Here is a 121,896-nt window from a genome sequence, read left to right as displayed (position 1 = left end):
TTAATATAATGCTTATGCCTAGAGAAATAATTAATACATTCATTCAGTATTTGTAATTTGAGATTATTTTAGATTTTAGGCGGGAAGTTTGTCTTGGTGCAGTCACAAACGCTCGGCGAAAAGCTCAAGAAGTGTGCCACTTGGTTGGCCAATCATTTGAGAAGAAAAGATGAGGGATGGGACAATTAAACAGAGACCTGTCAAGCACACCAATATATTCAATAAGACTGCTTCAATATATGCAGCCTCAAAGATTTTAGCAACCTTTGAAATAAAGGGAAGAGAGATACACAAAAAGAACATATAAGGCATCTGAACACAGAACTAAACTTTACTAGTTTTTAAAGTTTTTCTTTGTTTTCTATGTATCATAAAAAAATATTCCATTAAAACAAATCATGTATACAGTATGTAATTCTTTTCACGGATTATTTTTGCTCATGCAAATAGATAAGAAATAGGTGCTTATTTTTGAATCCCAGGCTTGGATGTAAGCTTCATGTTGCATAAAAACCAGGTGTACTGCCAAACAGAGCTTCCTGTAGACTACCAGTCCACATAGGGGCTACCGATCAGATCCCAGATTTTGCACCCTATGAACTTTTTGCATAGTTACATAATCAGTTACATAGTTAAATAAGGTTGAAAAAAGACAAAGTTCATCAAGTTCAACCCCTCCAAATGAAAACCCAGCATCCATACACACACCCCTCCCTACTTTCATAAAAATGATATATACCCATATCTATACTAACTATAGAGTTTAGTATCACAATAGCCTTTGATATACAAGACATTCTTAAAGGCATTAACAGAATCAGCGTCCACCTACGTTGCTTCAAATAAAAGTTATTTTCCTCTTTATGGGTAAAAAGGTCCCCTGCCATTTGTCTATAATGTCCTCTAATGTACTTATAAAGTGCAATCATGTCCCCTCGCAAGCGCCTTTTTTCCCAGAGAAAACAACCCCAACCTTGACAGTCTACCCTCATAATTTAAGTCTTCCATCCCTCTAACAAATTTAGTTGCACGTCTCTGCACTCTCTCTAGCTCATTTATATCCCTATTTATATCCCTCTTAAGGACTGGAGTCCAAAACTGCACTGCATACTCCAGATGAGGCCTTATCAGGGACCTATAAAGAGGCATAATTATATTTTCGTCCATTGAGTTAATGCCCTTTTTTATGCAAGACAGAACTTTATTTGCTTTAGTAGCCACAGAATGACACTGCCCAGAATTAGACAACTTTTTATCTACAAAAACCCCTAGATCCTTCTCATTTAACGAAAACTCTCAACACACTGCCATTTAGTGTATAACTTGCATTTATATTATTTTTGCCAAAGTGCATAACCTTGCATTTATCAGCATTGAACCTCATTTTCCAGTTTGCTGCCCAGTTTTCCAGTTTAGACAAATCACTCTGCAAAGTGGCAGCATCCTGCATGGAACCTATAGTTCTGCACAATTTAATATCATCTGCAAAAATAGAAACAGTACTTTCAATGCCCACCTCCAGGTCATTAATAAAAAAGTTGAAAAGCAAAGGACCTAGTACAGAGCCCTGCAGTACTCCACTAACAACACTGGTCCAATTAGAAAATGTTCCATTTACCACCACTCTTTGTAGTCTATCTTTTAGCCAGTTCTCTATCCAGGTACAAATACTATGTTCCAGGCCAACATTCCTTAATTTAACCAGTAACCTTTTGTGTGGCACTGTATCAAATGCTTTAGCAACGTCTAAGTAAATCACATCCACTGCCATCCCAGAATCAAGGTCTCTACTTACATTCTCATAAAAATAAATTAAGTTAGTCTGGCAAGATCTATTACACATAAAACCATGCTGGCACAAACTCATAGTATTATGATTTGCTATGAAGTCCAGTATCTTATCCTTTATTAACCCTTCAAAAAGCTTTCCTACCACTGACTTCAGACTAACTGGCCTAAAGTTTTGAGACTCAGAATGGGGTCCCTGTTTGAATAGCAGCACCACATTAGCAATTCGCCAGTCTCTCAGCACTATACCAGATCTCAATGAATCCTGAAAAATTAAGTAAAGAGGTTTGACAATCACAGAGCTAAGCTCGCTAAGTATCCTGGGATGAATACCATCTGGCCCCGGACCTTTGTTGTATCGTAACGTATCATAGTGTCTTTTGAATTTCCTCATGTGTGAACCACGCATCATTCGTTGCATAACTAGAATATGGACTATTAATAAGGAAACCTTCATTAACTGGTTCCTCATTTGTGTTCAGAATCTGTGTTGTTTTTTTGTTCTCATCAACCAGCTGTCCCCCTCTGATATTAAAGGTCCCACCCTTCCTGATTCATTCTTTTTACTATTAACATATTTAAAAAATAATTTTGTATTCTTTTTACTGCTTGCTGCAATATCCTTTTCCATATTGATTTAAGCTTGTCTGACAGTTTTTGTTTTGATACATTGGCCACCTTGTACCTTATAAATGTTTCGGCTGTACCAGCTAACTTGAAAGCCTTAAAAGCACGTCTTTTCTTACCCACCTCAACACTAAAGGTGGCCATAGACTGAAAGATCTGCTCGTTTGGCGACATCGCCAAACGAGCGGATCTTTCCCCGATATGCCACTAAACTGCGTGGCTATATCGGGGGTAATTCGAGCGTTCGGCCGTATGGCCGAACGATCGAATTACGATGCGCCAAGCGGCTCCGACGGGTCGGTCGCGTAAAAATCCAACTTTCCCGATCGATATCGTTGCCAGATATCGATCGGGATGACCAGCCGGAAGCCCCCATACACGGGCAGATAAGCTGTCAAATCGGTCCAAACGACCGATATCGGCAGCTTTATCTGCCCGTGTATGGCCACCTTAACACTTCTATTGAACCAAAAAGGTTTTGATTTGCAACAACGTTCCTTGCTTACAAGGGGAATATACGTGCATGTATATTAAGCAGCATTTTAAAGACTTGTTCTGTGTTTCACCCTGTGAAAAGCATTTCCCACTTAATATGTTGCAGAGATGCCCTTATACCGTCAAAGTTTGCACGTCTGAAATTTAGTGTTTTAGTTACTCCCTTATAGAATTGCTTCTGCAACAGAATCTCAAAGGAGACCATGTTATGTTCACTATTCCCTAAATGCTCACCCACACAAATGTTAGAGATGAGTTCAGTATTAGTTATGACAAGGTCCAAAAGAGAATTATTCCTAGTAGGTTCTTGAACGAGCTGGAATAAAAAGTTGTCATTTAGCATATTTACTAACCTACGGATCCAGTGATGCACCAGTTGTTTGCGGGCTGTTACAACCTAATAAGTGGCTCACGGAAGGCATGGACTGGCAGGTACTGCTCTGCAATATGTGACTTACCGTACCTGAATTGGGGGGGGGGGGGGCAATATAAGGCGATCAGACAATGGCTGATGGTACTACCCAGGGGAGATACTATGTAGGTAACATTACCGATCACAAAAGAAGATGGATCGGCTTTTTATGTATTTATATTTTGATTTTCACTCAGACACGCTATTGCTTCTCACCGTCTCTTATGCACTACATTAACTGATGGACATAGACCATCAGATGGAAAGATTAACACTGGTGTGTGTTACCGGAGGGGTACACAATCACTTATGATGTCAGCTTCTCATTCACGCCCACAATTAGCGTCATCCTTGGGCTTTGGTGCTCTTGATTTTCAATGTGTATAAATATGTGTGTGTTTGTGTTGGGCGTGCACCCCCTGATGACGGCTCGCGTTTAGGAGCCGAAACGTTGAATGAATCCACTTTTTTTTTCTTCACGACCTGAGTGCGGACTTTTTTTTGTTGGTTGTAAGTAGGTTATCAAGACATTATATGCAAAACCTGTAACTGCCTGCATTTAAAGGGAATCACAGGAAATGACATCATAAAATGTGTTCACCATTTGTTAACCCTCAAGGTAATTTATTCCATTTGACTCTTCTATAAATATCTTATTCTCATAAAAAACAGAAACAAGTCAATCTCTGAGACCTGTTGGATTTCAATTTGTTGATCCATTATACCTCCCTTTTTCATTTTAATTCCCGGTCCCCACCTCTCTGAAGGGGGGGGCACACTTTCCAATACCATGAATTTTAGTTGATCAGAGGTATGGCCTTTTTCCACAAAGTGCTTTGAAATAGGTAACGTATTGCCCAAGTTAATGGCTAACCTATGTTGTGATATACATGACTTTACCATCTGCGTGGTCTCCCCTATATAGATATGAGAATAAGATATCTTTTAGAAGAGTCAGATGAAATAAATTACCTTGAGGGTTAACAAATGGTGAACAAATTTTATGATGTCATTTCCTGTGATTCCCTTTAAATGCAGCCAGGTAGAGGTTGTGATTTTTCTAAATACACTTTTTACAATTTGATCTTAAGTGTCATTTCTTTATTCACAAGGACTGTTTCTACGATTGTGGGGTGATGCGGCACACCCAACGAAGCAGAGCACCGGGACACTAAACGAGTGGTGAGTGAGGCGTTCTTTTGTATATACAAGTATTATGACCATTGCCTATGTGCACCTCCTTTACAGCTTCTATACTGTTTTTTCAACGAAATGGAGACATACGCTACAACACATCACACAGCTTCGGGATTCACAGAAGCGGAAGTGACGCGTATACTCTCGCACTACACGAGACCCGCAGTTTCTACATGTTCCGAGAAAAGCAAATACACAGAAGAAATTGGAAACTCTGCAGAAACGATCAATCGATCTTGAACTGCACGGCTTAACCCTTGCTGAATATCACAAGCAAGCTTGGATTCCACGTGGACTAGGAGTAAGTTTACATCCTACTCCTTTCGCTAAACATGACAACTATCGTGCACAGTTTAAGCAGATACTTGATAGGTGCTCACTAGACATTATGCTTTTGACTTGGGAATATATTAATAAGGAGCTATAAGAGGTCCGATAGGACATTAGTAAAGCTGAACTGCACAGGCAATGATTTGACCCAATTAAATGAACAGCTTACGGCGAAATTAGAACGTTACCGTAAGGAGGGTGAACGCCAGAAACACACTAAATATGAAAGTGATGCCTCTGACTACCATAAAGGCTATATTTATTCCTGGATGGGAGGCAACAGGGAGAGGCATTCATATAGTCGCCCTGAAAATAAATGGCTCCCTGGGGCTAACAAAATGAGGCTAATGGGGCAGGACAATCACAAACTCATGCCTCAGATTTTTTAGACAAGGCTCCGAAAAGAGGAGAAGGAGACCGGTGCGAAGAGGTGGAACTGGATACAGGAGGCATACAAAAACGACACAGAGGGGATGCAGCAAGAATGCAATGATCTATAAATAATCTATAATATCTCATCTAAATGGCTATCGGAGGTGGAGGAGTCAGTACTCCTGCAGCCTAATAATGAAAACGGAGAGGTCATTAGAAAAAAATGTCAAACATACGGTTATCATATCCCTTTGCCACCTCATTTTAATGTCCTGTTCATTATAAGTGGCTTAAATTAAAAACTATGATTGGAAGGAAGCAGAATAAAATATGTGGAAAAATCAGATCTTTTTAATCAATCATAATATCTGGAATAATTCTCAGGAGTAAATATATATCTATCTATATCTGTCAATATCTATCTATATCTATCTGTCATAGGAACAGCCTGTGCACCATGGCCACAAAATTGGTTTGGCCCCCACTGTTGGGTACAGAAAGGAATTCTATGGGATAAATGTGTTGACATAAAATAGAAAGTTATAGAACATTACCTCTGTTTCTATTTGATCACAACCCTACCAACAGCCAAGGAAGTGGGTTACTCCGATTGTATTGTCAATTATAGCCAAAAAGCTGCCTGCTGCCCTGGCTGCTTGAGCAAGAGCTTAGATAGCAGCAGTATCTTAAAACTGCATGCAAAAGAAAAACATTTTGGTTACCAAATATGATCTAAAAAAAGAAAAAAACCTTAAGGCGGACATGCAGACATGCAATGCACGTCATAGTTACTTTAACAACATTACTAATTTCTGCTAGCAAACCAAGCAGCATTTTAGGCAACAGCTCTGATAATTAGCATATCTACAAATGAATCTTATTTTAGCAGTTCGAAGTGACACTTAATAGGGCTCTACTTCCATTTTTTTTTTTTAAATTGATGTTAAAAGTTTAATGTTCAATTAGTTGACACAGCAGTGTTTGGAATATTAGCAACTATTGTATCGATTATAACAGTTGCCTTTAATGAAACTCAGGGATTCTGCTCAGCAGGGACAAAGATTAGAAACGTATCAACTAATGTATCCATTTAAAACAGTTTAGAGTCTGTAAGCCCCCCACCAGTTGCTTTAGAAAAAACAATTTTTTATACTACAATATTACAAAATCAGTCACAAACAGAAGATCACAGAGGTTCTCCTTCCTGGTGAACTGAAAACAATTAAACTGAAAAAGTGTTTGACGGTGAACAACCCCTTTATAAGCAAAATGTGTATAGATGACATTTCAACCCTAAAAAAATCCCCTCCCTATGTTTTGGGTGCCTAAATTCTGTCCGGTGTGCTATAGGTCTAAAAAGGACACTTTGGTTTTAGAATGCATTCTCAGAACAATTTTTTTTTTCTGGTTAACAAACATGCTTTTAATGAAGTATGATGAACGTATGGATGTATTTTCCCCATTGCATCAATTGAATATGTAAAGTCAATATACGCAGTTAATTTCTACTGAAAATGGCTCGTCTGAAAATAATACAAGGCACTCGTATTAAATAAGACTTTGCTTTCATTTTAAATTTACTTTTGTCAATGTTATGAACATCAGAGACTTGAATAAAATAAAATAAAAACAGTTCTGCATTGACATTACTTAGTTAAAAAAACAAAAAAAAAAACAGAACATGACAAGAAAAATGGGTTGACCTTTTAGTTATGGAGAGTATACTATCAACCTGTAAAATCAAACTACTGGATGACATGTTTAAAATTAGTTTTATATTCTACCACTTTCTAAAAAGTCATGTAAAAGATTTCATATCTGGATTATAAATGCATTATATGTGTAAATCTATGTGTAATTACACATACATATATACACATTTTATATATATATATATATATATATATATATATTTATATACACATACATACATTTTCTATGCAAGATATTATTGAAGTAAACAAAAATATAAACAAATAAAAAGGTAGTTTTGTAGTTTCCCCATGAAGCAAATCATTTCAAATCTTTAGCACTGCAACATTGATTACCACCATACAGTACTAATGTACATCTGACTAAATAAGGTTTTTAGCATTAGATTGTATCTTACAATATATGCATTAAGGTATTGCAGAGGCATGTGTAATGCACCGCATAACTAACTCTGCACAGATCATCTAACAAATATCTTTATGGTAGAAAAAAACAACCGAAAATTGTATAGAAACAGTTGTGTCCATTTGTTATTAACTAATAAAACATTGAAAAGGCAACATCTTCATAGCAATAAAACAGTATTGCTAATTATCACATTTATGGTGAATTTCCAGGAAAAGTTTAATTTAAACCCCTAGAGAATTGTTTACATATTCTAAAAAGTCTTTCAAAAATGCCACTGCATCTTTTTTTTTTTTAAACCAAAAAGTACCAATACAGGATTAAGTGAGCACAGCTTACGATACCTTAAGGTTAATATACAAGTTGTTTTGTAATTATGTTATATACACAAACATTGTGCGCAATTCTAGGCTTTAACTGTATTCAGTCTCAGTCTTTGGCACAATAAACTGATTTAGGTATGGGTACAAGTAGCAAGGTCTGAAAAATTAGACATAAATGAAACTTTCCAATGTGGATACATAAGTGAATATATATAAATATATACTGGGAAATATATATAGTATATTGTTATTTCAATGTCAATGTGTGCAAACACATCAGCCTGATTTGTTAGCATTACCATTATAACTGCAATTTTTAGGGGGAAAATGTGCTAATTTCACATTTGTTTTCATTTCTAACAGACTTCTGGAATAATTACCATTACAACAAACCCGAATGGGGGCAATTTCTGCATCCAATGCGGCCAATCTTGCCAATTTGAAGCTTTGCATACGACAGCATGTTGTTGGTTTTTGAACTATATGAATTCTGAAATGCAACCTTACTTTCTTTGACATCAAATTAAATTTAGCAAGATATAATTTTACTTTATAAACATTGTCAACCCCAAGAACAACCAATCCATTGTAGCAGCAAAGGAGCTGATGTATTTTCAATTGTGTTTACAGCAGAGCTGCTTTGAATGTGTTTCCAAATGCAGTTTGTTAACAGTTACCAGCCAATTAAATTTGCTTTTGCCTTCTCTGTCAATTTCCGTACCCTTCCCCTACTTGAAGTACCGAATGTCAAAGAAGGGTCTTCAAAAAGAAGTTGTCTTTGTTCCTCCTCTGAATCTTCTTCATTGTAAAAGGCAGTCCGCTTTCCCTGATTTCTAGTTCTCATTTGGATTTCAGTATTGTTTATGTCTTCAGGTACAGGCAAAGATTCCCCCTCTGATTGATCAGACTTTCTACATTTGCTTCTGGTTTGTATTTTGATGGTCTCATCTCTTTCAAGCTCTTGTGCAGAGGGTGCTGCAATAACAGCAGCAACAATACTTGGCTCTGTCTTTACCTTTGGTTTCCTACCCCTTCGTTTTTTTGGTACCTCATTCTCAGTTTTACTACATACAGCTGCAAGAGAGTTGCAGGTGGAAGAAGCAGGTTGATCCTTTAATTTACTAGTTTCCACAATAGAATTTGGAGGCTTTTGTGGAGCACTTGGAAGACCTTCATTCCTGGGGTATTTAGGCTTTCTCCCCCTTTTCTTGGGTACCACCTGAACAACTGTGTTTGTTTCACAGTTATTGCTGTTGTTAAGGATGACTTTAGGTTTACGACCAGGACGCCCCTTCGTAACTGGCTTGAGCAGTTGGCTGCTGTGTCCATTAACTTGAATGCTACTTACTTGAGGTAAAATCTCTTTTCTGTCAGCTATAAAACAAAGACCCACAAAAATTGTGTAAGCAAATTGTCTTTCAATACAAGAAAACAAGGATTTTTAGAACATTTAAGACATCAAGTAGTGAAAGGCTAGGATTTGTACTTTTGTACCATAAATCCATTCTCCCAATGGAAGCACTAACTAATGTAGGTCCTCGCATTAGGTAGGAAAGAACCACCAGAATTCACATGCCACAGAAAAGCACACACTCCTCCCCTTCCTGACTACGGTTTTAAAAGCAATTCTGAAGAGCATTCAACATCTATGAATCACGGTTTACTATAATAGGAAGGTAAAAAAACTGCTAAAGGGGAACTCCACAAAAACATAACATGTTTTTTAAAAAGTAAACAATTTCAAGCAACTTTGCAATATATATATAGATATATATATATATATATATATATATATCAATTAAAAAAACATTCAGACTTTTCATGATTTTTAATGGTTTGGAACAGTTCCCTAAGCCTAGCCCCCTGCTCTCCTTCTGATCTCTTTGACTACTTTGCAGAACTGGCTGACTACTGTTACTTTGTATCAACAGCCAGCTGTCCTCAGCCTGCATCCTCCAAACCCCACAATTCCCTGCACACATGATTTCAATAAGGAACAGAACATCACAGTGCAATGCATTGTGGGTTATGTAGTTCCTGCATGCTGTCATAAAGCTGCGGAGAAGTTTTACAATTTTGTAACATCAGTGTTTTAGTACCTCCTTCCCTGCCAGGATTTCAAATGATGCAGAAAGAGAAGAACTGTTAAACAACTAGATTCCAGCATAGAAAATGGCATTTATTCATACCTTTTAAAGAAACCGGTAACTGTGATGGGCATATTAGGGGCTTATGTGTTATGTGATCAAATTTTGGTTTGGAAGCCGGAGTTTCCCTTTAAGTACAAATCCTAATTTCCCTGACTTCCCAAGGTAGGAGTCTATGTGCACCTCGTAGGATGCTCCTAGTGGGATCAATGAAAATAATCTATACACCGCTTTTATTTAATCTATATATGGTGTAATAAGAGTTTTTAATTGTTATAATAAAAGTAAATTTTTAACTATATACAAATCAGATCCCACATAAAAGGCTAAGTATGCGATTGGCTTATGGCTTCAGAGTTATCAATCTCCAGGCGCGTGTTGGGACTAAAAGATAGACGGTGTCCAAATAGGTTGATTGAAATTAGCACTAAGTCCGAAATCCAGCGATAGTAGAAAACAATTACAGAGAAACGAGATTAGAGCCCTCCCCTGTGGTGTACGCTGGTTCTGGGGCTGAGCGAAATATCGCGAGATTGCGTGACGTCATCACGTTACTATGAACGTGAAAGTCTTTAAATAGTCAACGTCCTTGAGATGATACATACTTGCTGCCTTGAAAATGCTGATATAGCGAAACGTGCGCTGGCACCAAGATACTTTCAAAGCAACATTTTAAAACTTCTTTTAAAAAAGAGTGTAACGATCGTTTTCATCCTGGATCTTTTTACTATTTAAGCACTTAACAGCCTCCTCTCCTATTTATTAATTTGTGACAGCTAGTCATTTGGTGGTGCTTCTGCTGAACTCCACATGGCATAGAATTCACCATTCTCTCTCTTCTTGTCTAGAATTCTTAAAGGTTACTGGATTTGTGGTCTTATCGTATAGATAGCTCTCCTTGAAGTTAGTGTAAAATAGTATTGTGACCACAGTCCGGTTTACTTTGACTGCCCTTGCTCTGTGGTGTCCCAGAGTTAGCAAAAAATTGAGTTAGTTTCCTTGGGGACAGCTCCACCGTCTACAATTTTTTCTACTTGTCTACTTTTTCCAACCTATTTTCCAATTAATTCAAGCCTTATTAATCGAAGTGTGATTCGCAATTCATTTTTGTAGTTTATTAATTGCTTTAATTGATTAGGTCTAGGTCATTTGAATTAAATCAACTTAAGAAGCAAATAGCATTTTTTCAACCTTATATGAACTTGTGGGGGGTAGATCAAGTTTTTTCTATTTAATATAAGCACTTGGCACTTTTTGGTCTTTTTATTATTCAATTAATTCCTGTCAGTTATTAATTTCTTCTAGATTTGAATCTATTAATAATTAAATATTACTTATAATGCACTAAGCACTTTATTCACCACTATTTATAAGGAATATTAATACCTCTTTTTAGAATAATTACATTAATTAAATGTGGTGGTTACTTATGTAATGACATTAGGGAAATGATTATGATTTAATGAATTGGTCCATCTGAAAATATTAATTGAAGTTTACATCTACACATCAATTAGGGAATATATGGGTTATCTTTTTTTCTTCCGGTTTCTACAAATTTCTATCCACTGACCTAGTCAGACCCCGCTACAGGTTCCAAACCACAAGCTATATCACAGGTTCCTCCTTTCTCCTTTTGTCAATTTATATGGAGCTGCAACTAAATCTGCAAATACCATGCTTATGTTCCACAGGCAGAGTATGGCCAGAGAAGAAAAATGGAGAATGCTGACAGTCGCAAAAATAAGTCTTTAGGTTGGAATTAAAAAAAGCTCTCAAATGTTGCTAGGAGGTCAGAAAATGTGGATGCTTACTTAGAAAATCAACCAGATATGGAGTTATGGACTCTCCCCTTGAATAAAGAAGAGATGCTAACTGAAATAATATCTTAAAATAGCCCGACCAAAGAAAGAATTGTTGACTAAGGATGTTAAAGCGAAGAGTTGGGGAGAGCTGTCAATAGAGAAGCTTAAAATCCAAAACAAAATGAATTCTGCCATCCTTCTTGGTAACACGAATTAAAGCAAACATTAAACCCCCCCCCCCCCAAAAGTAGGCATCTCAATATCCCTGAGTTCCTAGGTCGGATATACCTTTAACTCAGCTGAGTTTTTCTGCCCTGACACAAGAGACCCAAGTATTTTCTCCCTGAAGGAGGGCTGCTTGCCCTACAAGTCACAAAAAACGAGGAGGAAACCTGAAGCAACATACTTTTGCCTTTGTTAGTCTAACATGGTCTTATCAAATTAGATTCAAAGAGAAGCCTTCCGGAAAAGGGAATCGATAGGACACACATTTTAGAAAAATCTATATACCTGTATCAATTGCTTGTCTCATGGAAATCATGCTGGTGCAAAGCGAAAATACATTTTAAGGTGGTCATAAAAGGCAGCTTTTATGATACTGTGTATATGGATGGCCACCTTAATTCCCCAATGGCCAGATATCCAAGAATGGTAACTGTTTTTCAGGGTAACATGGCTAAGGCCCTTAAAATTGGGCTAAATCTCAGTCTGTCAATTTGATTTCCAGCTCTCAGATTTAGTTCAATTGTGGCCTGGTCTTTCAACCTATTGTGTTTGGTTCAATAAAATCCAGCTCTCACAGGTGGCTCTTGCCCAGTAAAAGGTAAATTGCAACTTCATGCAGATTCCATTGACGTAAATGACAGGCTAAATAGCTAATACTGGGCATTTCTTTTAAGCTGCCAGAGAAAACACTCCCATAAACCTAAACAAAAGTGTATAAACATATCCCCATTGTATAAAAAGATCATGCAAGTCTTAATAGAGTTAAAAAAGAATTACCACCAGGTAGGGCCATGCTTGAAGAAGCCTTTTTCCGTCGTTTGAATGGTTTATCTTTCTCCATCTTTCCTTTGAGCACATTGTTCTTGGTTAGGTGATTGGATGCCTCAGGACTAGCATTCTGGTTTCTGTGAAGTTTTGTGGCATTTTCTATCATAGCTGTTTGTGGACAGAAACAAATCGTAAGCTTTCCTTCCATGGTAAGAAAGAATTCTTCACTAATTCCATTTCATTCTATTTTTTTAGTTTGCTTTCTAACTCCTTATGATAAACATGGACTGCAACACTTTTAGTACCCATACAGTTTATACTGGGAGCCTGCAACAAATTTAGATTCACACAATATTATGAAACATGTTAAATGGACATTATTATCACAAAAAAAACATGTATTTGTTTAAACAAGTTGCTGTGACAACATCTGCCATAGTAAGCTGATGGCACAAGGGGCATCAGCATATTTTAGCACCTCCTGTTGACTGTAATAGGAACCCGCCCATCAGGACCAGTACTGGAAGTTCTCAGTTTTAAGTTGTTTTAGAGTGTGCATTTCCAGGCCAAAAACCACCAGCACAGGCGGTGTCAGGAAATTCCCATTAATGCAAAAGGAGGCAACAGATGTGGCTCATGGTGCCCCTGTATACCATCAGGTTTAGTTGTTTAATTTGTAAATCTATAAATAAGTTTAGTGCTTTTTTTTTTATTTCTCTTACTCATATGGGGGAATGCAAAATTGGTCGCCAACGCAAAAACCGTTCGCAATTCACATAAATGTTTAAACAATTTTGCCTTTGTGAAGACTTTGCCCCTCACACAACAGTAGGATAGAATTTTAAAATGTTATAGTTTACAATAGTGTGCAGTGTATGTATTAAAACTTCTTAATGAAAAAGTTGTTACGTTTGCTCCAAAAGTTTACGCCACCTTCAAGCAGGTCTTAAAGGAGAAAGCTACCAAAGAAGTTTATTGCCAATAGATTAGCCACAATAGTGCAAGCTAGAACACTATTTATTCTGCAGAATGCTTTACCATACCAGAGAAAATAGCTCTAGAAGCTCTCTGTTTCTTTAGGCTAGCAGCTGCCATATTAGCTTGGTGTGACATCACTTCCTGCCTGAGTCTATCCCTGCTCTCTCACAGCTCTGTGCTCAGATTACAGCAGGGAGGAGAGGAGGGAGAGGAGCAAACTGAGCATGCTCAAGCCCTAGCCCTGGAGGTCTATGCTGAAAACAATCTGATACAGAAGCTCATGTGTACACAATAAAAGGAAAGACATGCTGTATTTCTTTTAACAGAGGACGCAGAGCAGCATTACATTGAGGGTTTACTGGTGTATTTATATAGACCTTTCTGATAAGGCTTAATTAGTTTTAATCTTTCCTTCTCCTTTATAAGCTTGCAATGTGCAATTAAGATTCGCAATGCAATAAAAGCCTAATGAAGAATATTACATTGCAACATGTACATATTTATTCGCAAATTCGCACTCTTTTTGAGAATTTTATTACATTTGCCCCTTAATGTTAAATCAGGCACACCAATCAGCAGTGTAATAAATATTAAGGAACCTTTCAGATAGGAGTATCTGATCCTGCCTTGTAGATAGAGTATATCTGATTCTATGAATATATCTGGATAACAGTTTTATGCTAAAAAGAACATAGAAATAATGATACTGTACCTACAATTTTGTTGATTTGTCAACTACATTACTTTACACAATAGTTCACCACTATTTCATAGAAAAAAATATTTTTATTCTGACATCAATTCATTTTCATTGTTAAGTTTTTAAAATGTGTCATGCTAATCCAGCAGACTGCATGCTTTTGGCCTATCCACATTGCAAAATCTCCCTGTGATACTGGGTGGATATATAGAAAACATGTACCGCTGGTAGGATGGTCTACAACCAAAATCATAACTGGATTAGCAAATATGGTGTGTTAGTTCACATTTTCAGCCAAAGTAGTAAGTATGCAAAAATGTTGTTATGCAAATTAACATCTTCTGAGAGCCATACCTGACTTCCCAGCCACGGCTGAATGATTAGGTTTTGTAGTCAGTTGTTTAGGTGTTCCAGATGTGGTTGGTTGCTCAGGAACAGTAGGCTCTAGGTGACGTCTGTAACTCCTTGTCCGGGCCAAAGCACTTGGTTCTGGTGTCTTGCCATTTACCAGCGTGTTTGGCACCTTGTGTGCTACTGTTCGTTGGTGCACGGATGCAGGGGAGATAGTGATTTCTGGGTTTGGTTGCTGTTTCACATATCGTCTTTTTCTTTCAGGACTATAACCAGAAAACAAGCAGAAAGAAATCAGTTTTTTTATGAATGCATGATACACAATAATAAATGTGTACAGAATCTCTGCTTACATTTCTCATTTCCAACATTAAATTAATAATGTGTGTTTTACCAGACCAAACATCACACAGCTGGACTATGAAATGCATAGAGAAATACACCACTAATATAAGGATATATAGAAATATGAGTAAGTAGAACACTGATTTTATGTCCCCTGAATTTAAGGTTTAGCAGATTCCCTGCAGTCCCTTGCTGCGTTCGTATCTGGATTTAAAAGTTTTCACAGTTTTTAGGTTTGTTTTGCTCAGTCCCTTGAACAATGTAAAAAACAGGGTTCTACTGTAAATTGGACCTTAACCCAAAATCTGTTTTGCATAATAGAAATAATTCTAAGCAAATTTCCAAAAAAATTTATATTTTTCATAGTTTTAGCTAGGTGTAAATATAGGTAGAATTGAAAGCAGTATTTGTTTACCCCTTTCTGTTCTTTGGTTGGGACTCTTGACAAAGTGCTGCTAAATTAATTTAATTTCCTGGCTGTTTCACTAGTAAGAACTAGGAGCGCAGAGAATATAAATTGGCAAATTATAAATTAATAGTTAATTTGTATTATAATAAATTACTTAAAATTGGATTTTTTTTTTTTTTTTTCTACAATGCAAACTTTTTTTTGGGTGAAGATCCAGCTTTAAAAATTATTGTAATGTTTCAAGAACAAAAATACCTGGATGCAGCACTGCTGCTTGATGAACTGCTTCTGTTCCTTTTCCTTCTGCTTTTAGTTTTAGTCTTTCTTTTGTGAAATCGCAAAGCAGACCTATAATCAGCTAAAATATTGCTCATTCTTTCTTCAAAGAAAGCAGAAAGTCTTAAACTCATACTGTAGATCTGTCAGGAAAAAAACAGATAAAAACATATATACACAAATAGATAATACAAGAGAAACACACACATATATAGTGTGACATATAAGTATTTTCTATTGTCATAATATAGAATTAGCTTTATGAAATATGGAGGTAGTGGATGAATATTGAAGGATTTAAAGGTAATATAATATAAGTTAAGGCATGTAACATTAATCATCTGCTAAAATATGATAAATTACATCTCGAAAAGAAAAAAAAATTTTCTTTGTAAAGTTCACACCTTTGATCTTTTGCTTGGAGTGTAAGATTTTGAATTGCTGAAAATCAACCTCACATCCTTGCTAAGCTCCAAGGGAGTTTCATAGTTTCCAGCCTGTAAGGTTTCACGTACTGTCCCAAAGTCCATTGGCGTGTCAATGATATCTCTGTAATCCTGAGTAAAATAATATCACACAAAAATGTATTTGTAATATACATAGAATAAAATGTATGAACCTCTGTGATATTTTATGTAAAACTGAAATTCAAATATGTATAAAAAAAACACAAAATCTGGAAGTCTGATAAATTGTTTAGTAACTGTAGAGTTACTCCTGAAAGGTAAAGATGAGTATTAGACAGGCAGGAGGGTAGATACAACATATCAGCATAATTGATTTTAACTGTTATTTTACATATTACTGTGGATGTGTAGGAATAGCTTTTATTAAAAAATTATATTTTGATTGAACTCTCCTTCTCTATGTATCTTTATAACCAGAAACATTTAAACATACTGTATGTATATCAGAATATATATATTTACAAAATATATCCTTGGGACAACACAAGTCTCTTTTCCCTGGGGTAACAGCATTGTCTCATTTGAGTAAGCCATGTTACACAGTTTTTTTTGGTCTGCAGCTGAACAGAGATAATTGATAACCCCATGACTGCAAGCTGTAATTGTGGATTCCTGAGTTTGTAATTAATCTATTTTCGCAAAATGATCTACAGTTAATAGAGTAAAACAAGATAAGACTTTTTTTTTTTTTAAATATTAAAAACAAAAAATCTTACAGAATACTCCAGTATGTCAACTGGCTGACGAAAAGGTTCTGAATCTTCACACTGAAACATGAGGTTTAACAACTCCTGGCATTGCTTCTTCCAGGACTGCAAATCGTAGGATGGTGCCGTGCTGCGTAGTTTACGTCTTGGTTGGTACTCCTGATGAAAGAAAATAATTGTAGGTTTAAATAGTAACACCAAAAACTGAAAGTGTATCAAAGTAATTAAAATATAATGTACTGTTGCCCTGCACTGGTACAACTAGTGTGTTTGCTTCAGAAACACAACTAGAGTCCTGTGCTTCGATAGGGGCAGCTATTGAAGCACAGGACACTATCAATAGATACGTTTGGAAGAATCCCATTGTATACTACAGAGCTTATCAGTTATCTGCTGGGGACAATTTTAAGTATTTAAGTAGAGGTCTAGTTGAAAAGCCCATTAAGTACCAGGCATGTAGCTCATAATGTGCCTTAAGATATAACACTGTGTACAGATACTGAAATATTAACAATGATAAAATGGTTTATGTTCATCATCAAAGCATGCAAGGCTTGGCTTAAAACCAACTAGCAATCTACATTGTATGACTCTGTGCTGGTATGAAAGCCTTATTCAGTGTAAAAAAGGTATGGTGTTGGTATGATGTTTATACTGGTTATTTAAAGGGGATGTTAACCTTCCAAACACTTTTTTTCAGTTAAGTTATTTTTAGATTGTTCACCAGAAAAAAAAGACTCATCAATTACTTCCATTTTTTCTTTTTTATCGTTTTTCCAAAATCTAAGTTTAAAGTTCAATGTTCTTGTCTCTGGGGTTTGAGTCTGGCAGCTCAGTAATTCAGGCTCAGATGCTAAACTGTTACATTTTTGCAATATTTATCTGATACATTTTTCTGCAGCATCTCTGGAGTATTACCAACTATTGTATCAATTCTAACAGCTGCCTGTAATGAAAGATATGGATTCTGCTCAGCAGGAATAAATAAGAAATATATAAACAAAATGAATCATTTGGTTGGCGACCCCCTCTTCCCACAGTTGTTTTAGATGGTGAAAAATTAGACTTTACACTTCAATATTAGAAGAATGGTTACACATAGAAAATAGAAAGTATTGGAAAAAGTCTATTTCTGGTTAACTGTCCAAACCCAACTGAACCGAAAAAAGTGTTGGAAGGTGAATGACTCCTTTAAAGGGTGTATATGCTACTAATATGATGTTCATAGACAAAACAGCAACACAGTACCCTAGAAATATCCACTTTGACTTTGAAACTTGTATAGGCAAGTCATAAAATAAATATGCAATACAGATATAAAGATGAATACTTGCATTTCCAATTGGTGCTTTGTAAAGAGAAAGCAAACCTTTCAGTGCCCATTTTAAATAGAAAAATAGTAAAGCAGCAGTATACCCACTTGTTAAATGGCAGTTTAGAAAATATGGTTTGTACAGATATAAAGACTAATAATTTCCAATTAGTGCTTTGTAAAGACAAAACATTTGGAAAATATGGATTTTTTTACAGGCAGAATGCATTTTCAAAAAGAAGTTCTTTTATTATGTTTTCTTAACAATAGGGGGCACATTTACTAAGCTTGAGTGAAGGATTCGAATGAAAAAAACTTTGAATTTCGAAGGTTGTTTTTTGGGTACTCCGACCATATAGTCGAAGTACTGCATCTTTAAAAAAAACTTCGACTACATACTTCGGCAGTTTAAACCTACCGAGGTACAATGTTAGCCTATGGGGACCTTCCCCATCACTTTTCTAAGTTTTTTTTGATCAAAGGAAAATCCTTTGAATCGTTCGATCTAACGATTTTCGATCAATCGTAGGATTTGCGCAAAATCCTTAGAATTCGATGGATTTTACTTCGAGGGTCAAATTTGAGGGTTTATTAAACCTCGATATTCGACCCTTAGTAAATGTTCCCCTAGGTGTATAGTTTTCCTTTATGCCATCATGTAAAACTGCTCACATATAAAATTGGACAAGAGTGCTTGCATTCTGAACGAGAATCCAAACAAGGTGTTTGGGTAGTTTCAAAGTTGCCGAAACTCTGGTGCCAGTAAGAGGCAGAAATAATGTGCACACTGACAACTTCTGTGACTTCTTTTGGCAAGCTATCTTTTAGGGATGCACCAAATCCACTATTTTGGAATCAGCCGAACCCCCGAATCCTTCACGAAAGATTCGGCCGAATAACGAACCAAATCCTTATTTGCATATGCAAATTAGGGGTGGGAAAGGGAAAACATTTTTTACTTCCTTGTTTTGTGACAAAAAGTCACGTGATTTCCCTCCCTGCCCCTAATTTGCATATGCAAATCAGGAGTCGGTTTCGGTTTGGCCGGGCAGAAGAAATTGCCCAAATTCGAATCTTGCTTGAAAAAGGTTGAAACCTGGCGGAATCCTGGATTCGGTGTATGCCTACTATCTTTCCAAATTATCAAATTTATGCCTTGCTGGAGCTGTCAACTGGAAAAATCTAGGATCAATCTGACATCATTTCAAAGTGGTAGGCTACACAAACTCAGACAGACTGCGCTGTATATATTACATAAAAAATGCATGTCCCCCCATGGTTAAGTCACTGCAGAGATCCGCAGTCTCATTGGAAGCAAGGTCAGTTTCAGTGGGGGCGCAACCACACATCAGAATGACAAAACTATGCATAGTGTCAAATGTTGGTGTTGTAAAGGTTGGAACTTCACTGGACTTCACAGACTCTTGACTACAAAGCAAATGAAGACCTATGGGGAACTGAACAGCAACTGTAAGGCAGGCATGACTGCCAACTATCAGTGCCTAACCACATTAAAGCGGACCTGTCACCCAAAAAAATTATTCAAAATCATATTTTATCACATAAGTCAAGCAAAATTAACTTCAATTACACTATATAAATTATTTGAATCTTGTTTCCTTTAGTGTAGGAATTCATAATTATAGCAAGCAGGCAGGAGCCATTTTGTGGACACTGTTATTAAGACAAGTCTTGTATCATCTCAGAATCTTGTTTGTGCACCAGAATAGGGGACCCGATGTCCATCCCCATGTCCTGGCTACACAATTAAATGGTGAAGAGAACAGGGGAATGTGGGGAGAGCAGTGACATCTAGGAAGTGCTGAATGAAAAGTGAAAGTAATTGTCTGCCCCGCCTCTATGCCTAGGCATAGAGGAGGGGCAGACAATATTTGATTGACGGCTGAGGTTTTTAAATGAGCTTACAACAGCTATGAATGCTTTAATAAAAAATAGAAATTGGATTTCATGTTTAATTTGAAAAGGACTTTTATTATACAGATTTTTGTGTCTGGGTGACAGGTCCACTTTAATGCTCATGGCCGAATGAAAGAAAATCCAGTCAGTATCTGGTGGAAAGCATTTCCATGAGAGGCATGATAACAGGGAGGACCAACTGCACATTAATACTTAGAATACAATTTTATCGATGGCATACCAATGAAATACTTATTTGCATATTATGGACTCCAATTTTACATTTTCACAAAATAGGTGCATTTTTATTTCTAAATGAATGATATTTTGTTTCGGTTTGTTACATCCACTGTTAGAATGGATTGTACAAAAGTCTTATACCAAAAGATTCTAATATATTTTTCTTCAGCACATAACCTATTATTCAGTACGACACAATAAATGTAGAAAAGCACAAGGATACTTCTTTTAAGGAGCAAAATACATTCTGTTCAACACTGGCTAAACAAACAAGGTCTGTAATGAAAATGTGTCAAGCCCATTGCTTTAATTACAAATATACAGGTATGGGACCGGTTATCCAGAATGCTTGGGAACCTGTGATTTTTAGGTAAGGGGTCTTTCCATAATTTGGACCTCCATACATTACATTGATTTAAAAATCATTTCAACATTAAATAAACTCAATAAGGATTGCTTTGACATCAATAAGGATTAATGATATCTTATTTGGGATCAAGCATGGGGTACTGTTTTAGTATTAGAGAAAAAAAAGAAAATGTAATTTTTAAATATCTGAGCTATTAGATTAAAATGGAAGAATCATGGGAGATTTCTTTCCTGTAATTCGAGCTTTCTGGATATTGGGTTTACAGATACCATACCTGTATTATGATTTTTTAAAGAAAGGCAAACAGATAATATTTCTTCCCACTGAAATCAGAAGAGCTAATATAAAGGAGAAAATAGCGAACTACAACCTCCATGATATATGTTTGAAGCATAATTAGGAGGATCTCATAAGGAGAAGTCTGCTCAAGATTTTTTCTTTCAAAAAAAAAAAAAAAAAAACTTAGGTGAAAATAATCAGATTGCTGTGGCAACAAAACTTTCAGTGGACATTTTAAATAGCAAAGCGGCGGTATAACCCCTTGTTAAATGTAAGTTCAGTAAATAGAGTTTGTGCAGAAAATTATTTTTGTCTATTGTTTTAATCACACAAAGAAAAATTTATTTTTTTTATTTATTTATTTTTTGACCTAAACTGAACAAACCGGTAAATTTAAGCTACTCCATATGTTGTCCTTGTGAGGCAGACAAATAGATTACCAGCATGCAACCACTTCACACTTTGTTGTGAGAGTTTTGTTAGCAGGAGTACATTCGAAAGGGGGATTATCTGCATATATGATCAAAATTACAGAATTACGTTGGATTGAAAAAAGACCAAAGTCCACCACTGACTAAGCGCATATACATGCACACACTCACATTACCCCTAAACACACTCGTGTATGTAATCAGGTCCCTCAACTGCTTTTTTTTCCCCAAAGAAAACAATCCCAAGTCTACCCTCATAATTAAAATCTCTCCAGCTCATTTATATCCCTCTTAAGGACTGGAGCCCAAAATTGTCCTGCATACTCAAAGCCTTGCCATGAGTATAATGAGAGAGAATTTTGTTTTCAGCCCTTGATTTAATCCCATTTTTATGCAAGACAGTACTTGCTTTAGCAGACACAGAATGAAAATGCCTGGAATCAGTCGACATGTTATCTACAAAAATCCTGGGATGAATTTTTTTCTCATCTATCTGCAAGGACCAAAACATGTACGAACATCAATTTCCTCTTGGCTCAGTTTAGTCCACGATTCAACAAAAATGATTTTTTGTGATTAAAATAGGCAAAATGTATGTTCAGCAAAAGCCCTATTCATTAAAATCATGTTAAATAAGTGGGTATTGTTAATACCACAAAGTGTACTTATACTTTACCTTTCTTTTTTTTCTGGAAGTTCCAGGTAAATCTGCATCTTTCTCTTCTTCCTTATAGATACAAAGCAACAATTTCATGTTTAAATGGTTTAAAAGAACATGCCCATCATTAATGTGTTAATTAGCGTTAATATACTGGACCAATACACTTTACTAATACACATATTGTTCTTGCAATAAAGAGAATAATTTTTCTCTAGTGCATTTCTTGTGATGCAACATTGGGCTACTTCACAAATAGGAAGTGAGGAGTATGTTTTACCACCTGCAATTCATATTACTGCCAGTGGGAAAGAATTAAGGACATTTTGTCGCCAGTACAGATTTTCCAAGGGCATCTTATGTGCCATTGCTCTAAAAGTCACACCCATACTTATGGAGAGTTATTTCTTTTGGAGGGCCAGCAGTGGCAGCTGCAGTAGTATGCTTTATAATTTTTTCCCACAAATTTAATTTACCTCTTCAGAGTCTGACAATAACTTCTTCTTCAAATTGTTGTACAGTGGAATGATATCATAGCAACACTGGTCTCTGAAACCAAACAAATTTCAATTTAGTACAAAGATCCGGGTCCAGAATTTATGGCAGCCAGTATCATTTCAACTATGCAAAATAAACAGAAATTAAAGGGCACACAATTCAGCTTTTTTTTTTTTTACTGCGAGACAAGATTAACTGTTGGTAAAAGCTCAAACTAGAGACTGGCTTATCCTCTTTATATGAACTGTATTTAAAATAATCTTACATTTGCTATTCATTTTAACTTAAAACACAGAGACAGATCCTTTAGCAGATGAACTGCACCAGAACAGTTAAGGAAAATAACAAATTAGCTCATTGGTTTCGTTTTCTTACTTGTAGTAGTATGACTAATCCTACCATTTGTTGCTGAATTCAGTGGCCAAACCAAACCCAACTCTTAAAATAATGGAAATCCGGGGGGGTTAAGCATTTTGTCAACAAATATAAAAAGTTTCCAAATCATCCCCAACATTTTTGGGATTTGAAAAAAATTGTACCTAAAATGCATCCATATGCTTTCCTTAACCATGCACTGCACTAATGAACTACCGTTCTGAACCAGATAGTAGTCTTATCTTAGTAGCTGATGTGCATCTGGCATTAGCCTTAATGCACAGGGTCCAAAAAGGTAAAGCAAAAGAAAAAGCAGAGAAAAATGGTGAAGAAAAGGGGGGAAGATCAAGAAAACAAAATGGAGAAAGGGATTAAATATAGTCAAGGCAATATGATAAGAAATAGTGCATAGAAACATAAGAACAGAACACAGGAGATATAAGACAAGAAGTAAAAGAAAAGAAAATGCGGGACAAAAGCAAAAATATAGAAAAGTGTAATTGAGAAAAGACAAGAGAAAAAAGAAAATACAGAAAGCATAGAACAAAGAAGGCAGTTTGGTAGCATAGCGGTTCTGGGAAAATAAGTTTGATTACTGCGAGCTGTATGTTCTCCCAATTCTCGCAATACCCAGTGCCTTTTCAATGTGTATACTGTGATTGCTCTTTTTCTGCATCCAAATCCTTTTAATGAATAATGTTCTGGAGATACTATTTCTAACTTTTCTCATTTTAATATTAGGCAGGGATGCTATTCCATTAACCTGTGCTCAGACTCTTACCCATCCTCAGATATCCAATTAAGTTTTGCACAAGAATGATAAACGTTGCAGCTTAGTGGAAGCTGGAGGGCTGCTGCTTACCAATCTCTACTGATCACAGAGGTCATATATGAAAATTCTTTGAATTTAAATTAAATGTGGGACACTAATGCCAATTGAAAACATTCATTGACATGACTTTTTTGCCAAATAAGCTGTTTTAACAAGTTATCTACTAATGCCATCTGATCATTTTCATGCACAGTTTCAAAAATAGATGTAACCAGAAAACTTAAAAAAGGCAGAAATAAATTAACATACTTTATAAAGTGCAGTAGGACATCTGTGACAAATTTGGCAGATTTCACAATGGGACTTCCTGGTTCATTAAATGTGCGTGTATTATGCTCTATATAACGCACCTCCCACATTAATGATGAAAGACGTCTGTTGAGGGGACAAGAAGTAGTGTTTATCAATTTCAAATAAATGTTTCCAGGCGAAACAAACATAAAAGCAGAACACACTAAATGCAAATGACCTAACAGTCTTTAGCTTTGGTTTTAGATGAAAATGCATTACTGAATTACAATAAGTATCCTCAAATAGATATTTTGTCAAATTTTAGGATTCAAAATACATGGGGGCTTTGCGCTTTCTTACCTTTCTAAAGCACAGTTCTAAAGCACCACAAACAAGTCATGAAGTTATATAAAGGGATTTGACTTTACTGCTGTAAGCAATTGTAAAGCAATACTAATATCAAAAAATAAATTCTTGACTCCAATGATGGCTTTACAAACAGCTGGCAATGAAGTTGGGATTTCTTTTCCAGTGATATTACATCATCCAAATTTGACAGCACTTACCCAAAATGGACCCAAAACCTATAATAAGTTAAAGACTCAATTTGGGATGTTCCGGGGTTATCTGTGAGTGCCTGCTGTTTCTCTATGATCTCAAATGTGCAGCTCACATCCCATACACCAAGGAAAAATAGGAAAAAACTCTGCACTGATCGTTAGCCTTTAACATTAGAACTAAGCTTATTGCAGAATTTTATAACTTTACAATAGTTTTTGTTTATATTGCTTCTGTTTAGCAAACCAAACCTGTAAAATCTATTCTCTAGCCGTTGCTTGATTGTGCTGAGATCGGTTGGATAGGCCACAACAGTGCTATACATTGGATAGGCTTGGAGGTCTACAGGAGCCACAAAGGCTGAGGCAATATCTAAAAAAAAGATGGAACATGGAAATGAGAAACAAGAATACAACTTGTGCCTTACAGGATTTGAACATCTGAAGCAGACCACATCAGTGTTACCTAGTGTCATCAACTGATTGATCCCTGCAGTAATTCTATCACACTCTTCATCTCTGCTTCTGCAACCCCATTCTCCATCAAGACTTCTATAAAGCAATGAGCGAACTTCAACTTCTGTTAGTGGGACACTTGTGCCAAGTTCTTCTGGAAATACAGCTACCGTATACAAAAAAAAATGAAAATCAAATTCACTAGTAATATTAATTTATGATTTTCACATATAAAAATGTAGGAAATAAGTGTGTTTATGTTTAAGCCAGTTTATGCCAGTATAGGGCAACTTGACTGATGTCAATGGAAAGCCACCTACAGTAATTGGAGGGTTATCGCTACAAGCAGAACAGGAGAATGCACTGAGGAGGCACTGAAGGAACGCTGATCATTGAGAGAAGGATGACAATCTAGAATCAAAGACAAACTGCCTGCCCTTTTATTTACAATTGGATGTGGGTAGATTGCATAAAGGAGAAAGCACATATATCAGGATAATGCAGTCTCATAGAGGCTCTGCCTGAACCAATACAAAATAACCAAAGCAAAGAAAAAAGGAGAAAAACTACAAGAGACAAGCATAGCAGTTTCCCACTGATTCCAGTAACAGGAAGTAGGTTGTTTTTTTTTTTTTGTTTGTTTTTTGTTTTTTAGGCTCAGCCTCCCCTAGCCTTGATGAACATCTGCCTGTGTTTCTATCTTCCTATTTGACTTTTATATCCCCCAACTTTTTTTTTTTTCCAAAGAATACTTACCATTATCAGGTACAAGTTCCATGTCCCACGGACTCATTTTTTCAGTGTCCCCATTGTCCCAGCTAAAATGCACATAATATGGGTTAGATGATGCTAGTAAAAAAATGCTGCAAGAAACAAACTAATATTTTTTGTCTTTGATCTAGACATACACAAGTAAATAGAATTTTTACTGCACCAAATTTAGAATACCAACACCATTAGTTAGCTACAACTCGTACTATATCTGAGCTGAAGGTTTCAGGAAAAACGCCAATGTCACTGTTTTGGGCGCAAAAGGGAGCCAGCTCCACAGTTTTTGAACCAATGCTTACGGGCATATACAATGAAGGCCGATTTCAATAAAACCTCACAAATTAAATATCATACACTTGACCCTTTCAGAAAAATCAGGTCACCATTATTTAATAAAAATGTCAGTACAGGTATAGGATCTGTTATCCGGAAACCCATTATCCAGAAAGCATCTCCCATAGACTATTTTATTCATGTAATCCAGTTTTTTAAAAATTATTTCTTTTCTCTCTGTAATAATAAAACAGTACCTTGTAGGTGATCCAAAGAAGATATAATTAATCCTTATTGGAAGTAAAACCAGTCTATTGGGTTTATTTAATGTTTACATGATTTTCTACTAGACAAAGTGATACTGACAGTAGAAATTTTCTTCTCAATCTACATTAAAAGTTACCTATAGGTCATGTTGATTGTTTTTCACTGATACATAGTTCTGCTTTTGTAAGTAATTAGTTGAAGTTCCTAAACCTGACTGTTTTGCCAATCTGACTGTCCCATACCAGCCTGTCAGTAGTGTTTCTAATGCTAATGGACTCCTTCTGCACAAATATGGCAGCCCCCTCATACAGGAACATGGGGGTAAGAAAGGTAATGTAAATGGAAAATACTTTTATGGCAAAATTATAAATAGTATGCAAAGACAATATTATGATAGATATAAAAAAAAAAGGTTATTTTCTGGAGTCAGTATCTCGTTAAGGTATGAAGATCCAAATTACGGAAAGATCCAGTATCCAGAAAACCCCAGGTCCTAAGCATTCTGGTTAACAGTCCCATACCTGTATAAACTTAATACACCATTATCTTGTATATTAGGTCCTAAGCATTCTGGTTAACAGTCCCATACCTGTATAAACTTAATACACCATTATCTTGTATATTAATGTTGTATATTAATGGTATGAATCGTTTAAAAAAAAAATACTTGCCAAACATTGTAGCATTGAAATAAACTGTCTGGATAATCCTGATGAAGTGGTTCTTGGCTTTCTATAGTTCCAAACCACCAAGCATCATCAATTACAGATCGGAACCGGTCACCTAGAGAAAATGAATGAATGTTCTAACTGATAAACAACAAAAAATGCTGTTTTTATATTTAACAAAAAACAGCACAGGTATTCAAATTTGCACTCTTTGGTTTTTGTAAGGCCTGGAGCACACGAAGCATTGGCTCCACTGCTCTTAGAGAAGTTTTCACAGTTTTTAGAATGACCTGCGCTCCACGCACCTGTACTTGGGCAGAAGCTATAGTTTTTCAGAGCACATTCACAGAGTGTATCTTTATTGTGATTTGTCCTTACACATAATTTAATGGTATTCGTCACAGAAATTATACATATTACACACATAAAAAATTGGTTGTTTTTACAAAGGTGTGCATTTCCTCTTATGCTGCATTTTGTCTGATTAATTTACACAGCCTCAGGCAAGTGAGGACACCAAAAAACTTCTAAATAAAAATTGATCCGCAAGAGAAATGTTTTTTTGTTCTAAATTACAGTTTTCATCATCATTGAAAAACGGGTTCTTAAACTGTACTTTGTTTCTATAATTTTTCTGGTAGGGCATTTGGGGATAGCTCATAAAAATATACCAGAAGGGTCTTTGTTTGTCACAGCAGAGCTCATAGAAAATACACTTAAAGGCAAATGCCCATTAGCAGATTTGTTGCTTTGCTGGCAACAAAACTTCTGGAAATACCTTGCCACATTAACATGAACCAATCACATGTAATCGCGATAAAATGCCTCAAATAAAATTTAAAGCACTAGGAAAAAAGATTGTGACAAACAGCTGTAATGCAAAGTTTTGATGACCCCTCCATGTGATCAGATTGCATTTGTAGCATATGACTGGATACAACAATGATGTCCAAAAGCCTGAACTTCTCATCATCCGATGCACCGTTTGTCTGTAGACTAGGAGCATTTTAAATTGTACAGATCATCCATGATTTTACAGAACTGCAGGGTGATCTGTTAAAACCACAGATACTCAGGCAGTGTATATTATCAGTCAAACTTTCTGATTAATTAGGGGCATTTATGGCCAGATTTATACTGCCTTTACACTACAATGAAAATAGCATGACAGGTGCAGAAGATCACTATAAGTAATAAGATAGTGACCCCTTTAACAAGATATGTACTAGAATATTTAATTTAAAAACTTCACCTTCTGGTGGGCAACATTTCACAAATTACAAAATATTTTACAAACCTATGCTCCATTGCCTGCGTCTTGCTTCATCAAACTGCTGACGGAGAACCAGAAAGTCGATCACATCGGGCATGTCATGATACCTAAGTATCAACACACAATGATTAACTATGCTAGATTCTCAGTACTGTTTAAACAACGAAAAGCCAAGTTCTAATTGAATTCACGGTTGTAATAATATGATCATAGATTCACACTATACAGATCATGACATTTCATATTTATTATAAACAAATACATTAATAAAAGATTCATAAAGAGACTTTTTTTTTCTCAGGGGCAAGAAAAATCTCTTCACTGATGATACATATTCCATACTTCCCAAATCTTTAAATAGTACCATAGTCTTTATTTCAAAGTGGATTGAATCTTTGATACAACTGACCATTAGACCATACAAATTCTAGGTTTAGAGACTCCAGTACTGAATCTACTAGAGGAACAAGTTAAATTGCCATAGCTGGACTGTAAAAACTCTGAAATCCCCTCCTGTAAAGGCAACATACAAAAAACCTTATGCTATTTCCTTCAAAAACTTGCAATTAAATGAAAGAATATGTAATTATTCAGGAACCTAGTTTAATAGAAGTGCTACCTAGTGAACAGGTCAATTGAAAACATACCGTAATCTAACATGCAAAACCGTGCCCCATGTTTTTGACCCACAAATCATGCTTTTCCATCTTTGGGCCCAGCTCTGCCACAGGGCTCCTGACTGTAGTAACCCCAGGCTGGCATTGTACTAGGCAAGCTGTCTCGGCACCAAACTGTTCCTGCTGCAGTCATGACTGTATATCCACACATGATAACCATATGATAACTGTAATTCAAATCCAGACTCCCAACTACTACATGGAGACAGAACAGAGAGAGCTGCTAAGAGTGGGAGAGTGAAGAATAACTATCATTTCAGAAATGGTATAGAATCATATTTAGAAAACTTCTCTTTTCTGTATGGTTTCCTTTTCCTTTCATAATTAAATCGGGTTGAAAAAAAAAGACCGGTCCATCAAGTTCTACCACCCCATGAAACACCACATCAGCCTATGAAATTATGTCTGTCCAAGAAAATATCCAAGACCATCTTAAAAGCATTAAAAGAATCAGCCAACACACCATCACCCGGCAGTACATTCCACAACCTCACTGTCCTCAATGTGATGAACCACCTACGTTGCTTCAGATAAAAGTTATGTTCTTCTAGTCTGAAGGGGTGGCCTCTGGTGCGGTGATCCGTCTAAAAGGTCCCCTGCTATTTGTCTAGAATGTCCTCTAATGTACTTGTAAAGGGTAATCATGTCCCCTCGCAAGCACTTTTTTCCACCAGAGAAAACAACCCCAACCTTTACAGTTTGCCCTCATAATTAAGTCTTCCATCACTTTTAACCAGTCTAGTTGAACGTCTCTGCACTCTCTCCAGCTCATTTATATCCCTCTTAAAGGGGACCTGTCATGCAAAAAATTATTCCAAATCCTATTTTATCATGTTAGTCAAATGAACTTTAACTACACTAAAAATTATTTGAATCTTGTTTTCTTCCATATGGGAATTCATAATTATAGCAAGCAGGCAGGCAGCAGCCATGTTGTGGACACTGTTATTAAGGCAAGCCTTGCATTATCTCAAAATCTTGTTTGTGCACCAGAATAGGGGACCTGATGTCCACCCCCATGCACTGGTTACACAATTAAATGGTTAAGAGAATGGAGGAAATGTGGGGAGAGCAGTGACATCTAGGAAGTGCTGAACGGAAAGTGAAAGTAATTGCTTGCCCCTCCTTTTTGCCTAAGGCATTGAGGAGGGGAGACAATATTTGATTAACAGCTGAGATTTTTAAATGAGTTTACAACAGCTATGAATGCTTAAATAAAAAAAAAAGAATTTGGATTTCATGTTTAATTCGAAAAGGATTTTTATTATACAGCTTTTTATGTCTGGGTGACAGGTCCACTTTAAGGACTGGAGCCCAAAACTGCACGCATACTCCAGAAGAAGCTTAGGAGGGACCAATAAAGATGTAAAATTATTTTTTCATAGTTAATGCCCTTTTATATACAAGATAGTACTTCATTTGTAGCCACAGAATGACTGCCTGGAATTAGACAACTTGTTATCTACAAAAATCCATAGAACCTACTCAGTTAAAGGAGAAGGAAAGGCTTGCAGCACTTGGGGATGCCAAATATTGGGCAACTCCAAGTGATTGTATTGACTTACCTGAAACCAAGGGTTAAACCAGTGAGCACCATGGAGTGATCTTCTTCCGTCTTCCTTCTTCTTCGTGCCGCTGCGCATGCGCAGTAGAATGAAAAACCGAATTTTAACTAAAAATTCACCTATTTCATTCAACTGCACATGTGTTTGCCCAGGGAAAAGAGAAGAAAGAAGAAGATGGAAGTGGATCGCTCCGTGGTGCTCACTGGTATAACCCCGGGCCGGTGCAATTTTCTGCTGATAGGAGCACCGGCCCAGGGTTTCAGGCAAGTCAATACAATTACTTGAGGGTGTCCAACATTTGGCACCCCCAAGTGCTGCAAAAGCCTTTACTTCTTCTTTAAGGAAACTGCCAACACACTGCCATTTATTCTCTAACTTGCATTTATTTTTACAAAGTGCATAACCTTGCATGTATCAACACTGATTTTCCAGATTGCTGCCCAGTTTTCCAATTCAATTAGATCACTCTGCAAAGTGGCAGCATCCTGCATGGAACTTAATAGTTCTGCACAATTTAGTATCATCTGCAAAAATAGAAACAGTACTTGAATGCCCACCTCTAGGTCATTAATAAACAAGTTGAAAAGCAAAGGACCAAGTACAGGGCCCTGCGGTGCTCCACTAACAAAACTCGTCCATTTACCACCACTCTCTGTAATCTATCCTTCAGCCAGTTCTCTGTCCAAGAACAAATACTCTGTTCCAAGCCAACATTCCTTAATTTAACCAGTAACCTTCTGTGTGGAACTGTATCATATCTTGGCAAAATCTAAATAGATTACATCCACTGCCATCCCAGAGTCAATGCCTCTGCTCACCCTCTCATAAAGAGATTAATGGGGTAGTCCACCTTTAATTTAACTTTTAGTATGTTATAGAATGGCTAATTCTAAGCAAATTTTCAACTGGTCTTTACTTTTTTTACTTTTTTTTTTTTTTTGTTTTTAATTATTTGGCTTATCCTTCTGACTCCAGCTTTCCAGCTTTCAGGTGGGGGCTCACTGACCCATCAAAAAAACCACATGCTCTCTAAGGCTACAATTTTGTTATTGCTACTTTTTATTACTCATCTTTCTATCCAGGCACAATATTATTTATATTCCAATCTATTATTCAAATCAATTTGGACCCTTGCAACCAGACTGCTGAAACTGCAAAGTGGATTGCTGCTGAATAAAAAGCTACATAACTAAAAAAAAAAACACAAATAAAAAATGAAAACCAATAGCAAATTGTCTCAGAATATCACTCTCTACATCATACTAAAAGTTAATTCAAAGGTGAACGACCCTTTTAAATTAGTCTGGCAAGATGTATTTCACATGAAACCACAATGGTACAAAGTAGACAAAGCTAAAGCGCTAATCATAAACTCTAAACATTCCAAGTAGAAGCACACTGATTTACAGACCCCAGGTACATCTATAGATCAAGTCAACACCATCACACTTCTGGGTTTGTACATTTGATAGTATGCATTTTCTGTGTGTCTGCACGCAGTTACTGTCAGTGCAGAGAAATGCACAAGAGAAATTGCACCCAGAGAGAATCTGAGGCAGTCAGAGTGACTTGAGTGATGTGCTGATGTGTTTAGTGATGTGCACAGCTTTCCCTTTTTTGCTACAGTGCAGGAGCAATGGCCAGCTACATGTGGTAGCTCCCATTATCTCCAACTACAGTGAAGTGATCCCAGTAGTGGCCAATAAAAGGACAACCATTTTTGAGAGGTGTAACCTTGAAAGTTGCCAGTAAAATGAATTCCCAGGGTAAAAATGTATAATGAAGCAGTAGAGTTATTAATGAATCAGATGGAAGTGAATTTAGGACTGGCTAGACTAGGGATGACTGACATAGTTGGCCATCTTAAATATATTGCAATATATGGACAAACAATCCCTGTTTTGTTTAAAGGGGAGGGTAATTTTTAGTAGCACAAAATGTCCTTAATATATTGATAATAGGTGCATGAGTGAAGGGGATATGCAACATCTCAGACAGATGACAAGACATCAAAGTAGCAAACTAGATTACAGGAGTGCCATTTTTTCCTTCTATTTTTTTCATTAGCTTCTCTAGACATGTTATTGCTTTATTTTGTTCTTGTATGTGTCTTATGTTCATTGTCCAAACCACTGGAACCAATCCTTTGTACAGTAGTAAACTTGACAAGTCCATGTATTCTAGCAGTAGAACACAAATCACAAAAATCTTATTTGGTTACCCTTATTTGAAGAAAGCATATAAAAATGCTATGATTCAGCTGCATTATAGTGATATACTGTTAAAACATGTAAAAGTAAAGCTTTTATATTGAAGTCATTTTATCATTTGTATTAATTTGTATTCTTGATTAAGAACCAGTTAAGCAATTAAAAAGTTAATATATTTACCATAAGCCATATTTATCAGTAAATAAGATAATATTTGTGCAACAAACACATTCTGCTTATTATTTTTTTCATGTTACAGCACACAGCAGTAAAAATTCGTTTTCCGAAGTCGCCCGAAGTTTCCTCGTGAGGCAACTTCGGGCGATTTCGGAAAACGAATCGCCGCGTGTGATTAGCGCAGGCGATTTTTCATTTTAGCCAGGCGCAGAGCGAGGGGAGGCATTCGGGGAGAAAAGTCGCGGCGATTAGTCGCCAGGCGACTAAAACTCCCCAAATCGCCCAGTGTGTCCCTACCCTTAGAACAACAAATTTCAAAACTAACTGGCCACCCAAACCCACTTCTTATACAACAACCAGTTCTCTTTTTCCTTCTCTCTAACTTTCTCTTCTAGTTTTTATATGGGCTTGCCTGCTACTTGAATAATTGTTTCCTTACTTCATTGTAAATGCTCCTCCCGTCAGTTTACCCGTGTCTGAATCCAAAAAAGCAAGCTTAAGGCAGCACAGTGTGGGCAGACCAACTTCATACTTTATTCCGACAATTTTCATGAGTTCTTGCTCCTGCAGAAATATAGATCAATAAAAAGAAGCCAAGTAATGATAATAGTTTTTACCTATTCAATAGTTCTTTTTGATGTTTCTTAGGCTGTTGTGGATTACATCATATATACAGTTGACCAGCAGACTTCGTGTGGAGGGCCACACAAGGGGGGGGGGGTCACGGGCCTCACGTGGCCCGCCAGTTGGACAGGTCTGATCTATGGAATCCAAATGATTGCTCATGAATGGCCACATTGCCATTATTCTGTTCATTTATACTGACAACTCATTTATACTGCCTCCTTTGTCACCTGCTAATGCACTAAGCACATCAAATTTAAGTCAGATTACATTTTCAAACTTAAAATCATCTGTCATGTCTGCTGAGCTGGTTTACATGCCAGGTGGATGTGCAATATGGATGAAATTGGACAAACTCACTTACCACATCTGGCCATGTATAGCTGGCTTTTGGCCAATGGAAGACAGGTCCTTCAGACAAACACTGTGCTAAAGTGGAAACATCTCTATTCTTCCTTCATTATTTCTGAGCAGTGGTCAGACTATCACCACCAGCTCTGGCACAGGCAGACAATTTTATTTAAATTTCGTCAGGAAGATACAGGCATTTTGCCTGCACTTGTTCGGGTTTTTTTCAGATTGTTTACAGAAATAACTTTTTCAGATGCTTTTCATGTTTTATTTTTTACTGTTTTTCCCAAATTTAAGTCTAAACAAGTATAACTACTTTAGTTTAATGAAACTCAGGGATTCTGCTCAGCAGGGCCAAATATAAGAAATGCATCAATGAATGTATCAGTTTAGACCAGTTTACAGAGTCAGTGACCCTCCCCTCCTTTGGGTGTGGCTGTCCGGGAAAAAGGGTAGCATGGGTCATGCCTGTTTGAATGGTCTCTCTCTTGTATATATCACAAGCATTTGTAAATACTCTGTTGCACGTTCCTCTCCTCTTTCTATTACAGAGAAAAAGGAAATCATTCTTAACCCTTTAAATTCCACAGAACTTAGAATTTACGGGTGCTCAAATGCCATAGAACGTAGATTCTACGTTCTGCAGCATTTCTTCCTGGGAAGCGAAGGAGCGGCTTACAAAGCCGCTCCTTCGCGCCACGATCATTCCCCCACCACTAGGCAATGAGCAGCAGGAGGAGGAGATGAGTGGGCCCTTTGACTAGATCGCCCAGGGGCCCCATAGGCAGCAGCAGACACACGTGGAGCATGTGCCTGCTGCTGCGACTTCCTGGACACCCCCACACTTCCTAGACCCTCCTGCCTCTAGTGCAACAGACTTCAGCCAGCCTTTACCCAAGTAAGTGCAACACACACAAATTTTACACTATTACACACATTTTTGGGGGATCAGGGGGTTTCACACATTTACAACACTCACACAGGCACACAATTTGCCTAGTGTACACACACAATTACACACAGTTTGTTCTTACTGCATCATTTGTTGTTTTGTATCAAAAAGAAAGTTTTATTGCCATTGCAAATAGTGTATTTGCTAATCTCACAGTGCAATACCTTTTGTACGTTATTTCTGTGATTGTAATTTCTGTGATCTTGGTGCATTTTAGCCATTTTCTTGCATGTTTAGCCATTTTAGCTTTGCATAGGCGTTTTTCACTTATTTCTGTCTATAAAACCTACTTGGCCATGCTAAAATTTTCAAACTTTGATTTGTGTGATTTTGTTGGATTTTAGCATTTTGTTCTGTTCTTTGTTATTTCGTTTTGCTCATGGAAATTTTGTCTGCTATATAATCATTTGGGGTCTCTGTGAGCAGGGCCGCCATCAGGGGGGTACAGGGGGGACTGTTGTCCCGGGCCCTGGTGGTTTGGGGAGTTAAGGGGGGCCCGGCCGTGCTGCATTAACTTGCACTTACTTGCATTTACTTGCACAGCCGGGCCCCTGCATCAGAGCTCCGATGACTGGCTTCTTGTGTTCTGATTCGCCATGAAATGTAAGTCCCGGTAAAGCCACATGCGGATTGGTTGGGAGAAGTTTGAACCTCCCCTCTACTTTAACCAATCACCATGCGGGTTTACCGGGACTTACATTTCACTGGCGAATCAGAGCACAAGAAACTGAAGATACCGGCATCTGAACTCCCTGGCTAAGGTACGTGCAGTTTTTTTTCTTTTAACTTGTGGGGGCCCTGACCAATTGTTTATTTGTTTATTTTAAATGTATGGGGGCCCTGGATAATAGTTTTTTTTTAAATGTGTGGGGGGCCTTTGCTATTTTTTTTTTTTTTAAAATGTGTGGGGGCCCTGACCAATTGTTTTTTTGAAATGTGTGGGGGCCTTGCTAATTGTTTGTTTTTTAAATGTGTGGGGGCCTGGCTAATTGTTTTTTTTAAATGTGTGGGGGCCCTTTGCTAGTTTTTTTTTTTTTAAAGATGTGTGGGGGCCCTGGCTAATTCTTGTTTTTTTAAAAAAAAATGTGGTGGCCCTGGCTATTTTTTTTTTTTTTTGTTAAATGTGTGGGGGCCCTGGCTCATTGTTTATTTTTAAAATGTGTGGGGGCCCTTGCTAATTGTTTTTTTTTTAATGTGTGGGGGCCCTTTGCTAGTTTTTTTTTTTTAAAGATGTGTGGGGGCCCTGGCTAATTGTTGTTTTTTAAAAAAAAGTGTGGTGGCCCTGGCTATTTTTTTTTTTAAATGTGTGGGGGCCCTGGCTCATTGTTTATTTTTAAAATGTGTGGGGGCCCTTGCTAATTGTTTTTTTTTAAATGTGTGGGGGCCCTTTGCTAGTTTTTTTTTTTTGAAGATGTGTGGGGGCCCTGGCTAATTGTTGTTTTTTAAAAAAAAGTGTGGTGGCCCTGGCTATTTTTTTTTTTTTTAATTTGTGTGGGGGCCCTGGCTCATTGTTTATTTTTAAAATGTGTGGGGGCCTGGCCACAAATGATTTTTTTTCTTTAACCACCACCTGACACCAAAACTTGTAGGAGGGGCCTGGGCACCAAAGTTATTTTTTTAACTCGTAGGGGGGCACTTAATGTTTTAATGCCTGTGTAATGCCTGTGTCTTGTGTGGCCTTCATACTAAGGGAAGGGTGGCGAGGGGGGCCCAGAAAATTTTGTTGTGCGGGGCCCCGTGATTTCTGATGGCAGCCCTGTCTGTGAGCGATATAGTTTGGTTCATCTATGCATATTGGGCATCAAGCTATTCATTAGACCCCTGGCGTTCATATTTAGGATGCCTTTTGCTGGTACTGTACGTTACAAAATGTGGGGTATATAATGGTGTAAAATGCAAGCTTTGTGACTATTTTCAGAAATGTCTTAAAAAGCGTTATGTTTAGCATAGCTTTGCATTTGGTAGTTTGCAGTACAAAGAGGTCATTACCTGCTTTAGATGTCAGAATGTGTTTTTTCGGAGAATATATGGGTTTTCTAGGGTCTCCATACTGTTAGGGGATCTCATGGCACATAATACACATACCGGGAACTTATACTTCACAAAATATATGGTTTTATATCTGTGTATTTACCCCACAAAAAATACAGTAAATGTGTGGATTTTTCGGTAGCTGAAGTAAAGTCCATGAACATTTGGATGCGTTAACTTCATATTGGGGTCTCTAAATGCCAGATACTTTAGTAAACCTAAGCACAATGGGCATCAAACTGTTCAGTGGAACCCTGGCAATCATATTTAGGGTGCTTTTTCTTGGTACCTAATACAGTGTGGGATATGCAGAGCAGCAAAATAATAGCTTTGAAGTGATTTTTTTTCAGAATGTTATTACATTTTTATAAAAACCTCTACGTTCAGACAAGCTTTGATGTTTGGTAGTTAGAGAGATACAGTTAGCCATTTTGGAATCAGCCGATTGTGTACTTTTCAAAAACATATGTTTTTCTGGGGTAAACTTACTGTTTCAGGATTTTTTTTACCTTGGAATCGCAAGCATGTCGATTTCTGCCTTAGTACTTTCAAAATTCGGTAATATACTGCCGGGAGTTATTGCTGTACAGAAGTACTAAATCTTCCTAAAACTATACATCTCTGGTATTGGCACATTTGAGAGAGATGAGGCTTTCCATGTATTTTGGTATTTAGCGCTATCAATCTTTTTGGAAATACATGAAAACTCAGACAGATTTAGAAAGCTCAGGTTCTCCAGGAAAAAACAATGTATAGGTTTCCTAGGTAAACTAAAGGTTTCCCCCTCAGAAAATGCCCCTAAAGTGAGAGAGCACAAAATGTTTCAAAAATGTCTGGCACTTCGTGCAACTAAAATGCGAAATTCTGCTGGTACTTATAGGGTTAAAAATATGAATCATTTATTAAAATGGTGTGTATAGGTGATGGTCTTACCCTAATTCAGAGCAAATCCTAAACCCATATTTTATAAAGATAGATGTTTATATTTATTTATTAAACCACAAAATTTATAAGCCGAGCTGGAGAAACGTCAATTGCTAAAAACATATTACTGTAGTTAAGGAGTGTATTTGTGTATTCTGTGCTATATATGAATGTAAATGAAAATCAATTACCCTTAACTCCATTTTATGCCAGGGCTGTTTTTTGGTATTAATTCGATAGATTTTGTTCTTCTTTGCCATTTCAACATATGCTTCATGACCTTGCCGGAAATAGTAAACCTGAACAGCAAAGATGGACAATATAAGTTGGAATGAATTAAAAAAATATATTTTTTTTTGTTTCACAATTTACACACAAACCACTAATGTACAACATTAATCAGCTTGTCAGTTGTAATTCACATTTGCAGATGCCTACATTTTGACATTTTGTTAAAGCAGCATAGAAAAATGTTCAAAACGGTGCACCACAAATTAGCACCATACCTCTTCGCCCATTTGTGGCACAAAAGGACAACGTCTAGGAACAGTGTCTGTAATCCAAGCAGATGGCAGCCATTCTTCTAGTGAGAGGCCTTGTTCAGTCAGCTCTCCTATTGGTAATCTCTAGGAAAGAAAATATATATTTTTTGCAAAATGTATTGATACCCTTTTCACGTTATTTCATACACCATGTTGATGAAAAACACGATTTTTATGTGTGAATGTGTCTCTACATTACAGTAATAGTACAAATGGGAAACTCTGATCTATAATACTGTTGTATTCTGTAACCCTAGTTAAATTATAGTAAGACCCCCCCCCTGTTTGTTATAACAATAATGTGCTGTGTTAACTTGCACTATATAAATAAATCATAATGATGGGGCAACAAACACTGCAGTAACTATACACAGTTACAGATTTAGTACCTATGTTAAAGGGATACTGTCATGGGAAAACATGTTTTTTCCAAAACGCATCAGTTAGTAGTGCTGATCGAGCAGAATCCTGCACTGAGATCCAATTCTCAAAAGAGCAAACAGATTTTTTTATATAAAATTTTGAAATCTGACATGGGGCTAGACATATTGTCAGTTTCCCAGCTGCCCCAGTCATGTGGCTTGTGCCAGCACTTTAGGATGGAACTACTTTCTGGCAGGCTGTTATTTCTCCTACTGAATCAGTCTCAGTGGGACTTGGCTTTAACTATGGAGTGTTGTTCTTAGATCTACCAGGGAGCTGTTATCTGGTTACCTAACCATTGTTCTTTTGTTAGGCTGCTGGGGGGGGTGATGTCACTCCAACTTGCTGTACAGCAGTAAAGAGTGACTGAAGTTTATCAGAGCACAAGTCACATGACTGGGGGGCAGCTGGGAAACTGACAATATGTCTAGCCACATGTCAGATTTCAAAATTGAATATTAAAAAATGGATTTCAGTGCAGAATTATGCTGGTACAGCACCATTAGCGGATGCTTTTTGAAAAAACATGTTTTCCCATGACAGTATCCCTTTAAGAACACAGAAGGAAGCAGGTCACTGTCAGAGAGCTTATTAACTTGCTTAGCATATATGCAAAGCAGTGTAAGAAAACTGGATTTTCTTAATAAACTATTATGATCAATAGGACGAAAACTTGTTTTGTAATGTTCAGCCCAAATACAGCAAGAACTTTCATAATCATTAAATTTTCTCAACAAGAAATATAATAAGTGCATGGTCATGATCTCAAGGTTGAAAAGGTCTAACGCTTCTTTTTCACAAAAGCCATGAACACCTATAAAATATATCCTTATAAACAGGGTTTAGTAACATCATCAGGGCTTAGTGTTGTTGTGTGACGTGCTATTTGTCGCACTAAGTTAGAAGTCATGAGTTATCATGGCTTATATACACATTTTTATCAGGGATGAACGGAAACCATAATTTTTTAATTTGATGGAATTTGAAAAAGATTTGGCTAAACACCAAATAAAATCAAACAGACCACCAGATTGGATAAAAATGATAGAGCCCTTTGAGAATTGTCCATCAGCAGTTTAGCAGCAACAGTTCCTTATTTTTGCAACTTTTTGCAATACATGTCTATTATAAATATTAAAGGGGTGATTCACCTTTAAGTCAACTTTTAATGTCATGGCTAATTCGAAGCAACTGTTCAATTGGCCTTTATTTTTTATAGTTTTTGAATTATTTCCTTTATTTTTCTGCCAGCTTTCAAATAGGGGTCACTGACTCCATCTAAAAAAAACAAATTCTTTTACTTTCTATTTCTAGTTACTTTTTATGACTAATCTTTCTATTCAGGCATCTCCTATTCATATTCCAGTCTCTCATTCAAATCAATGCACGGTTGCTAGGGTATTTTGGACCCTAGCAAACAGATTGCAAAAATTGCAAACTGGAAAGCTGCTGAATAAAAAGCGAAGGAGGAGAAAAACGTTAATGCGATTACTAGTGCACTCTGCATAATGGACTTCTGTTTATCTTCTAGGAAAACCAGACAACACAATAAAGGAGTAAATAGGATGGGATGTTGTATATAGAGAGCTCATATATCTCTATTTAAATTCAGTTTATCAAAAAAAAAAAGAGGAAGTGTAAAAAAATCATTGCTTTAAATTATAAAATAAAAATATGCATTATAATAGCAATAAGCAAAAAAAACACTTTATTTATTTTGCTCAAGTTGCAAAACTATAGCAGTATATCCCTTATGTACAAAAAATAACGGCTTGAGTTGTGTTTTCCATGAAAATTTGAGTTTTTAAAATTTTATTTAATTAAAATTCACGTTTTCGGGTTAAAAAAAAACAAAACAAAACTCAAATTTGTTCGAGATTTACAATATCCCAAACCTGGAAATAGCTACAATCCTAAAATACACCACCTAAAACCTGTCAAGGTTATGTAGGAGTCAATAGCAGAGGTACCTTGAACCATTTGAAGATGTTTATAGCCTTCATGATGTTCAAGGTTTATTCGGAGGGTTTTGCATGAAACCTCAATTAGAGCGATTCAAGTTTGTTGTTTTTTTTTTGGTTAACCCCAAACTCGCCGATTCGAGTTTTTCCCATTCAAGCTTTTTTTTTGTTTATTTTTTTTTTTTTTAATTAGAAACCTTTGAGTCATGAGTTCATTCGAGGTATATATTCGAGGTATATTTGATAAACCCCCTAAATGTCCAGTTGCCTTTGAGTCAATTCTACGAGATACTGAAGCTTCTCATATAACTACTAACAAAACAGTCACAGTAAAGTGGGTGAAGGGAGGTTGCATACTGATAATCTAATTAAGGCCACACACAGCTCAGGATTATCAATATCACCTTAAAATTAGCATTTGCACATTTCAAAGCAATAATGTGGGGTATATGCAGATACCTTTTGCTTTCGCTCTTTGGGCTTTCTTTTCTTTGGTGAAGATGGCCCATCTTTATCCTCCATACCTTTCTTTCTTTCCTTCTTGTTCTGCTTTTGTTTAAACTTATCAGAATTTTCTTCATCCTCGGAGCTGCTTTCTGTTTTCTTTGTTCTGTGTTTCAGTGTTTTCTTTGGTGGCTGCAGGTTGATCCCAGCATCTGCAGTCCAGTCTGAGTAGTCACTTGAATAGTCACTAAAATAAGTTATTAAATCCCCCATTAAAAACAAAGTATGAGTTAAAGAATGCACAATTAAGACACAAAGGATTCCCTAACTTTTATATAGACTATATAAAATTCATAGAGATGGGCAATACACTAATAAATGTCTGGAACATGGAAAAGTATTATTTTATTGTAATTTGCCTTTCTTCTGGTATCTTTCTAGAGTGAGTGATTATATCATGATGATTATTTCTAAAATACATAGTAATGCTTTGCATGCGGGTAACAAAAACCCCAAAACACTCCCTACATTCCTTACTCTGGCAAACGCTTGGCGTTACCTTACAAGTCACACGAATTAAGCCAATAAACACTCAGTTGGCAATATTCCCAAATTTGACCTGTGTGAAATTAACTTCACACTTACTGTGAAATCAAAGTTTAGTGAATATTAATGAGCCCTTCAGATGAAGCATTTTTTGAGGGGTTGCCCTAAGAAATTAGGTGACTATCACCTACTCTTGATGCAGGATCGATCCACTTCCTGAAGCTCCACCTTACTCTGGAGACTTATTGGCCATCCCTCTCCGCCACAGCAGATACAATAAACAACTCAACCATAATATGTTCATTGTAGGACTTTATTTTTATTCATAGAGGGCCTTGTTTTTACTTGAAAATTTACCAGCATTCAAAGGAACACTATTTAGTATTTTTTTTTTTATTATACAATTCACTTCTGCTCAAGTATATATTCTCAACTCAACCAACAACTTAATGGCTACAGTCAACAATGAAACCAAACTTCTCAACCCTCTCCCTCTAGATAAAATAAAACAGTACAACACATAAAGCAGCAACTTTTTACATGTAGTGATTGATGCAAGATGTCAAACTTAAGAGCAATGGTTGAGGTGAGATTACATTTAATATACATACATATACACATACATACAGTCATATTAAAAAGTTTGGGAACCCCTCTCAGCCTGCATAATAATTTACTCCACTTTCAACAAAAAAGATAACAGTGGTATGTCTTTCATTTCCCAGGAACATCTGAGTAATGGGGTATTTTCTGAACAAAGATTTTTAGTGAAGCAGCATTCAGTTGTATGGAATTAAATCAAATGTGAAAATTGGGTCATTTGGTCATAACAAAAATCGCTTTGCATGGCGGAAGAAGAACACCGCATTCCAAGAAAAACACCTCCAACCTACTGTCAAATTTGGTGGAGGTTCCATCATGCTGTGGGGCTAGTTCAAGGACTGGGCCCTTGTTAAAGTCAAGGGTCGAATTCATTTGACCCAATATAAACAAATTCTTCAGTATAATGTTCAAGCATCAGTCACAAAGTTGAAGTTACGCAGGGGTTGGATATCCCAACAAGACAATGACCCTAAACACACTTGGAAACTCTACAAAGGCATTTATGCAGAGGGAGAAGTACAATATTCTGGAATGGCCATCACAGTCCCCTGACTTGAATATCATGGAAACTCTATGGGATGATTTGAAGCAGGCTGTCCATTCTCATCAGTCATCATATTTAACTGAAATGGAGAGATTTTGTATGGACGAATGGTCAAAAATACCACCAGTCAGAATCCAGACACTCATGAAAGGCTATATAGGAGGAGTCCAGAGGCTGTTACATTTGCAAAAGGAGGCTCAACAAGTATTAATGTAATATCTCTGTTGGGGTGCCTACATGTATGCACCTGTCTAATTTTGTTATATTTTCTGTTAATCCAATAAATTTTGTCACTGCTGAAATACTATTGTTTCCATAGGGCATGTTATATATTAAAATGAAGTTGCTGCTTTGAAAGCTCAGCCAATGATATACAAAATTGCAAAGAATTAAGAAGGGTTCCAAACTTTTTCATATGACTGACCATGTATGTATGTATGTATGTATGTATGTATGCATGCATGCATGCATGCATACCAGCCATGTCAGACACTGCCAGTAGATCTGACCAGTTACTCCAGGTTTTGCTAAGCCGAATCTCGTTTCGTTTTTCTCATGCAATCAAAAAGGCCACTTCTCTAATGCTACTGTCATAGGGAATAAACCACTCTGCTAGCCCTTGCTTGCTTCTGTGTCGGGACTCACAGGTACTGTGCCACCTGGATGAAGAGACATGGTAGGAATTGTGGCAAAGAAATGCTCAAAGCATGCTTCTACATTCTGAAATGCACTCCTTGTCTGTACCCAGACCTATACATTTCCTGTGAGTGCAGACACAGGAGTATACAGAGACCAGCTGATTCTCAGCCTGCATTTATACAATGTGGCAGAAGTCCTAAAATCAGAGTGAGAAGTCAATAGAGGGAAGGGGGAGTAGATAAGATACAAAGGTGCTGTTTATTGACAGCTAAGATAGAAAGACAAACTAATTTCCCTGAAGCAAGAAAAATATTTCTTATTAACAGCATGAGAATTTTTCACATATTGTACTTTTACTGCTCGACAAATGAAAAACAAGATGATTAAATACCTGTCAAGTCATTTTATAAAGTAAAGTTTATTTTGCACATTATCTTATCAAATTTAACCAACAGTATATATATATATATATATATATATATATATATATATATATATATATATATATATATAGATAGATAGATAGATAGATAGATAGATAGATAATAGATAGATATATTATGTAGAGGACACCAGGGTTGGATCCTTGACGGGAGGTATATTTCCCCATTATTTGGGCTATGGTCCCTTTAAGCAGCATGTATTCCACCCAGGTACACACCTGATTTTGACTCTGCATAAAGAGGAGTCACAGGTGCAATTGAGAGAGAGAGAGAGAATGGTGCCTGGAGCCTGTGAGCTGCAAGTCTTTGTACAGGCTAAAGCAGGGATCTGCAACCTTGGCTCTCCAGCTGTTAATGAACTACAAGTCCCACAGTCCCACAATGCATTTGCCTTTAGACTCTCCTTCATTAGACTCCTTCACTGCATTGTGGGACTTGTAGTTCCTTAACAGCTGGAGAGCCAAGGTTGCAGATCCCTGGAAGGGAAGGACTGAACCAGATATCCTTGTGTGCAAAGGACTAAAGTCTGCTAATCCTGGACATTTGTTGGTTTTTGGTTGTTTGGCCTCAAGTGGACTGACCAGGCCTGCTTTGGACATTGTAAACCCAACGGACTTTCACAAGCTGAAGTAAGCCGTTTATTATATGTTAATTTTACTTTCTGCTGAGGAAAAGCTACTTTGAGTTTAAGTTTCAAAATGAATTGACTTTCTCTAAGAAACTGTGTACTGCGTGCTGGCTGCGATTCCCCCTCAATATTACAATATATAGATATAGATATAGACAAACACACACACAAATGCAAAAGCAGCAGCACTCCAAGGATTATCATGCTGCCATAAGGTTGTGCGTGTGTGAGTGTGTGTGTGTGTGTGAATAAATCACAGATAAGAGCAGGGTGTTGGAAAAATAAAAGCTTTATATCACTCACTTGACTAAATCATCCCATAAAATGATGACAAAATTTAGATTAAGAAAGCTTAGGTTCTCATGAAAAAAAACAATACACATTTTTCCCTAGATAAACCTATAATTTCCCATGTGCCATAAGGGTCTTATTTACAACCCCTAGAATTTCCGTGTCGGGCAAAATTAAGTCAGAAAATGATCACTGAGGGATCATGAACACATTCATTCTGTGAAAAATAATCAGTGCACCTCAAGTAAAATATTGCATAGAGCTAGTGTAACAAATCACTTACCTGGAACTCCCATCACTATGCCATTCTTGCTTTTCATCCTCTTCAGACGTTGCCCCACTAGCAGCAACTACTTCGCTCTCAACATCAGCTTCCTAACATAGAGATGTATGCATTTCTTTGTTTAAATGAACTCCACAGAATTTTTATCAATAAAGCAAAGAAAGAACAGAATCATCCACAAAACTCTGAAAAATTACTTAAAAGGGGACATATTGTGGCAGGTTTTTTTCCACACTTGTCATCTAACATTATTTTTATAGAAGACAGATCTAGGATTTTGTTTTAAATTTGGCCAAAATCCCAACATTTTACAGGATTCAGATTTGTTACAATGCTGAATCATGAACTCTTACAGTTTTGTGCCTTTAAAAGTAAAAATTTGCATTAGTCACTTTAAAACAGTTTGAACCATATATTTGTGAGAACGTGTTGTTCTGCGTTTTTGCACAATCACATATTCAAAAGGCACAGTTAAGATGCCATGCAAAAGGTATTTTCAGGTGTTTTGCCACCAATTATTTAGTTATTTAAAACTCCTATAAACTCGAAATTCAACCAATCTAAATTTATTAATAAAATAGAATTTTCTCAGCTCGGATGAATTTAATCGACCCAAAAACTCAAATCGAATTCACTTCGATTTAGAAAAATTCAAATCGAATTAAAAAAACTTGAATGTCAGGAAGGCTGCAAACATCACCAATTCGATCCTTGGACTTCTCCCATTGACTTATACAGCAATTTGCAGGTTTTAGGTGGCGAATAATCGAATTCAAATTCAAAGGGCCAGCGTATGATACATCTCGAAATTCTAATTAAAACTCAAGTTTGGAAAATTCACAATTTGAATTGAACATTTTTTTTCACTTCGACCCTTAATAAATCTGCCCCTTACAGTTAAGCATTAATATGTGGGGCAGATTTCAAACCAAAATGCTTTTTAATGGAAACTACCTGCAACAGCTTTTGATAATGTGAAATTTCAAGTGCAATGACTAAAACACATGGAGCAGTGACAAACAGATCCAGTTACATCACCGGAAGCTTTTCATTAAATATTTAAATAAGTGTGGTTATTGAGGCATTTTAGCTTCCACTGACCTCAGGCAGACAAATGTGCCATAGTCTTAATACTGTTAGGGCAGGTAGTTATTAAATTGTTGTGTCAGGCAGCTTCAATTTAGATAAATTTAGAGAACTAAGATAGCTGTCCACACATCCTTCAAAGTATTGGATGTGAGGGATACAGCAGGCCAGGATGTTAAGAAGAAAAAGAGGTTAAGAAAGTTGTGGCGATTGAAAACATGCATATTTTGTGAGCCACTGTTATAAAACCAAGAAGAACACCCTAAAAAAAGAACAAAAATAGAAATCATTGACGCTAATCATTAACCTACTACCCCGGTTCCCTTTCTTTAAAAAAAATACACTGGTCTGGATTACTCTCTGCCATTTTCTTGCTAACTGAAGCTTGCTGTGCAAGATATGTCACCAGTTCAGCACTGCACCATGTAGGGGATGGCACCAGGCAGGAAGATAGAACCTGATGACTCAGTACAAAGTATTCTGAAGTAGAAGTTAAACGATTAAATGATTTGCACCTCCAGTTATTTTTCTTTCATTCTACTTTAATTTGAAGCTTTGTGAAATAAGATACTTTGCACTTAAGCTAACCTACTGCATATTTTATCTTAAAAGATCAATAGAAGCAATCAGATCCCTAAAATGATTAGCAGACGCATTTTTGCTGAAGCAAAAACAACAAACTTACATCTGATGAACTATTCTCAACCTCTTCAGTAGGACCTGTTTGTTCTTCAAGAGTAGCTCGAGTGCAGTAGTTGTTGGAATTGGATGACTGCTTTTTAGAGTCTCCATTGTTCAGTAACAGTTCCTGTGAGTGGTTCTACAAATGGGAAAGAAAAAGGACAGGTGGTAGATGGGAAAATTACTATGAGAATGATACTATAAATTTTACCATAATTAATAACCTATTAAAGAATATTACCAATTACTTTACTATATGTCAGCTGCATAGAAATAAGCATTATTTTAAAGTCATTCTACAGCCCAAAAATAAATGACAAATATTTCCAGATTTTCTGGCTTCAAACTACCTCAGCATTTGGTTAAGACCCCATAAGTAATGCAATTATACATTATAATCTACTTCCAAGGCTCTGATCAGGGACTCTCCCAAATACACAATCATCATAACGTCCAATACACAAATCGATTTGGTTTAGGAATGCTTCCAATGCCCTGAGATAATACTGCAAGGAGGATATCCTACACTCCCCCATAACATGGCACTTTCTAAAGCATGTATAAACCCTCTCATAAGCTGCAATCTTCATTAGCATGTGTTATCCATGAGGCAGAGGAGGATCTTTTGTGCCTAATTAAGAAAACAGCTATAATTGGAATTGCGTTGGGTGGAGGAAAAAAAACCAATATGCTGCTAAGTAATTGTATATTTTTTCTTTGGATCCTGTCACTCTACATTACAGGACATTACAGTAACTATGTTAGTATGTGGTAACAATGCAGGTAAAGTTAGAATACCAAATAAGTTGCGTCAGGCAAATGTCCATCCAGTATGGTTCCTGTACACTTGGTAAAGGGCCAAAACTAAAATATGTAGCGTTAATCACCACCTCAATAAAGACTTCAAGGATTACTGCTTCCTACATTTTTGCTATTATTTCACATGCTGTGTCATATTTGCAATATAGATAAATATTTTTAGAAGTTGAGTATATTTTGCCTTACTGAATAAATTAGCGGTTGAAGAAAGTGAGAAGTTTAATCATCACACTTAAATATATCACCATAAACAGACACTACACTATGGGAAGAAGAACAGACTACTCTTGACACCACTGTGGCTCACAAGTTTCAGATTTATATGATCGGATCCTATTCACCAATATCTGCATCATGTCATGGAAGTTGTCAAATAAAATAGATTTCCCACAAATATAGCCACAGTTCTGTATTAGGCTACAAACATATTCTGGGCCATTCTGCTAGAAAAGATTTAGCTATGCACTGCATGGGCGCAAGTTTCCCACTGCAAACACCTGTGTAATAAACCAATTATTGATCATTAAACTCACCTTAAAAGTGAGTACCCAAATCAAATTTAACAAAATTAGAGCTTAATAAATAAAAAACTCACATTCTATTAATTCTTATGGGATATTTAAAACCTGATTTATCAAATGGTGAGTACTAACTTTCATTCATTGATAAATACATCTAAGTAAGTAGATTTGAGAGCGGGAATTGAATATAGTGCAAGTATCTGAATTAAAGCAATTTTTTTTCTTCATCTACCATGCTCACTGAAGTTTTCTGACACAGTGTAGTACACAAATTAATATAAAGTTTAAATACACAGACAGGTGTTAATGTGACATATAACATATATATATATATATATATATATATATATATATATATATATATATATATATATATATATATATATATATATATATATATATATATATATATATATATATATATATATATATATATATATATATATATATATATATATATAATTATCTTTTTCTATTTTGCACTTCCTTCCAGTATTTTTTTTTTACTCGATATAGATATAGACCGATGTATGTATGTATGTATGTATGTATGTATGTATGTATGTATGTATGTATGTATGTATGTGTGTATGTGTGTATATATATATATATATATATATATATATATATATATATTTATTTTTTTTTAAAGAGGACGATCAGAGATGAGAAGGTTCCACCTTACAAGTTTAAGGGAGCTGCAATCAAATCATTCCTTGCATGGTATTCATAGTGGACTGCATCTAGCACGGATATGTTTATATATATTTTGTCTCATTGGGCAATCATTTTGAAATAATTTTCTCTGATAATGCTATTAAAATAAACAAGCCAACAAATAGTGGAATTTGCTAAAGAGCTACGGTAATATGTTGTGCCTTAATATATTATTCCTGGAACAAATTTGAATTCATCAACTTTCACAACACACAAACAAATCATGGGTCTGAAGACACATTTAAAAACAATTATATTTTCTCTGATTCAAGTTGTTCCCCACTCAGTATAGTACTCACTGAACTTAAAATTGGTTATGAAAAATAGGTGTAATTATGGTGGCTTTAATTTTTGACAAAGTGAGCTGGTTACCTTGGAATAAGAAACTTTGTTTTCTCTCACAGCATGATTTGTAATAGTTTTCTTTGTGTCTTCTGCTTTGTACATCCGTATTTCCTCTTCTCCTTTTGCAGTTCTCCATTCTTCCTGTTTACTGTGAAACCAGATAAAGGTTCATGTCCTAGATCTTTTATTCCACAAGGTCACAGACTCAAGCAACGGGCCAGAATAAAAACACTGACAATGTTCAGATTTGAATGTGTCTCCCTTGTATGGGAAATACTAATCTTGTCACATCAACTGCCAAAAATACAGATTGCAAAAAGACCCACAGTTACAAAGGTTGTGTGCTTCTATAACTGCTTTAGTAGCTGCAATAACTATGTACATTTATGCACACTCTTTTGATCCTGTAGGAACTGGCCACTGCTGGAATTGGCTGCAAGTATGCTGGAGAGTAGTATATCGTACATAAAAGGGTAAGGTTCTCAAAGCATATAAATGGTAAGCATTTCCCTTTTTATGTTCCACCAGCAAACTCATTTTTGTGTGTTTGAAGAACATGGGGCTGGCACTTTAAAGGGTAAAGTACCTTACCTTGATACTCCAGTAGAGAGCTCAGGAACAACCACTCTTCTACTCCAAGCAACAAGATCCCTTTCAGTTGCAATTTCACTTCTAGGAGCGTTGCTATGCATCTGCCGAACACCTTCAATTTGGCCACTGCGTCTTAATCCGATATTTGGTGGTGAATGGACTTCTGAAGAAGAGCTCACAGAGGCTGCACAAAAATAAGTACATGAGAAAAAAATTAATTTCACCTCAAATGTTAACGTTGTTATATTGATAGCCTAAAAATGAATTGTACATATCCTACCCAAATATCTCAATAGGACTATATAATCTGAATAACCATACTACAATATTGGGGTATAGTATGGGTAAATAATTTTTCAGTTGCCAGTTTAAAAAATTAACATCTTGACAAAATATTATTCAGCATCAGTCTCTATTAAACTTTTCTCTCCAAAAAAGCTCCTACGCCTACGACTACGAGGCGATTGCATTTTGAGCTCCACCTGATCACTTGAAAATTCAAGGACATTTCTGGAAAATCTAGTTTGAAGGGATGCACTTATTTCAATTCAATTTACATTAGCCCTGCAACATGCATTTAGTGCCCCTGAATTTTCCAGTGATCTAGTAACCCTAGGCAGGGAGCTACTAAGATGCTGTTAAATGCTTGTGTGACCTTGTTGAGTCTCAGCACGACAAACAATGGATTTTTAAATAAAAAAAATCCTCACAAGGCAGAGCAGTGTCCCCTTTGATTTTGAAGTCCAATCTGATCACATTGCCTATGAATAAAATCCTATCTTTTGAAAAGCAGGTAAAATTTGTATTCTTGCCTCTGCCTGTTCGGCTGTTAAAACCACTCGATGTGTCTGCATTCATTCTCTGGTCTTGCTCTTGTTGGAGCCTTTGAATTAGGCTATCCAAAGGGCTCGCTTCATTGTTAGCTTGCTGGCTGAGTACCTGGTTCATCCCTACATAAAACATTAAACAAGAAATTTGAAATTAATTAAACAAAATGCTCTTAAAGTAGGGATGCAACGAATCCAGGATTTGGTTCAGAATTCAACCAGGATTCGGCTGAATCCAAGTGCCTGACCACACCGGATCCTTGACAACATGTGACTTTTCATCACACAAAGGAAGTGAAAATTTTTAACCATGCGCTTTTTTTTCCACACTTGCTAGCCCTAATTTGCATATGTAAATCAGGGTTCGGATTCAGTCTAGTATTCTAAAAAATCTTTCACAAAGGATTGGGTATTCAGGAGAATCAAAAAAGTATAAAAAAAAGTAGGGATGCAACGAATCCAGGATTCGGCTAAACCCAAGTGCCTGACCAAACCGGATCCTTAACAACATGTGACTTTTCATCACACAAAGGAAGTGAAATAATTTTTAACCGTGCGCTTCATTTTCCACATTTGCTAGCCCTAATTTGCATATGTAAATCAGGGTTCGGATTCAGTCTAGTATTCTGAAAAATCTTTCACAAAGGATTGGGTATTCAGGCGAATCAAAAAAGTATAAAAAAAAAAGTAAAGCAAAATCAAAGGTATTTCTTATCCTGTAATTTTTATTCAATAGACAAACGTTATTTTTACGAAATACAATTACACATTAAGTTGTGCGTAATTACTTGGTTCACTCTCCATTTTGTGTTATAATCAAAACAAAAAAAAATTTCAGGATAACAAAAAATAAGTAGTATACCCTCACAAACAGACAGATGCAGTATAACCTGCATTGAGGCTCCATCAATCACAAAAGCATATAAGGATACTTTTAAATATGTCGCTAACAAGTAATGTAAATTCAGACTGTTTAAAATCATTCAAAAGCATTTAAAGTTATAACTTATGTAATTGCAAAGTTGCACAGAAATAAAATTATGCAAAAACTTTCTTCCATGAGTAGAAAAGAAAAAATAGTTATTTTCCAATAGTTAGTGCTTGAAATGGGGAGGGATTGGGTAGGGATGCCATCCTGGTAATATTCTAAAATGACTTACTGATTTCTAACACGGGAGCTGCTTTTTGGGGTTTTCCCTTTTAACCCTTTGTCTGTCAAATACATATAGGATACGTGTTTGCAAGCAAAGGCTCTAAGTATAACTTACAACTCCGACCCACCTTCTAACAGGCATCACGCCCAAGGATATCAGTTTTCATATTAAAAAGGCATACTTTATTAACCATAATATAGCCATACAAATAGTGTTAACATACAATGAAAGCATTTAAAAACAAACATTCACTTGAACACCCATTTATCTAACTACTACCCATTAAAGAATGTGCATAAGAGTATTTAAAATGCAGCCTCTGTATAAGGTTTTTTATGGGAATTTTAGTTTATTGCTAAGTTTGTTCTCTCACTGGAAGCGATCATGCTATGATTTACTCTTATTTAACAGGGAGTGCCCCTGGGTTCTTTTTGCAGTATTTGAGACAAAGGCTCTAAGTGCCAACAGCGTATCTAATACCTTCTTTGTCGATTGGGGGGGGGAAGAGTGACGGAGGAATGAGTGAAAACGTTTACTCATCCCAAGTTTTAAGAAATTTTCTAACACTTTTAATTTAGTTGGATGCAAAATTTTACAGTGTAACCGATATAAAATATAACACAAATTTATCCATATTTAAGCTATATCTTCCCACTGAAAATTACCCCAAAATGAAATGACAAAAAAGTTGGTTGGCAGTTACATGCAAACGTGTGTCAAATTGGCTTACTATGAAAAGGCTAAACACGTTGACAAGATGCAAAAGTAACAGTACCTATACTGCTTTTTCAAATGGGGCTTTTAAGCGATGTTGCATTCATTAAGTTGCAGCATAGCTGAAATACGCAGTGGCTATTTAAAATGCAACAATTATCCAGTCAGAAAAACAACAGAATATGAAGGATTGAAACACTAACCTGAGGACGTCAAACCCATTTGAGGAATAAGATGCTCATCTCTACAGTTTTCCCGACCAGGGACCAATCGCTGATAACGTTGTGGATGTGGGTTACCATCAACATCTACCAGAAATGGAGGGGGCATAAGATGAGGAGCCTGTTGTGTTTGTTCATCCAACACATAGTTGTTGGCATCCCGTATAAGAGGCCGGTAATCACTGTGAAAGAACATCTGGTCTGCTATCTGTAACAACAGGCAAATAAGGGAAAACAAAATAAGAACATTTTCCAATATTTTCTCCTAAACATGACAATGCACAGTATAACAGCTGTGATAGTTTTTCAGACATAGGAGGCTATGCTTTCTTAACAGCTGATACAGCACATACATAAAAATGTTTTTCTTATTGATTTCTATATTACTTTGGATGAATAAAGAAAGCTGCAAGTTTAAATTGGCTAGTCTCCAGGGGCTATACTCTCTGAGCAGGAAATGCTATAAGTAACAAAATGGATGAGCCTCAGAGCAATAACATTCCTAAACCTTTGCCAGCTGTTTACCAAGCTTTTAGTAGAGTTTGGATCATACTCCAGTTGAAACGGTTTCACAGCCCATCCATCAAATGTAGTGTTTCCAGTTGAGGTGAATAGTCATGTTGGTAGTAAATATACATTGTCAGGGGCCAGGATCGATGAGGCCAGTTGCTGGCAATTAGATATGCTATTTGTTCACAGTGTAGCTTGTAGCAGAGAAAGTAGTGAACTTTCTAAGCTGATTAGGGACTGAAACAAGACAACCCGGCCTGTGGTGAAGGTGAAACCAACCAAAAATTAAAATTACTAGCTAATATTCACTAGAGCATAGACTTCTCCTGATAACACACACAACTGTGGAGCTGGGGAAGAATATAGGGAATAAAGCTTAGAAAAGCCTACATACAATGCCTGCATCACTCAATCTCTATTCTATGAACAGATTCAAGGCATATAAATATATCTGACCATATATGCATGTTTCTGTACCCACAGATGTTGCATTGTTCCCACAAACAGCAAAAATGCACATAAAAGCTGCCCCTTGTACTTTTTTTTTTTAAAAGTTTTTATTTATTTAAATTTCTAGGGAAAGGGGGGGGGAGGGGGAAACATATGGCAACATGGTTCATACAAGGTAATAACTTGGTACACAGAACCTATAGTGCATGATACAATCCACTACATGTAAACTATGGAAGACAGAGATGCAGATCGTTTCAACATCTCACTTTACATACATGCATCAACACATCCATTATCACATCTAAGCATGCAATCAGTCTACATTAACCCTCAGGAAGCTCAATCAAATTAATGTGCCCCTTGTACTTTAAGGAGATGGTTAGCCCCTCTTTCTTCTCACTGTGGAAAGGGAGGTGTTGATGCACACTCAAGTGCAGAACCAGGTGCTTGCCTTTGAAGTTTCTGACCTGAACTGAAGCCGTTTCAAGCCTGCTGCCTGTAGATATGATCTGTGTTAAGATCCTGGTAGAGCTGAACACAGATTGGATGAGTACGAGTCCCTGATTGAGTAAAGCCCATGCACACTGCCAGCAGGACCTGCACTGTATTTATTTTCCTGTTTTCTGTGGTATCATCATTACAAATGCCACTGTATCTATCCAGCCATGGCTTCTAGGGACATTATTATTAAACTGGACACCCATTGTTATAGGGACTGTATTCATGCTGTTATATTTTTTGTTGTATTTTATAAAAGGTAATTGCATTTTATTATTATCCACTGTGCTCCAGGGGATTCTTTATTGAACTGGAACCATGTGATCTTTGGGTTGTCTGTAACCACTCGCAATCCTCCAGATATGTCGCTCCTGTATTTTTCTTGGTCTGCCAGACCTGGATTTTACAGCAACTGTGCCTGTAGCTTTCCATTTCCTGATTGTATTCCTTACAGTTGAAACCAACTGTTGAAACCTCTGAGATAGCTTTTTGTAGCCTTCCCCTAAACAATGAAACTGAACAAACTTTGTTTTCAGATCTTTTGAGAGTTGTTTTGAGGATCCCATGCTGTCACTCTTTAGAGGAGAGTCAAATAGAATTTGCTATTAGCCACCTTAATGTAAATACTGTACCTTTTCTCATGACTGGACACACCTGCCTATGAAGTTCAAGGCTTAACGAGCTAATCCAACCAATTTGGTGTTGCCAGTAAGCAGTATTGAGCCATTATATGCATTCAAATTACGAAAATGAAAAGGGTTTCCACATTTTTGAACAGCCAGTTTTTCACATTTGTTTTAATTTCATACAACTGAATACTGTTTCACTAAAAATCTTTGTTCAGAAAACACCCCAGTACTCTGGGAAATGAAAGACATACCACTTATCTTTTTTTGTTGAGTGGAGTAAATTATTATACAGGCTAAGAAATGTTCCCAAACTTTTTCATATGATTGTATATGTATATTGTGTCTCTCTCAGGCTAGTGCCACGCTCAGCTATTTCTGGGCCTCAACCCACTTGCTCTCTGCACTGAGAGGGCACTGTGTCGACTTGGGTAAAGGAACACGCAATGGGTTTCCGCACAAATGCATGTTTTCACAACAAAATCTGCTCTGTGTGTATGCACCCAGGCCAACAGTGTGCCTGTTAATGAAGAGACAAAAGCCAGAGGATTCCTGCAGATCAGCTATTTCTCAATACTCAGACTGTAAGTGCAAGTGTGTGAGTTGATGCAAGTATGTAAGTAAGAATAACTAGATTACAGACCATTCCATCTGATGCACTGACTCACCTGCTAATAGGTGTGCCCCAGGCATGGATTTGCTTGCAAAGTGGAGAAAAATGGCTCATTGGCTCAGAGTTGAGTCAATATAGCTTCTAACCTCCCCACACTCGATTATGCACCGTATTTTTTTTCGCCACCAACCTAGAGAACTTCATAACCATTTTAGCTGTTCAATATATTTGTTTTACTTGTGATGTGTTTACTTGCTTGCCCAACCTTGAAATATTTTCTGCAGACGCTCATGCCAGGTACATGACTTTCTTAGAAACAATACACAGAAGATACTGCTTTACATAAAAAACAGTACAATTTCCTATACAATATGACGGGAATATGGAGACATGCTTTTATGTGGCCATTTAAAGATTATTTTTTATTTATTCTGGTTTGAGGACTGTGGCTTTGAAAAATGTTTTCTAGTAAGCAACTTCTAGCCAGTTAAGCACAGGACACATTAACTACTCAGACTGTGCTAAACAATCACAATAGTATTAATGTCATCCTCTGTAAATTCATACATGCTCTGAAAAACTCGCCAAAATTGCACAATACTGTATAATTCTATAAGCCACAGCTACAGCTCCGCCTTTGCCGGTTGGTATATATAGGCATATAAAATGCATGACACCATATTGAGCTTCTCTTATTTGGTAATCAGAATTTGGACACAACACAATTTAAGAATACTGATCTTAAAGTTTGATTACTTTTTCCCAGTAAAATTATCTTTGGATTGATATATTAAAAGGGGTTGATATTTTTGTAAAATCTTTCGTCATATATGAAACAATTATTAATCTTGTAGAGTTTCCATACTGTCAGGATGTGATGTGAATATATCTTAGCATATGCATACTACTGTGATACCTATTGGTATCTTGTTGAAAATATTAATGGAAATCTATCTGGGGAAACTAAAAAAGCAAATGTGCAAATCAGTTATTACAGGATCCAATCTGAAGTGGTACAAATGCCTCAATTCAAATAAGTGGTCAGTGGCTGACAAGCGATATGGAAATCAAATGTTGACAAGGTCTGGGGCCTAAATGAATAGACCCCAAAGTACTTTAAGTGCATAGTTCATTTAGCCTGGCAACATTTTCGGATTTTCTCAGACTCCCTTTCATCTGGTCAAGTACGAATTGATTGGCAGAGAGCGGATATAATTGCATATTTAAAATGTACAAACTGTAACACCACGTTCATATTAGTGGATGGCGATATCGCATAGACTCTACTATAATCAAATAAATCAATTAATTTTTAAAAATGATTGCCTTTTTCTCTGTAAACATAAAACTGTACTTTGAACTTGATCCTAAACTGCAATGAAAAAAAACGTTATGCACACTAAATTTTAACTTACCTTATCATATTTGCTGCTGGAACCAAAGCCAAATATCAGCAGATGGCCGTGGGAGTCTGTACATGCAAAGTGCTGTCCATCCGGAGAGCACTTACAGTCAAACACGGCTCCATGACCTTGACCCTCAATCTGTTAAACAGTTCATGATTAGCTTTATTTTTATTTATTACTTTGATAACATACATTGCTACAAAATGATCATTGATGAAAACTAGAAAACATTACATTTTTAAGAATTAAAACTGAAGCAGAACTGATGCATAACTAGGTACTAAATCACTAGAACAAAAGCAACATTATCACAAATATATGTATCCTTGTGGGACTGGTAACTTAAAAACTCTAGTGTCGTAATAGTAGAATAAATAGGTCTAATTTGAGTGCACCAATTTTAGACGATAAAATTATCAACATTATGAACGTATAAAAATCATGGTAAAAATTTGAGGTATGATGTGTATTTACCACAGTACTGAAAGTAATAAGACAAAGGCATACAATGAAGATAATTATTCAAAGAACTAACGTACCATGTTAAAGTAAGATCTTATTTTCACTCCTCGTGCTAAATCCCATACTATGACATTTCCATCATGACCAGCAGAAAATAAAACTCTTGGATCAAAAGGGTGTGATTCTAGCACAAACACTTCATCCTCGTGGCCCTGAAGGAATTTAAAGCCAAAATGTAAGGTTCTCAATCTCTTAAAGGGATGTTACAAAAGGGATTTAGTCATGATTTTTGTGGTGTCGTTTGTATTTCTAAATCAAACTGTTTACACTGTAAATAATTCACTCTACCATATAAAATTTCATTCCTGAACTAATAAGTATATTTTTTTAGTTGTAATATTGGTGTTTAGGCAGCCATCAGGTTATTTTGCCTTGTCATGCTTTCAGAAAGAGCCAGTGCTGCACTATGGAACTGCTTTCTAACTTATTGTTTCTCCTACTCAATGTAACTGAAGGTGTTGCAGTGGGACCTGTATTTTTACTATTGAGTGCTGTTCTTATATCTACCAGGGAGCTGTTATCTTGTTAGAAAACTGCTATCTCGTTACCGTCCCATTGTTCTGCTGTTAAACTTTTTTTAAATTAATTTGCTTTCTTCTTCTAACTCTTTCCAGCTTTCAAATAGCAGTCACTGCCTCATCAAAAAGAACTTATTCTCTGCAAGGCTACAAAGTTATTGTTACTTTTTATTACTCGTCTTTCTATTCAAGCCCTCTCCTATCTATATTCCAGTCTTTTTCAAAAGCACCCCTTGAATTAGCCATTCCCTGTCGCCTAAAAGGTTGGTAACTGCAAAAATAATCTGTTGTATTCAATATATAAACTTTTATTGCAGTAACCATGATATTCTTTCATCTTTTTAAAGTAACAGTTTCAGAACTGCGGCAATCAGATTCACACAGTTATTGCAAATGTTACAAATGGAAAACGGTTTCCCTGGATTAAACAACATTGTTATTAATCAGGAAATGCTGACTACAATTTGTAAATTATTTCCATGTAGAGGAAAATTCGTTTTGGAAAAATTCTTCTCCATGGAAGGATCACATCTGTGGTAGTGATTGTACCCCTCCTACAATTTTCTATTACATTTCTATAACTTTTATGTTTTCCAATCCTGAGAAGTCAATGAAAATATTTTGAATATTTCAAATTTAAAAACAATATAAATTTTTTTTGGCTGAGCCAACTGATTACCATCAATATATGGACAAGTTGTCCAGTGCAGGAGTTCCAGACTTTCAAGGTCATGTTGTTGACAGCTGTGATAACAAAGTTGTCATGACGGTCCCAAGCCACCATAGTTACTTTTAATTTTGTTATCTTGTCTTCCACTCCCTGAACACTGAGCCATGTAAACATAAAGCAAAAATAATGAGGATTTATTATTTAATGTTTGTTACAACAGCCTAGACAAGTATCTTTCATATTTGTATGTTTTTTTAAAGAAACAGAACTATTTTTGCATTGATAGCACATACATAATACACTCTCTAATTCAAGCTGTATGCGATCTTACAAAACTGCTCATGAAAATATGCATTATATGTAAAAGTGGTATCTCTAGGAAACGTTTTTAAATAAAATTAGTCTCTTTATCCGTTCCAATGTTATTCTATTCTTCTGTTTCTTTCTACGACTAAAACTTCAAGTCACTGACATTTCCAGTTATTAATGTGATTGTATTCTATATATCATATTCACCAACTGTGGATTCTTTAGTTACGAATGTATTAATAAAATGAGTGATTGAGTTATGGGTGATTGGGCTATGTTCTATATCAATAGTTGTGCCCTATAACAAAATGGTTTGAACAATATTCCAGAAAGATCAGTCTTACCCTGTTGGGCGAGTCGTCATATCTAGCAAAATGCTCCTCCATTCACGTCTCTTAAATTGCCATATGCGAGCAGTCCCGTCACGGCTTCCACTAACGAATCTTTAGAAAGAAAACAATACAAGCTAACACACCCAAAGAAGAAATGAGGGGGAGGGGAGAAACTGTGTTGCTATTGTGTATTTAATTAATGCAACTTAATAGATAGATAGAGGTCAATTTTTGCAAACTATTTTGTACAGAATATAATGATTTATTCTATCTTACCTGTTGCCAGTATTAGAAAATTGGATGCTGTCCACCTTGTCCTGTTGGTAATAAATTTTGAATATTTCATTTAGGTAAGGCAATCCATTTAAAATCATTTAAGTCATTATTCAAGCACAATTTTATCACTATCTCATATTTATTACAGAATACTGAACATAGGCAGACAAGACAAAATATAAAATGGATGCTACAACCAAAGTGTGAAATAAAGAATGAGATTTGAGTATAAATATAAGAAACATGGCCATTACATACCAAGGATTACATGTACTGTATATTGAGGAGTTTGGTTAAATTACAAGATCATAATGATTTGCTGATTATACAAGTGGAAAAATGAGGACAAGAGGTTTTGCAACAGATTTTTGTTAAAGAAATCTATTGAAACACATTATTGGTGCATGATTTAGGTAATCCTCACATCAAAATATTTCCTCAAAACATGGTAGATGTATTAAAGTTAAAAACTTTTAAAAGGATGCAATGGAAGAAAAAATTCAGTCTAGGGGCTAAATAGATGAGAGAGGCAGCAACAAGTGAAAGCCAAAAGGTGTAATAGATATTATGCATAAGACAATAAGGATCACATATATATGCTCAATGAATATAGAAGTTGTTTTAAGTTTTCCAGTTGTTTGTGGTTTATATAGTTTAACTTTGATTTTGCTGACAAATCTCTCAGCACCAGTGGCTTTTGTTGCTGGTACAGAGTGAGACCAAACAACAACCCCCAACCTCAACAAGCCAAGGGGGATGTCATGTCAGTTCAGCAATTTTATTGTAACAGGACCAACCCCCAACCAGCAGACTTGTGACAATAAGCTATCTGCGGTTTGGTGATAGGCATAGAGCTGCCCACACACTTCCTTTGGGGTCTTCCTTGTTTCCTTGTGAGGCAATTATGGGCGACTTCGGGAAAACAAAGCGCTCAGTGTGCCTGCCCCCAGGCGATTTTCATTTTAGCCGGCAGAAGGCAGATCGGGGAGATTAGTCGCCGCGAAGAAGAGATTTGTCGCCTGGCGATTAATCTCCCCAAATCTGCCCGTGTGGCCAGAACCTGAGTGCAATACTTGCAAAGTTCACAGTGGACTCTGATTATAGAAATGGATAAGCAACCACATATCTCCCTTAAAACGGTTTATTTTACAGGACTATTGGATATAGTCATTTAGTCATCTGTTGGATCAATTATTTTCTTAATCCATTGATTTGCACAATTTTACCTGATTTTTATAGTTTCATTATTTTTTTTAGCATAGATTTGTAGTTTGAAATAGAAATATGTATTTACTGTTAGGGGGTCTTAAAACACACAATACACAGTCAGTGTGCTTGTTTGCAAAAGCTGAATTGAAAGCCAAGAAAATTCATATGCAGAGTTTTCATTTTAGGGTCCCTACACATATTTTGGAAAATCAACATGTACATTGTCACCAAACTGTTCACTAGATCCCTAGCATTCATATTTAGGATGTTTTATTGCAGCAAGGTTCATAAAAACAACTGCTTTCAACACTGCTTTGAAGTTTGGTCGTTTAGAGTAGAAAGATCTCAAAAGTTGCAATTTCAAAAAACTATGACTGCAAGTGCTTTTATTGAGGAAAATTGCAACCCAACATGTTTCGTAGGCCCTTTATCAAGTGTCAAGTATATCAAGTATACCTTTAATTTTTCTTAGTTTTGATATACTATACTGTTAGTCCTTCGTCGTAAAACGCAGGCATTGTTTTCACACCGCAATTATTTTTTATTTTGGGGCCCCAATGTCACATTCTTTAGTAAATATATGCATACTTGGCATCAAACTGTTCAATACACCCCAGGCATTCATAATCAAAATGTCAAGTGTAACTTGAGCCTTTTCTCCTTTGAATAGCTGCCCCGATGGCTACATAGCAGCTTATTTATATAAACAATAGTAGTGTTTCTGAAGCAAACACAGCAGTTTTACTAGTGCAAGGCAACACTGCATTTTTTTTTTATTACTTTAAATCAATTTAATTTTTTGATGTTACTGGTCCTTTATGGTCCCAGCCCGGAAACTGAAGGTTGAAAAGGAGGAACTACCCCTTGGAGAAATGTGCGTATTGTATCGTCCAATGCTAGCCGATGTTGAAAAAGGATAGAGAGAGGGGACACTTGCACTTTTAAAGAACTGAGTTTTAGACCTAGCTGTACGCCTCGTTGTAGAAATGACAGAATTCGAGGTATGTCGACTTCGAGGACTCTTCACACCAATTTGAATATTTTTGCCACACTCTATGATATGATTTTGACGTGGTGGATTTTCGTGCTTTGAGCATTGTTGGTATCACTTCCTCTGTTAGTCCGGGACTCCTCCATATGAATGCTTCAACAGCCACCCGGTCAAGGCGAATAGACCTGGGCTGGAATGAAGTATCGGCCCTTGACGAAGAAGATCCGGCCTGCAACCCAGACAGATTGGATGTGCCACTGAAAGTTCCTGAAGGTCCGAGAACCAGGTCCACCAAGGCCAGTATGGGGCCACAACTATTACTGTGGCTGGAGACTGTCTGATCTTTTTGAGTACTCGAGGAAGCATGGGGAGAGGAGGAAATACGTAGGCTAGGTCGAACCTCCAGATTTGTGTCATGGCGTCTACTCCTGTTGCCAGCACATCTCTGTAAAGTGCAAAAATTTTTGGAACTTTTCGATTGGCTCTGGATGCCATTAGATCTATCTGAGGCTGCCCCCATCGATCCACTAGCTCTGCGAACACCTCTGTATGAAGCTCCCACTCCCCGGGATCTATCTGGCTTTAATATTGGACCCTCCTGGTATGTGTATTGCCGACAATGTTACTGAATTGACCTATGCCCAACTGAGAATTTGCTGGGCTTCCGCTAGTGCCGCTCTGCTGCGTGTTCCTCCCTGACTGTTTATGTATGCCACAGTAGTGGCATTGTCGCTCTGAACACGTACTAGTTTTTGGTACAGGAGATGCGCCCGGTGGACTAGTGCTAGTCTTACAGCTCTTAATCCCAGAATGTTGATTGGAAGTTTGGACTCCTCTGGAGACCACACACCTTGTGCTGAGAGGTTGCCCCATGTGGCCACCCCAACTCTGCAGGCTGGCATCGGTGGACATCACTATCCAGTCCGGGGTCGCCCAGGATTGTCCAACTGCAGGGTTGTTCGGTTGTAGCCACCATTGGAGAGCCAGCTTTGTCGACTGAGAAAGACTGTACAGTCGTGACAGGGGTCCCCCTTTCCATACCGACAGTATATTTGCTTGGAGAGATAGTAAGTGAATTTGTGCAAAGGGAACCGCCTCGATGGCCGACCCCATTAGTCCCAATACTTTCATTGCCATGTAAACAGTTATGCTCTGTTTGGAGAGCAATGAATTAACCTGCTCTCTGATCTTGGTTTGTTTGACTTGTGGAAGGCATACTATTTGAGTCATTGTGTTGAATTCTAGCCCTAAGAATATCATTAAATGGCTGGGTTGTAGGACAGATTTTGACCAATTGATGGTCCTGCCGAAGCATTGCCACAGACGCAAAGATCCGATCGTACAAATCAACGTACGATTGGACTTCCCCATCTTCCATCCTGCCACTAACCATTCCGATCAACTAAAGTACAAAAGAACAGATTAGCCGATGTTCTGCCCCTGACAGCAATTGTAGGAAAGTTATGTCCGACCAAAGCTAGTGACAGTCTCCCTCAGAAAATCGTACGATCGGCAATACATGCAGAGATATTATCGTCAGCCGACAGAAATCTTTTAACCTGTCCGATCAACCAAACGACCGATCTCCGCCGGACAAAAAATGTCGGGACTCTCCACACACGGTCCTAAAATCGTACGAATCCTCAATTCGTACGATCAGATCTTTGCATCTATGGCCAGCTCAAGTCCTTCCTCGCCCTGGTCTCCGACCTGGCCTTGATAAGTAGGTCGTCCAGATATTGGGTCACTGATATCCCTTGTAATCGTAGCATTGCTGCTGTCACTGCCATGAGTTTGGTGAAAACTCGCAGTGCCGATGGTAAGCCAAACGACAGTGCCACAAACTGGTAGTGTCTGTTTGAAAATGCAAATCGTAGGTACCGATGATGGGGGGGGGGGTATATTGGGACGTGAAGGTAAGCGTCCTTAATGTCCAGAGACATCATTAGTTGTCCTTGTTCCATCCCTCGAATTACAGATCGAATCGTTTCCATTTTGAATCGAACGGACCAGATAAATTTGTTCAATTGCTTGAGATACAGTACTGGTCTGAAGGATCCGTCTTTCTTTCGGCACAATGAACTGGTTGGAGTAGAACCCTAAGAATCTCTCCGAAGGTGGCACTGGTGTAATTACTCCTGTTCGCTCCATCTTGGTAACACAGTCTAAAAAGGCCTTATTACTGGTTGTTTTTTGCAAAGGGGTTATAGCCAGAAAGTTTTGGATGTAGTATTATCTTTTGCTACAAACAGAATGTGCAAACATTTACTTGAGTGTCACTGGAATATTGTGGCTTTGGATACAACTCTGGGAGAGGAAGTGAGGAAGGCACCATAATGTGTATATAAAAAGGCTAAGTCATTGTGGCAGGTTTTAGTGAATACAGATCCTGTGGCGAAATATACAAGTTCAGTTCACTGTCCAATAAAGGGTTGTTTCCGTTGTCATAATTGTGTAACGCAACATTGGTGGTTCATATTTTTGTCACCCATATACAGACAGGAGGTATTATATTCGTGGTAGATTTGATTGTTGCACTACTTTTTGTATCTATTTGATTAAGCATCCATGTTCCCAGTATTATATTGGAAATACAAGTTGGATGTTTAAGATAATGTTTGGGGAACATTTTTTTTTTTACCAAGGGCAAGCTAAGGGGAGATGAACATTCATTAGCAGTTCATTGTGCAGAGATGCATCAAATCTGTGAATTATGAACAATGGTAACAAATCAGGTGTCTGCGCTAAAGCGAGGAAGGGATAGAGATAAATATCTTCTTCAGATTTATAGTTTAAAACAATAAAAATACCTCTTTGGGTGATTATTAAATGAATGTTAATTTTGTTACATTGATAAATGGAGAATTTAGTATGAGGCTGAAGATGGGGGGGGGGGAAGAGGTGTGGTTTGGGGTTTTTTTTTTAAGGAAGGTGAGAGTTGTAGTTGGATTGTATGAGACTTGAAAAAGGGATACTGGGCTGTCCCAAAACAAATGGTACAATAAAAATTTGTTTTTAAACTATTCCTGGGAGTCTGCACAAAGATGCTCATTTACAATGCCTAAACTACTGTGCAGATTACAAGAGGAAGGAGGAGGGCTACACCATTTGATAAATAGCTATTAAAATATGGCTTTAATAGAACACTCACAGTGTGAAATTCCAGTTCAGACATCTTCTCTGGTTGACCTGATCCAAAGTAGTAAACTCTAATGACATGATCAGTGCTCCCAGTTGCCAGAAACATTCCACCTAAAACAATTAATAGAAAGAAAACCTCAATAAAACGTAAAAGGGAGAGCAATGACCTGTTCACTAGTAAGTTAAATAGGATTTTTACTCAAATTGCTCTTGAAGCTTATAATTAAATATAAAATTGATCTAAACAGTGATTTAACGCAATATTTGCACAGAAATATAAGCTACCTTATCCAACATTCAGACATTTCACCTGGCCAGTTCCCCATATTGTGCCATTCTTTATTTAACCATAATTGATATGACCCTACATGACAATGGAGTACAAAAGTAAACTGACATGTTTTTTCTTTTGTGTCTGGGTGCTTGAAGGTTATCTGACCCTCACCCAAAAAATTAATTGGTGTAAACTTAAAGTGGTACTCCCAGCAATTTTGAAATTTACATAATATGCTATTGTAAAAGTGACAGTGCTTTTTTATAGGCGGTCAAGGGTTTATGTGTGGTCTTACAGAATGTGGTAAATACTCATTATTCCTTGTTTCAGTTTCCTGTTTAATACAATATAAAGTCATGAACGAAGCATTGAGACATTGTTCATCTCAATTTGGCTAACACTGGTAAAAGTATGCATGTATGTAAATAATCCATAGTGACTTTAGGACAAATTAAAAATAAGTTTTGGAGAAGACACAATGAGCAAACATAGTAGCAAGGCAGACCAAAACAAGGGTAAGAAATAAACAGAAGAATTGGGAAAATATAAAGAAAGGACTGCAAAATGAAATAACATAATAAATCAAAAAGAACAGTATGGAAAAATCTGGGGAGGGGAAAATGTTCTATAATGAACCAGCTAATAGTGTACTGAAATGCTGTCATTAGCTGTTGACTAAGCAGGAATAGAGATTAAAAGGAATGTTGATTTATACTGATTTGCTTGAACGGGTGATTTTTTTTTCCAGTTTCCTTCTTGCATTTTACTGTCCTAATAACACAACAAGCAACATTACTACAGAAAGATATGGTAGCATTGTTACCAGAGCTAAAAGAAGAACAAATCATCTGAACTCCAGGCCGAGGTCGCTCAGTGTACTTTGTTGGTCGGGGGCTGTAGAGAAAAAATAGAAGAATGTAATGAATATGGGCTTCTTTTTATCCTAAGCAACATTTCAACATACGTTATTTGTATTGTAACTAGGGTTGAAAGCAGTACTTGTTTATCCCTTAAAGTTATCTGGGTCTGACACTTAAAACAATGTAATAGGAATCTGTTCTCCTGCAGTTCTTTAATCAACTGGCTTGCAACATTGTTTTGTAAGGCAATAGCAATTGCATTTACAAAAAAATAAATATTTATTGATATTTGTAAATGCTTAGAATTACATTTTATTTTTAGGCAGGTGACCCTTTTAATGTCTGCAAGCTAACTTATGCTACAAGTATAGTTTGCTAATATATTCACATTGCTTCCTACAGACAGCATATAGCTTATACACTACCACAATACTAATACTATTGAAGGAAATAGGATATTTTTAAGTTACTGAAAGCAGCAAACCACTTTATCAGATCATAACATCAGATCTGCTTGTATTCTGCACTTGACCTTATACAGAGAAACCTCAATTTTACAGAATTAAATTTAGAAATACAATTTAACAGATTAGATTTAGAAAATGTCTTTCAGATTAAGTTTATGCGAAATGTTCTTTTTCTCAATAGTTCCTCTTTAAGTTTAAAGCCAGTTTGTAAACGGCTTATCGGTTATGCCCTATGGGCAGATTCTGAAGGATATACACATTTACCAGTGCAGGCTGACATATTTAAATGTATACAACTCCAGTTTTTGTGTGTGATTAGGCCTTTTCTTCGGATGCAAATGTGTCGATCTTCGGTAGCATGCTGTATGCACCACCTTATGCTACAATAATGCTGCCTCTATACAAGTTCCCGTTCAGTTGTATGCAAAGATAGATTGTAAAAAATATTTAAAAGTAGATGAAATATAGCGGACATCCCTCTGCTGATAGAAAACTGCAATATCAGGGCTTGAACATGCACAGAATAAATCGTCCAAGCCCTGCGCATGAGCAAACGATAGTTTACTTTCTCCCATGCTAGCGATGACATTCTGGCCACATGATAAGAGTGAACTTCATCACTGACCTCTCCATTATTGCTGGGAGAGATGTGGAAAGCAACGTAACACTGACCGAACGTGCCTGTATTTATGTTTGGGCGGTGAAGGTATGATGCGAAAGGGTAATGGGGGAGTAATAAATTCAGTGCATGTGCGCTTTTGGACTGGGAGACGAGGATATGACGCAAACTTCACCAAGATGGCGGACGGAATCTACACAGCAGTGATTTATTTCAAGGTGCCTGTACGAGTAAACTGTACCGAATATGTACAAGGCATGGGTGACGGTACTAAAAACTTGTAATTTAAAACTGCCTTTCCTTTCACCACACCTACCACTATGGGGGAATTTGTTCCTTCCACACCTACAACACATCACAGCTTACCAAATCTGGCCTCAATGGTGTTACAAACGCTGGGGGACTTGCTTAAAGAAATAACCCTCATTCCCAGGAATGAAATTAGACATATCCACACTCAAGAGGTTATCCTCTGGTTCTCATACTTCCAACTGAGGCATGCAGTAAGAACCCAATTCCAAGGAAACATAACACCCACAACTAGCAACATAGAATCAACAATAAGTGCTACCCCCACCAGGAAGCTTGTTATTACACTATACTCCCATCTCCTATCTATCATAAAACCCCATTTAACGCTGCATACGTAACCTGGAGTAAAGACATCCCAGACCTGCAGGAAGACGACTGGGAAGAGGCAACAGATAGGGCCTATGGCTACTTAAACTGGCCATAGATGTAAAAATTTTTAAAAGATTTTTTCGTTATCGAGAGACCACGATTATCTCGAAACGATCGTTTAAATGTATGATTTGTCCATCAACTAAAAAGACCATTTCAAGCGATATTGCCAGGAAAACTGAGGGTAGCTGCCTGCTTGGCCCTGCAAAGATAGATAGATTGCACTGGCCGATCAATTTTCTGACAGATGGACGAAAAATCGTAAGATGCACAATCGTTAGTTTCCCACTAACCTCACGATAATTTGATTGATTGGTTGGATTGCACTGAAATCGATCGTTCACCAACGAAAGATCTTTGCGTCTATGGGGACCTTTAGTCTCCACCAGAGACAGACTAATCCAATTTAAGGTTTTACACAGACTTCACCTAAACCCACTACGATGGCTTTGTATGAACAGAAGGGACTCTCCCCAATGCCCCAAGTGTAATGCCCCAGAGGCAACTTACCTGCATCTTATTTGGTCCTGCCCTCGAATCCAGGAATTCTGGTCCCATGTCCTTACATATACCCAAGAAAAAACGGCACTGCCTAAACTAATAACTCCTAAGGTATGTCTCCTGGTTGTTGTGGATGAGGTCATACCTAGGGCTGCAATGAGAATTCTTTTCTGCACCCTGCTGTTTTATGCCAGGAAATGTATCCTATGTGAACTTCACGTCCCCCCCAGCCTCCCACGCTTAGCGGTTGGCAAAACCTGATAAGTACAACACTCCCAGTCATACAAATTACCTATGCTGCCAGGGGTTGCCCACAAAAATATGACTCGATATGGCGAGACTGGCTGGAAGCGACTGAGGACCCTTTACCCACAGGCATGCCAGACCTATAGACCCATAAGTACAACTTTAATTCAACATGAGCAATAGGTATAAAACCACATTGGAGCCCAGATAACCAAGGGAAATTTACTTGGGGGATACCTGACTTAAAAACTAACATGTTAAGAGTACGGAAATTTAAACTGTGTATAAACTGTGCTGAGACTACTATACATCTATAAGGAACCATGATAGTATTATTGTTTGTTTTGTTATAAAATGAAAAATAAAATCCTTTAAAAAAAAAACCAACAAAAAAAACTATACCGAATATGTAAATTACAGTGCGTTTCAGTAGGGGGGCACACAACCAACAGTTAGGAATAAAGATACCTTTTTGCTCTCCATTAATAATGTTAACTTACTGTATACAGCTGTGTGCCATTAAAACACCTGCCAGGATGGTTTAACGCTATTAAAAGGTAATGTGCACGATTCTCCACTGATATTAAATATTCTTATGAAAAAGGTTACTACCTGCTGTAATATTTGTACACATACGGTTTTGATTATATGAAAAGCTTGGGATACTATGACACTATGAGAATGCCAATGCTGTATATTGGAGCATGCTATGTAAGTTTTCAGATAGACCCCATAGCTATACTGCAATTTGCATTAACTTGTTCTTCATTAATTCATGTAAAGAGACTGTAGGTCTGATATACTTACTTTATTTTAAGAGTCCCTGCATCCCAAAGCCAAAAGCAAATGGTACCATCTGCTCCAGTGGAGGAAAGATATCTCTTTGATCCATTGCACAAAGGAGAAAACTGTAGAACACAATAAGGAAGAATTGTGAGGACAACATAACAAAAATAATTTATTTATAGAGAATTAGAACCATAGAAAACTAGCCAAACTAAAAAGTCATACATAGGCCAACCACATACCCTCATGTGTAGAAAAGACAGATAGTATACAAGACGCCAAACGGTACACACAATGTCCTATTTTTTTCAATCGTTAATGCAGAATGGACAAAAGACTATAAATGTTGCATATTGTTTTAATTATCAAACATTAATATTTTTGTTATGTCTTGCAATAAACAGCGAGAATTTCCAAGTCATGTCAAATTCTACTCCTGGTTCTTACAAGCAAGGTCAAAGCCTCTGTATAATGAGCAGATTTTTATTTAAAAGGCTGCATTTGGGAGGAAAGGAGAGTTTGTTTATACAGAGGGGCTGCTTACTGTAAGAACAGGAAGTAGAATGTGAATAACTTTCAATTTTCTGATATTGGACGGTTTAGTGCAATAAATAGAAAACAGACTTAAAAAAAAAATTAAAAAAAACTTGCAACATGCATAGTGTCAGCACAAGCTATTGCAGACACAGGAATGATCTCAACTTTTTTTACATCACCTGATTCAACTAAAAGGCTAAACAGTTGTGAGCTAAAGGTCAAAGCCAATGTCATTATTTTATTTCAGCCTACTCAAAGGGGTGGTTGGCCTTTCCGTTAACTTTTAGCATGTTATAGAACAGAATAGATCATTCCTAGCAACTTTTCTTTTGGCCTTCATTTTTTTCTTTGTAATAATTTTTGAATGATTTGTGCCTTCTACTTCTGGCTCTTTCCAGCTTTCAAATGGGGGTAACGGACTCCATCGAAAAAGAAATGCTCTGGAAGGCTACAAATGTATTGTTATTGCTGCTTTTTATTTCTAATCTCACTGATTCATATTTCAGTCCAATTTAAATCAATGTATGGTTGCTAGGGTCATTTGGATCCTAGCAACCAGATTGCTGAAATTGCGAACAAGAGAGTTGCTGAATAAAAAGCAAAATAACACAAATATTAAAAAGTTAAAACCAATTTAAAATAGTCTCAGAATATCACTCTCTACAAAATTAATTTAAAGGTGAACAACCCCTTCAAACACATTACGAGGTATCTGCCAAACCATTATAGAATAGTCAGTGCAGCAGCCAATTGTTTGTTGAAACCAAACCCAAGAGAAGGCACTTTCCTTGCATGCCAATTGAACAATTGAAGGGGTGTATGGCAGGTGCAGAATTTTTAATTAACCTTTAGGGTTGTGGCACACTGGGTATATTCTCTGTTGGCTAAGAATCCGAAATTGCCACTATTGTCTTCCAATTAACATGGATAAGAAAAAAGTACAACATTACTGGTACTGTACTTAAATCACAAAGGAGAATTCAACCCTAAACTTAAAACCCCGACCCCCCTCCCTCCTCCCCCCAGCCGAAGTGTTACCCCAGGCAAATGCCCTTAATGTTTTACTTACACCCTCGGTGCAGATTCAGGCATCGGAGTTCACGGGCGCCATCTTCAGCTGATTCGGTAGTGTTTGTAATGAGACCAGCGCTTCATCAATTTTCCTGAGTTTCGGTGCATGCGCAGTTGTCGCAAAACAGAAAATTGCTCCAAATGCGCATGCGCCGACATGCCTGTCTGATTCCAGAGATTTCCGAAGAGAAGAAGATGGCACCCATGAACTCCTGTACCTGAATCTGGACCGAGGGGTAAGTAAACCGCTAGGGGCATTTGCCCAGGGTAACACTGCCCATACCAGCGCTTTCACAACTTTCCCTTTCAAGATAACTGGAGGCAGCAGTGGTGGTATTGGGAACTCATCAGTTACCTGAAATATTCCAGCAAATAATATGTTCCCAAATGCCAACAGCCTTGGCTATCAGAAAAAACACAGTATTTAAAACTTTGAATGGCTGGCAAATGTTTTCTTGCAATATCTATTGCAGTGCCATTACCAAGTAACAATACTATAATGGAAACCACATGGGGATGGTTGAGGGGGAATTTCATCTCTATGGATTTCTCTAAACATATATCATTCAAAACATTGCCTCATTATGTGAATTTACCCTGCAATAGCTCTGCTCTGAAGACAATATTACCTATCCTGAGGTTTATAATTTATGCTTAAGTTAAATAATTTATATTTCAGAAAGAAAATTTCACTTCCTCCAGTACCTGTAATGATGTAATGGATGCACTGTGCCCTTGCAGTATAGCAAGTGGTGCACATGTTCGAAGACACCAAATTCTGATCATTTTGTCGCAGCTTCCAGCAGCTATCATAGTGTTTTCAAAATTTACTGCCATGTCAGAAATTTCCGCAGCATGTCCTCTTAATGTTGCAAGGAGACGCCCATCATCTGTTGACCATATCTTTACAAGGCAATCATCAGATCCCTAAAGAAACAAAAATGATGGACTGTAAACGACCACATAATAACCTGTAAGACATTCACATTATTCATTAAATTGCCCCTTCTCCTTGATACTTTAGTAACCCTATGTATTTGTCTAATAATTTAAATGATGTGAATTTATTTCCATTAGCTTTTTTGCATAGGCTTGCATTTAGTTTTGGCCTTGCCTAAGCAACCTTGTAACTCATGTCAGGAAGCACATAGTCTAGTAGGCCAGCAGCACACGGTCATTATGGGTGTGGTTAACCAAATATAATTTAAATGCTTGTATAACACCTAAAAGAAATAATTTAACATTACAAGAAAGGAAAGCATTAGAAAATTTGCAGAGTGATACAAGTCTGGTAATTAAAAAAGCTGATAAGGGAGGAAGTATAGTACTAATGGATACAGAGAATTACGTAAAAGAGGTCAAACGCCAATTAGAAAATGCTAATCATTACCATAAATTACAAAGTGATCCTACTAATAGATTAATGACGGACATTAAGGTATTTTTAAATGATGCATGCTTGATGGGGAGTATCACACCTGAGATTGAAGGTTTGCTTAAAAAGGATAATCCAAGAATACCGGTCTTCTATATACTACCGAAGGTGCATAAAACATTGATAAATCCCCCTGGGAGACCGATAGTCTCAGGTGTGGACTCCCTATTACAACCATTAGCAATTTATGTAGACACATATCTACAGGAAATTATACCAAAACTTGATACCTGCCTTAAAGACACAACACATTTCCTGAATACAATAAAAGAGTTAAAAATTGATAACCAGTCACCCATACTCTGTACAATCGATGTAAAAGATCTTTATACTTCGATTAAGCATGAGGAAGGCATTGAATGTTGCAGAGATTATCTGGTGAAAGAAAAGTTACCTATGCATGAGGTTAATTTTTTATGCAGTTGCCTGGAATTCGTACTGAAGCGAAATTATTTTCGCTTTGACACGGAATTCTATTTACAGCTGCAAGGCACGAGTATGGGTGCTAACATGGCCCCTGCATATGCAAACATATATATGCATTGGTTCGAGCACAAATACATCCTGAAACATCCTGAGTATGGGAAATTTATAGGGATGTGGAGACGGTTTGTGGACGACATGTTTATAGTTTGGACTGGCACTGAAGACCAGTTAGAAAACTTTTTTATATATATCAACAGTGTACATGACACAATAAAATTCACAATGAGTAAAGGTCCACAAACCGTCAATTTTTTGGATGTACAAGTAACATTAAAGGACGGTGATTTTGTCACAGACGTATATAGAAAGCCAACAGATAGGAACAATTTACTAAGGAAAGACAGCTTTCATCCAGCAGGGGTCAGCAAAGGTTTACCAAAAAGCCAATTTATCAGGGCTAAAAGAATTACCTCAACAGATGAGTTATACGAAAAACAAGCACAAGTGATTGTAAAACAATTTTGTGAAAGAGGTTATAATAGAGGTACACTTAATCAGGTTAAAAATGAGGTAATGGGGATAGAAAGAGAAAACCTGTTAACAAAGAAAGACTCGAAAAAGAAGGAACAGGAGTGTGTATGTGTCACTACGTTTGGTCCACATTCTAATTTGATAAAAAGAAGTATATTGCAACATTGGCATATACTACAAAAGGATCAAGTATATGGCAAATTATTCATTAAAAAACCACTTTTCAGTTTCAAAAGGGGAAGAAGTGTGGCGGATGGAATAGTAAGATCAGACTTTAATCCAAAGAAAACAAAAGCTGTGATGTTTAACAAAAGGGGTACCCTTCCGTGTCATGATTGTGGCCACTGTAGTGGCATTATTAAAGGTGACAAATGTACCCATCCGAGCCAAGGATATGGAATCCGATTAAAACATATGGCAACAAGCAATACGGAAGGGGTAATCTATTTGTTAAAATGCCCATGCGGCCTAGGTTACGTGGGCCAAACCTCTAGAGCGGTTAAAATACGTTTGAACGAACACAAAAGCGTGATTAGAAATTATAAACCGGATGAGGGAACTGACACTAAAGATAAAAAAAGCAAAGAGAAATATAAACGAGAAACCCTACTGGCCAGACATTTCTATAATGCGAAACATAATGTCTCCCAAATAAGATGGCAGATTTTAGAAGTTATGTATAAAAATGCAGGTGTTGATTTTAAAAAATCTTTATTGAGGAGAGAAGCATATTGGATTTGGCGTTTGAAAACACTTTCGCCTAAAGGCCTCAATGAAGATTTTAATTTGACATGTTTTTTGTAATATATGTGGTTTTTGTAGGTTTTAGATATTTATACACTATTTAATAATTTATAAAATCACCCTTTTTCCTTCACAGATGATGTATCATGATAGCCCTATTATACATGGGAGGTGGTATATTCCAAATAGTTGAACTAAAGTAAACGCAACCAGGGGCAGTGAGTAAAAAAGTTTTTTATTAAATGAAGATATGTATGGTCATTTGTAACACATGTATAATATGATGCATACTCATTTACATTGGTTTTGAATGAACTTAAAGAGTTAATTGTATAAACGGCACTAATGAGATGTCACACAGGTGGGATGGGAGGAGTTAAGGGTATAAAAATATGGCACTGTGCACTTTGTGAATTTATCCTGAAGAAGGGAGGCTGTGTTCCCCCCGAAACGTTGATTGTTGGTGGCATTAATAAAAGGGGCACAATCCCCGACTGCAACATTGGTGTGTGCGGACCGTTTTTTGAAATTGCACAGCAGTAAGGAGACCGGGCTTGGTCAACGGAGGACCAGCACCACCACGCAGAAAAGTGGAAGGAGGTGTGCGGTAATACAATATTTCGTTAACCAAATAGAGTCATAAATGGTATGTCTCATATCAGGGACAACTGTCTAGTTTTACTTAGAACCTGTAATGTTAAAATATCAAATCTATGTCAGCATAGGTATCCACCTACATTAACCACAGTTTCACAATTTGATGTTACAAAATCCCATTTACCTTGCCCTAGTCCAGTAATCTACAGCCCAAAACAACTGCAATAAATGGTGTACATATATTTCTCTTAATTACAGACCACCATCCATAACAATGTGTGGTGTAGCAGTTACCTAACAATATGTTAGTAGGGGCATGGTATAACAACTAGGAGTGAGTGCTGCCAGTCAAGAACTGGTAGAAATTGAACTATACAAGCATAGCTGCAGTATACAGTAGATGGTAGCTGTAATATGCATAATTCTGCAGAAAATGGTTGCGGTTTTATAGGCCAGATTCATCAACTGGATATTTACCCATTTGCTAGAGTAAATTTATGATGCATTTTTTATTTCTATGGGATTTTTGGGACTACAGTAGAACCCTGGATTTTACACCATTTTTTGATCCCCTGAAAAACATAAAATGGTTCTACTGTATTTTATCAATGTGTGAAAAGAAAGTCAGAGTTCACACCCATTGATAAATATGTGTTAAACTTCTGTAGAAAGAGGCATTGCTGAGTTTCAAGGGGGCCCTTATGCATCTCCACCAAACCAAAATTAGCTGGATCCTCTGCAATCCCAATGTGCATGTGCCTACTGCTTTATTTCTATAAGATATGTTACTGGTAGTGACATCAACCACTTTCACATAACTTTCCTGATTCATTTTACATCCTCAACAAGAATGCTTGTTAAGTTCATTAAGCCATAAGTCTGTCAAACACATTTTATTGCTGCTCCAAGAATCACTCCCACAACAAATATGAAGTTCCAGAAGTTCCAATATCAGCACACAGCAATGACATCACTAGACTGGTTACTCACACCCCTCTCAACCCATACCTGCCTCCCTGCATAATCAACACATTCACATTTAATAGTCACAACAGAGGGTGAAGGGTTGTATACCTGTAATCTAAATATCTAGGACCAAACATGGAGTAGCTTCAATTTCCCTATAGGCCCTGCTTGGCTCAAGAAATAACCAAATACCCCCACACTAGGCAAAAAGTATGTTCACACAAGACATTGGAAATCGTGTTGAAAATAGGGTATAGATATTTTCTCTTAATTAATGGTGGAAACTCTGCATGATTTTAAAGTAAGGCCAGTAACGGTGGACTAGAATACACAAATAACAGAAAAAGTATTTTATTTGAACATTGAGATAGCAGCAGGTCAATAAAGATGTAACTTCAAAAATCTAATTGAAGAGATTTTATTGTTTTTTTTTTTGTTGCACAAAATATCAATGTTCTTTAAAGCGATGAAAATGGGAGCAATGTAGCTTGGGGTTTTCATTTTGTAGTTTAATACTGCTACCAATATGTATTTATGCAGCTTAGCTACTATAAAATACAAGGTACTTTTTATTATTAATTATTTAATTTTAAAAATTAGAACCATTTGCTTAAAAAGGACTATTGGAGCCTTCCTGCAATTTGGAGCTTTCTGTATAATGGGTTTCCAATAATGGATGTACTGTACTGAAACACTAAATTATTTGTGACATTAACTTTGTTGGGAAAGAATTTAAAGGGGACCCGTCACCCAAACAAAATTATTCCAAATCCTATTTTATCATGTTAGTCAAGCAAAATGAACTTTAATTACACTGTATAAATTATTTGAATATTGTTTTCATCAGTCTGGGAACTCATAATTATAGCAACCAGGAAGGAGCCATTTTGTGGACACTGTTATTAAGACAAGCCTTGTATCATCTCAGAATCTTGTTTGTGCACCAGGGGACAGGGACCAAATGTCCATCCCCATGTCCTGGTTACACAATTAAATTGTTAAGAGAGCTGGGGGAATGCAGGGAGAGCAGTGACATCTAGGAAGTGCTGAATGGAAAGTGAAAGTAATTGTTTGCCCCGCCTCTATGCCACTGGCATAGAGGTGGGGTAGGCAATATTTGATTGACAGCTGATATTTTTAAATGAGTTTACAACAGCCATGAATGCTTTAATAAAAAAAAGAAATTGGATTTCATATTTAATTTAAAAAGGACTTTTATTATACAGATTTTTATGTCTGGGTGACGGGTCCACTTTAAGCATGATGTATTGTGAAAGCAGAAGAGCTTTAGGGTGCTTTACTCCCTTTAGGAATTTACTCTTGCCGACACAAATTTACTCATTAACGGCTTTCCGTTAGCATTGAAAAGAAATAGACTTTAACAGTGCTATACAGTGTCGGGTTGACCTTGGGAACCTTTACTTCATAACTTAATCCTCATGATATATGGGACGTTTTGTTGCCCATGCTAAATATTTTCCAACGCTGGCAAGAAGACCTCTATTAAAAAAACCTTGGTAGAGATTCAGATTGCCTTCAATACAAATACTGAATCAAATAATTGCCATGTAGCCTGAAGTATGAAAGGAGTGATTAGTTTGCATTAACTTTACAAGCTTGGTACACCAAATAAGATTCAGCTGCCACAAGGTAGTTTAAACACCACTGTGCTCAGACAGTCAAATAACCTTGCAAACCTCTCAAAGCATCTTGTAGAAAAACAGATATACCGGTACAGATAAAACACTACTATTGTGCTTATCTTTGGACACTAGGTTACTGTAATTCTCATTTGCATGGATTTTCTGATAAATATTCTTCAACCTCTATTCAGTATGAAGACTGCACTAGTTCCACACTAGCAGTGAAGCACTCAAGAGAAGATTCTGTGGGTAGGACTTACTGATATAGATGCGAGTTGGCAGGTCTGTGGGTGGGGTTGCGGTTCTGATCTATATCAAGTATTAATTTATACTTTTTTCTTATTTTCTTTTAACTTATTTTTCTGCCCATGCTCAATCCTGATGATGTCACTTCCAGTTTGCAGCACTACTGTGGGTGAGTAATCTCCCTGAAATGCCTTTCCACCAGCAAGAATACGAATCGCCAGCAGGTTGGCATACGAATCCCTTGAGATTTCAGAAGTTGCCTGAAGTTTCCTCGTTAGGCAACTTTGGAAAACCAAAGCGATGCATATGCCATCCAGCTGGCGATTTTCGGGGAGATTAGTTGCCCGTAGTAGTGAAGATCTGTCACTGGGCGACTAATCTCCCCATCTGCCACCAACCTAAGGCAGTTGGGGGTGGAGTAGCAGGTCCAAGTTGGTAAAAATGCAGGTTGTGGGTTTCAAAAACTGGTTCCGCGCTCTACCTGCCTCTGCAACATAGAATTCTAGATCTAGCCAATACTTCATATAGGTTCTTAGCATATAATAACCTGCTACTGATATTCTTGGTTTCATTCCTTTCCAAAGGAACTCAGTTTGGGGGTGGCTAAAAAGCTTATAATAATTCAAAATTCATACATTAAAAAATGTACATCTCCTGATTGTATAACTTGCTTCTATTAACACATTAATATCTAGAGCTAATAAGGTTTATAGTAAATTTAATTTTGATAAAATAAATTCTCACTTTAGTCTGTAATTTATACATATGTATTTTTTATGGGGATCAGGGATTTACCAACTGCTTGAAAGGACCTGAACAACCTTCTAAATGCCAGCAAGTCTGCAGGGGAAATAAATAAGGGCATTTTGCAGTCACTCAATTTTCTGCTCAAGAAAACAATCACCTAGCTGACTCAAATGTGTGTGTTGGGAGGAAATATGTACATCCCTTTTTGCAGGTGATTTCAAGCATACAGTATATGTCAGGCAGTTATTGCCAACAATGCTGACTATGTGAACATTTTTCAACATCTATTTAAATAAAACACATAGGCTATGGTACAAAAATAAATAGGATTGCAGAATCTCTCTAGGTAAAAGGTGAAAAGATCAGAATGTTCCCTCATGCCATTAGCTTATCTTTTTATTTGTTCATTTTTGAATCTTTTAAATTAATAATGCAATGGGGAGTAGAATTTTGCTACTGTACTAACTGTGTAACAAGGCAATGCACCCTTCATACAATATTAATATAAACTTTCTTTCCATGCAGTTTTAGAAACGAAAGCATACACTCAAAAATAAAAAATGCATGGATTCACTAGTAAATACTTTAATGGGTAACATGCAAGGACTTACCGTAAAAATTCTTCTGCCAGTTCTGTCAAATGTAACACAATATACAGATGAAAGGTGTCCTAGAATCCGTTTGTGCATTTTCATGTGCTGGTAAACAGCTGTCGGTACAAGGTTTTCAAACTGGTAGTTTCCATTCAGCTTTCTTGCGAAAAATGTGTTTGCTTAAACAAGAGAGTTGCATTTAAGTCAATACACCAGAAAATATAGAAACATTCTTGTACATGCCTTAAAAGAACATCATGAATTTTAAATTATGACACTAATAAGGTCACAAAAGATTACTAAATAAAATCTCTTGGTTCAACATATAATACATTTGTTAAATTTGAAATTAATAGGGCTTTTTGCTTATTGTTTTAAAGGAGTATCCATCTTCATGTTAACTTTTAGGATTTTATAGAATGGACAATTAGTAGCAACTTAGCAATTGGCCTTGATTTCATTTATTTATTTGGCTTCCTCTTCTGACTCCTTCCAGCTTTCACATGGGAGTCAGACCCTGCAGCCAAAAAACTATTGCTCTGCAAGGCTACAGTTTTATTATTGCTTTTTAGTACTCCTGTTTCTATTTGGGCCCTCCTCTATTAATATTCAGGTCTCTTTTCAAATCACTGCATGGTTGCTAGGTTTAATTGGAGCTTAGCAACCTTATAGCTGATTATATTCCAAACTGGAGAGATGCTTCATAAATGTTTAAAACATTCAAAACCCTCAAATAAAAAAATTAAGACCAATATGCATATTGTCTCAGAATAGCATTCTCTACAACAAACTAAAAATATATTTAAAGGTGAACAGCCACTTTAACAACATAAATATCTTTTTTTGTTATTTCTTGAGCTAAAGTGAGTAAACAGGGAAACTGGTTACATGGTTCCTTGGAGGTAGATTAGACCAGTGAACAAAAAAAAGGATACACAGAATGCATTTTTCATAAACGCCCGGCAATTATTTTTTTTATTAGTTTAAGGGTAAATCGAAAATTAGCACACACTATATACATTTTTATGATTCTGTAGACTAACTATAATTGACACTACAAATATTTGATGCCGGTTTAATAAAAATTCCTACCAAAGAATAAGTAGGGATACAGATTTGTAAACTTATATTTTGCATTCATATGTGCATTTAGGGTGGGGCAGAGAAAAATCTTAAAGATGACAAAGTTCATTCCTTGTTTGATAAATTACAAGAATTACATTTTGTTTGGAATTCTGTAGGTTGTTTAAAAAAAATATGGTGTGGGGATATTTTTAAATCACTGCTTTTTTATCTATCGTACATTGTTTTGAAAATGTGTTTTGTTACTGCTGTGGGTTTTTGATCTATACAAGTCAAGAATGTCCATATAGCTAGAGGAAAATATGTTTTGATGCATAAAAAGAATTATATTTCTGTATTACGATCTTTTCAATTAAGAGAGCAATACAGATGTGCAATATATTTCAGTATTAGAACGAAGAACATAAGATAGGTTCCTATGTAAACCAAAAGCTCTCCTCCAGATGTGCCACTAAACTGTAAAATTAGCAAACGCTAAAAACTGCTTAGCAGGTAACGCAAAAACATTTGGAAAATTTGCACCCCACAGAGTAAGAGTGACATGGCAAAAAAAACGTCAAAGAGAACTTTGTGTCATGCAAGCTTTTATACTTTAAAGATAAAGAGCCGGATTAAAAAGGCAGAGGAGGACTCCCTGGCGGAGGACTTCTGCCTGGCACTCAGTGGGCTCTTTCGACCGCAAAGAATGGTGAAAGTGATGCCGTTGAAAAGGAGTCTCTGAGCCATCGTTCAGCGAAGGCCACCGGCTCCGCTTCCTCCACTCTCTCCAGAAGGCCCACCAGCCGCACGTTGTTGCACCTCTGCCTGTTCTCGTAATCATCTAATTTGTCCAAACAAATAACGATCTGTTCATTGGTTTCACTGGATCTCAGCAGGTTTGAGAACTTGGCAGTAACAAGAAGCGTTCAATATTAATATATAATATTGGCACAAGAAATCTATTTTATTTGTACAGGGCAACAAAAAATGTATTTCTACCTTTCATGAACTGGCCCTTATATTTTAGCTGTGGTATGGTTTGCCAACCCTATAATTATATTATTCAGCATGCTACCGCAGCAGTATTTGCAATGTAAATGAGAATTTTCTTACCAGATATTTCTAGCTACTATCATTTAATAACAGCATGGCTGTTCCTTTTGTAAAACTTTGGATGTTAGCAACTTTAACACTGGAAGAGCATGGACCCTAAGAAAACTACCACCAATTTCATGGTAGTTCATTTAGTAATAAAAGGGATACTGTCACTGAAACAACATCTCTTTTATTCTCCTCAGCCACAATACTAAATGGGTATAGGATGTGTTATCCAGAAACACATTATGCAGAAAGCTTTCAACTACAGATAGGTGGTCTCCCATAGACTCCATTAAAATCAAATAATTTTTCAAAATAATTTCCTTTATCCTTGTAAAAATTACATAGTACAGTGTACGTGACCCCCAACTAGGCTATAATAAATCCTTATTGGATACAAAACAATTCTATTGGATTTAATGAATGTTAAAATGATTATTTATTAGACAAGGCAGCGATCCCCAACCAGTAGCTCGTGAGCAACATGTTTCTCTCCAACCCCTTGGATGTTGCTCACAGTGGCCTCAAAGCAGGTGCTTATTTTTGAATTCCTGGCTTAGAGGCAAGTTTAGGTTGTATAAAAACCAGTTGTACTGTCAAACACAGCCTCAATGTAGGTTGACAATCCACATGGGGCTACCAAATGGCCAATCACAGCACTTATTTGGCACCCCAAGAACATTTTTCATGCTTGTGTTGCTCCCCCAACTCCCTTTTCTTCTGAATGTTGCTCATGGGTTCAAAAGGTTGGGAATCCCTGATTTAAGGCATGGAAATCCAAATTACGGATAGATTCCTTTTCCGGAAAATCCCAGGTCCCAAGCATTCTGCATAACAGGTCCCATACCTGTACTGAAATCTGGGTTTCAGAAGAGGCCAAAAAAATATTTATTTAAAAGGCTAGTTCACATTCTAAACACTTAGCTTGAAACAAGTTCAGTTATTTTCAGACATTACACCAGTTATAACTTTTTTTTTCCATTGCTTTTAATTTTTTTTTTTTTAGATTTTGATTTTATTTTTATGATATTGACATTTACCCCCAGAGCAGCTCTGTGAAGCGGAGTCGCTGACTGTAAACTGATCCAATTTGGTACATGATTTGATAGATTTTTATCTTAAATCCCAAACAAAATAATCCCTGAATTTTATTAGTCTTTCTAAGTGATGTTCAGGTCAGCCCCGAAACCCATGGGTTGAGCAAACATCCACACATGCTTTGCTGGTTCAGGACAAACTTTTCGGTCAGACCGCCCCACGCGTGACCGTACAATGGCCCACTTCCTCCAACAGCAGCATGTATTTATAGGTGCGCGCCTGCTCTGCCTGCCCCTTTTGTCACATCCAAGATGGGTGGGTCTGCCACAGGTCTATAAATACAGGTGACTCGCCGGATTGAGTTAGGAGCAAATGGGTTAGGGTTGGGTGCAGCTCAACAAAAGGTCAACCCACACATTGTCAGTCAGTTGTTATAAATGATATAACACTTGCTAATATTCTAAATTTCATGCACTGAAAAAAGTGGGAAAAAAGTAGCAAATTGTAACCGTTTTTGAGCCTGTTTGGGCTTCAATGTACTTAAAAAGCACTAGAGTATTTGAATTCTTAATCAGAGCATGGTAGGCATTTGCAGCCCCTGCCAACAGTTCTTTAATGTTAACCAAATAGGGTCACATGAGGGTAATTTACACAAAAATGCCCAAATAATTTAAGCCTGTTTTCATTCAATAAGCAGTATATTTTGAGATGGGGAAATATTTAGTAGAGTCATGTTTTGAAACATAATCTGTAAGATTTAAATAGTGTGTAAAAAGTCACCATTGAAACTGTTGTCCTCCAGCATAAATGGCATCCACTGTATTATATGTACTTTAATCTCTCTCTCCAATCACAATATTACATACCGTAGTCAAACTTTTATTTAGTTACGTTCATGAGTGAAGAAAAGAAAGAAGAAAAAAAATAGACAGGCACTTCTGCAGCAACACAAGGAAGCATAAACATCCAAAATATAAACAAATGCTGGCTCAAGAAAGTTGGGTGCTTCACATGTAAAGATAAAATAAAAAAGCACAACATAGAGATATATAAGAATCAAACATGCTTTACCTATGCTTGGTGGGCTTCCATAATTTATTGGTGGCTCTGGAGGCCTTCCACAGTGTAAAGCTGCAAGAGCTGAACCCTTCCACACAACATGCTTGCAACCTACAGAGCAGAAGGCATGGAAAATGTAAATAAATAGGAAGACATTAGACTTGGAACAAAATCAAGCGTTATTCTTACATACTTTTGTTTGTGCGCAGCAGAGATTGTCGTCCAGCACCCAAAAGGGTCTGTACCCCTGGGACACTCTGAGGAACTTCTTTTTCCAGCAGTGGTCCTATCCTTCGACATATTTGCAGTAAATGGTCAGGTGCCAAGTGTCGATAATATTTCACCTATTGCAGGAAGCAAAAGGGAATTTGTAGTTAGCTAAACACAAGTTATTATGCAACTTGTACCAAAATTAACAGGGCAACCCTTTTTAAATAAAAAAAAAATATTTTTTTTTATTTCAAAATGGTTGCCCTGTAACATTTTTACTGGCTTACACGGTACAGCAACTTAACCTACCAAAATTAAAAAATACTTCTGGTTGAAAAACAGGAAATGGTTAAAGGACGAGTAACATTAAAAAGTGAAAATTTCAATTTACATTCTTAGGATTGTTTCTTGTCATACAGCACTTACAAATAAACTATTTTTTAGCAACAAATATACTAATTTATATGAGAAATGTACTGAAGTACAGGTATAGGATCCATTATCCGGAAACCCGTTATCCATAAATCTCTGAAACCCAAATTGCAGAAAGATCCATTATCCTGAAAGATCCATTATTCTGAAAACCCCAAGTCCCAAGAATTCTAAATAACAGGTCCCACACCTGTACTGTAGAAAGCCACGAATGGCCTTTGTCCACTGTTTATCTTCCTGAGAACTAAACCCATTGTATTCTATATGTCTTATGCATTCTTTGCTGTGTAAACATGAACCTTTTTGCCCTATTCAATTGCTGCCCTACAGCTATATAAACAATTTTTTTTTCCAGAACAGAGTAACAGCACATAAAAATTAAGGATGTAGCAAATCCAGTATTCGGTTCAAGATTTAGACTTTTGCAGAAGGACCCTGATTCAAAATTCAAGTGCCTGGCTGAACCAAATCTTTTTTTGGTCACATGAAAAAGGATGTTGAGGAAGTGTTTTTCCCACATGCTGCGAAAGTGGTTCTTTAAAGGAACAGTTCAGTGTAAAAATAAAAACTAGGTAAATGGGCTATGCAAAACAAATAATTTTGATATAATTAGCCAAAAATGTAATCTATAAAGGCTGGAGTGAGCTGATCTAACAGAACAGAACACTATTTCCTGCTTTGCAGGTCTCTAACTGAGTTAGACGGCGAGAGAGCTGCAAAGCAGCAAGTAGTGTTCTGGCTATTATGTTTGATATCCAGTCACTCCAGTCTTTATAGATTACATTTTTGGCAAACGAACTATAAAGAAAACATTTATTTTGCACAGCCTATTTACCCAGTTTTTATTTTTATACTGAACAATTCCTTTAAGCCCTTCCATAAGCAAATTGGGGCTCAGATTTGGTTTGGGAATTACCTGAAACCTTCATGAAATATACCTAATCCCAAAATAGTGATACTTTACATCCCTGATCAAAATGCATACTGTAGAACCCCCACTTTACGTTTTTTAGGGCATCAGAAACCTACGCGTTTTGTGCCATAATTCTCCCGGCACTTCATCAGAAGTGCCAGAGAGTTAGGGCACGAAACGCATAGATTTCCTCTCCAACCCACTGCCAACGTTCACATGGTGTGCACAATAAAGCCGCATCTTTACTAAGAAGCAAACGTCACATTTGAATACTTCGGTCAGCGCCGTACAGCAGGTGATTTTCTGTGACAGTACTTAATGAGATCCACCGCTTTGGGAGCAGGACGACACTTAAACTTTTTTGAGCTCACCAGTGCTCCTCTGCCCCACACTAACAGCACCCCCAGTAGTTTGACGACCAGATGGTGCCTTTGCATTGTTGCTCAGCTGAAGCTTAAAGAGGAAATATACCCCTTTGTCATAATTTAATGTAAAACTGATCTTTTCAGAAATTTTGCAATTTATATTTTCCATTTTATTTTTAGATTTGCAGTCAAACTTTGCCAATATCATGAATGTGCAACAAGAGTGTCCCCTGCTGTTCTGTTTGGGCCAAACACAAATTATAAAACCAGAAGTGTATGTGAACAAATTCACTTTGATTCCAACTAATAATTCATAAGTGGTATAATATAATATCTCCTTAATAAAAAAAGTGCAACATTATAAATGGCAATGGAAAAATAATGGCAGCTACTTTTTCATATATGTTTTGTATTGTCATATGAGCAATAGATAAAAAAATAAAGTGTACACAAAGATATAGATGGCTCACATATTTTTATAGTAAAACCTTTCATTAAATCTTCAGAAACAGAGCTAATTAGGATACAAATAAAAACCAGTTAATAACTAATAAAGGCAGAGGCTTCAGGACCTCTAAATGATAGTGGCTGAAATGGTAAATCAATAGCTTTTGCATGGGTTAAAGCTCACCGGTCAAACCAGAGCTAATTTTAGAAATAAATACCATTGGCATAGAAATTTAAATTATCACTAGAGTTCATATGCTTTAAAAGTGCAAATAAATGCATATGGTAAATGTGCAAGTCTTTCTGTGCCTTAAATCACAGATACCCATGGGACTAAAACATAAATGTGCGCACATGAACCCAGGATACAATTTAAGTTTTAGCTGTAACCATAACGGAGCACAAATGAATAGCCACATTCATAATCCAAATAAAATAGTAAAACAAGTGACACCCAAAAGCACATAAAAAAATGCATCCACAATAAAAGAATTAGAATGGTATCAGTTATCCATAATGCTCGAGACCTGGGGTTTTTTCTGGATTGGGTATCATTCTGTAATTTAGATCACCATACCTTAAAATGGAGTCTACGGGAGATGGCCTTCCCATAATTTGGTGCTGTCTGGATAACGGGTTTATGGATAACGGATCTCATACCTGTTCTGTGAATAACCCAGCACAGTTCAAAACAAGTGCTTTCTCTGAGTAGAACATGTAATAATCACTTAATTTGAACTATGTATGGATAGGCTGATAGGTCATTTTGGAACCCAAAACACACAGGGACAGAGGAGAACCAAATTCTAAAACAAGTGACTAGAATCCCATAGGTATGCCTTACAACTTGGCATCCCCAGGGACTCTACCTTTTCATTTAAGATCTCCAGCACAGTAATGGTGGGGTTGGGAATGGAAGGCAGGTGCTGCATGGCTTTTTTCTCTGTGGGCTGCCACTTAGAAATGAATCATATTTTACAACACACCATTGACAATTACACTGTTTCCACAATCCTCCCGTATTGGGTACCTATCACCAAAGTTGTGGAGTCATAAGAAATTTTGGTTACCTGGAGTCAGAGTCGCCACAAAACATACCGACTCCGACTTTAAAATACAAGCCAGTATTGTATTTAGTAAGCCAGGTTCCTCACTCATTGTGTGCATTCAAGTATCCCAGCATGGCTGACCTCAACGTGGATCTAATCTCAGTGCATAATTCGTTTCTGGATCTGACAATAGAAGGGCAGGCAGCTTCTTTTGACATAAGAAAGCATTTTCTAATAGTTGCATGACAGAAGTGCTTTACCCACAGAAATTCCCATGTACGGCAGTGAAAAGGTAATGTTACCTGCAGGGAGTGCAATTTGCCATGGGTGACAAAGCACCCCACATGTAAAAACTCTTACAAGAGCCAGGTCTCCTCCAGATCTGTTAATCAGCTAGCTTGCAACACTGATTCAGAAGTCAGAGCCAGGAATGCAGAAAATGTAATATACAGACTGCTTTCAGTTGCAATTACACTGACAAAATAACTTTAAAACCATTTGAAATATTTAGTTGCTATAAATTACATTTTCTTTAAATACACAAAATTCTTTGGGTGGAGGACCTCTAACAAAATCAAATTAGACCACATAGACAACATTATCCAGCTCTCATGTAAAGTTGGCATGATCTATCCTGCACAAAAGCACACCGATAACTACTTACAATGTCATTATATAAAATAATTCTGAATACTCTCTTAAGATACCTTCAAATAAGTCCTACAAATGCTGCATTTTAATGAGACAATCAGTGGACAAAATTACAGATCACTGGACACCTATCAAGTACTTAGGTTGAATTTTTGATTAAGAACAAAAAACTGTGCACAATCCAATACAGATGATCTAATACAAAAGTTGAGGTCATCCCAAAGAAAGTACATTTTAAGCAGTTTATTTTTATGGTTTCATATTTTCTGTAATAAAAAGGTACGTCCATACTTGACTGTAGCTAAGCTGCATACATTTATATTGGTGGCATAATAATCCTATTGGGTATACTTACTGTTTACAATTAGTTTCATATACTTAAAGAATCCCTGTAGAAAAAAAAACACGTACCCCCCTCCCACCAGGCTAACTGCCCCATACTTTATACTTACCGCTCGTTGCAGATTCTGGCAGCGGACTTCATGGCATCCATCTTCCGGGTCCTCGGTAAGCTGACTGGGAGATTGGTATGTCGGCACATGCGCAGTTGGAGCAATTTGCCAGTTTTTTGACAACTGCGCATGCGCCGAAATTGACAGAGATCTTCCAGTCAGCTTACCGAGGACCTGGAAGATGGATGCCGTAAAGTCCACTGCCAGAATCTGCAACGAGCGGTAAGTAAAGTATGGGGCATTTCCTTCTCCTTTAAAGGGATACTGTCATGGGGAAAAAAAAAATTTTCAAAATGAATCCGTTAATAGTGCTGCTCCAGCAGAATTCTGCACTGAAATCCATTTCACAAAAGAGCAAACAGATTTTTTTTATATTCAATTTTGAAATCTGACATGGGTCTAGACATATTGTCAATTTCCCAGCTGCCCCAAGTCATGTGACTTGTGCTCTGATAAACTTCAATCACTCTTTACTGCTGTACTGAAAGCTAGAGTGATATCACCCCCCTCCCTTTTTCCTCCCAACAGCCAAACAAAAGAACAATGGGAAGGTAACCAGATAGCAGCTCCCTAACACAAGATAACAGCTGGCAAAATCACAAGATGACAAAATGTCTAGCCCCATGTCAGAATTCTAAATTGAATATAAAAAAAATCTGTTTGCTCTTTTGAGAAATGGATTTCAGTGCATAATTCTGCTGGAGTAGCACTATTAACTGGTGTGTTTTGAAAAAAACATGTTTTCCGATGACAGGATCCCTTTAAGGTTAATGAAAGCGACCTGATAAAATATGCAGGTTGAGAATTGGCCCACTACACTGGCATTAGCCCTCTGTCCTGCCTTAACCCGGAACAATGGAGTCTGCCCAGGTGCAGGCACACGTAGTGGGTTTTGGCAAAGACATGTGAAAGTTTAAATTTCTTCACTGAAATCCGTGTGTGCCTGCACACGACGGACGCAATTGCTCAAGGTGCAGGTACGACAGGAGACTAATGCTAGCATATTTCAGCAGGCTGATTTTCAGCCCCATGTGGAATTAGCCTACAGCATGGTGATCCAAATAACATTAAAAAAAAACATAAAAAAACTCAAATCCCCAAGCATTCTGGAATTTAGATCTCATATCTGCATTTAACACAAACTATCTAGCATAAATCCATGTTGGTTGAACAATACTTTATGGAAAAACCCCTTTTACATAAAACCTTAAATCCCAAGAATTCTGAATAATAGAACCCCTAACAAATCAGCAAGCAGTTTGATAGACTTAAATATAACTTTGTGGTTCGATACTTTCTAATTTATCATTTGAAAAAAAATAAGAAAGTTTTGTATAGACCACAATAAACGAAACCAGAATAGTGTTATGCAGGAGGAGTCTATGCAGATTTTCCAAGGTTATTATTATTTTTTTACAGTGATTTCCCTGAAGAAGTTACCAGGTGAGACTAATTAAGAGGTTGTTTTGCATGATCAAATTACACTTTCATATGAATAATTTATTTTTAACCTTTCCTTTGAATAAAGTAGTTTATCCAGCTGTTGCGTTTGAATTCTGCCTTCTACGGAAATATCAGGAAATCTATTTAGCAATCGCAATGTACAAAAAAAAAATCAGGAGCACTTACGGGTTTTTTGAAAAAAATCAACAATTTAATACATGAACATTTCTATCTTGATAAGGGTTCCCTGAGTAAAACCAAAATGATGAAAGTTTATCACTGATACAGAAAGACCCAGAATTCATACATGAACTATTCCAAACCATACTGTGCACTTAAAAGAAAGGTAGCACCACCATTTTATGTTGACAAAGATTGGTGACCCAGTAGAAAAGTTGGTTGCCAGTCAACACTTTTTTTCCACCTATGAGTGTGGACCCATTGAAAACCATATATTTTGATTACAGGTATGGTATCCAGAATACTGAGGACCTAGAGTTTTCTGGATAGTGGATATTTCTGTACTTTGGATATTTATACCTTAAGTCTAGGGTGGTTTTGCTTCCAATAAGGATTAATTAAATCTTAGCTTGAATCAAATACAGCAAGAAATGTGTTTCTGCTCCAAACTACCCAACTGTTGATATGTTAAATTAAGCATTTTATGAAATTTCTGAAACTCCTAAAACTCTCCTCAAAGCTAACACTTACACAGTATCTTATCTCCAACATGTTACAAAGATAAAAGCATAAATACAAACACAAGGGGGGGAATTCACAAAAGTGTCGGGAACGAAAAAATGTCTTTAAAATGTCGTAGAAAGTGTCGTAGCAACAGCCGACAAATTCACAGAGCATTTCTCCGCCAGTTTTCCGACATGTACGACACTTTTGAATTAGTGTCGTTAAAAGTGGGCGTGGTTTTTCGGCGCCACTTTTCCCGACATTTTTATGAATTACTCGTAAACTCATTTTTTTTACCGACAATTTTTCAGACACTTTAGGCTCTCCAAAATGAAAATGTCAGACAAATTGTCGTTTAAAAAGTCTTGGTAAATGTCGTTTGTACGATGAAAAGATATAAGACATTTTAGAAAATTGTCGGACTTACGAGACATTCAGAGATGGTAACATCTGCCTTTGTGAATTTGCCGTACGTACGACATTTTACAAATTTGTCGACCGCCACTTCTGGGTTACTTTTTTTACCGACACTTTTGTGAATTCCCCCCAAGGAGTCTTTGAACAGCTTGATGCCGAATATGCATATATGTTACCCAACTTTATGGTACACAGAGACAGAAATATTAACCTTGTGAATTTGAATGGCTTGCACACGCGCAGATTCGGGGAGATTTAGTCGTCTGGCGACTAATCGCCTCTTCTGCGGGGCAACAATCTCCCTGAACTACCTTCCCCCTGCTATAATGCGAAAACGCCAGCGCCAATGCACTCGCGGCGCTTCGATTTCCAAAGACGCCCGAAGTTTCCTCTTGAGGCAACTTCGGGCGACTTCAGGAAATTGAAGCGCCGTGAGAGAATTGATAAGATTGATCAAGCCCCTTGATAAGCTGGCCACAGAAACCCCTACATTTTTTACAAATATTTAATTTCAAAATGGTTAAATAGAGCTAATACAAATGTTTTTTAAAATAAGCATTTTTATTTTTCTGACAAGTTACTCAAAACTTGCCCTTTACATCCTATCTGCCTGGTGTTCTCTATGGTACAAAAATATAATCTTCCTCTGCAGCAACTACTGGTAAGCTACATTTAGGGTTGCCACCTTTTATGGAAAAAAATACCGGCCTTCCTATATATTTATCTATTTTCCCTATTAATAACATTGGGATCAACCATAACTTTACCGGCCAGGCCGGTAAAATACCGGCCAGGTGGCAACCCTAGCTACATTAGATTTCCCCAGCTTTTGCCTGTCCACTAACAGTCAGAGAGAAGTTTAGTATAATTCACCACAAGGCCAAGAAATGTCTTGGTTGGGAAATTATTCCAAACTTGATTCTGATTCCCTCAAATATACCACACCCTCAACATGAGAGCAATGAATAGTTTTTGGACTGAACATACATTTTGCGGTTTTTTTTGAATCACAGAAAATCGGTTTGTTTTTTTAATTTATTGAGGTAAACAGGGAAATTGAAACGACTACAGATAATTTCCAGGCATAAACATAGACTTCTGCTTATCTTTAGACTGTAATGGCCACAGTGGAAGGGACTGATGTGAATGAAGTATAATCCTTTTAAATCCTTGAGTACATGTGTTGGGGCTATATAAAGAATAACAATTTGCACTGGTAATGCTACTATCTATCTCGCAACAACCAAACACTGAGTAGCTTCAATTTCCCTGTTTGCCTCATTCGGCTCAATGCAACTACAGGTATGGCCAGGGGCGCCGCCAATGAGGCGAGCTGAGACGCTCGCCTCAGGCGGCAACGCCGAAGCGGTTTCCAGGGGCGGCAAAAAGCCGCTCCTGCACCTTTAAGAGCCGAATTTCCGGTTTTTAAACCGGAAATTCGGCTTTACTAATGCGAGAGAGCGCAATTGCGCTCTCCGCATTAGTGTTCCTGCCTCCCCTCCCGACAAGTAAGTCAGCGAGGGGGGGCGGCATTGCAGGAGCCGCCTCAGGCGGCGCTTAGGTCCGAATCGGCGCTGGGTATGGCATCCATTATATGGAAACCAGTTATATAGAAAGTTCTGAATTACAGAAAGACCATCTCCCATAGACTCCATTTTATTCAAATCAAAATTTTGAAAACTGATTTCCTTTTTCTTTGTAATAATATAACAGTTCTTTGTACTTTATCCCAACTAATATAGAATACTTATTGGAAGCAAGACAAGCCTTTTGTGTTTATTTAATGTTTACATCATGTTCTAGTAGACAAGGTATGAAGATCCAGATTACGGAAAGATGATATCCGCAAAATCCCAGGTCCCGAACATTCTGGATAATCCCATACATGCCATACCTGTATATTTATCTCTGTATTTAATACAAAAGGCAAAAGTGTGTTAAGTCCAAGTTCTGTTCATTGATCTCATGTTGAAAGAGTGAGACTCAGTAGTAATGGTGAAACGTACTACATCAAGTAACCAGAGTTTTTGCATTGCCCCTAAACCTTTACTGCTGCTTACTCATCCTGATCAAAGCCAGTCTTTCTGTGCTGAAATCTTCATCAAGTTTCCAAGCTTCCAGTGGTGCAATGAGTTTAAAATAATTTAGGAGTGGTTCCAAGTCTAAAAAAGGGATTAGAAAAGTATAGGGATGCACCTGATCCATTATTTTGGGATTTGGCCGAAAACACAAATCTCTGATGAAGGATTAGGCAGAATCCTAAACAGAATACAAAGGGTTAAAAAAAGAAGCTGTGCGCACAGATAAGAAAATTGCTTGTTTGCAACAACAAAAGTTACAAGGTTTTTAGGATTTGGATTCGGCAAGGCACTTGTGTTCAGCAGAATCCTGCTGAAAAGGGTCGGATTTGGTCAAATCCCAAACAGGGATTCAGTGCATTCCTTGAAAGAAATAAACATCACTAAAGTCACGTCCCTATTTGCTCTACAAATATGTTTGTGTGCACACACTAGAGAAGGACAAGAAGTCAGAAGTTTGAATTTGGTATATTGCATATAGACGTATGATTATGTGTTCATGTCAATATGCGTATATATTAAAAAACACTACCACACATAAATCAGTCATCCAGTTTATAGATGGAAAAGTAAACAAATGGCCTACGCACACCCATATCTAAATGCTGTTCCTCCTTTTAAAAAGCCAAATTAGGAAATAAAAAAAAACAGGTTAAAGAGGTTGCTCAACTTTAAATTAAAATTTAGTATGATGTAAAGAGACAATTTGCAGGTTTTTAAATTAGTTTTTTTGTTAAGTAGTTCTCCAGTTTTGAACTACAATACCTAACTGGTTGCTAGGATCCAAATTATCCTAGCAACCAGGCAGTGGTTTGTATGAGAGCCCAGGATATTAATAGGGGAGGGACTGAACAGAAAAATAATTACAGGTATGGGACCTGTTATCCAGAATGCTCAGGACCTGGGGTTTTCCGGATAACGGATCGTTTCTTAATTTGGGTCTTCATGCCTTAGAAATTCATTTAAACATTAAATAAACCCAATAGGCTGGTTTTGCTTCCAATAAGGAATTATTATATCTCAGTTGGGATCAAGTACAAGCTACTGTTTTATTATTACAGAGAAAAAAGAAATATTTTTAAAAATTTGGATTATTTGGATAAAATGGAGTCTATGGGAGACAGCCATTCCGTAATTCGGGGCTTTCTGGATATCGGTTTTCGGGATCCTATACCTGTACTAAAACATAAGCTTTCTGGATAACGGATCGCATACCTGTATAATTGTACAGGTTTAGGATATATCATCTGCCACATTAATGAAATAAAGAAATTGCTTTTCAATATAACCCGCTGAGCAACATGTCTCACTACATGCAGGAGATGGAATCAAATTATGACTGATACTTAAGTCAAATACATTGGTGCTTCCTTCACATAGACAATGTATCAAGCTGTTTAGAAATAACTATTTAAGCGCATGTATCGTGTCAATATTCCTTATTTAAAGAGAGTCCTACACCGCCTACTGTGTATTAATTATTTAAGTGTATTTTAAAACATTTAACCCCTAACAGCAAAATGCATTATATGTGACTGAGGTAAAACAGGGTTTTGCTGCCAATATAGATTCATGCAACTTGGTTAGGATTAAGTACAAAGTACTTTCAGTTAGGATCAAGTATAATGTACTTTACAGAGAAAAAGGAAATCATTTTAATAAGAATTATTAATCTTTCTGGATAATGGAATTCTTGAGAACTGATGCCATACTTGCAATAGACACAGTCATGAACTACTTATTTGGAATATGCAATTAAAAGTGCAGTTTGATACAGATCAAATCACTTACAGCAAACAATCAGCAAGTAGCATTTACTGATAATTATCTTATTTGTTCTAGGTTATTGTCTCTGGGCAAAGTTTTGGCCATTTATTACACATGGGGTTGTATCCTGGGTCTAATCAAATCATGTATAACACCAGCATAATTTGTGTTGAGGTATAATCCTACAAGTGTGTGACAGGACAGGAAGCTACTAACAATTTGGGGAAAAAAAACCTCTCAGAGCAACTTTACCATGTCACCTACTCCTTAAGTCCTCTATGCCTCTTTCAAAAATGCCATTTGTCCTCATTCAGCAGTATAGCCATGCAAAGCTGTAGACTGCAGTTCTGTTTATTCATATTTGTAGAAACATTTCCCCTCAAGCAATAAACTGTGGCCCCCACCAATGCTTCTGCTCTCCTACAATAAAACATATATGGAGGTAAAACTTGCTTTGAAGGGGTTGCTCGCCTTTGGATTAACTTGTAGAATGATGTAGAAAGTGATATTCGGAGAGAGTTTGCAATTGGTTAATTGTCAATTGTTTTTTTGAGTTATTTAGCTTTTTTTTCAGCAATCTGGTTTCTCTGGTCCAAATTACCCTAGCAACCATGCATTGATTTGAACAAGAGACTGGAATATGAATAGGAGGGGGCCTGGATAAAAAGAGAAGTAATAAAAAGTAGCAATAACAATACATTTGTAGATTTACATGGAATCCATCTTTAGATGCAAAGGGTCAGAAGAAAAAAAAGCAAAAAATTGAAAAAAAAAATGAAGACCAATTGCTTAGAACTGGACATTCTATAACATACTAAAAGTTAAAGGTGAACAACCCCTTTAAATCATACCTATACCCATTTACAATACAGTATTCCTGCCCTTCAACTTCACATAATGCTTACAATGCACAGTCATTTTTGCTACCTTATACAGACTTTTGCATAATAGACTTTTGCACATTGCTGTAAGGTTGAGGTTGTAAGCAAGAAAGGAGTACTGTATGCTGGTAATGAAACAAAAGCAGTCTACTGTAGTTCTACATAGCAACACCATCATTAAGGGGCTGGCTATCTCACGTCGAACTGTAAGCACTGAGAAACCATCGTTGAAGGCAATACACAAGAAAAAAATGCAGACAAATGTGTTCGATTTGATAGAAAGAAAAGTGACAGCAGAGACTTTTTGGAACCCAAAATTACAAAAACAAAATTAAAAAACTATTATTAAATATGTATACCTCTCTTACATACTAACAGTTTAGCACAGATAATCTATCCAAAGTTTATACGGTCAGAGCACTGTGAGAAAAAAATATTTGACATCTTTATTTACCAGGTGTCATCTTTCAAGAACAATAAACAGCTTCAAGGTGTTACTATGCAATGAGCAAGAAAGAATAAGTAAGGAAAAATCAATAGTAATTGCTGGATTGATTATTCCCAAAGAAAATTATGAAATGGGATACATGTGATTTTCTGCAACATATATAAATTAGAAAAACAGGTGGGATTTAAAAAGCAAGTCATTTCACAAAGTATACATTTTGTGTCAGTCCCCCAGGGTGACCAAAATGTTACAACACAAATAATATGATACAGAAGGGAGTGTTGATAAGCTAAATACTGTGTATAATATCTTGTGTGAAAGTATTTTCATCTGGCCAGTCCTATACGCACTTTCATTTGATTAAGAATTCTAATATTTATTTAGGCAAATTCTGTAGAGACTAAATTTTACCGCCAACTTGCTTTCTAAAGTTTGCAACTACCAAATGATTGCCCTTTTAATTGGCCACCACTGGGATCAAGTCAGAAATTGGAATATGGGAAACTGCAGCATGAAAATGGACACAAATACATATTATCCCTGGATACTAGATATGTTCAAAAAGCCATCCACGTCCCTCTATAAGGCATCAATCAACAGGCCCTGCCAAAAAACAAACAGAGTAGGTAATTTTATAGAATCACTACAAGTGCTGCGAAAATGACACCCATAAACTCCAATGGGTGAAATAGAATTGTTGTGCATCAAAAGGAAAATGTCGCCCGTTGACTTCAATGCATTTTGGCGAATTTTCGCCAAAGCGAAATGGGTCAGATTCACCCATCACTAATCACCACCCTTACTGTTAAGAACTATTTCCCCTGCTTCATTTGAAAGTTCAGTTCCTCGAAAGGTTGTTGGCCCTCTGGTTCTTTTTTATATGAAAAATTTTTCCAGCTGTCTATAATATAATTTAATACTTGTAAAATGCAATCATATACATGTATAGGATCAGTTTTATCCAAATAATCCAAAACTGTTAAAAAAAAAAAATTTCCCTCTAATCATAAAACATTATCTTGTACTTGATCCAAACTAAGATACAATTAATCCGTCAGAGGCAAAACCAGCCTATTGAATTTATTTAATGTTTAAATTTTTCCCATGAAGAGGAAAAGAACTTTAATTTGAAGCAACGTAGGTGGTTTTTCACAGTAAGGACAGTGAGATTGTGGAATGCACTGCCGGGTGATGTGATGGCTGATTCACTTAATGCCTTTAAAAGTGGCTTGGATGATTTTTTGGACAGCCATAATATCAAAGGCTATTGTGATACTAAACTCTAGTTAATATAAATATGGGTATATATCATTTATGTGAAAGTAGGGAGGGTGGGTGTATGGATGTTGGGTTTTCATTTGAAGGGGTTGAACCTGACGAGCTTCGTCTTTTTTCAACCCAATTTAATTATGTAACATGTAAATGATTTTGAAGTAGGTATGAAGATCCAAATTAGAGAAATATACATTATCCAGCAAAGCCCAGGTCCAAGCAATCTGGATGCTACACCTGTACTTGTTCCACTGAAATCAACCTAAAATTAAACTTTTTTTTATACCTTGTTTTTCAAAAAACTAGAAGTACAGCCAACAAACACGCAGTCACACTGTTTGGTAAATTAAGAGCATTGCAACAGCATAAACAAAATCAAAAATAATATAGCAATTTAAATTGAAAAAAAAAGAATTTTAAATGTCAGGCATATTAAAGGGTTTGGTCACCAGTATTAATTCATAAAGCTTAAATAGAACAATTACAATATAAAGAAAAATTAGATTTGCTTAAAATGGGCTCCACTGGGTGATGTACCATAGTTCCCATACCTGTATTATAATTTGTGTGAAACATATCTGAACATTCTCGTGTATACTGGTTTCTGTTTAGGGAGCACATCAAGGATTAACTTTTCCAGAAATTGACGAATGGGGTGCAGTAGATTTGCTCTGTAACAAAATTGCATAGAAAAGCAACAAAGTAGCACAACCTGGAGACTGGCCTACAGCTTAGATCGCTGGAAACACCCAACAAAGTAGCACAACCTAGAGATTGGCCTACGGCTTAGATGGAAACACCCAAAATGTTTGGAAAAGTAAGGGCATAATGTATACATTTCAACACTACAACCTAAAATTGCTGAATGACAGGGAATTTTCAAAGCACTTGGCAAAAGAACCCACTGCACTATAGACACAGGTCTGAGGTATTTGGGTAAAAGTTTGCAAGTCTATACAGCACTGTTAAGAAGTGTCACTTTATCCTTTTGTTAATATATTGGGTTTTCACAAAAACATAATTAGCAAAAAACAGCACAATAGCATTTCAACAACATCCTTAGGCTAATGTCAGAAGAGGTTCTCTCTCAGCTGGCAAAAAAACACAAACAGTGTGAATGACATACACAGTTACTTTACACATTTTTTTGGGGGGGGGGGGAAATGTCATTTAAAGTGGATCTGTCTTCCAGACACAAAATTCTGTATAATAAGTCCTTTTCAATTTAAACATGAAATCCAATTTCTATTTTTTATTAAAGCAGTCATTTAAAAATTTCAGCTGTCAATCAAATATTGTTTTCCCCTCCTCTATGCCTTAGGCATAGAGGCAAGGCAGGCAATTACTTTCACTTTCTATTCAGCACTTCCTAGATGTCACTGCTCTCCACATACAGTATTCCCGTTCTCTTCACCATTTAATTGTGTAGCCAGTGCATGGGGATAGACATCGGGTCCCCCATTCTGGTGCACTAACAGATTCTGAGATATACAAGACTTGCCTTAATAGCAGTGTCCACAAAATTGCTACTGCCTGCTTGCTATAATTATGTATTCCCAGACTGAAGGAAACAAGATTCAAATAATTTATAAAGTGTAATTAAAGTTGATTTTGCTTTTTGGGTGATGGGTCCCCTTTAAATAGCATAAGGTAGCATTCGATTGGTTCCACATTAGCTGAAACACAAAAGGGATTTATCACGTTATGTGTGGAAGGGAGAGGTGGTGGATTCCATCACTATGTGTAAATCTAATTTAAACCTTTACAGATAATAGCAAAGGTAACAGTTACAATATACAGGTCTGCTAGGCATTCTACACAACAAAGAATTTGCTGTGATCAAACTATACCATTATATTGTAACATTAAACAGCTGAGCCAGTCAGATTTGTCACAGGCACTTCCTTCTAAGAACTCAAATTGAGCTTAGTCCAATCGAGGGCTATATCTGCCATGTAAGATTCCCATGTTTTATAAAATGTACTTTACCTACTGCTTTACAGCAAGCATCTCAAATATAAATGTATTGCCGTTGCATTATTTTCCCAACCAATACTAGGCCCCACTGATAAATGAGCAACCTATTTGGGAACATATCGGAAGACACCACAAGCATATGTATAACATTCAGATGACACAAAGCTGTAATTTGGAACACCTAAACACTGTCCAGATAGAAAACCATAGCATATTATGATAACATAAAAGCTTGAAACTACAGGAAATGGAAGATAGCAGGCTTCAATAAGTAATGTATGCAATAAGAAATGCACCATAACTAAATAAAAAAAAACAATTTTGTCAAACACCTTCAATGTCAACTACATAATGTCCTAGTAGACAGCTAGTTAACCAATGCATTTGGGTAATAATTGTGTTCTGTCCAAGGAATTCATTACTTGCCTTTAACATAACTCAAAACTAAAAAATTTATTTCACATTTTTGAAAGAAATACGAATATAAAAATGTTGTAAAATTAAGAATTACACACGGCTACACTTTATTAAAGGCGCAACTCGGAATTTAATTTGGTTCATAATATTAACTGCTAAAAAAAACTAGATGTTCTCTAGCTAAAGCCGACAGTTCCCATGAACAAACTGACTTCATATTAATCATACTGCAATTGCATTGGAATACTGTACATGGTGTGGCACAGATCAAAGAACAGCACAGAAACACAAATTCTACAGTGTTGGCAGTCAGGTCCCTGACAGCTGGAATAGTATAATTGAAAGTCCCTAGCAGGCACAGAGTTAAACAATACAGCAAAACATGACTAAAAAAACTCTGAAAGAGCCCAGACGAGAAAAGGTGAATCAATCCAACCAGATCAAGAGTTCTGTTTAACAATGGCCTATATGAGAGGGTGGCACAAAAGAAGACAATCAAAAATAGCCAAGTCAAAAGCAAATTTGGAGTTTGCCAGAAAGTGAGTGAGTGAGCCAGCTGCAAGGTGAGGAAAAATAAAGTTTTGAGGTTACATGAGACCAATATAAACTTTTTTGGCCAAAGCTGTGTGTTGTACAGATATAACATTCCAAAACATTAAAGACTATACTTAAAGTGAAGTATGATGGTGGCAGCATCTGTTGCAATGCCAATTTTTATCAGTGCGGACAGGGCATGTTGTTAGTAGTAAAAATAGAATAGATAGAATAGTGCAAAATACAGAAGTATCTGCTCTTTCATCCCAGACTTTGTTTTTGAGAAAACCGAAATATAGTAAAAAGGGTTCATGTGCAAACAAGTTGATGTCTTTCAAACGGACAATCTGTGACACGATTCACAAATGGAAGTGCATCAGGTTTCATTCTACTCCTGCCTGAATAAAGGGACAATAATCAATCTTTTCCAAATGTCGGATGTGGGTTTATTGCTTAGTATAAGTATATAAGGTGAATTCCTGACATACTACAGAAGAGGGGATTTTCAATTGTAGAAAAACAAAGAAGAAAACTCAAATACTATGTAGCTAAGGAACAGTATGCCTAAAACAGCACACAATTTAATGTACTGAAGCATAGAAGCTGCCTCTAAATCTTTGTTTTTTAATTGTAAAAACAAAGTAGACAGAACTGCAAAGTTGCATCAGAAAGAGTGCTGGCAGAGCCAGTGGACAAGGGGTGCATTCACCTCACACAAAACATGAAGAAACTAACAAACTGCCATTACCCGAACATTTACAACAAGCCAAATAGGAAAGTAACATAGCTATACAACTACATTATCACCACCAATGCATTGGCCTTAGATGGAAGTGAGCTGGGGAGTAACTACGGAGGAAGAAGACTCTGCAGCTGCAGGGGGGCAGGAGGTATAGGGGGGTTTAATTCAGTGACCCCAACCAGTAGCTCATGTGCAACATGTTGCTCTCCAACCCCTTGGATGTTGCTCCCAGTGGCCTCAAAGCAGATTATTTTTGAATTCCATACTTGGAGGCAAGTGTTGGTTGTATAAAAACCAGGTGTACTGCCAAACAGATCCTCAATGTAGGTTGACAATCCACATAGGGGCTACTAAATGGCCAATCACAGCACTTATTTGGCACCCCAAGAACATTTTCATGCTAGTGTTGCTCCCCAACTCCCTTTACTTCTGAATGTTACTCAAATGTTCAAAAGGTTGGGGATCCCTACTCTAATTCATATACAATTTCAATTAATATTGGTAAAACAGGACAAGCTCTGGATACGTTGGGGGGGGGCCTAAAATGAATTAGCTGTGGGGCTCAGTAACTTCTAGTTACTCCACTGGAAGGGAGAATAATATGCTGTGCAAAACGAGTTGAAAGGACTGCAAATACAGCAGCACACGTAGAAAGTGAAGGCATTTTGCTTTAATCAGTGAAGAAGTGCTGATTTTAGCGCAGTAACCAGTTTGTGAGAAGCTGGCAAGTGCCTGAGGCGGTGTGCGTATGAGGATATAGAGAAAGCTCGTTGCTGAAGCAGCAGCAGCAGCACTGTCCCTCCTCCTAGCCTACTAGAACGGCAAGCTCCTCCCCCAGCCCCTCCCCCAGATTTTCTCTGCACATTTGCACAACACCTATGACGTCTCTTTTATTTCCAGCACCAATTCTCCTGGCCGTGCGCGTTTATAACCCCCTCAAACGTAAAATTCTCACCGGTGAAAATATTCACCACGAACCCGACTATTATAGAGGCTTGGTTTTGCCGCGGAGCGGCCCAGCCGTACGCCTTGTTTCCAGTGCTAGACCTCAGTGGCAAGCGCAGAAAATGCGGGAAATTCAATTCTATTTCACTGTGCGAAAATATAAGGTAATAAAAAAAACTTTTTCTCCTCCACCGTAAGAAAGTCTCACCAAATTGTGGTAAGTCCTCGCGTGTTCTTTGCCCGTCCAGTCTACCCTTTTCGGCAGCAGCTGTAATAAAGGAAAGGACGGAAAGGCATCTGGTTAAAAAGTGACATTATCTCCTGGTCAATTCACATAAAAAACAGTCCGGTTACATTTGTATTTGCACATGGAGCGCAGGCTGCACAGCCCGGGCTGTTTCATCGCAGCTCAGCGCATTCCTACAGCGACTACTCCCAGGGCAGCTTCTACTCCCCCAAACACTCTGCTCTGAGGGGTTCCTGCCATTACATTTACCTAGATGCCCCCTAAAAAGAACAACAATTAGCCGTCCCTAAGGAAATGCTGCTGCGTTTGGAAAGGGGAGGAGCGGCACCATCGGAGCCTGTAGGGGGTTTCTCGCTGGCTTTATTATAGACGGCACAACAAAAGCTGGGGCGCAGCAATGTATAGATCGGTTCGGAGGTGCTTGTCTGCGGATTCCTTATGCCCCCCGCCATTGCGCTTCCATCCCACCACCCCCACTCCGTTAGTGACCTGCCCGTGTTACTCACCTCCTTCTCCTCCACTTCTCGGATCAGAACCTGCAGACAAATACAAAAAAGTCACAACATGTTAAGCTTTCCCGTAGCGGATCCAACCAAAAGTGGGGTACAGGGGGGGGCACCACAGGAAACCGAGTGTTAACAGCGGACCCACCCCCTTCCCTGAGATTCTTTTATACCTGTGCTGCTTGCTGGCAGGGTCCATCTTCCAGAAATCTGGCAATAAGGAAATAGAGCTCTGCAAAGACACACAAAACAGACGGTCAGGTTACGCGGCTCTCCTCCCCATACATACGCACGTATAGACCTGTTTATAGCGTTTATTACAAATGGTGGATGGGGCAGTGAGGGCGCACATACCGGATTTGAGCTCGGTGCTGTGCTGGTTGTTGGAAGAGGACATGTTGGGGTAGCTGCGTATCCCCCCTCCTCTTCCCTTCCTATTATTGCTTCCCTCCTCCTCCTCCCGCTACTACCGCCGCCGAAGCGGATCCCCGGGCCCTGCCCCTGGAGCTGTCAGGCTTTAGAGCAGGAAGGAGAAAGGGAAGCCTGCGCTCTCCACCATGCAAAGCCAGGCGGAGGGAGGAGGAAACAACAAGCCAGAATGTGAGATCTCAGTAATGTATCACTCCGCCAAGCACTGGAGGAGAGAGGATAAAAGAGTCCCTTCTTTTTTTTTTTTTTTTTTTTTTTAACAAACAATCTGAACAACTTTCACATTTGTTTTGCAAGGGAATTATTAGAACTACAGGCACTTGCTTGAGCAACAAGCCAAATTAATTCTTTCTAAACACACACACACACACATATATATATATATATATACAGGTATGGGACCTGTTATCCAGAATGCTCGGGACCAGGGTTTTCTGGATAACAGATCTTTCCGTAATTTGGATCTTCATACCTTAAGGCTACTAGAAAATCATGTAAACATTAAATAAACTTAGTAGGCTGGTTTTGCCTCCAATAAGGATTAATTATATCTTAGTTTGGATACAAATACAAGCTAATGTTTTATTATAGAAAAAAAGGAGAGTTTTTAAAAATTTGGATTATTTGGATAAAATGGAGTCTATGGGAGTTGGCCTTTCCATAATTCGGAGCTTTCTGGATAATGGGTTTCCAGATAACAGATCCCATACCTACATATATATATATATATATATATATATATATATATATATATATATAATCTACAGTCTGGTAATTTCCCTATGGGACCAGACTGTAAATTATATCATTATAAACGGCGCGTTCTGACGTCAGAACGTGCCGTTTATAACAGGGGCCCCAGGCCGCCGAATTTGATGCTGCACGTCCGAATTTGATGCGTCCGAAACAGACACCGGTGCGTCCGGAATGGACGCTGGCGGGTCAGAAACGGACGACCAGAATTTCAACTACGACCCCCCCCATCCTGACCCCCGCACAAAATGTAGATTATAATGCATAATGTACCCCCTACTAGAAATTTATAAAGATATCAGAATTCACCTCGGAGTTATGTGACCTGTATATGGTCACATAACTCCTCGGTGACTTATAATATCTTTATAAATTACAGTAGGGGGTACATGATCCACTATATATATATATATATATATATATATATATATATATATATATATATATATATATATATATATATATATACACACAAATATGAGTTGACACGCCTCTTCCACAATGTAACTTATCTTTTAATCCACATTAATGCTTTTCGAATTGATTCAGCTCATGAAGGGTACAACAGGGAATATAAATGGACTGGAATCTGTTTTTAGTTACTATGCAAGGAAATTAGGATTCAATACACGGTTTGTTGTAAATGTAAATGCTTCGTCATCGGGGCTACCTTCAGTCCACGTGACTCTAGATGAAAATTAAACAGAAATGGAAGAAAAAGAAGATGCAACTCCAATTTTTTATTGGTGCGGAGTACAAAAATCAAACGTTTCAGAGGCCTTGCCCCCATCGTCAGTGATGGTGTACTTTATCACTGATGAAGGGGGCGTGAGGCCTCTGAAACGTTTGATTTTTGTACTCCGCACCAATAAAAAATTGGAGGTTCTTTGGGTACACCACATCAAATTGTATGAGTGCATCTTCTTTCTTTCTCCATTTTAATTTACTATCCTTCCTGTATCTTTTACTTAATTTTGCCATGACCCAATATACAAGCATATATATATATATATATATATATATAACAACTCAATTACTTTTTCACACACAAAGCACAGATATTGGGTAAAAATAACTTTGTATTCATAAATCATGTGGCATGTTTCGCTTTGTATGTATATTCCTTATGTAGAAACTCTGGTGTGCCTATTAAGGGTCTGAATGAAGAGCAAATTGGGGGGTGGGAAAGAAGACCTACTCTGCAGTGGCCAGGCCCGGATTTGTGGAAAGGCCACCTAGGCCCAGGCCTAGGGCGGCAGGATTTTAGGGGGGCAGCATGCTGCCCAACCACACCCACATTGGTTCAGAAACACTGGGGATACAATCATTTATTAAATTTCATGTGCCAATCCCCATTGATTCAGTCCAGATAATGAAAATTTGCATAAATAAAGGGGAGGGAACGGGGGCGACGAATGCCAGTGGGCCTAGGGGCACCCAATATGTAAATCCGGCCCTGGCAGTGGCGTAGGGCCCCACAGCAAATTATTTTTCAGGCCCCCAAAATGTCTAGAGGTTAACCTGTTTTACCAATATTTAGGGCTTCATGGGGAGTGCAAAGGCCTGTACAAGGCAGGGTACAAAGTGGGGTCATTTAAAGTAGAACCCCCCCCCCCTCCCACCATAAGACCCCTAAGCTTCCAGGCATTTCCCCCTCTCCCTCCCCACAATGTGCTTTAGTGTAAAAAAAAAACCTTTAAAAAATTCTGACCCTTAAATTCAGAGAAGCGAAGAGGCTTTTTGGCAGCGAAGAGGCCCAAAGACTACACAAAGTTTAAGGATCATTTAAGGATCAGAATTTATAAAAGGTTTTTTTTTTTAACACTAAAGCACATTGCAGGGAGGGGGGGCAATGCCTGGAAGCTTAGGGGGGCTTATGGCAGGAGGGTTTAGTTCTCCGTTAAGAAGACCCAGGACAAAAAATGCGAGAACACTAAAGTTCGCAAAAATCTTTCCTTTAGTGCTTAAGCAGAGATCACTTCTGTTTGTCTGGCTGTGCTCTGCACCTTGCAGTGGATAAAAAATCCAGGTGCAAGCAGCAGATTTGAATGCAGCATCGATGGGTGCAGGCTAGCCCATGTTCAAATGTAGGGCCCCACAGCAGCCTGCGTCTAGTGCTGCTACCTAACTTGGAAGGCAGACTGCAAAGTGTCAGGGGCGTAACTACAGAGGAAGCAGACCCTGTGGCTGCAGGGGGCCCAGGAGATATTGTGGGCACCATGAGGCCATAATTAATGTGCAATTTCAATATATATTGGTAAACAGAACAGCCTTTGGATATTTTGGGGGTCCTAAAATTAATTTGCTGTGGGATCCAGCAACAGCTAATCACTTCATTCCACTTTATGAATGGCCCCTCACGTCTGTTTGTGTCCTTTTTCTGCACTTTCCAACCTGCTCTACTATTTTTTTTAACTCTTTTTATTTGGAGCACAGTAAGGAACAAGTTATTAGGCAGTAAGCATTGTAAAGGTGTCAAGATACATTGAAAAATGCATGTTACATTAAACTGTTTCCAGGTGTATAGCACTTCCCATACATTGCACTGCCAATTATTCATATATGAATAACTTCAAATAAAAACTAAGCTGTAGGTAGAGGGGTGGGTCTTGTAGTACCATTCTACTCTCATACCATGTGCTGGTATGAAAGCAGTTAAATATCTGTTTTTATGCTCTAGTGCTATAGTATTGATTTAGCTTTTCCAAGTAGAGTTTGCTAGTGAGGGTTTCCTTTTGTTGAGATGCCTCTAAACATTCCATTAGGAACATGTGAAATAGTTTTTTCTGAAAAAGTGTAAATGGAGGTGGGCTGGTATTTATCCACCATTGAAGTACTGTTTTGTTTTAGCTGTTACTGATATAACCGTCAAATATTTTTTGCTCCCACTAGCAAATGTTGATTGGCAATGGGAGTATGAGTTAAATATCGCCCATTCAGGGGACAGTGGTGACCCAATCTCTAATTTGTATCCAGAAGTTTTTATGTGTTGGCAGTCCCATAGGCAGTGCAAGAAATCGTCTTGTGTTGTTGCACGTTTTGGGCAAGTTGAGCATCATTTCAGTGTAGGTGGCTGCCTTTAGAGAAAAGGTTGTATCTCTTGTGGCTTTCAAAATACCAAGTATTGTTAGGACTGGCAATTTAATTTGTCATTGTGATAAGCTAGTAGAGATAGTTATATGGTCTACAGTGATCCCCAACCAGTAGCTCGTGAGCAACATGTTGCTCTCCAACCCCTTAAATGTTGCTCCCAGTGGCCTCAAAGCAGGTGCTTATTTTTGAATTCCAGGTTTGGAAGAAAGTTTTGGTTGCTTAAAAAACAGGTGCACTGCCAAACAGAGCCTTAATGTAGGTTGACAATCCACATAGGGGCTACTAAATGGCCAATCACAGCCCTTATTTGGCACCCAAGAACATTTTTCATGTTAGTGTTGCTCCCCAACTCCTTTTACTTATGAATGTTGCATCATGGGTTCAAAAGGTTAGGGATCCCTACTCTAGCGTCTTACGCAGAGTTGAATATGCCCCTGCAATAGCTCGAGAAGTATTTCTGCTTGAAAATCATCTAAATGGTTGTCCCAGTCCTTGTTTAGCAGGGCACAACTCACCATGGATATGTAGCTCTTCTTTCGGTAATAAGAGAAAATATGTATTTTTCATTGGGAATAGAGTGGATGCCTCTATTATACTTAAAGCTTTTCCTCGCTGTAGATAGTAGTTGGCCTACTCGACTGATGCCATTTTTGTCCCTGGGTTACCTACAAAGGGAAGCCACAGTGAGTAGGTGGCATGGAGGCCCATTTTGGGCCAGGATTGCCTCCAAGTCTTCCAGACTGTGTAGAGGGGGCGTTGTGTCATGTTTCTTCTGGCAGTTTGTGTTGTGGTGTGTGTAGTATGGCAGGTAAATTAATGTGTGGTATAAGTTGTTGGTCCAGGGACTGTGTTAGTGAAAGTCTAGTGAAGCCAATCCTTAATGTGTCTAAAGCTGGCCATAGATGTAAAGATTTTTAAAAGATCTTTTCGTTATCGTGAGACCACGATTATCTCGAAGTGTACATTTTGCTGCCAGGTTGTATAATTTGATATTGGGGAAGTTGATGCTTCCATTTGCCTTGGGTTGGCTCAGTTTCTGTAGGCATATGCCCGATCTTTAGCCATTCCAAATATTGCACCACTATTTCTAAATTATTCTTCATTAGAGCAAAGCCACATTCATGTAAAGAGTAGAGTAAACAAAGCATAAAATTACTCTAATTGTATTAGTTGTACAAGTCTTATACACAGTTTTCCTAAGCACTGTGATGCAATAGCACTGGAGCCGTGCAGCACTGGGTTCCATTCAGGTCTGGACTGAGATTTAAAATAGGCATGTGGATATAATAAGCAGACTTACTCCATTATAAATTTCTTATGGCCTGTCTTGGTACTGTCCTATCCCAGGCTAAACAAGAATACTATAGAACACTCATGAATAATAAAAAAAATCCAACCCATGAAGCTTGTTTTCCATATTCGACTCAGTACTCCATCCCTCTACAAATGAAACGTTAAAATTTGAACATACCCCCCAGGACTTTGCTGACTTCTTTAAAAGCAAAGTCTATCCATAAACAATTTTCCCACCCGTCACTCTTCCTCTTTCCCTTTTCAACTCTTTTGATCTTATAACTAAAATCTAACGTTTCAAAACTTCTCCTGTCCTCTCCATCAACAACTTGCTTACTTGATCCTATGCCATCACCTCTGCTTAAATAGTGTCCTTACTCCAGTACTTACTTCCAAATTACTTTCCAATTGTTGTTTAAGCAAGCCTGTGTCAAGCCCATTTTGGAAAAGGCTATATTAGACCCCATCCTGTTTGTCTAACTCTGGGGTCCCCAACCTTTTTTTTACCTGTGGGCCACATTCAGATGTGAAAATAGTTGGGGAGCAACACAAGCATGAAAACTTTTCCTGAGTGGAGCAATATAAGTGCAGTGATTGGCTATTGGTAGCCCCTATGTGGACTGACAGCCTACACGAGGCCCTATTTGGCCAAAAACCTGTTTTTTATGCAACCAAAACCAGCCTCCAAGCCTGGAATTCAAAAATAAGCACCAGCGCCGATTCTGGGGCTGCTGCCGCCTGAGGCAGCAGCCCAGATGCCGCCCCCCTCCTCTCCCGCTCCGCGCTTAAAAATTAGCATCGGAGCGGGTTTCAGGGGGCAGTATCGCTAGTGCATTGAGCACTAGAGCTCACTTTGCACTAGCGGAGCCGAATTTCCGGGTTAAAACCCGGAAGTTCGGCTCTTAAAGTTACAAGAGGCGGCTTTTTGCCGCCCCTTGTAACTGGCCGCTCGCTGCCGCCTGAGGCAAGGGTTTCACCTTGCCTCATGGCAGAAGCGGCCCTGATAAGCACCTGCTTTGAGGCCACTGGGAGCAACATCCAAGGGTTTGGAGCACAATGTGTTGCTTGTGAGCCACTGGTTGGGGATTACTGGTTTAACTGCTGCCTTGTCTCTCTTCTACTGCTAGCCTCTAAACTTCTGGAATGTCTTGTGTTTTCCCTTATTACTAACTTTCTCTGCACCAATAATCTGCTTGACCCTATGCAGTCTGGCTTTCAAAGTGCACACTCCACTGAGACTGCATTATGTAGAGTTGCAAATGATCTCCAGACTGCTAAGGCCTAGGGGCATTACTCTATTCTCATTCTCTTGGACTTATCTTCTGCTTTTGATAATGTTGACCTTTCTGTTTTGTACACTCTCTCTTATATCTCCATTTGGTCTTAAATATCACCTTTATACCGATGACATCCAAATATTTTTAGGCACCCTTCACTAACCACTGACATTCAGACCCAGATAGTAAACTGCCTACTAGCTATCTCCTCCTGGATGAACCAACACCACCTCAAGCTCAACTTGGCCAAAACTGAGCTCATTGTCTTCCCACACAAACCTAGCCCATCTCTTCCTTTCACCATTACTATTGATGGCATGACCATTAACCCTTTTAATTCCGCATGCTGCTTGGGGGTCACCTTTGACCAGTCTCTCTCCTTCTTTAATCATATCAATGCTACTTCAAAAACCTGCCATTTCTTCCTTAGTAATATAGCCAAGATAAGCCCCTTTCTTTCACAAATAACAGCTAAAACACTAATACATGCCCTTATCTTATCCCGTTTAGAACATTGTAATCTTCTACCAACCTGCCTTCCTGACTCCCACCTTTCTCCCCTCAATGCTATTAGGATCCTCTTGCTCTCTCCTAAGAGGTAATCAGTTCAACCCCAACTAAAATCCTTAGCATGGCTGCCTGTTAAACAAAGGATTGCATGTAAAATACTAATGCTAACATTCAAAGCCCTTCGCTCCTCACTACATTTCTGCACTTGTCTCACTGTACATTCCTGGCTGGCTTCTCCACTCCTTTCAGAGACAAATTCTTTTCACACCATCCACATCCACTGCCACCTCTCATCTCATACCTTTCTATTTTCCTGCTCCTTACATCTGGAACTCCATCCCTAAATTCCTCCATAAGGAGTGCTCTTTCAATCTCTCCAAGAAAAAAAAGAGACTAGCTTTTGGAGCACTAGAACATTAGTCTAATGCTGGCACCTATTGGACAATGCCTTTACCTTGTGCACTTTTTCCCCTCCATTTGTGTCTTTTGTGCCTGTATGTTAGCCACCCACCCACTTAGACTGCAAGCTTTATGGGGCAGGAATCTCCTTACTACTGTGTCTCTTACCACTTAGCAGTTTAGCTCTGTGTTCTTATATGAGCTCTGTGTACTGTGCATATTTGTTGTTTTTATTATCTGACTTGTCCTCTCTGTATATACTTTTTTTTATATTGTATTTTTATGCATTGTAAGGTGCTGCAGATCCTTAACAGTGTTTTACAAATAAAGCTATACATACGTACATACAAGTACACTAAGGCTCAAACAGCCCCCACCAGCCCACTAAATAGTGGCTGTCTGTGGCATCTTATGGCAACCCCTTGGGCATTTACCAAAATCCACAGAGTGCCATCTATACCTGGTTCCATTCCAGTCAGGGCACAATATGCAATGAGTTAATATATATATTCTCCTTGTGCCTCTGCAGGTTAATTAATCTTAGTGTGCATGAATGTGTTAGATTGTAAGCTCCACTGGGAAAGAACTGATGTGAATGATATATAATTTCTGAAAAGCTGTGGGAAATCAGTGTTATATAAATAAATAATAATAATTACACAAGTGTTCTAGACTGATATGTATTTCAATGCATATTTTAAGTGCTCTTACATGCAAGTGGTTTGGGCTGCGCTCCCCTGCATTCCATTTCAATTTGTTCAACTGCAGGCCCAGACGCACTCAATTCATCTGTATGGTCCTATCCTCACGATAACGCATGTAAGCGTCGAACCCAGGTGGAACTCAACATGCTGCATTCTTTCGGGTTGCAAATATATTACTACTTTAATCATCTTTTTATTCAAGTCCTCTTCTATTCATACTACAGTCACTTATTTAAATCAATGCATGGTTGCTACTGTCATTTATACCCTGGCAACAAGATTGCTGAAATTAAAACTGGAGAGTTGCTGAATAAAAAGCGAAATAACTCGAAAACCACAAATAATAAAAAATGAAAACCAATTGCAAATTGTCTCACTCACTACATCACACTAAAAGTTAAGACAAAGGTGACCAACCCCCTAATGTTTATGGTGTGTGTGTTTTCATGTTTGTGGCACTTACCTGTGACTGGTTGGGTCAAAAGACATGCTGCAGGGCTGCTGGATCAGAAGGAAGTCTGCCACATGCTACAGGATTTGGTGGCTGTAGTGTTGGGGGTCTAGGAAATGAAAGGACATTAGCAAGCACTTTATTTCTAAGCATCTGCTGTTTTCCACTCATTTCCCTCTGTGCTTGTTTTTAAGGGCAGGGGAAACAAGCAGAGGTGCTGGGATAGTTATAACAGTCAGAAGGGGGGGGGGTGCTCTAAATTAGGGGTCCCCAACCTTTTTTACCCATGAGCCACACTCAAATGTAAAAAGAGCTTGGGAGCAACACAAGCATGAAAACATTTCTGGGGTTGCCAAGTACAGGGTGTGATATGGTATTTAGTAGCACAACAGGTTTTGTAGCAGCGCACACCGGCACCCGAAGGAATCGCCCACACGAGGTTATGGTTAAAAAGGTATAACTTTATTTTCTCATCTGATCAAACATCTAGCGTCTGAGGTCTGACGCGTTTCGTGGCTACGCACTTCCTCAGAGACCTGATATGGTATTTAGTAGCCCTATGTGGACTGGCAGACAACGGGAGGCTCTTTTTGGCAGTACATCTCTTTTTTGCAACCGAAACTTGCCTCCAAACCAGGAATTTAAAAATAAGCAGCTCTCTGAGGCCACTCAGAGCAACAAACAAGGGGTTTGTGAGCTATATGTTGCTTATGAGCCACTGGTTAGGGACCACTGCTGTAAATCATAAATTTGCTGGTCTCTAAAAAATATACTGCATACACACTGTTTAATTAAAAAAAGGCTTTTCATGAAAAAATATACTTTTCAAATATGTGCCATTGGATAATCCCACACAGAAAAACTATCAAAGTTCATCTTGTGGCTCATACAAAGCACTGTGCTCACACACAAACCAAGGGCACACATACATGCTTGTTTAGCCAATGAATGGACAGAGCAGGTTCTTTGCTCCCACACTTCACCCTGTTGCAGATAGAACCTGCCTTTTTTTTCCTGATCAGAGCGCGATACCCAGAAGAGAATGGTGGCTCAATGGAAAATGTGTAAAAGGGAAGCATTCACAGTTATGTTTATGCCAAATTATTAATATTGTTTAATAGGTCACTTATGATATAAATGAGCTGTTTTTAAAGTATTCATTCTGAAACTTTTGTTTTTCTATCAAACTTTTTACACTATGGAGAGGATTTAATTAAAAGTCGCAGGCGTTATTTAATATGGTGCCTTTGCGAATATTAAGCACTGCTCGCAATGTAAAATCAATTGCTGGCGAATATTACATTACACATTTTCGCAAAGCAAAGGAGAGCATTAACACCTGCTCTGGTGATTTTGTTGCTAAGAAGACTTTGCATTTGCAAAAATTAATTATAGACGATGCAAATGTTTGCAAAAGTCATTTCTTCGCAAACTTTGCGATGAAGTTGTTGAGGTCTTTAGTCATTTAAAAAGGATGTAAACATGGTCGCTAACATTTACAAGCGTGTTTGCTCAGGTTTTTTGCACTACCGAAACATATTACATTCCCCCATAGCCTTTTAAACAGCACACCTACTAATTACACTAGCCAAATGACCCTTTCATTGTTTCCAAATTTAGCAGTGTGAAACCTCTGAATTTAATTCAGAACAGCCATTGGTTGTATTTCTGTGAGACTAAAGCTGGCCATAGACGCAAAGATTTGATTGTACAAATCTCCATTTCGTATGATTTTCAGGCCGTGTGTGGGTGCCCCAACATTTTACGTGCCATGGCAATCGGTCGTTCAGTCAATCGGACAGGTTAGAAAATTTCCGTCAGCTACCAATAATATCTCTGCATGTATTGCCGATCTGAAGATATCAGTGAGAGACTGTCACAAGCTTTTGTCGGACACAACTTTCGTACGATTGCTGTCAGGGGCAGAACATCGGCTACTTTATTTGGTCTGAATGGTTAGTGGCAGGTCGGGAGATGGCACAGAATGATCGTTCGTCCGATATGAAGGTAAATCTGCATGTCTATGGCCACCTTTACCCCTCTAGGTACAAACTGGAGCAAAACTGGCCGTAGACATACAGATTTTCTTCTTTGAGCTCTGTTGGTGCAATTTTCCAACCTGCCACTAACCATTCAGATTAAATAACTTGGTAAAAAGCACAAATCAGATAATGTTCTGGCCATGAATTGACAGACAGCAATCGTACGAAAGTTATGTCTGACAAATCGTAGTGACAAACTCCCATTGATATAGTCAGATAGGCAATACATGTAGAGATATTATTGTTTGCTAATACAAATCTTCTAACTTGTCCGATCTACTGAACAACCAATTACAACAGTACAAGAAATGTCTGTACACTCTACACATGGTCTGAAAATCATACGAACCTTCGTTTTGAATGACTTTATCTTTGTGTCTATGGTCTGTTTAAGAAGAAACAAAGAGCAACAAAGAGGTAAATCTTCAAACTTCAGGAGACCAGGATTACTACTATAGGATCCCACTGTTGGATGAAAATAATAGAAACAAATAAATGGGCCCAATCCATTCTATAGGTACTTCTGGCTTAGAAAGGGTGCATGTTCAATGTGATCCATCTTCTGAACCTGATGCATCATAACTGCATATCTCTAAGCTACATATGCCCTGTGGTTTTCTACTCTTGACTTGCCTGTTCCAGATGGGCTGCATTAAGGGACACCTTGAACATGCACACCATGAATTTATTTACCTATTATTGGAGCCAGATGTGAGGGTGCACTATAAGTGCCGTACTAACCTGCTGCAAATCAATTTGGATGCAGTATTTTTGCTGTGTACAATGTATTTAATATTGGTCAAATATATAAATATGAACAAATATATAATGTTGAGTCAAAATATGTTGAAGCTCACCAGTGGAAACGTGGGGCCTGGGTGCACATGCCCCAGACCTACACCATGAGGAGGTAATACATACAAAATAACAGCAGACACGCAACCATGCCAAAAAAAGGTGTTTGTAAAGCAAAAGTACAGTTTATTACAACAACATGATCTACAAAAACTAACCTTATATGTTTTGATTATATGTTACACTTTACGTACCCAGGCACTGACTTCTGAAACAGTGTTGAAACCCAGCTGATGAAAGACAAGCAGGAGAATTGACAAATACAGCTTTCAATCGCAAATATATGAAAATAAATTTACATTAAGGGGCACATTTACAAAGCTCGAGTGAAGGATTCGAATAAAAAAAACTTCGAATTTCGAAGTGTTTTTTGGGCTACTTCGACCATCGAATGGGCTACTTCGACCATCGAATGGGCTACTTCGACCTTCGACTACTACTTCGAATCGAACGATTCGAACTAAAAATCGTTCGACTATTCGACCATTCGATAATCGAAGTACTGTCTCTTTAAGAAAAACTTCGACCCCCTACTTCGGCAGCTAAAAGCTACCGAAGTCAATGTTAGCCTATGGGGAAGGTCCCCATAGGCTTGCCAGCGTTTTTTTGATCGAAAGATATTCCTTCGATCGTTGTATTAAAATCCTTCGAAGCGTTCGATTCGAAGGATTTAATCGTTCGATCGAACGAATAATCCTTCGATCGTAGGATTAGCGCTAAATCGTTCGACTTCGATATTCGAAGTCGAATGATTTTAGTTCCTAGTCGAATATCGAGGGTTAATTAACCCTCGATATTCGACCCTTAGTAAATCTGCCCCTAATTGTATATTGTATATAATATTGTATATTGGAAACATTATTACATTTACAGTATTTCACTAAGCAAAAAACTGTTTTTGGGTAAAGGACCTGTTTAAGCACAGAAAGCCACCAATGTAGCCAACGTGACATCATATTTGAACTTGTGGCTAAAAATCACAGCTATCATTAGCCTAAGCCTTTGCTTCTGCCTACATAGTTACAGTATATGATTGGAATGTAAAGGTCAAAGGATGACTCATTGTCAGCTGTTGTAGCATGTGACACAATTATACATCTACCAATTATGAATTGTTCACAAGCGGCACTTAAAAATATGGGGTTTTTTTTGGCTATGAGCAAAAAGTTTTTCTTGGCTCTGTATGCCATGTTGCTTTGTTTCTGTCATTGCGGCACAGAGTAGGAGAGTGCATGGGTAGTATATGTGTGTCTGCTCACATGCACAAGTAAGGACCACTAGGGTTAACAATGAGGCTTGATTCACTTCACTCTTCTCTTTGTACTGGATGCACATTTAAAAGAGAAAATGGCATAGGGGCACAGAGCACAACTACTTTGTACCAAGCCTGGTGAAAGAGATATGTGTATTGTGCACTCTGATGGGAGCAGTTTTGCACTCATTAGAGTGCATAATGCTTGTACTTAGCGTATGTCTTTTGCTTGCTGTAAGGAAATCTTTACTGGCATCCCAAGATGGCGTCTCCCAAGATGGTGGCGGCTTCCATGTGGTTCCTCCTGGTCGCAGCCCGGTGACATCACGCCGGCGTCAAACGAGGCCCTGGCGTCAGATTGGGCGCCGAAGCGTCAGCGTCAGAATGGACGCCTGCATCGAAAACGCATTCGTGAGGATGCCAGTGTCATGACGTCACTGCGTCTAATTTTGGCGCCAAAGGAGGCCTATAAAAGACGCTGAGACACTGCTCACATTGCCCTACAATAGGTTCTTCATTCTGAGTTCCTGGGTGCACTTCTATTGTTATTGTCTTGACCTTTGTGTATTGATCCTTGCCTGTTCCTGATTACCGAACCCTTGCTGCCTGAACCGACCATATTGCCTGGACTTGACCACTCTCTTTCTTAATCCTTGCTTGTACCGCGATCTGTTGGACTTGTGCTTTCTCCTTGGTCCGCTATTCCTGTCTGAGCCTTCGGGCCCCTTACACTTGCAGAGGTAGAAGTGGCATTCCTGAGACCTTACATACCATACAGTTTGAGTAATCCTATCCATATGGTATCAAACTGTTCAGAAGATACATGGCATTCATATTACAATAAGTTTTGTACCCAAAATTATACAGGAGAAAAGATTCTGTAAAGTGCAAATTGTGAGTTGATTTTCAGAAATGTTGTATAACTTACAAATTTTATAAAATACATGTGCTTTATTAATTAAGCTATTTATTCATTTTGAATTCTTCATCATCTCTTTTCCAAGTATAAAATATTACTCATAGCGGCCTTTAGAAACCCAAAAATTCCAGTAGGCAGGAGAATTGTAGTAGTAGTAGTGAAGTGTCTCTAGAACCACCCAGTCAATATTTTGCATAATGTTGCTAAATAATTGTCAGATATTTAACACTTTTCCTACTGAATGCATATTGTTAAAAACCATGTTGCATAGCAATCTGCTTTTCTGATAGGGCCAGAAAAATGCAGCCAGTAAGTTTATTTCTGGATATTTTGTGAAATCTACAGTTTGGCAAACATCTGCAGTTTGCGAGTTTTGTGCACAAAGGTTCAGTAACCCATTTTAAATTCTTCAGGACCTCGTTTTATCAAATATATAACATTGTGGGGTTACGCCAGTCACTAATGCTTGGGGCATTGAGGATACAGATTGATTGCTGGATTTGATTGCTGGAGTCTACATACAATTACAAAGCTACAATTATATTTTGGGGCCTCTTTAAAGGAGAAGGAAAGGTTAAAACTAAGTAAGCCTTAACAGAAAGGTCCATATAAATACACCAGTAAACCCCCAAAGTAATGTTGCTCTGAGTCCCCTGTCAAAAGAAACACTGCATTTCTTTCCTTCTATTGTGTACACATGGGCTTCTGTATCAGACTTCCTGCCTTCAGCTTAACCTCATTGCCCTGGGCAAGAGCATGCTCAGTTTGCTCCTCTTCCCCCGCCCTTACCTCCGAATGTGTAGTTCTTAAAGATATATGTTTTTTTGGGTCTGTAAATATTATATTTGGGGGACTCTACATAGCACATAATTTGGTATTCCAATGTAAATTGGGTACCAAACTGTAAACAAAACCCCATTAAATGATGAAAATAAATTGCTGTAAAGCACAAATTGTGAGTTGAATTTTGGAACTTGAATAAGCAAACATTTGAAGCTGGTTAGTTTGGAGTCTGGAGATATATTCAACAATGCATAGTTTCCAAATATAGATGATTATCTGGGGCTAATTTACTGTTTAGATGCTTTTTAAAAACATAAAATGCAAGATATTTTGTTTGCAGGGGCCAAAGCATCAACTATAAACATTGGTAACATAGTTTACATTTTAACAAAGTTTACATTTAAAATAGTAACTGAAAAAGACAGATGTCCATTAAGTTGAACCTTTTGATCTAAATGATGGAGCTGTAAGCAGTTGCTTATTGGCTATAGGAAGTTGAAAAACTGCATCTGAAGCCTTTCCAATGTGTATCAGAAGGGGTCATTCCTTCCTGACTCCTGGATCAACCTTGTGCTAAAAGCTTATTTCAGTAATTCTGTATTTTCTAAGTTGCTAAAAAACCCATCCAACCCCTTCTTAAAATGATCTAATGTATCCACCATACAACCATTTCCACAACTTCCCAACTCTCATGTAAAAAACATTTTTCAAATATTATGATGGAACCTCCTTTCTTCTAATATCAGTGGAAGCCCTTGTGTTTGCTGCAAGGACCTACTGTTGAATAAAGTAACAGAGCGTATTGTATGTTCCTCATATATTTATACATACTTAACATATCTTAAGACAGCACTGTGGTGGATTGGCTGCTTTCTAGCTTTGGGGTCTTATGTTCAATTCCAGCCAGGGCACATTCTGTAAAAAGTGTGTGTGAATTTGATAGGGACTTAAAATGTAAACTCCACTGGGGCAGTGATATATTTCAGTTATATATAATTATATAATCTTTGTAAACATTAAGGATTATGTTGGCACTATATGAATTAAGAATTATAATAATAATATCTCCTCTTAAAGGGATAGTGTCATGGGTTAAATGTTTTTTTTTCAAAACATCATGTGACTTGTGCTCTGATAATCTTCATTCACTCTTTACTGCTGTACTGCAAGTTGGAGTGATATTATCCCCACCCCCAGCAGCCTAACAAGAGAACAATGGGAAGGTAACCAGATAGCAGCACCCTGACACAAGATAACAGCTATCTGGTAGATCTAACAGCACTCAATAGTAAAATCCAGGTCCCACTGCAACACATTCAGTTACATTGAGTAGGAGAAACAGCATGCCAGAAAGCAGTTCCATCCTAAAGTGCTGGCTCTTTCTAAAAGCACATGATCAGGCAAAAGGACCCAAGATGGCTGCCTACACACCAATATTACAACTAAAAAAAATATACTTGCTTGGTTCAGGAATGACATTTTATATTGTAGAGTGAATTATTTGCAGTGTAAACAGTGTAATTTAGAAATAAAAAATGCATCAAAAAAATCATGACAGAATCAATTTAAGCACTTCTTCCTAAGAGTAAACACCACTACTTGCCCAGCCTTTCTTTATACTGTAATTGAGACTTTCCAGACCCTGAACTAGCTTCCTTGCTGTTCTGAGCACTGGAGATCAAAACTGCATGGTATATTCCAGAAGGAACCAGTGTGTTGTAAACAAAAAGAATAACCCTCTCCTCATGAGAATCTTTACCCCGTTTAATAAAGCTCAAAACCCTATTTGCCTTGCTTTTCTGGACTGACATAAGGTTATTAGATCACTTGAAAATCCAGGGACATGTCTAGAAAATCCAGTTAGATTGGCCATTTTAATTTAAATTGTATTTGCATTGCATCAGACATGTCAATGAATTCTCAAGTGATCTGGTAACTCTAGACAAGAGATGGTTAGTAGTAGAAGTGGTAAAACAGCAGATAAGACGAGGTGATAGAAAAAAGGCACTTTTACAAATGGAGGCAGTGTGGATAAAGAAATTGGATAGCATGCAACCAATAGGATTAAATGATCAGTGGAGCGTGAAATGCTTCTTATAATAAGTTAATTAAATATATGCTTTGCTTTATTCCACAGATTCAATTGAATCCTGCCCTAACCTTACAATTGGTAAGAAATCGAGCTTACTGTTTAATGATAGTTTGTTACTATAAAGGTGGCCATACCTTGCAGATAAAGCTGCCGATATCGGTCGTTTGGACCGATTTGACAGCTTATCTGCCCGTGTATGGGGGCTTCCGACGGGTCTTCCCGATCGATATCTGGCCACGATATCGATCGGGAAGGTTGGATTTTTACCCGACCGACCCGTCGGAGCCCCTTGGCGCATCGTAATTCGATCGTTCGGCCATACGGCCGAACGTTCGAATTACCCCCGATATAGCCATGCAGTTAGTGGCATATCGGGGAGTCTATGGCCACCTTAAGGCCTGAGATAGATAAGTTGCGAACAAAATTATTGATTCGAATAGAAACATAGTGTGTAGAAAACTTTGCTACTAATGTGTCAAGACAACTTTCCAGGAGGCAAACTTAATTGCAGTTCTAGGCTTTTATTTGTTTTAATTGTATCTATTTGTACATATGTTTTTATCTAACCAGGTTGATTTAAAGCCCTCAACAGTGGTTTCGAAACCAGCACTTATGGTGACTAAAGAACAAATACTTGAACGTGGACACAACGCACTTTCGATGTTTGGATGTTGTTTAATAACGGATTAATGTATTTGAACAGGTTTTTGATGTTATTAATAGGTTAATCCCTTCCCCCTATCAAGGGCGTGTTACCTTTTCCCCTCCCATTGAATACCTATAAAGAGTGTGTATTAATGGTGTTTAGTACACTTGATAAAGTGCAATTTGGTTCGAAACATGTAGTGTCCTATGTAAATAGGCTACTGTGTAGCCATGGGGGCAGCCGTTAAAGCTAAAAAAGGAGAAATTGAACAGTCTACTTAGCAGATGACAGATAAGTTCTGTAATAGAATACAATGGTATACAATGATAACATCTGTTATCTGCTACGTAAGCTGTGCTTTGAATGTCTCTATGCCTACACAGCAGCTTGTTTATATAAACTATAGTAGTCTTTCTGAAGGAAACACACTGGTTGTACCAGTGCATGGAAACAGTACATTATATTTTAAATTCAAATTTCAGCAGCACTCCCGTATAGTGAAAAATTATTTATTTGTGCAAATGAAGCAACATTTCGGGCTTAACCAGCCCTTTGTCAAGCTTGATAAAGGGCTGGTTATGCCTGAAACGTTGCTTCATTTTCACAAATAAATTCTTTTTCACTATACCGAAGTGCTGCTGAAATTTGTATTTGAACTGGACCTGGGCAGACAGAGTCACAGCCGTCACCCAATGCTACAAAAAGTGGTGAGATTGATTGTGTAGCACTACTCTCTATGTTTTTTGATGCTACTGTCCCTTTAAACTTCGATTTTTTTCTGGTCAAGGTTTTTAGGGGGAAAAGTTGATTTTTTTTTGTGGGAAAAATAGAATTTTTAGAGATTTATCATACCCCCAAAGCTGCTAAAATGCAGAATCCAAAAATACACCATGCCAAACCTGTCGAGGTCATGAAGAAGTAAATGGCAGATGTCGCTGAAGTTATTTTTTGACATTGCGATTGTGCTGGATAATCCGCATCAAGTTTATGGAGTGTCAACAATACGAATTGAGGCTCAATTTTCTACTGCCGTTTTGCTGCTCTGATTTTTTTGAGAAAAATATAAATGAGTTAAATTCGTGGAAGGGAGTTAGGTTGAAAAAATGAGATAAATTTGAGTTTTAGTAAATCAGCCCCTGTGCTATGTCTGCCTTATTTAGGTGCCAGGTGCTGTAATTGTTACCAGGAGTCAACCTGCCTGGGTACTAATAGTCATACAGAAAAAATCAGTACAGTCCCACATTTGCCAAAATAAAAAGTGTCTTACTGGTTCAAGACAAATTACAAAATGTTTGTATGTACAGCATCTTACATTTGAATAAAGGAAGTGGAAGGAAAGTAGATCATGTGCTGACTGTGATTTACATAAAATGTTCTGACAATATTAAAGCCCCTAGTGATGCCACTTTATGTATTGATTGTCCATATCATAGTCAATTTCCCCTTTGAAAGAAAAAATTTATATTTATAAACACTGGGCAAATTTGCACCTAGACAGTATCCCATAGCAACCAATCAGTGGTTAGATTTTTTCCAGCCAGCTGCAGGTTGAGCAGTGAAAGCAATCATCTGATTGGTTGCCATGGGTTACTGCAGGTAACAGGTGCACATTTGCCCAGTGTTTATAAATGACCCCCAGTGTAAATTGGAACTCCCAGTTTTGGAGACGGTGTTAAGGGTATCTGAAAAGAGAAATCATTTTGTCTAATGTTTACAGTTTACTTAATTCTCAAAGAGGCAACCCATACGCAAACAGGACATTCCTACATTAGACACTGATGACTGGGATGATATAACTGGCACCTTTGTGTCCACAGTGAGTAATAGTGCGGACATACTTATTTAATATAAGATGATATATAGGTTATATAACATGCCTGTACGTCTGTACAACATGGGAGTGAGCCCTGCTTCAAATTCAAATCAGGCTTTTCTGCTTGCCTTCTGGTCCTGCACAGTGATTGCTTCTTATTGGGACAACATTGCATTTCCAACTGTTAAATTATCCTGATTTATTGACCAGTTAATCCCAAGTCAGCATAACTGTCAGCTCTTATGTTTACTTTTTCTCTATGCAAGAAATACTATTGCTCCAGGAGCACCGTTCAATACTATTGTGGAAAAAAATGATCAACAATGCACTCCCCATGTACAAGCTGACATACCTTGGCAGAGGATGCCCCGATAAGTTTACTAAAACCTGGGACACATGGACCTCCTGCTAAGAAACCATCACCGAGCAAAACCCCACCTAAGCCCGTCTGGGACAATTAAAACCAGTAGAAGCACACTTTGGTAGCCCTCCTCTCCTTGACCCCCTTCTTCCCTCATCACCCCCTCTCAATATTGTACAACTGTCCTTACTTACTTTATTTACTACCTTATTTTCTTGTTTTGTTGACATGAAAAAATAAAACCTTTAAAAGGAAATAAAACAATGT

The 121,896-nt window shown here is 37.6% G+C and overlaps 1 protein-coding gene across 2 annotated transcripts; it reads right to left on the bottom strand.

Moving 5' to 3' along the window:
• Positions 1-6,780: 6,780 nt before the first annotated feature.
• Positions 6,781-102,551, bottom strand: phip.L (pleckstrin homology domain interacting protein L homeolog). Of its 2 annotated transcripts, none has more exons than XM_018240597.2 (40): positions 102,312-102,551; positions 102,131-102,189; positions 101,961-101,990; positions 101,416-101,475; positions 83,277-83,427; positions 83,096-83,194; positions 78,845-79,005; positions 71,604-71,825; positions 69,312-69,412; positions 65,954-66,024; positions 64,867-64,967; positions 59,516-59,556; positions 59,252-59,350; positions 58,608-58,755; positions 57,428-57,562; positions 56,898-57,026; positions 52,765-52,990; positions 50,679-50,816; positions 49,867-50,050; positions 49,303-49,423; positions 46,878-47,012; positions 45,107-45,198; positions 41,145-41,376; positions 38,266-38,385; positions 37,951-38,058; positions 33,317-33,441; positions 28,273-28,355; positions 26,979-27,090; positions 25,753-25,814; positions 25,007-25,162; positions 24,793-24,913; positions 24,002-24,127; positions 22,524-22,596; positions 22,066-22,116; positions 16,850-16,999; positions 16,071-16,223; positions 15,646-15,809; positions 14,640-14,902; positions 12,617-12,775; positions 6,781-9,036 (listed from the first exon to the last, which is right to left on the bottom strand). In XM_018240597.2, the coding sequence occupies exons 1-40, from the start codon at positions 102,352-102,354 to the stop codon at positions 8,336-8,338; spliced, it is 5,505 nt and encodes a 1,834-aa protein (XP_018096086.1). In that variant the 5' UTR covers positions 102,355-102,551; the 3' UTR covers positions 6,781-8,335. The 2 variants fall into 2 exon arrangements, with proteins under 2 accessions (XP_018096086.1, XP_018096087.1); XM_018240598.2 differs by having other exon boundaries at positions 12,620-12,775.
• Positions 102,552-121,896: the final 19,345 nt, after the last annotated feature.

The sequence above is a fragment of the Xenopus laevis genome, chromosome 5L (genome assembly GCF_017654675.1).
Source record: "Xenopus laevis strain J_2021 chromosome 5L, Xenopus_laevis_v10.1, whole genome shotgun sequence".
NCBI classification, from domain to species: Eukaryota; Metazoa; Chordata; class Amphibia; order Anura; family Pipidae; genus Xenopus; species Xenopus laevis.
This window is presented reverse-complemented; position numbering and strand designations above follow the sequence as displayed.

Coding starts and splice junctions, on each gene's coding strand:
- phip.L (XM_018240597.2), bottom strand. CDS start 102,354: ATGTCCTCTTCCAACAACCAGCACAGCACCGAGCTCAAATCCG. Junction 64,968..65,953: donor TTGTTCTTCTTTTAGCTCTG/GTAACAATGCTA, acceptor TAATTGTTTTAG/GTGGAATGTTTCTGGCAACT. Junction 50,051..50,678: donor TAACAGCCGAACAGGCAGAG/GCAAGAATACAA, acceptor ATTTTTGTGCAG/CCTCTGTGAGCTCTTCTTCA.